We start from the raw sequence: 138230 nt of genomic DNA on the forward strand, positions 1-138230 counted from the left end.
CGCACAGCCACATTCCTGCCCAGGCTAGGATTAGAAACAGAAACATTTCGGGGGGTGGAGGGCAGAGGGGGAAGACACCCCTCCCTGCAGCTCTGGAGAGCCAGCCAGGAGGGATTTTCGTTGTTCTCGGCAGGGGTGGACAGAGCTCCGGGAGGAAACCATGGTCTCCAGCTGGCTCTGGACGCCTGCGCCCTGTGAGCCTGGAGGCCTGAGGCAGCGGGAGGCCAAGCCTTGGGGTGCATTCTGGGCACCTCAGGAGCTCCCTGGGGGACCCATCTGGGCAGCCCCCCACCCCCCCGCCGGTATCTGACCTGGACAGTTCAGGCACTTTCAAACTGGGAAGGAGGCCCCGGTGGCACTCTTTCCTCCAGAGTTGGGGGGTCTGGGGGCTCAGGGCTGGAGGGCTGGCGGGTCAGTGACCCACCAGCTGTGTGCCCTGAATGAGTCCCTCCTCCAGCCTTCAGCTCTTCCGGCTATGAGAACGGAGCAGGGAGGGCACCGGGTCGGGGACAGGCAGGGCCTCTCTTCGTTCGGTGTTAGTAGCTGGGTTCTAGGACTGCTGCTAAAGCACGCGCTCCCTCCCTCCACACCTCCCAGAAGGGACCAGAGACGCTGTGAAAACAGGGAACTTTAGTATAAATAAGAGGTCCTGGGGGACAGGGAGGGCCCCGAGGGGCTTCCATAATTTAACACTCTTCAAAAGCACAAACAACAGCAAGGGCAGGGTAGGGGCCAGGGGAGGGGTGGGCCGCCCCAGCCCTGCCCACAGGAGGAGGGGCACACTGCAGAGCTTGTGGGCGGGGAGTCTCTCCCCCAGGAGTGACCAGTCACATGCTGGGGACAGGGATGAGGTGAACACTGATGTTTCAGAGGAAGGGGTCATTGTACTTGGCAGTGGGTGGGGACAAGGCTGAGGCCACATGGGCCACTACATCCCCCCGAGTGTCTGGGCCGGTCTGGGGGACCCTCTGACCCCCAAATTTGTGCAGGGCAAGGGACTGGAGCAGTCCATCCGTCATGGTTAGTCTTGTTAATACGTTGATCCGTGAGGTCAGCGGGAGGGTTATGGCTAGGAGGCGGGGAACACTGGGGGGAACCCCGACATCCATGGCTTCACACCACTGTGCCGCTCGGGGAGTTGCCTGGTTGGGAGGAGATGCCCTGGGGAAGACGAGAGGGGAGACAGGAGGGTTAGAGACCGCCTGGGGCTCCCACCAGTCCCGTGGGGAGGGAGCCAGCCCGGAGTCCCTAAGGCGGCTGCCACCCTGGCCTTGCCCTTCAGTCCACCCCAGAGCCCCCCAGACAGAGGCCACTGCTCTAGGTCGGGAACTCCCAGCTCCGCTAGCTTCCCTGGCCCCGCAGGCAGCACTCTTGGACAATAATTAGAGCGCTTGGGTGGTCCTGAGCAGAGAGGATGGGGGTAGGGGTGGAGAGGATAGGGGGGAACTCGGGGCCCCGACTGGGGGGGTGAGGGGGAGAGAACTCAGGGACAAGCCTACCTCTACCACTGACTTGCTGGGTGACCTGGGCCAACTTCCTTCCCCTGTCTGGGCCTCGGCCTCCTCGTCTGTGAACTAGGGAGATAGAGGGGTCTCTTTCAGGACTCCCCAGGCTCCCCAAATCCCAACGACCCTGCATCTGAGACTGTGTCATAGAGTTCTAAGGATTCAAGACCCTACAATTCTAAAACCACTCTTTGAGGGAACCAAGCCACGGGCTTCAGGCCTAGCAACCCAGGCACACAAGCCCAAACCCTGTGGAGCTGAGCCCTCTGAGACAAGAGCTCCAAAGATGGAAGGCGCCAGGCCTGTGCTCCCCGCTACTGGGGTCTTCCTGAAACCCCAGCGCTCCCCCAGGAGGAGCGCTACCACCCACCTTCAAGGCTCCCTAAGAGGTGACGGAGGTCAGCAAGGAGCGGTGACTTGCCCAAGGTCGCACAAGGGGCAGCCCCGGAACCCAAGCTGGGATTCCATGAGCTGGGGCTTCAGAGTCTGAGATCCAGGCCGGAAGGCAGGCCCACAGGCTCAGTGTTGCCCGCAGAATTTGACCCACATTATTTCAAACGGTTTCACAATTCACAAATTGTATGTCCCGTACAAACACAGACTTGGCTTCGAGTGACAAGTGATAAGGCCCGGCTGTGCTGGGCCCACTGGCCGCCCTTCAGATAGCTGGCCACAGCCCTCACCACTCCTGGCTGTCTCTTCTACCCAACCCTCTCTCTGCTGCCATGGAGAGTTCTAGAAGCCTGGTACCCTAAGATCTGAGAAGTCTTGCTCTGGGATGCTAAGATTTTCCTGGCTTCCCCTCATCCCACAGGGCCAAAGGCTATGACTGCGACAAACACTCCTGCCCACGCCCGCCTCCTCCTGGGCCCTGGGTCGGCCGGCATGGGGCCACTCACCGCCTTGCCCGGCCGGGCCCAGGTACAGATGAGGCCCTCCTGGCAGGCGGTGATGATACAGTCCTCCAGGAAGAGGAGGACCGTGAGCCGCTCCTGGGCGATCTTCTTGCACACCAGGGGCTCGAGCAGGGGCACCTCGTGGATGCGCGGGCACAGCGCGGTGCCCAGCACCTTGGCTGGGTCCAGCCGGCTGCGGGGGGCGGGGCCGCTGGGCTTGTCCCCGCCGCCGCCGCCGCCCCCGCCGCCGCCCCGGCTGATGTTGCCGAGGCTGTGGTAGCGCTTGTGCTCTTTCTCTGACCCCCGGTCCCGCCGCTCCTGCAGCGTGAGCGTGGCAAAGCGGCCGATGCTGAACGGTGTGCCCGGCTCAGTCGTGGCGCCCGCGCCGCCCGCCTTGCCACTGCCTGCCGGGTGCGGAAGGCTGTTGGAGCGGGACAGTGAGCGGGGCAGGGGGCCGGGGCCGGGCTCGCCCCCGCGAGAGCTGCTGGCGGCGGGTGGCGTGGTGCCAGGCGTGCCGGGGAGGGTGCGGGTGCGGGCCAGGGGCGGGTGGGGGTAAAGCACGTCTTCGGTGAGGTCCCACAGGCAGAACTGCGTGTCCTGGCCGGCCGAGCCGAAGCGGTAGGTGATGGGGCCGGCTTTGGGCAGCGGGGAGAGGGGGGCTCCCCCGCCCGAGCCTGTGCCCCCTGCCTCAGGCTCCTCCTCCTCTTCCTCCTCCTCCTCCTCCTCGCCGCTCCGCTCCCCGTCACCGCTGGCCGCTGCCGCCTCCTCGGCCCTCGTGGTGTAGGGGTCAAAGGCCACAGCGTTGACCCAGGACTTGTGGCCGTGGCCTCGGGCCACCACACGGCCCTCGGTGAAGGACCACACGGTGACCAGGTCATCTTCGCCCCCCGTCACGACATAGCGCCCGTCAGGGCTCCAGCACACACACAGCAGGCCCCCAAAGTAGCTCTTCATGAGCCCCCGCAGGAGCATGGAGTCGAAGTGGAAGACGCGCAGGCAGCCGTCCTGGCTGACGCAGGCCAGGTGCCGGCCGTCGGGCGAGAAGGCAAACTCGTTGAGGGGCCCCTCGCCCACCGCCCACTTGGCCAGCGGGTTGCGGGGCGCCTTGCTCTTGGCCGCGTAGACGGCGAAGCCCTCGCCCTGCTTCAGCAGGCTGTACTGGGGCGGGGCCGAGGCGCACGGGTGGCTGACGTTGTACAGGTACAGGTGGCCGCTGGCGTGCGAGGCCAGGAACAGGCTCTCGGACTCAGGCAGCCACTTCAGATAGGTCACCTTGGTCTTGTCGATCAGCCGCTGCCGGGAGAGACGGCGGGGGTTGGGGAAGGCGGTCGGCTCCTGGCGACGTCCCCCCCCCCCCCCCCGCCCGGGTTCCCTGAAACGGCCCTCAGACCTCCTCGGAGAGCCCCCCCACCCCCGAGGGTAAGGGCTGGACCCCGGGCCACAGGAACGCAAAGGAAGAAGGGTGGCCTGTGAGGCAGCCACAGAGAGCTCCACAGAGCCTTGGTGTCCCCGTCTTTGGGAAGGGGGACAAGTCCTGCTTTTCAGAGAACTCTCATCTGTCTAACCCTGTCCTCTGTCTTTACCGTGTCGGGCTTCAGGCAAGAGGTCGAGTCACAGAACATCAGCTCCCCCAGGGAAGGGATCCTTATCTGTGTGGTTCACCGGTCTAGCCCCAGCGCACAGACCTGCGCACGCAGGAGGCGCCCGGACCCACGAAGGACCGCCCCGTCCCGCCAGCTGCGCATGCGCCTCTGCTCCTTTCCCCCCACAGCTCCCGTCCAACCCTTCGCTGATACCCCGAACCTGCACTCGTCTCCCCCATGAACCCCACGGCAGCCTTTCTCAAGCAGGGCTCCAGAGAGAACTGAGCCCTGAAGCCCCCGGGCACCTGAAGCCCCCGGGCACACAATGAATCAACTTCCCCAGGCATCTAAGTTGCTTCTATTTCTTGGGAGAAGTTAAAAAAGAATCCCATCATCTCTGTGTTCTCTGGCTGAGACGAACCCTGGTCGAGAAAGGCTCTGAAAGCCAAAGTCTTTACCATGACCCTCCAGACCCTCCAGGGGCCAGTGCCTCCCAGTTGTTTCTCAGGACCCATCTTCCACCCTCCCCTCAGGAACCGTTCTGGCCACAGAACCCTTCTGCTGTCCTGCTTCCAGGCTTTTGTCCTAGTTGTTCCCTTTCCTCAGAATGTCCTCCTCCCCTGGTAACTTTCTTGCCTCCTTCAGGTCTTTATTTCAATGTCACCCCCCTCAGTGAGGCCTTTCCTGACCCAGCCTACTTAATTTAAGCCTCACCACGCACTCCACATCCCCCATCCCCCTTCCCTGCTGGATTCTTCTCTGTGGCGCTCACCACCTTCTGCCATACAGCATCCTTAACTTATTTGATAACTGTCTGCTCCCCAAGCTAGATGAAGGCTCCACAAAGGCAGGGCCCTCTGTTTTGCTCACTAATATGTGAGATCCCTGGTGCTTAGAACAACGCCTGGCACAGACCAAATGCTCAATAAATATTTTGTGAATGGATGAGCCGGTGCATTTTTAATCCATTCACTGTTGTTACCCTCACTCCCTTCTGCCATTCATGCATTCTGTATATTTGGAACACCTCCTCTGAACAGAGAGAAAAAGCCAGAGGACAAGAGCAGCCCCCGCCCATGGATAAGGTCATTCCTTGGCATGTTCCTTTGGCACCAAGTCTAGCCAGGACTGAGCCATCTCCACATACGATTTTGTAATAATGGTCCCATGAGGCAGGGATGAGAATCCCATTTTGCAGAGAAGTAAAACTGAGGCTCAGGAGGGACAGTCACCTCCCCAAAACCATATAGTGAGTCAACGGTGCAGCAATGACTTGAATCCAATGCTCACGGGCCCAGAATTTGAAGATCAAGGGCTCTGGCTTCAAACAAGTCCCAACTAGAGACTAGCCTCGGTTGTCTTACGGGCACCACAATCCCTAACCCATGGAGGAAAACTCAAGGAGTAAAGTGTTCAGCACAGGGCTAACAGCCCAGAGGCCCCAAGCACGGCAGGTGCAGCTGTCCTTATTAGCTGATGTCCCACTAGCTGCTGTCCGTGACCCCATGCCATGTATCTGTCAGCCCATCCCCTCTCTCCTGTATCCTGCCCCTCTCAGGCCTCCACTGCTCCCCAGGCAGCTGCAGTCTCATGGCAACGCTGTGTGGGTGGTGAATGGGAGGGGGGAGCCGTTCTAGGCCCCGGGGGCCCATAATCACCTCTTCATTGAATAGCTTGCTGGTGTCCTTCTTGATGAGATCCAGGTACTGCACCTGGCCAGCTGAGAATCCCACCAGCAGGGAGATGGTCTCTGTGGCAGCAGTGAACTGGTTGAAGTCATGGCAGGTGGGCTGGGTGCCCTTATAGATCCGCTTGTCAATTGGCTTGTTGAGGTCAATGGACTTGAGCAGTGGGAGAAAAGGAGTTAAAAGCTTCTACCACTGAGAGGAAGGAAGAGGGTGTTGAGGTTGGGGGAAACCACTAAAGGAAGCAGGGTTAAATCCCTAAGGGAAGTGGGTATGTGGATGGGTGAGTGGGCAACCACAGACAGGAAGGGGGACCCAAATCACAGACCCAGTAAAGGAAAAAACAGACAGGAAGGTGCCCCCCCTCCACCCCACATGAGACCACAGTGCCTCCCCCCAAAGTTGAAACCTCTAACTTTAGGGACACCCTTGCCCACAGTATCAAGGCTTGGGGTCCCTACAGTCCCTGAGCTCCAATTCCTTTCCAGTCCTGGCCCACAGACTCAACAACTCCCCCTGGATCTTGGCACCTCAATATTCCAAGCTCCCCAAAACGCAGAGTCACCCAAATCCCCAGGACTCTAACACCCAACATCCCAGGATTCTCTTTACTTTGGAGTCCCTAAATCTCAGGACCCCCATCACAGTTCATGGACGCATTAAACCTCATGGTCCCCCACATTTTTGGTCCTTCACCGCCTCTGGGCTCTCAGGATCTCCATCACTTTTGGGAACCATCATAACCTCCAAGGGTCTCATCCCCTCTGGGACCTACATCCCTCTAGAAATAACCATCACACCTGAGGATGTCCCCTTTGGGCTCTTATCACCTCCAGCTCCCCATCAGCTCAGAGATTCTCATTCCCTCCAGGACCCTCATGAGATCCAGAACCCCAGTGTTCCTTAAGACTTCATATACCTGCAGGATCTCTATCACCTCTAAGTGCCTCATCAATTCCACAATCATCCTCACCTCTGGGCTTCCAAAGTCTCAAGATCCCCCCAGCCCCCCGCAACACCTCCGGACTTGCAACACCCCTGGGTTCTCCATCACTTTCAAGCCTGCATCACTTCAGGATTCTCCATCACAGGCAGATTCCCTATCACCCAGAACCACGGAGGGTCCCAAAGCCTCTCAGAATCTCTCCAAAATACCACTCCAGAACCCCCACGCCTAACTTGGGGATCCCGCATGACCTCAAGATTCTCCATCACCTCTACGATGGCCAGCACCCCGGAGGGCCTCCCCGGCTCCCCACCACCTTTTAGGATTCTGCATTACCTCTGGATACCCCTCCCCCTGGGATGGCCGTCACATCGAGGATGCCTATCTCAGAACCCCACATCCATTCGGGGACCCTTCTATCACTTCTGGATCACCTCAGGGGGCCCTATCCTCTCTGCCAGCACCGAGGCCACCACGATGCAGGCCGCTCACCCGTTGGCTTCCGCTGCGGCAGCAGCCCGGGTAGAAATAGAGCTCGCGGCCCAGGTTGAAGCAGACGCGGTCTCCTCCGGCACCCAACCCCGCGGGCGTGGCGGGCGGTTCCCCGGCCCCGGCGCCGTCGGGCTCCCCGAGGCGAACGAGGCTGAGGCGCACGGCGGGCAGTGCGGGCCCTGGACCCGGGCCTGCGGGCGGCGGGGACGGAGCGGAGCCCGCGGCGCCGGGGCCGGAGGAGGAGGCAGGGCCGGGCGGGGGCTGCGGCGGCTGGGGCGGCGCCGGGGTCTGGGCGGAAGCCGGCCCCGACCTGCGAGCGGCGCCATCGCCAGGGAGCAGCTTGTAGAAGCCCTCGCGGGTGCGGAACTGCGACTTGATTTCCGCGCAGTCCCCCATGGCGGCGCCGGGGCCCGAGCCGCCCTCCGCGCCGCCCGCCGCCATCTTGGGCGCCCCCCCGCCCAGCCCGGGCCCCGCCGCTGCCGGACCGCCGCCCGCCACCGGGCCCCCTGCCGGAAGCCTTGGGCCCGCGCCGGAAGGGGTGGGGTGGTCACCCGGGCGACGCCTCTTCGATTGGCAACAGGATCGGGAGGCGGGATGAGCTCCGGCCGTCGCTCGGGTAACGGTTCTGGGGCTGGGGGCGGGGCGAAAGGTGGGCGTGGCCTTGTGTGCCCGCGACCGACGTGTGGTTGGCTGCGGGGCGCGGCCCAGGGGGAGATGGGCGGGGTCATGGAAAAGCACAAATCCCTAGCAACGGCGCCCTGGGAACCGTTTGCCTAGCAACGGAGGGACCCTCAAAAGAAGGCCTGGTTCATAACCTGGCCTTCCCATCACGTCACAGATGACCCCAGTGATTCCAGTGCCGCCTTAGACTTCCAACATACACCTTCCTGACCTCCAGTGTTTCCCACTGACGTCTTAAAATCCCTGACTGGCGACAGCATCTCCAGACCCTCCTCCCCGACCCTTGATGATCCCGCAGATCCCGCTGATCTCCAGCGTCTCCATAGAATTCCAAGGATTTCATCCGACCCACTACCGATTAACGTTAACCCTAAACATTTCCACATTTCCCACCAACCTCCAATATGTATCTCCATGACTTCACTATCTTCAACAACCTCACTTCGTCCTTCAACACCCTCCTCTGATTCCAAAATTTCATTGATCCCCACAATGCCCCTCAGTGTCCCAGTGATCCACCAGTAATCCAAAAGCGCTTGCTGATCCCATGAGCCCCCGCTGATAGCCAGTGCCCTCACTTCCGCTGAAGCCACCCTGCCCCCATCACAGACCTTCTTAGACCCATTCTCAGTGGTCTCTCAGATTTCTCACCGGAATGTCCCGGAGGCATCTTGCACTCGACAAGTCCTACAATGAAACTGACATCTTCCTCCAAATCCTGCTCCTCTCCTGTGTCCCCATCTTAGAGCTCGGACTGCCATCCCCCCAGTCACTCAGGCTGCAGACCTCAGGGTCTCCCTAGATCTGCATGGTCTCCCTTCACGCCCTGCTTCCAGTTCCCACGTTTTTTGCATTCTGTCACGTGAAGTCCTCTTTTCCAGTCCCTCTCTCTGCATAGCGCTGGTCCAAAGTCCTCCTCTCTTGCTCAGGCCCTCTCAGCATCAGCTTTGTCTCTGCTCCCCTGGACCCTCTGCTCTCGTGGTAACGTAAAACCCTGAGTGCTCTGCTCCTGCCAGTCTCTCTTTCCAGCCTCATCTCTCACCACTCACTCCTCACACTCTGTCCCTAACATGGGGTTTCAGGAAACTACCTCAGTAACACAATGCTCTCTTGCCCTTGGGTCTTTGCACTCCTCTGCTTGGAATGCTCTTCCCCACTCTGTTCTTGACCCTTTAAGAGTCAGTTCAGGAGCTCTGTCCGTCCTCTGGGCTCCCCCATCTGGGTTGTCGCTGTCTGTCTCTCCTGTAGAGTGTGAGCCCCGGGAAAGCAGAGCTGGGCTGACAGAAGGCACTTCAATAGTTGTTTGCTGAAGGAATAAATGACACAGATAGGAGAGACTATGCCGGCCAATGTCTGTTCCCAGCAGAGCCCAACAGCCCTGACTTGGAGGCCGTGTCAACAATCGAATGAGGAGCTAGGCCATGATGCCGTGGGGAAATTTTATTTAGAGCAGTTACCTTCTTCTTCTACCCCTGCCCTCCAGGCAAACCAACTGTGAACAAAACAACCCATCACTCACTATGCATGAGGGAAACGGTGCTATCTACCTGCTTGGGGGAGGGGGCTAGGGGGCCCCCTTCAGTCCTCCAGGTCCTCATCCTCATCTTCCTCCTCATCTTCCTCCTCTTCCTCCGAGGCTGCCAGGGCCTGCTCCTGGGCTGCCTTGAGGGCCTGCTCCTCCTCCACCGTGGGGTCAGTCATTTCCATGACGTCCGGGCTGCTGGGGTACTCGTGCTGAATGGGGGCTGGCAGGGGTGGGTTGAAGTTCTCAGGACTGTACTTGTGGCCCCAGCCAATGTAGATGTTCTCAAACTTCCTGGAAGGGCGGAGAGATACTGGGAAATCCTCCCCGAAGGCCCCAGCCTGGGCTTTCATTGAAGGTGGGACCCAGCTTGGGCCCAGCACAACTGCAGAGTGGTGGGTGTTGGGGTGATATGTGCCCAGGGGGTTTCTCTGCGTGTTCTTCAGTTGTTATGGGGCATCTGTCTCCTAAGTGCCAGACGTGTCTAGAGCTGCAACAGCACGTGGAACCACTGAGCACTTGACACGTGGCCAGTGAGTGTGACCAAACAGCTGAGTTTCTAATTGTATTTGATTTTCTAATTTCACCTGCAATTTTTTCTTCAGCCCCCTGGTTATTTAGGAGTGTGGTAATTTCTACATATCTGTGAAATTCTCCCAAATTCCTTCTGGTTTTTTTTTTTTTATTATTATTTCTAATTTCTTTTTTTTTTTAAGGTTTTATTTATTTATTTATTTGTCAGAGAGAGAGAGAGCACAAGCAGGGGAAGCAGCAAGCAGAGGGAGAAGCAGGCTCCCCGCAGGGAGCCTGAAATAGGACTTGATCCCAGGACCCTGGGATCATGACCTGAGCCAAAGACAGATGCTTAACCAACTGAGCCACCCAGGCATCCCTGATCTCTAATTTCATTCCAGTATGGCCAGAGAACATATTTTATACCATCAATATCTGGGTACATTTATTGAGACTTGTTTCATGGCCTAGCATATGGTCTGGTCCTGGAGGCTGTTCCATGCACACTTGAGGAGAATGTGTGTTCTGCTGTTGTCTGAATGGATTTTATTTCATTGTAATGAATTTAAATTTAAGCAATAAAACTGATACTCAGTTCGGTTACCAGAAAATGTCTAAGCATGTCTGGGACAACTGGGGTCCATGAATCTACTTTCTCAACTGTAAATGTTGTGAAATCTGAGTACAGGTCAAGTACGTCTGATGACAAGGTAGCTTCCAAATGGAATGTGTGCTTAAGTGTCAACTTCACACCAGATTCTGAAGACATGGTATGAAAATAAAAGAATGTAAAATAGCTTGTTAATTTTTACATTATTGCTTTCACATTGTAATGATAACATTTAGGATATTTAGGGTGAAGTAAAATATATTATTAAAATGAATTTTGCCTGTTTTTACTCTTGGACATGGCCAGTACTAGAAAATTAAAAAAAACAAAACAAAAAGTTAAATAAAGTTTAAAAAAAGTTTTAAAAAAAGTTTAAAATGACACAGGTGGCTTGTATTTTATTTGTGTTGGACAGCGCTGGTCTAGATGTGGGGACCCAGCAGTGAACCCCTTAAGCAAGAATCCCTGTGGTGATGCCTACATTCTAGAAGGAGGACACTGATAATAAACAAGAATGTAACTGGTTGGAGCCAAGCCCTGTCAGTCCACCTGTTCCCAGAATTTTAACTAGAGGAGGAAATGGGAGCAAAGGAGGGGGACTGGGAGACAAGGAGAGAGGCAGAGAGGAGTGGGGGTGAGGGAGAGAGATGGATGGAGAATTTGCCATGGGGACTCTGTGGCTTTGCCCTTTATCACAGCCTTGCTGTTCCTAGGACAATTGTTTTCCACCAGGTCTTCCTTGGAGCCTTCAAATATATTGCCTCCTTGGAAGCCTCGCCCGGGAGGTTGAGCTTGCTGGGAAGACAGACTCTCAGGCCCCGACCCCACTCCCGTGCCACCAGAACCTGCACTTCAACCAGATCCCTGGGGTCGTGTGCACTCATGGTCTAGGAGGCTCTGGTCTAGAATGTCTACCTGCTTTTCCGCGTTACTTCTCTCTTTCCCCAAATATTTCATGTCAAGTTTGCTCTCCCCAGGCATCCTACTTTGATCCCCTTAAGACGAGACTTTGGAGCTGTAATTGGTCCCTGCACCGTCTGTCCCTAGCGGTACTTAGTTTGTAACAGGGTATTTATTTGGCTGGGGGGGCAGGGTGCTATACCATTAACCTCTGTGCTTCCTCTGCCTGCTCTCAGAGGCAGGAGCCACATCGCCTTTTCAATAAAGGGCCTGGGACCTAGCATACAGCTGGCAAAGAAAAAAATGGAAACAACATGGATGATTGGAGGGATGGATGATTGAGTGGTGGATAGATGGATGAGTGGAGCTCCAAATTTGGATCTTTTGCTTTCAGAAAGATGTTGGCAGGGCACCTGACTGGCTCAGTTGATGGAGCGTGTAACTTTCGGTTGTGAGTTCGAGCCCTGTGTTGGGTGTTGAGATCACTTAAAAATAAAATCTTGGGGCGCCTGGGTGGCTCAGTCGTTGGGCGTCTGCCTTTGGCTCAGGTCATGGTCGCAGGGTCCTGGGATCGAGCCGCACATCGGGCTCCCTGCTCAGCGCGAAGCCTGCTTCTCCCTCTCTCACTCCCCCTGCTTGTGTTCCCTCTCTCTGTTAAAAAAAACAAAACAAAACTTAAGGTCACCTGGGTGGCTCAGTCAGTTAAGCGTCTGCCTCCAGCTCAGGTCATGATCCCAGAGTCCTGGGATCGAGCCCTGCATCGGGCTCCCTGCTCCACGGGGAGTCTGTTTCTCCCTCTCCCCCTGCCCCTGTTCCTGCTCTCTCCCTTTCTCTCTCTGTCATGCTCAAGTTCTCTCTCTCTAATAAATAAATAAAATCTTTTAAAAAAGAGTCTTAAAAAAAAAAGAAAAGAAAGATGTTGGCAAATTAGGGTGTGACCAGAGGAAGGGGGTTGGCAAAAGCAAGCGAGACTCTTCTCTGTTTCTGGAGGGGAAAAAAATTGCCAAGAATGTAGTTAAGGGGGGCGCCTGGGTGGCTCAGTCGTTAAGCGTCTGCCTTCGGCTCAGGTCATGATCCCAGGGTCCTGGGATCCAGCCCCGCATCGGGCTCCCTGCTCCGTGGGAAGCCTGCTTCTCCCTCTCCCACTCCCCCTGCTTGTGTTCCCTCTCTTGCTGTGTCTCTCTCTGTCAAATAAATAAAAAATCTTAAAAAACAAAACAAAACAAAAGAATGTAGTTAAGGTATCAAGATTACATGAAATCTCATCACGGGATCCAACAGTATATAGGTTTATCATGGAGATGGAAAAGGAAAAATCTATGAAAATTTATCATGCCATCTGGTGGACAGAGTGGGTAAGTGTGCCCGCCCCATGGTGGCGGAGGGCACTCCGTAAGTGGCTAAGCAGAAAGGCTGGGGTGCGCCTGGTCAGAGAGACTAAGGGACTCTCAGTGTGCAGTGAGTGTGTAGTGAGCATCTCAGTGAATGTGTAGCTGTGGGTGGGAAGATGCAGGAGTGACTTCAGTCTGCAGATCTTTTGGAGCAACTGGTGGGGGATCCTGGTGGGGAAGACTTCTGCCCTGTAGCGAGAACTGTCCAGGGGGCCCGGGGAAGGAGTTACATCCCCCAGACACAAGGCTCTGTCCCTGTCAGGGTCACCTCAAGGTGGACTCCTCAGTCCTGTCTGACTCTGTGACCCATATAGACGAGAGGCCTGGGCCAGGAGGCCAGAGATCCAAGTTTGAATCCTGCATATGCTGTGTGACGCTGAGTCAGTTCCTTCCCCTCTCTGATCCTCCATTCTTTTATCTGAGGGGCTCACGCTCTTTGTCCGGGATTTCTCATTTTAGCCCTAGTGGAATTCCTGGAACTGAGTGTGGAGGTCAGCCCTGGCGGCTTCCAGAAGGGGGTCCTTCCGATCTCCATCCTGCCCCCTGCCCTCAGCATTGAAGAAGTTGTAGGGGCTTTCTCTGCTGGAAGGGACTAGAAGACCTACTTGCCACTGGCGTAGGCATAGGCCCCTGGCCAAAGATTGGAACGCACGACGGCCACGGAGTACTGCGGGCAGAGGCTGCAGGACAGGCGGGCTGTCCACGGTGACATGTGCATGATTTCTGCAGGGGAGTGGAGAGCACCAGGGAGGTCAGAGCTCCCCGCAGCCCTGCACAGCCCCCTGGAGGGGAGACAGAAAGAGGGGAGAGAGCAAAGGGGGAGGACAGGAAGGGGCATGAAGGGAACTGTGGCTGGCTCCAGATCACTTTCTCGCTGTGTGGCCCCAGGAAGCCACGGCATCTGTCTGAGCCTCAGTGACCACACCCAAGAAGTGGGTATCCTTATCACACCTGCCTTGCAGGAGCTGCTGTGGCCTCCCTTCCAGGTGGTCATTGGTTTGGACCAGGGTGCAGAGCGCACGGGTCAGGCCCTGGGCTCCTGGAAATCTGGGTTCAAATTTGGGCTCTGTCCACTCACCCACTCTCACCCTCTCTTTTCCCCTTCCTCCAGGTGCCTGAGGCTCTGACCTCAGGACATTCCTATCCAGGCTTCCAAAAATCCAGTTCAGGTCCTGCCTCCTTTGTGGAAAGGCTTAACTCTCTCTCTCTCCCCAAACCCACATGGGACTCGAAAGATCATACCCCCCCACAATTCGGGACATTGCCAGGTGCCTGATACAGCTCACAAGATGGACGTGTCCCCATAACCCCACGAGGGAGGCGCTGTCACCAGGCCCATGGTATAGAGGAGAGAACAACTGAGGCTCAGAGAGATGCCCCCCCCCCCGCAGTCTTGCTGTCCCTCCCACTTTCTCCCCAGGCCCCACCTGCTCCAGCGGGCTGGTGTGTGTGAGGTTAAGAGGGTGAAGAGGACGGTTACCTGCATCTTCTGAGAGCGGGGTCAGCAGTGGGGGCCCGACCTCCTGCTCCACCTCCTCTATCCCCTCATCTGCTTTCTCTTCCTCCTCCCCCAGCTCCTCTTCCTCTTCCATCTTCTGCAAAGGGTTCACCCAAGTGCAGCGGCCCTGGGGGTGGGGGGAAGGTCAGTCGGCACCCCTGGCGGACAGAGCCTGGCCTGCACTCTGGGAGGAGGTGAAGGGCCAGGAAGGACACTGGGCACTGGGCCTGTCCTCAGGGACCCAGGGATGGGCTGGAGGACAGGGTTAGTCACACAGGTCAAGGAAGGGAGGGTGGCTGAGAGAGCTGTAGTGGTGAGGTGGAGACTCCTGCCACCCCCTAGCTGTGTGGCTCCCATCTGTGCATTCATTCATTCATTCATCTTATACTTAATGAGCGCCTACTATATACAGGTAGGTGCTGGGGATAAATCCTTGAGAAAAGAGGCCCCCCCAAATCTCTGCCCTGTGGAGCTGACATTCAGCACCCCATATGATCCTCTGTTTGCTCATCTATGGAATGGGGGTGTCATAGGGGTCTCTCTCATTGGACTGCTGTTGGGTTCCACGAGGCACTGGAGGGCTGATACGTGTTTGTTGAATGAATGAACCGAAGCGCGCAGCATAGAGCCGACCTCAGTTGCCTCAACTATGAAACAGGAATGACAGTTGTAACGATCTCAAAAGGAGTTATTTGGATTCAATAACGTTGCCGGGGTCAATAAAAGTTTGTTGAATGAATGAATGAATGAATGAATGAGTAAAAAGTTCCTAGCATACAGCAGGTGTTAACTTGAATGAGTGAATGAATGAATATAAAGCCCAACACATCGGGCATTCAAGAAAGGCAGGTCCTCAGTCTCTTATCCACAATTCCCAAACCTGAAAAGCTGTGAAAACCAAAAGCTGCTTTTTTGTGCCCGACCTGAACTAATGAGAGGTTATTCAGTTTTGCAATAGAAATAAAGTCTTGGAGGATGGCTGCAGCCCCAGCCCCCGGCTTGAGGTGCTGCATGATATCTGGTATGTGCGCTCCGTCACCTTTTTAAAATCTGAAAAACGCAGGCCACCAGGATGCATCTGGCCCTGGAAGGTTTCTGACAGGGGCACCAGCAGCCGACATCGGCCCAGCGAATGAAACAACAGAGGAGTGCACATTATTGAGCACCCCATCTGGCAGAGAGCAGTGCTCCAAAGCCTCCTGGTTCTGTCACAGCGGGGGTGGGGGTGTGCGGGGGCGGGGAGGCTGGAGTCCCCGGACCTCACCTGAGGCAGGATGTGCTGCGTATGATGCACCCAGTTGGCCATGGAGTCCACCAGCTCGAGCACCGGGATGCCCTCAAAGTCGGGGTTCTCCTCGTAGGAGTCGCGCCCCGCGCCGCCCTCCTCCTCCTCATCGCCCTCCTCTTCGCCGAACTGGTAGAAGCCAAGCGGGCTGATGTGCGTGGCGGCCGAGATGCGGGCGATCTGGGCCCGCAGGTAATTGGCTTCGTTGCCCGGGAAGGGCGGGAAGCTTATGACCGGCGCGTCCAGGTAGCCCGTAAAGAACTTCTTGATCTTGCGGGCCTGCACGATCTGGATGGGCGTGACGTGCGGCAGCCGTGTCCACGGCCGGCCCGGCTCGTTGCACACGAAATACAGGTACTTGTTGGTGCCCGAGCGGCTCTCCTCCTTGGGGATGACGGGTGGTGGCTTCCACGTGGGCTTGGGGATAACGTCGGTGACCTTCTCCTCGTCCTCCTCGCCCTCCTCCTCAGCGTGCGTGTCCAGACCCTCGCCGCCCTCCATCATCTCCTCCACCTCCTCCTCCTCCCCTTCCTCCTCGCCCTCCCGGAACTCCACCTCAGCCACCAGGTAGCTGCGGCTCAGCCCCAGGATCTTGCCCCAGAAGCGGCAGGTGTGGATGGGCTGTTGCTCCACCAGCTGCTTCAGGGCCATGAAGATGCGGAAACTCTCGTCTGAGCTCAGGCCCACGCCAGCCTGTTCGAAGTAGAAGGCCGTCTCCATGATGTTGGGTACTGCTGTCTCAGCCTGCAGAGGGTGGGGTGGAGGGCAGAGGGAAGAAGGCTGAAGCCCTGCTCCCAAGCCTGACTCTTCTAAAATCCAGAGAAGTGAACTACTCTGTAACCCAGCTGCTCATGAGACCACTGCTGGTCAGTGAGATGTAGGGGCAAGTCCTTGGGGAGGATGTCCCTTATAGGAAAAGAAAAGGCAAAACAACAACAACAACAACAAACCACTAGGAGAAAATCCGTTGCTCCTTCATCCTTCCCTCTTCTTTCTGCCTGGAATCGGGTGTGAGATCTGGAGGCACAGCAGCTATTTTGGGACCATGAAGCAATGCACGGGAGACAAAGTCCCATACCCTAATGATGGTAGAGCTAAAAGATAGAAACTGCCTGTCCCCAGTGGCATCACTGAGCTGCCTTGCCTCCCCAGCCTTCTTGTTCTATGGGATAAAGAGGCCACTTTTAGTCACAGTTTCTGTTGCTTGCAGCCAAATGCACCCCTAACAGATACTCCAAATCATATAGCAAATTAAGGGAAGAGGCAGGTCTTTAAAAAAAATAAAGGTATTATTTATTTATTTTGAGAGAGAGAGAGAACAAGCGGCGGGAGGAGCAGAGGGAGAGGGAGAGAGAGAAATGCAAGCAGATTCCACGCTGAGCTCACCCCAAGTTAGTCTGGAATTATAAATGCCAGAATAATCGGCCTCTGTTATGAAACAGAGGCCCAGTGCCGGGGAGCCTTATGCTATCAAATAGCCAAACCTGCTATGCAGCGGCTGTACACAGCAGGCAGGAGAGTTCTAAAGCAGAAAGCCAGCCACAGAGCGAACGTGAAGAATAGAGAATCCACAAACAGGTCGAGTCCATATAGGTGTAAATAATTCATAGAGATGGCATTTCAAAGGAGGGCGTAAGGAAAGCATGCATTTTTCCACAAATGCTGCTGGGGACTAGAAAAAGGGAAATGAGAGCCCCATCTCCTGTCAGAAAAATAAATACAAAAAGCTGAATCACGGATTTCTTTAAGTCTCCTCCTAGAGACATGCACAGGCCACAAACGCCCACAATTTTGCCCGTTTGCTGACCTCCCATTAAGAATCCCAGCTCCAGGGGCGCCTGGGTGGCTCAGTCGTTAAGCATCTGCCTTCGGCTCAGGTCATGATCCCAGGGTCCTGGAATCGAGCCCCGCATCGGGCTCCCTGCTTGGCAGGAAGTTTGCTTCTCCCTCTCCCGCTCCCCCTGCTTGTGTTCCTCTCTCGCTGTGTCTCTCTCTGTCAAAAAAAAAAAAAAAAAAAAAAAAAAAGAATCCCAGCTCCAGGGGCGCCGGGTGGCTCAGTCCTTAAGCTCTGCCTTCCCATCGGGTCGTGGTCCCGGGGTCCTGGGATCGAGCCCCCACATCGGGCTCCCTGCTACGGGGAGCCTGCTTCTCCCTCTCCCACTCCCCCTGCTTGTGTTCCCTCTCTCGCTGTGTCTCTGTCAAAAACAAAAACAAAAACAAAAACAAAAATCCCAGCTCCAAGTACTTAAGGGGGTGGGGCCTTCAGGGACCAGGCGTTTGAAGGGTTGGAGCCTCCCCACAGACTGATTTCCAAGGGGGCGGAGCCTCAAGTGCAGCGGTGTTCTAAGGGGCGGGGCCTCTAGGAGCAAAGCGTTCTAAGGAGGCGGGGCCTTCGGGGACGTGAGTTAGATGTGGGTAAGACCTGGGGGTAGGGAAGGAAGGGTGCAGTTCTAAGTGGGTGGGGCCTCCTGAGGAGAAACTGGATCTGAAATTCAAAACCCTATTCCCGGGTAGAACTTCGTGCCCAAGACTTGGGATTTCCACCTGCGCTTTCCTCACCCAAGGGTTCATTCCTTTGTCAGATTGTCCTTCTCCCATTCTCTCACCATCCCACCCCACTATCGCCAGAATCCTGGAGTCTCAGAAGCATAGATAGAAGTGAGCACAGAGCAACAGCATCTGCAGATAGGTCAAAGGTTGTATATAGCACGGGCTTTGGAGATCATGGCCCTACTTTCTTAGTCCAGTCCCTGGTACTTCCCACCTTCCTGCCCTCTGAGCCTGCGTCTTTCCTCTATAAATAGGAATAAGTAGCACTCGACTTGCAGGGTTGTTTTAGGGATGAAACGAGAGCTCTCCAAGCTCTTAGCAGGGGCCTAGGAGGTGTCAGAATGATCATAAAGAGTCCTCAACAAATGTTTCTTGAACGAGTGAAAGAACACTTTACCTGAATTTTCCGCCGTCGTCCAATTCTGGAAATAATCGTGGAATTAAATATTCTAAGGATAGTGAAATGTTAAGGGGCCAAGAGTGGAAGAGTTCTTAGAGGGTCTCAACTTAATAAAAGGGGAGACTGAGTCCGGGAATTAGTGGGCACTTCAGCGTGGAGAGACTCCAGGAGGCAATGGGTTTCACAGAGAACGTCTGCAAAGCAGAATTATTTTCGGGAGGAAGGAGTCAAGGATGGTAAGAGAGACCAGTCTCCACCTCCACAGGAGTTCTGCTTTCTTAAAAGGCAGAGCCCACTAGCCCTTCTTCTGCTTCAAACACTTCAGGGCGTTCCAGACGCCTCAGGAGAAAGCCCAAGCCCCTTGGCCGGGCATTCAAAGCCCTCTGTGACCTGGTCCTGGCCCCCTCGACCCGGTGCGCACACGAAACTGAAATCGTTTGTGTTTCTGGGTCACACCGTGCGTTCCCTCACTTCGGGACAGAAGCACAGGCGGTGCCGAAGCCCCGGCCATTGCCGGCCCCGCCTCGCGCCCCTCCCACCGGCTCACTCACCACCTCCTCCTCCATCTCTTGCTCGCCCTCGCCTGCGGCGCCGCTCCGAAGGAATAGCCCCTTCTGCCTGTCCGCCGTCTCGTAGGTGGGCTCCATCTCAGGGTCGTCCCGCATAGTGTCCAGCCTGGGGTGGAACCACTCCCATTGTGTGGTGCGGTTCAGCGACTCCAGGATGGACAAAGGGTCCTCGGGCCGCTGGTTCAGGATCTTGGTCAGCAGGTTCACCAGGTGCTCATACCTGCCTCCCGCAGGAGGGAGTGGGAGGTGGGAGACATCACTCGCTCAGTTCAGTGAGCTCACTGTTGTGTGCCCGGCCCTGTACCTGGCGCTGGGGACCCCGTAGGGAAGAGAAAATGTCCCTGCCCTGGTGGAGCGGACATTCTGATGATGGAGACAGACATCAACCAAATAGGCAAAAATATATAGTGTGTCTTTCTATGAACACAAAGCAGGGAATGGGGACTGGGAATGCCAGGGATAGGAGATGGCTTCCGATTTTAAATAGGGAGGCCAGGGAAGGTCACACCAAGGGGCACATTTAAGCTGAGATCTGAATGACGTGAGGCAAACCATACAGATATTGGGGGTGTTTCAGTCAGAGGGAACAACTGGTGGGTAGGCTCTGAGACATTTCATGAGTCTAACAGAATGTTAACAAAGCTCAAGGAAACTAGGAGACAGGAACATTCCATGCCAATCTTAGAAATAGATTAGCAGGATTAGATTACAGGATGCCTGCTTAGAAATATAGATGCTGCAGGGGCGCCTGGGTGCCTCAGCCAGTTAAGCATCTGCCTTCAGCCTAGGTCATGATCTCAGGGTCTTGGGTTTGAGCCCCATGTCAGGCTCCCTGCTGAACAGGGAGCCTGCTTCTCCCTCTCCCTCTGCTGCTCCCCCTGCTTGTGCTCTCTCTCTGGCTCTCCCTCAAATAAATAAATAAAAATCTTAAAAAATATATATAGATGCTGAAATCCTAAGCTAAATATTAGCAAATGGCACCCAGCAAAAAGTTACTCTCAAAAAGATGACACACCATGATTAAACTGGGCTAATAACAGGATTGGGCTGGTATTAGAAAAATAGAAAAAATATAACTCATGTTAATATGTTTAAAAATATACATGTAAGTTGGGGCCCAGGGTGGCTCAGTCAGTTAAGTGTCTGACTCATGATTTCAGCCCAGGTCATGATCTCAAGGGTCATGAGATCGAGCCCCGCATCAGGATCCCCACTCAGCGAGGAGTCTGGGATTCTCTCCCTTAACCCCCCCACTTGTGCATGCTCTCTAAAATAAATAAATCTTAAATAAATAAATATATATGTATATATACATATATATATATGTAAGATAATCTCAACCAGTGCAGAGAAATTGTTTGATAACATTCAACAGCCATTTATGACTTAAACAAAAAAAACAACCCCAGCAAACTAGGAATAGAAGGTAAATTTTTATAATCATATAAAGGGGATCCACGGGGCGCCTGGGTGGCTCAGTCGTTAAGCGTCTGCCTTCGGCTCAGGTCATGATCCCAGGGTCCTGGGATCGAGCCCCGCATCGGGCTCCCTCCTTGGCGGGAGGCCTCCTCTCCCTCTCCCACTCCCCCTGCTTGTGTTCCTGCTCTTACTATCTCTGTCTCTGTCAAATAAATAAATAAAATCTTTAAAAAAAATAAATAAATAAAGGGGATCCACAAGTAACCTACAGCACACTCCAAACATGATGGTGAAAGACTGAAAATTTTTCCCTATGAGACTGGTAACGAGGATGCCTGCTTTCACAGCTTGTATTTAACACTGCACTGGAGGTCCCAGCCAATGCAATCTGACATGAAAAAGAAAGGAAAGGTAAAAAGGATTGGAAAGGAAGGAGGGAAACTGCCATGGTGTGCAGGTGATGTGATTGGGAATGATGTGCAGAGGCCTTGAGCTGAGGGTGCGCCTGGCATGTTGGAGGAACACTGAAGAAGTCAGAGTGGCTGGGGTGGAAGAGGGGAGAGGGGTTGTGGGGAGAGAGGAGGCAGGGTGATGACAGTATTCTAACGGCTTCTTTGCACCTAAGCCTGGGACTATGCTGGGCACTTGGGAGCAGTGCTGGATTCTCAACCACAATCACACATCTGAGGAACAATGATGATCCCTACTCTCCAGATGAGGAAACGGAGGCTTAGAAGAGTTGAGGGCATGAGGTCACACAGTGGTTGCACAGCCAGGATTTGAAACCAGATTGGTCTAATTTCAAAGCCGTTTGGTGGCAGTCTGGGGTGTGCTGGAGAGCCATCACTGAATTGGGAAGGGTAAGGAGAGTTCAGACTTTGGTCTCAGTTTTTCAATAGCCTTGAAGTTCCTGAGGGTGGGAAGAGCTAGAGGTGAATTTTGACTAGACTCTAGGATCCTGGATCAGGAGCTGACTAGAGATGAAGTTTGGAGAGCCAGTAGGGGCTGAACTGCTGTTGTGAGAAGCATGAACTGACTCCTGAGGTCACTGGGGAGCCATGGCAAGCTCTGCACATGAGAGGGATAGGGTTGGTTTTATACTTTAACAAGATCTGTTACTTCTCCAGCCTTGTCTCCTCCTGCTCCCCCTTTCTCCCTTGGTTCCAATCATATCAGCCTCCTTGCTGTTCCTCAGACACAGCAAGCCTTAAAGCCTTTAAACGTGCTGTGTCCTATACCTGAACCACTGTTCCTCCAGTTACCTCCAAGGTGCTCTCCCTCATCTCCTTCAGGTCCCTGATCAAATGTTACCTCCTCTGAGGCTTTCCTTGACCTCATGCTATTTAACATGTACTCCCTAACCCCACTTACCCTGCTTTACTTTCCACTTTAGCTCTTATCATCACCTATCACTTGTTATATTGTCTATTCTCCCAATTAGAATGTAAATTTCACGAAGATGTAATGGAGACTGAGAAGTGTATTGACTACAGCTAACCAGCCTTGGCAAGTGCCTTCCCCAGGCAGAAAAGCTTAGTGGAGAATGGGGCCTCAGGAGCCAAATCACACGCATCTGTCACATCCTAGCTGTTATCATCTTGGATATGGGACCTAATTTCTCTGTCTCAGTTTCATCCTCTGTAAAACAGGGACAGTAGGTGTGCTAATCTCAGCTGTGAGAACTAGATGTTAACGTGTGAATGGTGGCATGACGTTTGGAAACTAAATATTAGCTATTATTAGTTTCATCCCCTGACTCCTAGTCTGAGTCAGATGCCCCTGGAGCAGGCACTGATTACCCACGAGGGATGATCCCGTCTGACAGAAGAGACCCCAGAGCCTGAGGCAGAGTCTTGGCTGGATGGGGCCTTTCCCTGCCTGGGTCCCATCCCCTCCCCACTCATGAGCCCCATCTCACAGGCTGAGGCTGCAACTGACGCTGGTCTGCAGCAGGTAGGCCTTGGCATTCTGTACGGCCAGCTCCCGAGGCTCTGGCTCAGGCACCTCCATATTGAAGGGCATGAAGCCCAGCTCGGAGGGCGAGTACTGGAGGGCGGGGTCATCCCTCATGTAGGGCCCATGCGGGGCACCCTGGTTGAACTGTAGGTCTTCTCCCTGGTACATGTTGAACTGGCCCAAGAAGTTGGACTGGGTCTCCAGGTAGGCAGAGTCCAGTTGCTGGAAGAGGCTGCCTTGGCCCTGCTGTAGTTGCTGCAGCATTAGGCTGGCGTTTCGGGCGGCCTGGATCCCGCCTTCTTCCAGATAAGGTTGGGGCTGAAAGCCCATATTCAGGGACGGGTACTCTACACCACCCAACTGGGCTTCCTCAGCCTGGAACATCGTCAAGTTCTCCTGTTGGGTCAGGGGGGGCCCTGATGACCAGTCCTGGAGGATGGTCTGGCTCGCCAGGATCCCTTGACCGCTCTGCAGGACCCGGCCGTCAAAGGCTATCGGTTGCACCTCCTCGGAGATGGTGGGCGGGGGCTGACTGAGTTCCTGACTGCGCCGCTGGGAGACCTGGGAACTCCTCCGACTTGAGGGCTGCTGGGGACGGGGCTCAGGGTCGGGCGGTGGGTCCCCCATAGTTCAAAAGAGGTCGCAGACTTCCAGGAGGAAGGCTTGCAGACAGGCAGGCCAGACCTGTCGCCCGCCTGCCAGCACACGCCCTGTAGCCTCTACGCCAGCCGCGCCCGTTTCTAAGGAGGGAGGGGGCGGGCCGTTACCAGGGGAGGGCGCGCGCGGACGTCGGGGCCGAGGAGCTGGTCTCTGCGCAGGCGCGGCCCCACGACCGAGGGCCTGCCAGTCTTCCAGCCAGCACCTGGGGGCGTTCACTCCACACCGTGCAGTCCCACAGCTGACACGCAGGGAGAGACGAGAGACTGCATCCACGCCCCAGACCCGCGATCTTTTTAATTTTAAAGGCAAAGCCCCGCCGGCTAGGCCCCGCTCCGCCCTCCCCGAGCTCCCTGCCCCACTCCCCTTCCCCACCAAGCCCCGTCAGCTGTTCCCCTTGCTCTCGGGTTCCCCAGATTCCTCGGCGGCGGGGCTGGGGGTCTTCATGGTGTCTTCTCCCGCAGGGGTGAGGGTCTGGGGACTGCGCTCCTCCTTTGAGGTCAACCCGCCCGCTGCCTCCTGGTGACAGGAGAAGGGGGAGCGGGTCAAGGATAGCTTAGCGTGGCCCTAACTCCACACTTCCTTCGGGCTGTACCCTCCCCCCCTCCGCCCGACCCTGGGCACTTGGCATATACCCTTCACCCGGGGGCCCTAACTGTTTTCTTCCTTTGCTGCTTGGAGGTTGTCATCCCTACCTTAGGTAGGGGCCCCTCAAGACTAGAGTCCAGGAGTGCGGCCTCGGTCAGCCCCGAGTCGTCATCCATGCTGATGAAGATGGCCGGGGTCTCACACTCAGGCCCCTCCTCCCGGAAATCTATGGTTTCTTCGGGCTGGGGAGGGCCTGGCCGGGTGGAGGAAGAGGACGACGACGAGGGGGCTCCCACTCCTCCTGGCTTCAGCTTCTGTTCCTCCTCTAGCTGACGCTTTAAGGCTTTCTCCTGGGCCAGCCGCAGGCCGATGAGGTCCTGAGGGGGCCGGGGGGCTGGGGCTGGGGCCGGGGCCAGGGCCAAGGGCTCCAGGTCGTCCTGGGGGTGGGGAAAGGCACACAGAAACTGAGAGCGGGGGTATGGGGGCCAGGTCATAGGCTGCTGTCAGAGGATGATGACAAAGAGCCAGAAAGCACCCTGAGGGAGACAGCAGGGTGGGCATAGGGAGTACGTAAGGGGCAACTGTTCCCCCACCTCCCATCCCTTTCAGCAGGAGCCTCCACCAGACAGGTGGCTGAGGTGGGGAGGAGGACAGGGTGGGCCTTGCTGGCTTGGGGGATGGGGAGCTGTGGGCCCTCACCTCTTCCAGGGGCCCGGCAGGTACTTCCTTGGCCTCTGGCTCCTGCTTGCCACTGGCCTCCAGGATGGTCATGATGGAGTTGGGGATGTGTGCTTGCTAGGGGAAGAGCAGATTGGGGGCTCTATGGAGTGCCCAGACCCGAGACCCCTAGTGGACGCCTCTGAGCTTCTGCGGCAGTGCAGGGCTCCCCTCTGCCCACCCCCATCCAGTCCTCCAGGGCTGAACCCATGGGGCCACCCATCCCACACCCTGGGGTACCTGGTGGGGGGTGAAGGATCGGACGTGGGCCAGCAGGGGCTCCCGGAGCTCTGGGCACTTGTCAAAGACGGCACCCAGCTGCTGGGGTGGCAACTGCAGGATGACCTGGAAACTCTGGGGCTTGGTGCGTTGACAGCACTTGATGAAGCCCTCCCACACCTTGGGATACTTCCACACCTGGACGGGGCAGGGAGGGAGCGGTCCTGAGGGGGTGCACAGGAAGCCACCCCAGAAACTGAAAGAAATTCAAACCTTACCAAGATGGGGCCCAAATCCCTACCATCCAACAGAGTCCTCTGGGCTACCCACAGCCCTGACCTCCAGCCCTCCAGAGGACTTTCTAACTTTCTCTTCCTGATCCCAAGCAGCTGAGGCATGAGGGCAGCCCAGGGAAAGGGGAGAAGAAAACAGAACACCCTTTCACGTGAGCAGTCTCATCTCACTCTCGCAGCAGCCTCAAGGGGTGACTCAGCCCTGCTAAACAGACGAGGCCCGGGGAGGTGCGGGGGCTCATCCGCGGTCAGGCGGGTACCATGGGGCAGAACTGAGGTTTGAACCCAGGGCTGTCTGAATCTGCATCTCACCTCTAAGCCGGATGTTGCAAAGTGGCAACCTGTGGGCTGAATCTATAGTCTGCGAGCTTGAGAATTTTTTTTTAATTTCATCACGATATTTTTAGAAACCCAGATTTCTAGCTTCTCTTGAGAAATGGGCCCATCTTTCAGCTCTAGTATGCATCCTGGCTGGGTGCAGAGGTGGTGGCAAGGGGCACTAGGCCTCTCCTGGGACGCCCACCCGGTGAAGCCTACCACCACCTGTTCCTGCCCTCACGCATCACACTGCCATCTGGAGCCCTGGAGCCGTTAGTGACCCCTGTTGGGCTGTACTGTCTTGGCCCAGGGCAGGGCAAAGGGGCTGGCCGGTCTCCTAGAGTGTGCTCTCCTCATCCTGGCTCCCTCTGCAGGGTGGGAGGCAAGCAGGCTGGAAAAGCCCGGGGTCCTGCCTCCCATCTATCTTCAGTGTGTCCTGCCGCAGCCCACTGCCTGCAGGACTGGGGCGGCCGGGGGCGGGTTACCTGCTTCATGATGAGGCGGGACAGGATGTTCATGACGAAACCCCCCAAGCGGGGGTACATGGTCAGAGACTGGATGACGGTCCTCATGAGCAGCATGGGCAGGGGGCTCTGCTCCATCAGCTGCTGCATCACCACGGCCAGCACCTCCGATGTGTACACGTTCCGCTCCGCAAAGCACAGGTTGGTGGCTGCGAGGAGGCGGAGAGTGGGCCTGTCCTCTTTGCCCAGCTCCCCGGGGAAGGTGGGAGCCCCACCACCCTTAGAGAGCCTCAGCCCCATTAATGTGCCCACGTGAGTGGAGACCTAGCCCTCATTCCTGAAGCTCTGGACGAGAGAGACTTCCTCACCCAGCAGGTCCCTGAGGGGATACTGTGGCCTGGGGTGTTGGTCGAGGGGAAAAGACATGTCCAGTTGCTGGAAGCCCCACGCTGGGCAGAGTGGGCAGACCTTGGCCCTTTTTCTTTGGGGGCAACCCACAGAAAGGCCGAGGCAGGAGAGACAGGTTGCCAATGCCTGGGGGCCCATGCTGGCTTGCCCTTCCCACCCCTACCAGAGAGGGAAGGCAGTTCTGACTTCCGTAAGACCCCCTGTAGGAGACCAGAGATGCCCTCCACCAGCAGGCTGGTCAAGGGGCTGCCCACTCCCAATCCTGACCAGAGCATAAGGATTTGTGCTGGTGCTGGAGGGATACCAGACGTGGACGCACGTGGGAGGCACAGCACACAAAATAACAAGGGAGGAAGGAGCAAGAGGAGGAAGCCTGGGCAGATGAAGCACTCCCCAGCTCAACACCCAGTGCCAGGAAGGGCCCAGGGAGGGCCAGCACAATAGGGGCATCCACGAAGGCAGGCAGGCCAGGGCAGGCCTTGGGGTCTGTTCCCTCAGGAATGGGTAGTGGTACCCCAAAATCAGTGGGATCGGCGGTGCTCCAATCCATTGTGTAATGGGGAGACCCCAGGAACTGCCTCTGAACCCCTTCTTCCCCAAACACCACTTGCCATGTGAGTCTGTCAACCAGGAAGTCTTTATTGAGCCAAAAGAGAGGCCCCCAATCCTTGAGAGGCTAATGGAGAACAGGGGTGGGTGCCTATAAGGAATGAGGGGGGCTCCTATAAGGAACAGGGGAAGGATGGAGGCATTGCAGGAACATAGGCAGGAAGGAGACTAGAGCGAGGTAGGCAGGTATCTAGGCCAAAGGAGCAGAGGAGAGTGTAGAAGGTAAGGACAGTGTAGAAGCCAGAGTGAACCTACCAGAAACCAAGAAAGCTCCTCCTCCTCCTCCCTTCCAGTTAGTGGCTGGCTCCTGCCTGCTCTGCCTAAAAGGGTCCACAACCAACCCCCTTTCCCCGCCCCACCCAAGTCTCCCCCTGGGCCTTCCACCCAGCCCTCTAATCCACCCTCCATAGCAGGCTAAGGAGGGGTCCTTTTGGAAGCTCAGCCAGACCCCATACACCTCCCAGGGGCCCTCAAGGTATCAAGTCCAATCTACTGTGGCCTAGGAGACCCTGTGTGGGTGGGGCCCAGGCATGGTATTCTTAATGCTTTTAATCTGACCTCTCCTGACCAGGCCCCTTCCCCTAAACCTCAAGATCTAGTCAGCCTCACCTCTGCAGTTCCAGAACCAGGCCATGCCAGCACATCTCTTGGCCTCTGCAAATACTCTTCCTTTCTCTGGGATCAGTGTCTCCCCTGCTACCTCACCCCTACTCATCCCTCTGTGGTTTCAGCTCAGGTGTGCTCTCGGGGCTCCCCTGTCCCAGCTCTGCTCACTGTGGGCTCTTATCATCTAGGGATGGACCGTGAGCCCCAGAGGGCAGGACCAGGGCTGTCTCCATCGCTGCTGGGTCCCCAGCACTGCCTGGCACAGGGCTGAGCAGAGGCACTCACTGAGTTTTCTTTAATTGCTGCACCAGACCACTGGGGGCAGGTCCCATTATAGAAAAACTCACCAGAGAGAGGGTGGCTTTTAAAGGAGTGAATGCCATGAATGAATGCTTATACTATCAGGCATGGGGGATCCAACGGTGCACAAAACAGGACTGGATTTTGGATCCAGAGCTTATAGTTGAATGGGGTTCCTAGTGCAACCACGAAAACCACTGGGGCCCAAACAGAGAAACGTACTCTGGGAACTGGCTAGCTTGGGTGCTGGGGACAAACAGCAGGTAGGGAGAGCGGCTGGAAGGTTGCTAGGCGCTCAGCAGCATGGAGGCTGTGTGTAGACCTGGGCTTGTAGAAAGAAACAGGTGGGCTTCTAAAGGCCAGGCCTTGATGACGTCTCCAGGGACCTGGCCGCTGGCCACCTGAGTGACCTGTGGCAAGGCTCTTTTTCTTCCTGGGACTTAATCTGGGTCTGTGGATGGACTTAGTGGGGTGGTGGGGTCTGTGAATCCCCTCAAATTGTGCGCAAGACTGTGTGAGCCTGTCATCCTCGGGAATGGGCCCACAGCTTCCCTGACATCATCAAAGGGGCTACAGCCTGTAAAAGGGCCACTTCTGGGGGCGCCTGGCTGGCTCAGTTGGAGGAGCATGTGACTCTTGATCTCGGGGTCATGAGTTCGAGCCCTATGCTGGATGTAGAGATTACTTAAATAAATAAACAAACAAATGTAAAAAAATAAAAAATAAAAAGGCCACTTCTGGATGCTCAGCTTCGAGACGCTTTTCACTTTACTGTTCTTTCACTAGAGGCCTTAGTCCCTCCTCCGTTGTAGTGTGAGTTTTAGACTTCCACAAGCTCCTCTCTCGACCTAAAAGATTCTGAGAGAACTTGCTGAGGAAGGCCAGAAAGTTAGTCGTCACGGGAGGAGCTATTTTAGGCTAGACAAGAAGCTAAGTGGTGGTGGTTGGGGGGACCCCCTCCCCGCTCTTAAAGAAGAGGACGAATCAAAGGACAGGGGTCTTCTGAGTAGAGGGGGCAACAGTAAGGGCTTCCACCTTGGTGGGAAAGCACGACTTCTGGACCAGAAACCTCCCTCGGGGAGGAGTGGGGGGCAGTGCTGAGGAGAGTTGATGGAGAGAAGTCCTCCTATGGGAGGTGGTGGCCCTGGGACCCAGGGTACCATAGGCGGGCAGAACTGGCAGAGCTGGATTCCAACTGGGGTCTAGTGGGCTTCAGATTCTGTGTGGTTCCACTACACCACTCAGCTTGTGTGCGGCCCTGAGCAAGTTCCTCAACCTCTCTGGAACCTCCACTTCCCTGTCTATAAGATGGAAGTCCGCATACTCACCAGGTAACGGGTGGTGTGTGTCAGCAAGCAGGCCTGTAAGGCACTCAGGAGAGCCTGGCTCAGTGTAAGTGCTCGCTCGGTAAGTGGTGGCGGCAGCTATTAGGAAACTGCTGGTTGAGGGGAGCTGGCCAGTTTGTCCCCCACCCCCTACCCTGGAGGCACCTTCTCCTGCCTCAACTGGAGCCCGGACCAGACTTGGCATCTACTCCTGGTCCGACAACGGCCCTGGTGTGCTCCATATGCTCTGCTGCCCCTCTGCCCCCTGCTGGGCCGAGGGCTCTGCTTCCTTCATTCCTCGAGCCAGGGCTGGGGAGGGAGGGGCTCCCCACCTTTCTTGAGGACTACTCTGTGCCAGTGCATAGCAGATGCACCAGTCCCTTGGACGGACGGAGGGAGGAAAGAGAAGAGGGAGGGAAGGCAAAGGAATGAGGGCAGGTGTCCAGAGCTGAGATGGGGTTGCAGGTGGCACATCTCCAACTCGGCAGATTCCAGCAGGGACATGTGGGTGCCTGAGGTTCTTCCCCGGGTCCGCAGCAGCCAGGCCACTTGGGGGGGGGGGAGCGCCTCACCTTTGATGATGGACTTCATGTCACACTTCACCGAGTCGATGTTGTGCAGTGCGATCAGAAGCTCTCCAGGGTTCAGCGGGGACAAGGCTGAGTTCCCTTCGCCTGCAGGGAGGGAGTGGGAAGGGGAAGGAGACAGTACGGCGTCTAAGTGAAGAGATATGTCTGGGTCCCGCAGATTAGGGGCGTGGTGACTGAAGATGAGGTGCCCTCTGCTTCAATGGGACCAGGAGGACAGAGGGCTAGAGCAGGGGAAGAAAAAGAGGGCACTGAACGCTACCCCCTCTGGGAAGCCTTCACCTTGCTCTCCTCCTCCCCACACTGGGTTCCTACCCTTCTAGAAAGGGCAGCATCGGATGTGCTCCAGCAGTTCCTCGCCCTCCTCCCTGGGCTGTGCCCCCAGAAGGCCGGACCCCCCCCCACAGCACAGACATGGGCATTTGCTGGACAGGACAGGCTGGGCCGGGCAACGTGCTCGACGACAGTGCTTAGAGGCAATGCTAGGGGAGGCGGCTAGGGAAGATGGCGCTCTGCTGGTGCGGTTTGGAGGGTCCCAAACACTCTTGTGTGGGGGTTTTAAATCACGTGTTATAGGTGCAACAGACAGCCTCACTCCCCCCCTAGCACCAGCCCCTGGGGTGAGGGGGAGGAGTCCATCCTAGGTCACTGGGTCGTTTTTCTATGTTGAAAGTTCTACTTTGCTTCTTTCAACCATGGAAGATGCCACCTACCGTGCTGGGTGCCCAGCAGGCGGTTGAAGACCTCTTTCACCACAATGGGGTTGAGTTTGATGAGCTTTGGCAGGGCCTGGATCACTTCTTTCTGCAGGGGGAGGGCAGGGGAGGCTGGTCAGAGGGCACCCCTATCCCAAATGCTCGCCCTGAGGAGGCGAGGAGAAGCTGCGGCCTTGCCATACCCTTGGATACTTCCCTCCTCGAGCTCCCTCTGGTCCCTCGGGGTTGAGCCTTCTCCCTGAGTCACTGGGCCTGACTCAGCCCCAGCCTCATCACTCCCCATCTGAGCCTTCCTGGTGCCACACGCCCCCTGATGGCCCCTGCAGGGGGAGGGTGTCATCATCATTCCCACTTTACACGGGAGAAGACAGGCTCACCAAGGCCCCACAGCCTGTTAGGAATAAGACCCGGGCAGGGGAAACACATTTAGGCCTTGGAACAGGCCTGTGTGTGGGGGTCACTGTGATCCTCACTTGACAGAGAAGAAAACCGAGGCGCAGAGAATGGGGTGGCCTGCCTGAGGTCACAGAGGATGAAGCAGAGGTGAGACTGCTCCGTAGTCTGATGAGCCCTGGGATGGGCTCAAAAGCGTCTGACATGGGTACCTGGGCACCCATCCCTGCCCTGCCCGTCTTCATCAGTGGGGGCATCCGGACATCCAGCTCTGTACCTTCTCCAGTCCATTGAGCACAGGGATGAGAAAGCGGACATCTGGCAATCGCTTGTGGTAGAGATCCCGGACCCGCTTCACCAGCTCTGGGGAGGGCGGGACTGCAGGCAGAAGAGTAAGCAGGGGGCACAGGTAGGGTGAGGGGGAGCACCGAGAGGAAGGAGAAATGGTGGTGGCTGTGTGTGAGGGAAGGGGAGGGCCAACTCCATTCCAGAGCAGGAATCTCTGGCCCCTGGTTTCTCAAATGCATTTAGCAATATACCCAGCAGCTCCGAGGGCCAGGTCTTGGAAAGGGCCCGTGAGGAAGTTCTGGGACATGGAGGAAAAGGCTGAAAGGTGGGGTCCTGGGAGCACCTTTGTCCGTGAGGCTGTGCAGACATCGTGTGACCAGTGTCTCTGCCCCCTTGGGACAGTTTTCTACCAGCAGGAGCAGCTCTGGTGAGTTCATGCCCATTCCTCGGATCTAGAAGGAGAGAGAGGGATGGCAGACTGGGGAAGGAGCTGGGTGATGTGCTGAGGACTAGGGGGCCCTAGGCGAGAACTCAGGGAGGCCCAGGTGTCAGAGGCAGGGTGGCTGGGGGGATGATGGGACTCTGGGGCAAGAACTGGAGACAGAAAGAGTAGATCTTAAAAGTTCTCATCACTAGAGAAAAAACAAATGATGTGAGGTGATGGACGTTAACTAATCTTCTGCAATATATATATGTCCCCAAACATGTTTTACACCTCACGCGAACACAAGGCTGTGTGTCAATCATACCTCAGTGAACCTGGGGGAAAAAAGAACTGGTGGCGGAGTTCAGGGACCTGGGGGAAATGTGGGGAAGGTGGGAAGAGGCAGGGCGGCAGCATCTGGCCTTCCTCTACCCCACCTCACAGGGTATAGACTCGCTGTAGCTCCCAAGCCTTCACCAGCACTGGCTGCCTACTTAGCAGGAGAGGCCCTTTCTGTCACTTCTGACCTAACCCGACCTCTGATGCCCAACCTGCCCTCCAATTCCTCGGTGAAGGCTTTTCAGGCTTCTAAAGGCATCAGTGACAGCCAGAGCCCCGCGTGGCAGCCTGCTCAGATCAGGGCTCGACCTGCGTCTGCAGCCTTCCCCACTCCATGGGCAACAAGTGCAGGGAGCACCAGGCCAGGCTGTGAGGGCTCATGCCTTCCTCTGCCAACAAACGTTTATAATGGTCCGTGGAACTGGCAGTCTGTGCCCTCCAGGAGCTCACTGAAAACGGGGAAGACACCGCTGAATCCGGGTGGCGGGTATTTGGGGGTGAGCCTACCAGACTCTCTCCTTTTGTTTATGTTGGAAATTTTCCGTAATAAAAAAAGCAGGGACAGAGAAATATAAAAAAAGTGGTTTCCAATCCACCTGCAGATTGGAAGGGCAGACAGTCTGAATTTCAGGTGCCAGTTGCTTTTCATGTGGGTGACTTGGGGCTCCGGAGAGAGCGGCAGGTGGGACTTGTGTAATGACAACTAAAGACTCCCACTGGCCAGGCAAGGGAAGGCCAGCTCCTAGATGGTGAGAGCACAGACGTTTACATGTACGAGCTCATGGAGTTCCTGCAGCAAGCTTGGGGGACAGAATTAGCCTCCCCATTTTTACTGAAGAGGGGCCAGTTTGCACAGCGAGAAAGTGACAGGCAGAATGTGGACCCAGGTCTGCCCAACTCCAGCCTAGTAATTGCAGGGCGACCCTGCTGTCCTTTCATTGGCAGATGGGGCAGGTGGACCACCCACAAGCCCCAGTGCCACGGGACCCAGGGTGGCACCCGTTGGTGCTGAGCCCATGCCAAGGTGGAGATACTAGGGAAAGGGCTAGAGTTGGGGCCTTAGCCCTGCCCACGGATGGGCAGAGCCTGGTGGGCTCAGGGGCCTCACCGGCTGTTCGATGACCCTCAGCACCGTCCGCTTGATGTCGGCGATGGCCTCCGTGTACACGGCTGCCAGTTCGTGGATGAGCTTGTGGTTCTGAGGCAGGAGAGCCAGGTAGAGGTATAGACACTGCTTTACGGTCTCCTCGGTCCAGGGCGCCGCCACCTCTGATAGGGCAGGGAGCGGGGATCAGGGACCACTCTCCTCCCCACCGTCTCCCACCCTCAGTGTCTGTCCCTTCTTTGGGAGGCAGCACAGAAGGGAGGCAGGCCCAGGAAGCAAACTGTTCTAGGGCAGGAAGCCAAGCATCAGGGAAATGGGGTGGGACCAGGACTGCTCCCCTTTTAGAAGCCTCTGCACTGAAGTCCCACCTCGTCTCTGCCCATCAATCCACAGGGCAGCCAGATGGATCTTTCCGAAGGGAAGTTCTGACCCTGTCCTTCTCCTGCTCCGTGTTCCCACAATTACCCTATGCTCACGATAAATCCCCTCTAGGAGCGCACCCCCGCCCCCCAGGGACTCCCTGCTCTGGCCACATCCTCCTTCTGACAGCACCCCCTGAGCCCGCACAGGTCCCTTCGCACACGTCACTCCTTTGCCTGCAATGCTCTTGCCTAACTCCCCTCTCTGTATCTCCTCATCCTCTGGGTCTCACGCAACCAGTGTCTCGCCTGGGAGGTCTTCCGGGCACCCGGGCTGCGCCAGGGCTCCTGTTCTCCCAGAAGGCCATGTGCTTTCCGTCACAGCCTGAAACTTGCAGGTTTCTTTAATTTTTATTTTTTTTTAAAGGAAGCTCCATGCCCAACATGGGGCTTGAGCTCACGACCCCCAGATCAAGAGCTGCATGTTCCACTGACTGAGCCAGCCAGGCACCCCTGAACCTTCCAGTTTAATGGTCCGTTCCCTGGGGCTTGGGTCTCCCCACCTGTAATTCTGAGGGACCTGGGGCTTTGTTGAAGGAATGGGCCTATGCCTGGCCCCTCCTGGAACCCCATCGCTGGCTAGCTCTCCTTGTCCTCTGGCTCTCAGCCCTCCATCTCCAGGATGCTCTCCCTGACCCCTGGGGCTGAGGTGAGAGGCCCCTCTGGACTCTCGCAGTCCCTAGGCCTGCTCGGTCTGGTCATCATTGCCTGGCTGTCTTCCCTAGTAGGCTGAGCAGGGCTCAGCTTCAATCCAGCTCCATTCCCCCAGGGCCTGGCCCAGAGCCTGGGATCCAGCAGGTGCTCAATGTGCATCTGATGAAGCTGCACCAAACCTGTATCCTTGTCGGCTCCAAACAGCACGGATGGTGGGTTGGGGTGGACCAGGAGTTGCAGGTAGTTGAGGGCAAATTTCTCCACATACTCTCGCAGCTGCTCCTTCTCATACATGCGCTTGATGAACAGTAGGGCCTGGGAACGCACCTGAAGAGAGAGTGCGGGCAAGATGGTGGAGGGGGAGACCGCTGTTCTGAGCTTGGCAGGACCAGTGGGAAAACAAGCCCAAGACTGAGAAAGGCCTGGTCTACCTGAGTCATCTGTGCCCAACGCTGATCGCTGGCTTGGAGGAGTGGTTTCCTGGCCCAAGTCAGGGCCTGCATCACCTCTCCATCTACCTGCTCAGCCCCTTCCCTTACTGTCTCTTGCCTTGCTTGCTACGTTCCAACCAGAATGAACTTTCCTTAGTTCCTCAAAAGCGACAGCATTCTCCTTGGCTTTGAGACTTGGCACAAAAGGTTCCCACTGCCCAGAATGCCCGTCACTGGCTCTATCCCATTTTACTCAGACATCACCGGCTGGGAGCCCTGAGAACAGGGACTGTTCCTGGGCACTGCTTTGGCCCCAAGAGCACCAAAGGCCCAAGCCAGAGCCAGAGTCCGCAGTGAGGGTCTGCTGAATGAATGGACACATGACACCAGGAGAGGAGGTGGCAAAACAGTTGAGCAGGGGTGGGTCTAGGGCCCTCGCAATCACACATGCACACACCTTGCTCCCTCTGTTCAGTCACACCCATCTACTCCTATTTCAGGTCTTGGCTCACCTGCACTCTCCTCCAGAAGCCTTCCTTAAGCCCCGCCCATCCCCCCGGGGGGCCCAGGTAGGTCAGGCCCCTCCCCAGGGCCTCCACACTAAGTGCGCCGTTCTGGTGCTGCCCCACTCCATGGGCGGGCTGTGTCCCCACTGCTCGCTGACAGGCCACACGGCTCCTCTCCTGTTAGCTCCCCTGCCAGGCCCCAGCACAGCACCAGGCCATACGGGGCTCCCCAACATGGGTGGAGTAGGAGGGAGAATGGGACTGCCCTTCCTGGGAGGATGAGTGTATCCATGTGTATATTCTAGGCAGCTTCATGCCACCACAGATGAAAAGGCATCCATCACCAAAACACTACAGCAGGAAGGGCATTAGGCCCAGAGAGGACATTCAGGGGCATGTGGAAGAGGCTGGGCTAGGTGCTCGGCACAGAGGAAGGGCGGAGTCGGCCCAGTGCGGGGTGGCAAGGGGTCACCTTGTCCTTCTCGTGGGAGCTGAGGTCTAGCAGAACATGCAGGTACTGGAACTGGCGGGACGGGCGTTTGAAGATCAGGTCTCGAAGAGTGGACATGCCCAGGTAAGTGCGACTCTGTGGCAGAAGGGAGGGACACCAGAGCTCAGCCCACCTGCAGTGTGCCCCTGGGATATCTCCCTTGCCTCCCTCAGATCCGGTCCTGGACAAAAGGACTGGGTCCCTCACAGAGTCCCCTGCCACCAGGTCTGGGCTGTGTGCCCCTCAGACCCCCGACACAGGCCCCTGTCTCCCTGCAGGGCTCCTGCATGCATCACGGTGCTAGGGACTGAGAGAGATGGGCTGACTGTCCTTACCTCATCCTCGCAGTACTTGCGAATCACCTCCAGGGCACTCTCGGTGATCAGTGGCGCCTCCAGCACAACCTTAGTGAAGATCCTGCCAGAGACGAAGGGGGAGGGACTGGCTGTGGCGGAGAAGCTTCCCAATCCTGCTGGAGCTTGGAGCCGGCAGGGCTGCCCCTCACATATAGCCTGCTCAACTCCCAGGGAACAGAGCTTTGGAGGTAGATGGAGCCGGGTTCAAACGCTGACAGCTGGGTGACTTAGGCAGAGACTCTACCTCTCTGAAGCTCGGTTCTCCCCTTCGTCAAAGGGGATTCCTAACCTTACTCATTTACTACAGTAATGGAAGGGAATGATGGGGAGTGGGGAACGGTACTGCTTTTTAGATGTGGTGGCCAAAAATGGCTGCTCTGAGGTAACACTGAGTTGACACTGGGGGATGAGAAAGAGCCAGCCATGCGAAGAGTTGGGGGAAGAGCATTCCAGGTACAGAAATAGGAACTGCCAAGTTGGCATGTTCAAGGGTCAGAAGACAGAAGGCCAATGTGGCTAAAGTCTGGGGACAGAGGAGTAGGGGGGCAGAATAAGAAGGTAAAGAGGTTAGTAGGAATTGGGTTACGCAGGTCTCATAGGGCACAGAAGGAAGGCTGCATTTTATCCCAAGAGCGATGGAGAACCATGGAAGGTTTTTAGTGGGTAACAACAAGACCGTATTTACATTCTAAAATGTCACCCAGGCTGCTGTGTGGAAAATGGATCAGTAGGAGGTCGAGAACAAGGAGGAAGCTACAGGAGCAATTCAGGTGAGAGATGAGGCTGGAGAGAAGTCAACCTCCGAAACAAGCCTATGAGGCTAGGCACTGTTACCTACAAGAACGGAGGCTCAGAGGGCACGCAGCAGAGTGGAGAATAAGCCCAGGGAGTGGGCCCCAGAGCACACCCGGAACCTGCCTTGCACGTGCCTCCAGAGAGCAGGGAGAGCAGGGAGTCTCGGGGGATGGGAATGAGGCCTTCGGTGGTGAGGAGGGAGGTGATGAGAAACCACAAAAGAAAGGCAGGACACAGGAGAGCGCAGGGCGGTCCCCCTCACCCATCCTTCTGGTCTGGCTTCTCCTGCAGGCCGGAGAGCAGGCGGATGAGGCAGTCCTCGTACTTGTCCAGGGTGCCCGAGGCACCGGCCGCCAGGTAGGCGTTGTACTCCTGGTACAGCCAGGCGAAGGCCAAGTCCAGGCGGGCCCGCACATCCTCCAGGATGAAGGACAGGACCTCGGCCTTCAGGCCCGAGTCAAACTGCGTCACCAGGCTGGCCAGGATCTTTATGCGCACCTGACAGGAGAGTGGGTGTATGTATGGGTGTGGGAATGGGAGGCAATCCCAGGCACCTCGTGATCATGCCTTACAAGTCTTCCTGCCCAGGTTCAGGGACCCCCGCTAAAGACCTGGTGTTAAGTGAGGAAGGCAAGCTGAGGAAGTTTATACCCCACAGGAATCATTTGTGTGGGAGGAAAAAAAAAAGGGGGGGGGAGTCAATCATCATAGAACAAAACTGAGTTTGTAAAAGTAGTATCTACATACTTAGGTACACAGAGAAAGATCCTGAAGGCTTCCTCTAATTTGTACATTGGTCATCTTGGAGGAGGGGGATGGGATGCGGGTGGGGGCCAAGGAAGACTTATGGTACCTCTATGGCCTAGAAATATCTTTTTAACAGAAAGAGTACTTTTATATACTTCTTGGTTAATTAAAATTAAACTTCAAAAAAAATGGGGAAAAAGTCACTTGGCTGAGGTTACGATGCCAGTGCATGGCAGAATCGGGATTTAGATCTGGCCATCTAAATCTCAACAATAATAAGAAAAGCACTATTAAGCACCAGGAAGAAAGAACCCAGCAGCAGCCCTCACTCGCAGGGCTCTCCCGGGCAGCCAGCTCTGTGCTGAGCGAGAGCCGTGCATGTCCATGCATTTCCTCCTCATCACCATGTGGAGCTGCTGCTGCCACCTCCGTTTCAAGGAGGACAGAAGAGCGGCGTGGAGGGCTGGTGGGCAGCCCAGCTGGGACCCGGAGCCAGGGAGCTTTGAGCCCGGGGCCGTATCTTTCCTGGGCTGTGAGGCAGGCTCGTGGGGAGAGGGTCTGGAAGCATGGGCCAGGGAGACAGGGGCACACCTGGGCTGCCCCGCTGCAGGCCACAGCCTTCTCCGCCCGAAGGATCCGCTTCACGGCGCCCAGCTTCATAGCCTCCACCTGGGTGTCCGTCAGGGGCTTCAGCACATCGCTCAGGCGGAAGATTTTCTTGCGCCCACCAGCGCCTGCCAGCCTATGTGAAAGAGTAGGGACAGGGACACGGTGACTCAAAACGTCCTTTCTGGAGCCCAGGTCCATCCCAGGCCATACACCGCCACCGCCACCATACTGCCTTTCTAACTCTCCTGTGACTCAGGCATGGCAAGGTGCAGGGTAATGAGAAAGAGGGTGCCATTTTGTTTTTGTAAAGCGTGTCTCAGGGAATGCTTCTCTGAGGAGGCTGTGTGGGAGTGCAGATCTGAATGAAGCAAGAGGACGAGACACACAGATATCTGGGAGATGAGCTTTCCAGGTAGAGAGAACAGGAAGTGCAAAGGCCTTCCAGTGGGGACCTGCCTGGCTGTTCAAGGAGAACCAAGGGGCCAGTGTGACTGGAGTGAGGGGAATGGAGAGCTTGGAGGGCAGATCAGGCACAGCCCAGGTCTTGGAGGGGGGCAGGGACTGGCTAGATTTTTTGGTCTGTAAGGGGGATAATAATGAAGAGGAGGATGATCACAACCAGTAGCACTTACGACATGTTAGGAATCATGCTAAATACTTTATATCAAATTCACTTCCAACCTCAAAGTTATCTAATTTAATGATCTATCACTGTAAACTCATTTAACTCTCCCTTGATCCTTAGAGGAAGATACTATCATCCCAACTTTAGACGTAAGTAAGGAAGGGGGCATTTTTATGTAAAAGAAAACAACAATTAAGGCTTGGTGGTTATGGCACTGACTCTGGAATCAGACAGATCCTCATCCAGCCCTAGCTGTTTATCTGTCTTTGTCAGTCTGTCTTTAACACACGCACACACATGTGCATGCACACACCAAAAACCAGGCCTTCAGTCCTTCACCTGCACCTACCCGGGGACTCACCGGGGCTGCGTGACAGGGATGATGGGCTCTGGCCTCCTCTTGGCCTGGGGCGCCTCCTCCTCCAGAGTAGACATGGAGCTCAGGGAGCCCACCACTGAGATGGCCTGGCCCTGGGCTGACAGGCGTCGCTTGATCAGGACACTCTCTGGCTTCACCACCTTCTCCTCCTTGGGCTCCTCCTTGCACTGTTTGGTCTGCTCCACACCTGAGGGGGAGGTAGCAAATGGGCTCCAGGAACGTCACACCCCCTTGCTCCCATCCAGGGACCTCCTGTGTGCTGGGCTCTATTCTAAGCCTTGTACACACAAAGCTCATCTAAATCTGCAAAACTCCATTCTGAAACAGGCACACTTTTTATCGCCACTTTGCATATAACCAAGGCTCAAACTAGGTAAGCCATTTCCTGCGGGTGGGGGCACCAAATGGCACAGCCACGTTGGAACACTGATGAGCAGCTTCTAATAGCACTGAAAATACCCTAACCTATGACCCAACAACTCCACTCATCGGTATATACCCAAGATAAACAAGGACTTGTGTACACCGAAACACTTGTACACACCAACTACACTCAAAAAAACCAACCAAACAAAAACAAAACCAAAACCCAACAACCGTGCCCCCAAACCCAAACAAACCCCAAAAAACACTTGTACAGCTTCATTCACAACAGTCAAAAACTGGACATAAGCCACAGGTCAATCAACAGAAGAGTGTATAAGCAAACAATGGCCTAAGGAAATACTACTGAGCAATACAAAGTAAACCACTGGTTCACACAACGTGAATGCATCTCAAAAATTTATGCTGAGCAAAAGAAGCCAGACTCTCTATGATCCCGTTTATATGAAATTCAGGATTAGGAAAAATTAATCTATGGAGACAGAAATCAGAAAAGTGATTCTCTCAGGAGGTGGAGTGCTATCAGTGCTGACTGGATAGGAGCAAGAAGGAATGTTCTGGAGTGGTGGAAATGGTCTATATCTCCATCTGGGTGGTGGCTACATGGGTGTGTTCACTTTGTGAAAATTCACTAAGATATACAGTTAAGAGTTGTGTTTCTCTGTACATAATTTATATCTCACTAGTATTGTTAATGTAGGAAAACACCCAAGTCAGAGAGGTTCAGTAACTTGACCAAAGTCACACCGCTATTGCGTGGCTGAGGTAGTCTGGTTCAACTGAGACTTCAAATCCAGGTCCGCCAGATTCAAAGCCCAGGGCCTGAAAATATTAAGCACTCCGTGTATCTATGGGACCTATAACTGTTTATACCTAACATCTCATGTGAGTTTCATTTGTACCGCCCTGAGGAGGTGCTCTTCCAGGAAGGAGAACCCAGCAGCCACAGTGCCAATCCCCGGTCAGGGCCAGCGCCGAAGGACACTCACCTGGCCCCAGTCCTGCAGCCGTCATCTGTGTGGCCATGAGCCGAGCCAGGTGCTTGATCTGGGCTTCAGTGCCTGCTGACTCCACTGGGGTATAGATGGCTTGGAAGGAGGCGGGCATGGCCTCAGGCAGATACACCATGCTGATGAGGACCTGCAGGATGCCCGGGGAGAGGAGCCCTTCCTTACTCACTGACTCAACAAGCCTCTCTTCCATGCCAGGCCAAGGCTGGGGACATGGAAGTGACTAAGACAGTCCTGGGCCTGCTCCTATGGGGCTCAGACTCCTGGGGAAGTCAGAGAGAGAACGGGCAATGGTGCATTGTGGTACACGAGAGCGGGAAGTAAAGGGGGCCATGAGAAACGTCAGGAGCGGCTTTGGCTCCCGGGGGAAGTGGCAGCTAGGCTTAGAACTGAGAGGAAGGCCAGTTTCAGGCTGGCCCAGGGGGATGCTTCGCAGTGGGAGCAGGGTACAGATTCCAGGCAGAGCAGCAGCATGGGGGAAGGCTGAGCAGCAGCAGAACCCTGCCCAGAGACTGCAAGTTCAGTGAAGAGTGTCCTATGAACCAGAAATGGACTTTAAAAAAAAAAAAATCAGTATCCTAACAAGAGCTCATCCAGTTTTGTCAGGAATCGGTCACAAAAGGTCATTTCCAACGCCCTACACGCTTAGAGGTTTAAATATATACCTGAAATAAGAAAATAATTAGAAGAGAGAGAGAATGAAATCACTACAAATCAAAATGTGTGGGATGCAGCTAAATGGTTCTTTCATGGAAAATCAGATCCTTAAATGCTTACATTGGAAAAGATGGTTGAAAACTCTTGAGCCAAGCATTCAACTTAAAACGCTGGGATAAAATATTCAAAAGCAGCAGGGAAGAATAAGGACAACAGAAATAAAACAGAAAAGGTTACAAAAGAGTATCAGTGAAACTTCAGAGCCGGTTCTTTCAAATGATTGAAAACAAACAAACTGATGGTGAGATTGAACAACAAAAAAAGGAGTTAAGGACCCAATACTCGGGACAAAAAAGCTGCACATTACTACACAGACAGCAGGTATTATAAAAATAAAAAAGAATCCTGTGAAGAACTTTAGGCCAGTAATTCGAAAAGAGCGTGAAGAGGACAGACCAGGTACCACGAGTTAACGGAAGCATCACCAGACAGGGCTTAAGGCAGGCTGCATTCAAATTTGATCTGGAAGGAAACAGAGAGCCCTGGCAGGGCTGGAGCAGGGGAGCTTCACAATCTGTACTTCTGGCTGCTGCAGGGGGAGTGGAAGCCAGAGCCAGGGTGCAGGCAGGTGGAGCCTGGGCCAGGTAGGGGCCAGGGGAGATGGAGAAGAGGGGACGGTCTGGCGGGAGGCAAAGAGCTTAACTCCCAGGTTTGTGGGTCGGGAACTGGGAGGCTGGCGTGCCAAGAACACAGAGAGCGCCGAGGGCCTGCAGAAGAGCACAGGGAGAGATTCCACAGGTTTATTCTGACATAATGAGTCTGCGGTGCCTGTGGAACTTCCAAGGGGAGAACGATGCAAGAGGCAGACGCCTTTCCAGGCCTGGAGCTCACCAAAGAGATCTGAGCGGGACAGAAAACTCCTTTTTGCTACCCTGGTGACAAAAATTCCACTTCATTCACCCAACAACTAAGCCTTGTGGAGCCTCTAAGCAGAGGGAAGGGAAGGCCGAGGGAGACTGATGAAGAGGCATTGTCCATGAGCACCCAATGGAAAGGTCTGGGTGCTGCTACAGCCCGAGGACTGATGTGAGACACCCCCACACACACCACCAACTCAACCCAGCGGTTCTTTCACTGTAGAGCAGGATATCTTTGACAATCTAAGGAAAACACTGCCATTCCACCCCACCAATGCCAATCCCCCACCACCTAGCCAACAAGTCATGGGGTTTGCTCTCCAGTTAATCTACCCTCCCTTCAAAGGAGAGGTGTGGGGGGGTTCAGATGGGAACTCAAGACTATCCAAAGAAGGACTGTTGGGGGGTGGTGACAAGGGATCTCCTAAAGGAGTAAAGATCAGAGAAAAGGTCCATCCAAGATTGAGAGGGCCCACTGGACCACACTCTCCCAACAGAGGGACAGAGAGGTGTGCTGGGACTAATGCCATCTGGAAGAGGTGGGCAGTGTGCAGTGAAGGATAGGAAAAGGAGTAGAAACCCTTCCTCCTTGCCCTGTAGGAAATGGCCCACACCCATGCTCACCAGATTGGCCACATTGTCAGGTGTCAGCAAGGGCTGCAGGAACTCGGCTGTGATGTCTGTGTCTGACTGGCCTGAGATCTGGGCTGAGGCCTTGGAGGTTCCCGACGGGCCTGGCTCCAAGTCCTTGTCCTCATCATCTTCCCCCAGGTTGGGCTCTGGGAGAGGGAAGGAGACAAGATGCTGGTGTCCGAGAGAGCAACAGGCCCTCTCCCCTCCTAGGGAGCCCAGGGGGTCCCTGCCTCCAGGCAGCCTTAGCAAGCAGCAGAGTGCAGTGGGCGAAGACCTGGGCTGTAGCCGTGCTCTGTCATCAAAGCACCACGTGACTTTGGGGAAACAACCTGCTTCTGTCTGTGCCCTGTTCTCCTCATCTGAGAAATGGGAATAAGCCACACCAGCCTGGCTGATCACACTAAACTCCAAGAAGGTGAAAAGGTTAACTAGTAATTTCACTGAGCTTTATTGTTTAAAAACCTCTATCTTTGAAATACTGCTCAACCTCACCAGGAATCAGGAAAATGTAAAGACAACCTAGTAAGATAGCCTTTTTGCCTACATGATTGACAAAAAAATAAAAAGGCCAGTAGCGACAGCTGTTAGTACTGTGCAAATTAGGACTGTGCAAATGTACACTGGTATGGCCTTTTGGAAGGGCAATTTAACCGTAGTGCCAACTTTTAAATGTGCGTACCTTTTGACCCAGCAAATCTACTTCTAGATATTGACCCTTAACTCGTATAAATATATACTGAAGGTACAATGTATGGAGAAAAAGCTTTACGTATAAAGATGTTCCCTGAAGCTGGAATGTTTAATAGGATGATGATTTAAGTAGATTAGCAAAAATACAATGCAATGTTATACGGTACTTTTTTTTTTTTAAAGTAGGCTCCATGCCCAGCATGGGGCTTGAACTCACGACCCCACGATCAAGAGTCTCATGCTCTACTGACTGAGCCAGTCAGGTGCCCCTGTTATTCAGTCTCTTAAAAAAGTTTGCAATGCACGTAACAGAAAGCTGATACCCTGCATTAACCAAGAAGAGCAAGGGCACATATAATTCAGTTACAAAAGGCTGAACAGAATGGGCACTTCAAAGACATGCAAATGGCTAATAAATGTAAAACGACACACAGCCTGACTCCAACATGTGCAAGAAAGCGAATCTAAACCAGGGATACCGTTTATACCCAGAGGGTTTATGGAACATCCAGGGCTGGGAAGAGTGGGGTAACGGGCATTCACACACCACTGGGGTGTCGTGCAGTTTTTTTGGAAAACAGTTTGGCAACGGCAATCAAGAATGTCCATGCACCCAGTAGCAACGGGCACATCCAGTGCTCAGATCTCGGTTTCTGAAACTATTCCCTGCTTAAAAGAAACCAGGGCTCCTTACGGAAAAGGCTGATTCCCAGGCTGGGGTAAGGAAAGTACAAGAAGAGTCCAGAACATCTTGTTGTGCCAGAAAATAAGAAATGCTCAAAAAAACTAACAGGACACATCAAAGGGTCATCGGAGCCAGCTCAAAGGCTCCCCTTGGCTCAGTATGAGGCAATGTGAGCCACAAAATGAGTACCGAGAGTAATGGATTACAACCCAGAGAGTAAGAATCCACAACTGCAACTGATAATAAAGTAGGGAGAAGAAAGCTCTTCCTTACAGAATGCCAACTAATAAATGTAGAAGGAAAGCTCATTAGAGCAATAACAGATGTTAAAACCACCGGGTCAAAGTCAAGGGAAACAGGTAGTTTTACAGAGTACAAGTATCTCTCTCAACTTCGTATTTACAATGGGGAAAAGTGCACTTGATACTAGAGAAAACTGGGAGACACTATTTCAACCAAGTGATCAACACTCCCATCACCAATAAGGTGACAAATTGGTATCATGTGCCTCCTGACAGCACACAGAGGCGGTCAGGGCATCACCTCTGCAGCGTCCCTGTCCCAAGTGCGGAACCTGGATGCAGTCAACAAGCCAGAGCAGACGAGCCCAAACGGGGACATTCTGCCCAACAGTAGTCCTGGACTCTTCACAGTGGCAAGGTCATGAAGCAGAGGAACGCTGCAGAACGGATTAGGGAGGCCAAAGGGGTGCGACAACTGAATGAAACACGTGAGCCTCGCCTCATCAGGGGTATGCAGGAGCTTTCAGGACTATTCTTGTGACTTGTCTGCACGTCCAAAATTACTCCAAAATAAAATGTTTGAGGAAACAGAACAATAAAAAAGGTGGGCAAAAAAACAGCTTTAAATGCACCAACCCCACTACTAGGAATCCGTCCTGTAACTGGACATGCACTCAAGAGTCTCATACTATAGCAATCTTTACAGAAATTATTTAAAAAAAAAAAGACACAAATGTCCATCAACAGGAGGACTGGTTAAAGCAATCTACGTGCACTATAGACTATTATACCACCATTAAAAGGATGTAGTAGGTATCTATGTGCAGATATGGAAGGAGCTCTAAGATGACTACTAAACATATTAAGGTATAGAAACTCTGCTTTGCATGCTCAATTATGGAAGAAGGTAGTAGATCTCTACCTCACTCCTTGTATCAAAATAAATTCCTTGGGGCGCCTGGGTGGCTCAGATGGTTAAATGTCTGCCTTCGGCTCAGGTCATGATCCCAGGGTCCTGGGATCGAGCCCCACATCGGGCTCCTGACTCAGCGGGGAGCTTGCTTCTCCCTCTCCCTTTGCCTCTCCCCCTGCTCATGCTCTCTCTCTATCTCTGTGTCTCAGATGAATAAATAAAATCTTTAAAAAAATAAAAATAAAAAAATAAATAAATCCCTTATTTTTAAAAATAATAATTAAAAAATCCAATTCTCTCATAAACATTCTGGAAACAAACATCAGTGATTCAGAAAAAAAAGTTGTGGATTAAGGAGGGCTGCCGTGGTTGACACTATTGACAAAATAATACAACCATCAAGAAATTACTTCAGGGCGCCTGGGTGGCTCAGTCGGTGAAGTACCCAGCTCTTGGTTTTGATTCAGGTCATGATCTCAGGGTCGTGAGATCAGGCCTCGCAAGTGGCTCTGAGCTTAGTGGGCATCTGCTTGAGGATTCTTTCTTTCTCTCTCTCTCCTCCTGCCCCTCCTCCCACCCCACCCTGGGGCTCTCTCTCTAAAATAAATCAATCAATCTTAAAAAAAAAAAAAAAGAAATTACTTCAGAAAGAAAATCCAATTATAAAGGAAACAAAGGAAAGGAGAACTCAGGTATTTCTGAAAGAAAACATAAGTGTTACTATAGGGGAGTGGTTACTTTTGGGGAGAGGAGTAAGAGGGAGACTTTTCATTCCATTCCTTTCTGCAAGATTTAAGTAATTCATAATTACTTTTATGTATATTACACTTCATTAATTCTATTTTGATATCACCTTCTATGTCATATCTATATACTGTAATTTACAAATATAATATTAACTAATACAAATCAAGCTCATAATTTAATGTAAGTAACTGAATACTGTAAACATGGTCAGTCCCCGCCACCACCTCTGGCCAGGCCTGGCTCAGCTCCTCAGCTCACCTAGCTTCATCTTCTTGAGCGTGGAATCCGAGTCATCTCGGGGCCGCTTGCGGGCATCCTTGCCACTGGGCATATTGCGGGCGATCTCGGCCTGGGGCGTGCCCAGGTCCACCAGCAGGGTGGTGATCTGGGCCTGAAACTCCAAGGAGGCTGGGTGCTTCAGGACACTCAGCAGGTGCAGCTTGAGGTTCTTGCGCACACTGCTCACCTGAGATTTGGCCAGCGTCGGGGGCAGGTTGGCTGTGAGGAAAGAAGCGGGAGCTTTGTTCTGTGGACACAGCCCATGTGTCCCTGCTCGTCTCACAGCCCAAGCCCCAGCTTGGGCGGTGGTTGCAAGAACCTCCTAGAAAAGTTCCTTTGTTCTCGGATCTACTGTGTATGTAGCCTTCCTCCTGTACAAGCTGATGCTTAAAACCCTCAAAAGGTCTCCATCAGGATTAGTCAACCTTAAAACAAAGAGGAAGCTCACCCCTCCTTTGATTAAATGTAAAGGCTCATCTCCCCCCATCTCTGGTCTGGAAATTCCAGTGTGCCTCCCCTGGGGAAGGCTATCATCACTACCTTCACCTCCACAATGCCCCAACTGAACGGCCCCAACAGTGCGCCTCGCTGGTCCTGCCACCAGAATGATTGTCCAATGTCTAACAGTCACCTTGATGAACAAGCCTTCCCTGTCCCACAGAGAAAGAGGATGCCTGTAATTTTGCCTGCCCAGCATCCTTCCCTCCTTCCTCAGCCAACAATGCTCCCATTTTCCTTTGAGGGAACCACCCCGGCTCCATTCTCAGTCCAAGTGGGCAAGAGACTCAGGGCCACTCAGAACAATGCAATCCCTTGGCCACTGTGATTGGTTCAGAGATAAGCTACCAATGTCTTCTCAGCCAATCAGGAACAATGGGCATCAGCCTTTGGACTTTTGCTAGAATGATGGGGAAGGAAACACTCTGTCCCCTGGGGTTGCCAAGTGGATAGAATGGAAGCCTGGAGCTATCGGGGGCCATCTTTGCTACCTCAAGGAAAGAGACACAGAACAGAACAAAGCCAACAAGGAGAAAATAAGAGCCAAGAAATGGGAGACAGATCCACGATCTGTTCATATTCACACCTCGAGCCCGGACATTTCAGTTTTCACACATGCATGAAAGTAGAGAAAAGACTATAACAAATCACCAGGTACCCATCAACACTTTCCCTTCTGCTTTCTTTTTTGGTTGTTGGGGTGCGGGGGGATGCTGGAATATCTTAAAGTATTTCGCAGACATCATGTCATTTCACCCACACATACCTTAATATTAAAGACAGCTTTGAACCAGCTTTCTGTCACATGCAACCGAAAGATTCCTGTCTAATCTAGAGCATGCTTCCTATGTCCAGACCTACTAGACTGATGAATCCCTCAGGGATCTGCTACCTAGCTCACATTTTCTCTGGACAGAGCAGACTGGCCAGCGGAGAGCAGGAGGGGAGAGGACCAACCTACCATGCAGGGTTTCATAGGCCTGGATCACCTCTGACATGAACATGGGTCTCTGGCGGGCGATGTTGGCAAGGGAGCCCAGCGCCGTGGTCAGGTTGATGGAGGAGATGGCGGGGTGCACCATGAACTTGAGCAGCTGCTCCAAGGCTGCCTTGCCTTCTTCCCACAGCACATCTAATGAGGGAGAGAAGAGTACCAGTTAGCAGGGGCCTTTCTCCCTGGCCTCTGGAGAGAGCAGACTTTAGGGCCAAAAGGAGAAAGATTCTTACACATGATGGCTCGGAAGGGCTGAAAAAACAGAAAATCTAGTGGTTGAGGAGTCCTATGAGATAGACTATTAATGAATATAAAAATTTAGGGGTGCCTGGCTGGCTCAGTCGGTAGAGCATGCAACTCTTAAATCTCAGAGTCATGAGTTCAAGCCCCACATTAGGTATGGAGCTTAATTAAGAAAAAAAAAATTAAGAGATGATGCTCAAAGCATGGGGTTCCAACAGTGAAAGACTAGAAATGATTTTAAATATCCAACTATAGGAATCTGATGATATGAGTGATGTTGAGATAACACTTTAAATATGTAGATATGCACACGTACACATAGACAAAGCACTCAAAGTCGTTTGTACCACCACTTTCCTTGATCTGGTCCCCAAAAGTTAACCCTTAACAACTTTGGTGGATATCTTCCTTGACATTTTCTATGCAAAAACATACTGGAGGAGCACCTGGGTGGCTCAGTCGGATAAGCGTCTGCCTTTGGTCAGGTCATGATCCCAGGGTCCTGGGATCGAGCCCAGCATCGGGCTCCTTGCTCAGCAGGGAGCTTGCTTCTACCTCTGCCTGCCACTTCCCCTGCTTGTGCTCTCTCTCTCTCTGTGACAAATAAATAAATAAAATCTTCATAAAAGGGCGACTGGGTGGCTCAGTTGGTTAAGCGACTGCCTTCGGCTCAGGTCACGATCCTGGAGTCCCGGGATTGAGTCCCGCATCGGGCTCCCTGCTCAGCGGGGAGTCTGCTTCTCCCTCTGACCCTCCCCTCTCTCGTGCTCTCTCTCTATCTCATTCTCTCTCTCAAATAAATAAATAAAATCTTTAAAAAAAAAAAAAATCTTCATAAAAAAGAAAAGCCAACAATCGCAGGCTCTATGAACATACATATATACAAAATGTCCATTCCTGCCTAAGAAAGGTCTGGAAAGAAACATACTCTTAGTACTGTTTATCCCTGGAAAGTAGGACTGGGGAGTGGTATTTTCTCTTTACACCCCTCTGTATGTTTTGCTTGATACTTCAGTAGTGTACATGTACTATGCTTATAATTTGCAATTAAGAAAACCATTAACGGGTGCCTAGGTGACTCTTGATTTCGGTTTGAGTCATGATCTCGGGGTCGTGAGATTGAGCCCTGCCTTGGGCTCTGTGCTGGGTATGGAGCCTGCTTAAGATTCTCTTTCTCCCTCTCCCTCTGCCTATCCCCACTTGCACATGCACACACTCTGTCTCCCTAAAAATAAATAAATAAATGAAAATTTTAAAAAATGGGGCACCTGGGTGGTTCAGTTGGTTAAGTGTCCAACTCTTGGTTTTGGCTGGGGTCTTGATCTCATGGGTCATGAGAATGAGCCCTGCTTTGGGCTCTGCTCAGTGAGGAGTCGGCTTGAAGATTCTCTCCTCTGCCCCTCCCCCCACTCATGCTCATGCTCTCTCTCAAAGAAATAAATCTTAAAAATCAGTTAAAACTAGCTACCATTTACTAAGTGCTCACACCCTCATGGAACCTCATGACAAACTCATGAAAGGGGTAATACTATCACCTACTTTACAAAAAAGGAAATGAAGGTCAGAGAGAAGTAACTTGCCCAAGTTCACATAATAAGCGGTGAAGCTGGGATTAGAACCTAGCATCAGGGCTCTTAACCAATGTCGATTGATTGATTGATTGATTATTTATTTATTTCAGAGAGAGAGTGAGTGTGCGTGTGCGCACCTGGGGCAGGAGTAGGGGAGGAGGGGAAAGAATCTCAAGCAGACTCTGTGCTGAGCATGGAGCCCGACGGGCTCAATCCCATGACCCTGAGATCATGACCTGAGCCAAAACCAAGAGTCATGCTCAACTGACTGAGCCATCTAGGCACCCCTCTTAATCAATGTCTTATACTGTCTCCAGAAATGAAAAACCAAGAAAGAGAAGTGGGAGGGAAAGAGGGAGGAAGGGAATCAAGAGTAGTTAGTGACTGACAAATGGGATGAGCTGATGGGTGGCACTCACTGTATTGGATATAGGGGTGGTCACGAGGGATGCGGTCTAGGCTGATGTCATGCTCCTGGCGTCGGGGCACCTCCGAGTCAGCCATGCGGGGCGACAAGGTGACAATGAGGCCCTCCACAAACTTGATGGCGTGGGTGCGGATGCCGTCATTGTCAGAATCCAGCAGCAGAATGATGTCCGCAGCCATGGCAGACACCATGTCCCAGCAGGCCTCCTGGAGCTCACTGATGACTCGTGACTTTACCATCCACTGCGAGGGGGCCAGGGAAGAACGGAGACAGAGAGATGGGGACAAGACATCAACTGCCAACTCTATCACTACCCAGAGACCCATAATGATGATGAATAAATTCATTTGGGAAACATGTACTGAGCTACAACTCTGCCCCAGGCCCCGTGCTAGATGACACTGGGGACAAGACCCAGGGGTGACCAAGACCAAGTCTGATTCTGCCCTCATGAGGTTCACAGACAGTGACAACCCAGAGTGAAGACGCTCAAATCTTAAGACACAGGAATAACAATACTGCCCTCACAACGTGGTGGCCGAGAGTAAATGGATTCATTTATTTCATTAATGCTAATGAACACGATACCACAGTGGGTGCTTTTCCTTACAGCACTTCCCTCGGTACAAAATTAAAATTTCTGTGATTCTTTGATAAGCATCTATCTCCCTCACTGGGCCGTGAGCACCATGAAGGCAGGACCCAACCCATCTGAGTCACAGAGGAAGTACTCAGGGAATGTTTGTTAAGCGCATGAATGGATGGATGGATGGAAGGATGGATTAATGGCGATTCCCTGACCATTAGGACATTAGATCCCTTTGTTGTCTGTTCCCAGAGATCAACAGCACATCTTGCCCGTAAAGAATTTGATCTGTCCCTGGTTTAACAGACCTGCCCCTGTGTCCCAACAAAAGCTATAAATGAGACCTGTCAGATCGGGATGCTCCCAGGTGGGAGGGAGCACTTACCTGCAAGGCCACCTTGTAGAGTTGGGTCATAGTGAGGATGGCCTTCTTCACCACATTCACATTCTCATCCCTCAAGAGCATGTTGAGGTTTGCGATCAGTTTTAGCAGTAACTCAATGTCTCGCTTGCTGGGGGATAGAGAAAAAAGGTCCAGGTCAAAGTGGTCTTGGGGTATGTGATGGGAGCCGGTCAGGTGTTGTCAGGAGACTGGAGTTGGGTGGGGGGGAAGTCAGGGACTGCATCTGTCTCGTTTGTCAGCACGTCCAGAAACTGAGAACAATGCCTGGCATCTTCGGACATAGCCACCCATGAACCCTCTCTCTGGGTTAGTCCTGCAATGCCCACTCTTTTACTCTAGTAGGGCCCTGCTGTTCACATGAGGGGCAGCACAGCCAGACAAATGGACAAGCCAACTGTCTCATTTAGGATAGTACTTCCCTTGTAGTAGCTTGTTGTGAACACTGCAACAATACTTGTAAAGTACTTAGAACAGTATAGAAAGCATTCGGAAATATTAGCTGTCATTACCTTTAAGCACTTTGTTTTATGTAACCCCTAGTTTTGTTCACTAATTTGTTTACCTCAGTCCTGAGGGCTCTGAAAGTGGGGGACCCTTTCTAGTCATACAAGCAGAGTCTCATTTTTTGTTGAAGAATGAAATACATATTTGTTTGATGAATTAAAAAAATTCAAGAAGGCCACACCTAGAGCTCAGATCATGAATATAATTTTTACAACATTCTATAATCTGAAGTTAAATATTAAGCTAATCAGTCAAAAAATATGAAACTCGGGGCACCTGGGTGGTTCAGTCCGTTAAGCGGCCAACTCTTGATTTCGGCTCAGATCACGATCTCAGGGTCATGGGATTGAGCCCTGAGGCAGGGCTTGAGATTCTCTCTTTCCCTCTGCCCCTCCCCACCACCTCCCCCCCGCTCACATGCTCTAATAAATAAATCTTAAAAAAAAAAAAAAAAAGAAAAAAGAAAAAAGAAACTCAACTGCCAGCTACGTGAAGTCAGAAACAGTATCTGTATTTACTCACTGTTGTATTCCTACAGCCTGAGACACAAATGCCTGGCACATACCTGTTGAACATATATTGAAATTTACCACAAATTCTCCCAGTAAAAGGTGGAGATTACGAATTTGGGCAATAGCATTACAGATATGGGTTAAAATCCCAGCCCTGCCACATACTGGCTTTTTGGCCTTAAGAAACTCACTTCGCCTCTATGAGTCACAGTTTTGTCTTGTGATAAATGGGCCACATAACTTATCCATGGTGTTATTTTTGAGGATCTAAGTACATAACAAACTAGGTAAAGCATTTAGTACAATGCCCGACAAAGAGAAAACAGTCACTATTTAGGGGCTATTTTATTTCCTCTGAGTCACAAAGCATCCGATGAATGTTGAATGAACAAATAACTCAGCTTGAATGAATCACTTTATCATTCTGAGCCTCAGTTTCCCTTTCCTTAAAAGGAGGATATAACAAAGCCTCCCTTCCCAAGGCTGCTGTGAAAGTTTCAGGTGAAAACAGAGGGGACTTAACATAGCGCATGGCAGAGTAAGCTTCCCATGTGGTCACCACTACAGTGAAATCCTTGTTCAACAAATACGTATTCAGTGCCTCCCATGTGCCAACACCGTCCTAGGCATGGGCATACAGCGGTCCACAATACAGAGAAGGCTTGCCCTCAGGGGGCTGACATTTTTGTGGGGAAGACAAGCATCAGGGTCATTCCAGCTAGTGAGGACACCATAAAGAACAGTGCAGGTAGGATGGCAGAGGTGGGGGGCTGCACTGGCAGAGCCAGGAACGGCTGGCTGAGGAAGACCAGAGTGAAGTGAAGGAGTGAGCTGGGGGCTCCCTGGGGGTGAGCATCCCTTGCGGGTACAGTAAGCTGAGAGAACAGTGTGTTTTGAGGAATGGGGAGGCCAGAGGATGTGGGTGAAGATCAGGGAGGGCACCAGAAGATGAGGTGAGGGGGAGAAGTCTGGGTTTCGATCTAAGTGAGCCAGTGGGCCAGTGGAGCTCTGAGAGCAGGGGAGAGCCGAGAGGATCACTCTGGCTACTGTGAGAGAGGAAGCAGAGCACGGGTCTGGTATTTCCTTTGGGGAGAATAAAAATGCATTGGAACTAGATGGGTAAATGTGCTAAACGTCACTGAATTGTTCATTTAAAAATAGTTAATTTTATGGTATGTGAATTTACTTCAATTAAACAGAAGAGAGAGAGGGGAAACCGGGTAACCAGACAGAAGGCCACTGGAGCCACCTAGGCAGGAGGTAATGGTGGCTTGGAGCAGCCTAACACCAAGGAAGTGGTTGAAAGATGGTCAGATGCTGTTTAAATTTTGAAGGTAGAGCCGACAGTCCTTACTGATGACATAGATATGAAGTGTGGGAGAAGGAGAGCAATCATGAATGACTCTAAGACTTCGACCTTATTAAATATTTGCTGAGGAATCAGTGTGCATGGGACGGAAAATGGGTCCAAGAAGCAGAGGGCAGGGCCAGGCGGGGAGCTGAAGAGGCTATCTCCACCAGGGGTGCTCCCAGGGGTTCCCTGCGTCACCCCATACCATGCCTCCTCGATGAAGCCAATGACAAATTTGCGCACTTCGATCGACTTGTCCGCTTGGAAAGCGATGATCTCCTGCCAACATCAGGAAGGCGGGTCAGGGCTGTACCAGGATCCATCCCCTTACCCCTATACCCACACCCTTTCCCTCCCATTGGTCACTCACGTCCAGGAAGTTGTCTAGTAGTGTAGGATCTTTGTTGATGATCAATTCCTGGACCTGGAAGGACACTGGGGATGAGGAGGAGGGCCACACATATAAAACCAGGCTCCAATCAGTACAGACAGGAGCGTGTAGGAGAAAACAGCATGGAGGCAGGCGGCAGATAAACTCAGTTCAAATCCTGGCTCTGCCACTCCCAACCATGGCCTGGGCAAGTGGCTTCCTCCGACTTTGTCTGCTCTTCTACGAAATGGGGATCTTAAACACCAACTCATAGGGCTCTTGTGAAGCTTTAGTAAGAAGATCCTACAAGGCGTAAGGTCCTGGTCGGTAGTGAGCACATGACACACAAGGGGGGCTAAAGAAGAGGGGAGTGCTGCAGGAATTCCTTCCTGAGGCTCATCCATCAACTCTCTCCACTCTCCTCCTGTTTCTACTCCCCAGTCACACTGCCACAATTCAGCAGGCATTTCATGACAGTGAGAACCCATCTCCTGATGCCCTTAGACTTGCCAGGCTCTTTGGAATAAGCCCTTCCCACAGACTTTCTCATAAAAGCCCGGTGCCAGCAACAGGCCCGGCTCCCACTGCTAAGAGGTTGAGTCAGCTACCCAAGGCTACAGGCAGTACACGCTGAGCAAGCAGCAGAACTAGGGCTCTCACCCAGGCGACCTGACCCCCCTGACCCCTGAACTTCACCTGCCTCCCGGTCTGAACTGCACGTGGCCCCTTCCCTCCAATTCTTCCTGTTTTCTTTTGCCTTTGCATAACCTATTGTGCCCTCCACTCCACTCGAGACACTCTCCCTCTCTCACTTAGCCTGCTTCTCTCCTCGTCCTCCAGGTCTCAGCTCCGATGTCGCCTCGTCCGGAAAGCCCTCCGACTCCCCACCCCCAGGCTGGGGCAGCAGCCCCCTCGAGGCTCCCACAGCAAGCTGGGTTCCTCCATCCCAGGCCTGCCCACTCTGTTCCCACTGTCTGGTGACCTGCATGTCTTCCCCACTAGACGGAAACCTGGCAGAGAGGAAATACAAGGATGAAGAGCATAGGATTTGGAGTTGGAATCCAGCATTCAAGTCCTAGTTCAGCCAGCTCCTAGCAGACTGACCTGAGGCTCATTATTTTAAGTTCTGAGACTCTGCTTCTTTCTATAGAAACTGGGGACCAAATTACCCTGCTTCACAGAGCTTTTGTGAGAATTAAATGAGAGATGCCTGTACAGCATTGGGCACCACGGCAGGCATATCCTAAATGCTTAAAGGTGGACACTAGCGTTCTACCAGTGTCTTCTTTTTCACATGTTCCCAGCCCCTCCCCTTGGGCTGCTCAGCCCAGCATCACCCCAGACCCTCACCTGCTTGAGTACCGTGATCTTTGAATCATTGGTGATCAGTGCTGCCTGGTTCAGGAGATCCACCACCTGGAAGGAGGGGGAGAGGCAGGGGATGGCGCTAGCTTCGCCCACCCAGCCCCTCTGGCACCCCTGGGCTCCGCACCCGGGGGTGGACTGCCCTAAAGACACGGGCTGTGCCTCCCCATTCCACGCCCTTCTCTCCAGGCTCACTCTCTCTGAGGTGGTCATGCTATCGATGCCCGGGCCCTCCTCTTGTGTGAAGAACTGTGACGCCACGCTCCGCCGAGTGACACTATCCCCACTGCTGCCTGCCATGGCTGCTGTCCGGTACTTCCTGGAAGAAAAGAGGACCCATCAAGCCCTGGGGCCCCGTGGATAGGGTGGACCTTCACCCTACTTCGCGTCCACAAAGGGCGCGACCCTCCTTTCCGTTCTGTCCTGCCCCTGTTGGGTCTTCTGAAGCCCCTCTCCCATCCAGGCTCTGTCTCAGACTGTGCGTGTATATAGGGGTTATAATCTGGGAGAGACGGATGTCTCCCAGGCTGGAGGCAGTCCCTTGTGGAGTGCCAGGCCTCACCTCCAGGACTTTGCACATAGCAGGCTGGCCACAAACATCTGCCGAATGACTGAACAAATGAACACACAGCAGACACCTTGCTGGTTTCAGGGCCTCGTCTTGCCATCTGGGCTGTACCCGGGACCAGACATGACAGCAGGCTTTCTACAACACAGCTCTGAGGAACACCAGTCAGAGTCCTACATGCTAAGTATTCAACACATCAGAAAAGGCCTAGTTAAAATAAATGGAATACTATGGAGTTGTTTTTTTAAAAAGGGGAGAGGGGAAGGGAAGACTTTTGGGCATCTGTCCCAGAGTCACACTTGGCAAAACTATGTAATAAGGATCAACTACAGCATTATTCCTAACAGTAAAAGACTATTAGCAACCCAAGTGTTCTCAAACAGGGAGACTGGCTGAAAAAACATGATAAATCCACATAATAAAATACTATGCAACTGTAAAAAGGATGGGGGTGCCTGGGTGGCTCAGTGGGTTAAATGTCTGCCTTTGGCTCAGGTCATGATCCCAGGGTCCTGGGATCGAGTCCCACATTGGGTTCCTTGCTCAGCGGGAGCCTGCTTCTCCTGCTCCTCCCCGCTCATACTCTCTCTCACTCTCTCTGTTGCTATCTCTGTCTCTCTCTCTCAAATAAATAAATAAATAAAATCTTAAAAAAAAAATGAGGGATGAAAAAATGAAAATCTCTATACATTGATAAATAGTGGATTCCAACATATATTCACTGAAAACATGCAAAGTGGAAGACAATGTTTGCTGCATGCTCCCTTTTTACAAAACACACACACACATATATATACATATATATATATATATATATACCTACATACACATATATATTTAAAAAAATGAAAAGATAAACCAAAAACCAGAAGAGGAGGGAAAACAGTAAAATAAATCTGGTAGGTCTCAATGTATTATTATAAAAAGCTGTCTGCAACAGCCTATGGCATCACAGAAAATAGCAAGTCAATCCATTTTTGTCAAATTTGTGTATGAAGACACAGAATGACTGGGTCTGTTTCCTTTTCTATAAAAGAGGGATGGGGCACCTGAGTGGCTGAGTCTGCCTTTGGCTCAGGTCATGATCCCAGAGTCCCAGGACTGAGTCCCACATCGGGCTCCCTGCTCAGTGGAGAGCCTACTTCTCCCTCTGACCCTTCCCCCTCTCATGCTCTCTCTCTCAAATAAATAAATAAAATCTTAAAAAAAAAAAACGGAACAAAAAACAGGGATGGCAACAGTGTTTACCTCCCAGGACTATTCTGAGGAGTAGATGAATTAGTATACAAAATAAACACAAGATAAGTACAGCTACTATTTTTATGTTCCCCTGAAAAGATCTGAAGGATGTTGCATAAACCGTTAACAACAATTTGAGGAGGGCGAAAAAGATGCACCTTTTAAAAGGAATGTAATATACTGCAATACAGTAGTTATTCACCAGATGTCTGCTGACTGAATGAGTATCCAACAGCCTCCTTCCTGGTCTCCCTGCCACCTGTCACAGCCACATCTTGCTTAGTGTCCATGCCATCATCCTCACCAAGGCCTAGAAGACCTTGTATGAAAGGCCCCTTCTACCTCTGCCCTCACTTTCCTCTAGGGTCTCTGGGCTCCAGCTCTTCCCTCACTACCCTATTTCAAGTGTCAATTCCTTCTCCCTCTCCATCTGTGTTACTCTATTTTTCTACACAGCCTTTATTACCATCAACATACTACAAATTTACAAGCTCCATGAAGGCCAGGATTTGTGTGTGTCTGTTCACTTTTTAGATCTCCAGCGTGGAACAGTGCTTGGCACCTAGTAAGTGCTCAGTAAATATCTGAGTGAGTGCCAAAGGGCGTCCCCAATCCCTAGACTTAGTATCCCCACCCTCTGGCTCTAGAATGCTTGAAAAATAATAACTAATATTTAAGCATATGTGCCGGGCACAATTCTAATACACATGTTAACTTATTTAAAGCTCCCAACACCAACTCTTGGAGGCAGGTACTACTTTTAATCTCCATTTTACAGATGAGGAAATTTGAAGGTAAGGGAGGTAAAGTCACTTGACTGAAGGCTCACAGCTTCTAAGATGCAGACCCAGCAGTATGACTGCAGAATCTATCCTCCTCACCACCATGCAGTCCTGCCTCTCTGAAAGCCATTCCTTCTACACCCCAGGTCTGTTCAAGCAAGCCAAGGGGCATGGTCACCTGACAACCAGCATTCTCCCGTCCCTTATCAGAACATAATGAACCTTTTCCTGATGAACCTTTCCAACTTTTCCACTCTCTCCATGACAATAATAGATTGAGATCTAGCTTTTTTTCTTTTAACCCTGTGTTCTTCCTCTTCTACTTCTTGGTTTATCCTTAACGACTGAGCCACCCAGGCGCCCATACTTCTTGGTTTATCCTTAAAAAACAAAACAAAACAAAACAAAACAAAACAAAAAAACAAGGTCTATACACATTTCCCTTTCTTTTGTAAAAAGGGAGCATATAATTAGCATGGCCTTCTCTTTTGTTTGTTTTCACTTAATATAGTCTGGAGCCCACTCTCTATATCAATGTAGAGACATTTTCTTCATTCCCTTCCCCCAACCCCCCATTCCCTTTAATAGTTGCATAGTACTTTATAATGTGGATGTTATCAGCTTTTTCTCTGCCAGTCTCCCTACTGAAGAACACCTGGGGTGCTTGCAGTCTTTTTGCTATTACCAACAATCCCTGTTTCCCCTTCCCTCCCGGTGTACTCCTTATGGAGTACCACTGCCCCACTCCCACTTGGGGCTATGACGCCACCCCTCATGTACGGAGTAACCCCAGGAGTATCTTTCATTCATTCAACGAACATTAACCAGGCGTCTTCAGTGCGACCAGCGCTGTGCTAGGAACACAGCGATGACCAACACATACTCTTGTCCCCGTGGGGTTCACGGTCAAGGACCTAATCGAAAAACCCCACAAATAAAGGTCCAATGATAAATCAGACCACATGTGACATGAAGGAAACGGACAAGGACCTATGAGAGCGTTTAACAGGCGGATTTCGGGACGGAGGGCGGGAAAGGAGGCCTTCGCAGAGGAAGTGACGTTGGTGCCGAGACCCGAAAGATGAATGGGAGTTAGCCAGGCAGAATGGGTAAAAGGATGTTGCGGGCAGAGGGGACAGCATGTGCAAAAATCCTGAGGCGGAAAGGCGCATGGCGAGTTTGAGGAACCGGAAGGCTAGTGCAACTGTGCGAAGTGAGGAACGAGCAGAGAGGCCGAGCCGGGGCCGGCGGGGCGGACGCGCCTTGGGGGCCACGTTGGAACTTTGCCCTGAGGGCACTGGGAAGCCACGGAAGGGTCCTGAGCTGGGGAAGAAACTGGGGTCCCGAACGTCACTGCTCCCCTTTCCTCGCAGCGCCCCAACCCGCCGGCCAGCGCCCCTGCCGCTTCAGAGTCCCTCCTCCCTTCGTTCCCAGGCCCCCACGCCGCCCCCCGCTCACCGCGGCGCCGGCCTCCGTCCCCCTCGCGCCCCCTCAGCAGCGCCTCTTCACAGACGCCGCCGTCGCCATCTTCCGTTCGCCGCCGGGACACTGCGCACGCGCCGCGCACACAGGGCCGCCGGGAAATGGAGTCCACACTGCGGCCCGACCCCGCCCCTACCTCCTGCGGCGCGAGAGGCCTTCCGCCCTCCCCCCGACGACGCCGGGGTGCCCTTCATTTCCGGCCTTTGGACGCCATGCCTTAAGGGAAATGTAGTCCCTTAGCAGAGGCACTGGACGGAAAGGGAGGTAGAGGCTTCTGGGAAATGGAGTTCACGGTTGTTCTGAGTCCCTGGACGGCTGGTGTTAGAGAGGGTGGAGAGTCCGGGCGACTAAGCTCCTAGGTCCTGGAGGTGGTCTGTTGCCCCAGTGGAGTCTAAGCAGAGTCCCCGATCCCGTCCGCCTTAGGTCCTGACCATTTACGCAGTCTGGAGCATTTCCAGTTGTCGGAAGCTTCAGTCTTCCTGTCCGTCCAATGGGAATGTGGGTTCGAGGGTCTCTTACGGTCCTTATGGTAGCATATACTGACCTCTGGAGTCCACTGCGCTCTGAGGCCCCTCTCCTCCGCCGCGGTCATGCTGGGCTCTGGCTATTCGCCTTCTCCTGTCGAGGTGATGAAACCCGCTGGCGTAGAAGAGCCCCAGAACTCTGCCCTTGGGGCCTTTAGCATCGGCAGTGTCTCTCACCCGTAGCTCCCTCTCTTCAGCCACCTCCAGCTCTCACGGCCCCGGGCTGCGGCTCCCGGCGCCTGAGGTCTGTCTCCGCGCAATCCCGCAGGGGGCGCCCCAGTCCGAGCGCGCCGCCCTCGGGGAGGCGGGAGGGGAGCCCGGGGCGGGAGAGGGCGGGGGGCGGGGGTGTCCCAGCTATAAAGCGTGGCCGCCTCCCGCGGCGCCCAGGACGGCTGGGACCCCGGGCGGTCGGACGGGCGGGCACCGGTCGGAACTCGGGCCGTGCCGGCTGAGAGATCTGAAGCGCTCGGTTCCCCCCGGGCCGGAGCGGGGGCGGGAGGGGGCGCAGGCCCGGGGGATGCTGGGCTCGGTGAAGATGGAGGCCCATGACCTGGCCGAGTGGAGCTACTACCCGGAGGCGGGCGAGGTGTGTCCTCGGGGATGGCGGAGCGGGAAGTGGGGGGCAGGAATCAGGGTGCGAGCGTGAATGGGGGGCAAGGATGGGGTGTGGGATCAAAAGGGGGCCCCAACTACAGTTGAGGAACGGAGGAACTAGAGACACGCACACCAGGTATAGGAATCAGGGATGGGGGGCGAGGCGTGGGAGTGCGGTTTAGGCTGGTTGGAGCGAGGGCTCAAACGGAAAAATTTAGGCAAGGGTCAGGTCATAGTTTAAACGTGAAGACTGGGTGTTGGGGACCCAAAATCCAAGGGATTAAAATGAAAAAACAAAAAACAAAACCCAAAAAACAAAGATAGGAACCCGAGTTCCAGGATAGGGGACAGAGCTGGGGGATTAGGAAATGGGGTTCCAAAGAGGGGGAAAGACCGGAGCTAAGAGATGGGAGAAAAAGGTCACCATTAAGGAAAGTCTGAGGTGGGAGCTCAGGGATAGAATATAGTTAAAGATGGGGGTTCTGGGGTAGAAATCAGAATTGGGATTGGGGGATAAGCATCTTCGGGGTGGCGACCTAAGAGTCAGAAATAGGGATTGGTGCTCAAAGTTAAGAGATGGAGGTGCTCAAAGATGAAACATGGTTTGGGAACCTGTAATAACAGGTGGGTCAGAGTTGGGGCTCAGAGAGATGGGGGCCCAGATGGGGTCAGAGTTGGGAGCCTGAGAGCAGATGTGAGCAACGGCATTGTCAGGAGAGGGGTCAATATCCACCCCCATCTCTATTCATGACCCTTACCCCTCCCGACTGAACTTCAGTGGTTTAATTGTTTTTAGAGACCCTCAGCAGGGATACTGCTTGTTGGAGGCTGGAGGGTTTCAGATTTCACACACCCGCCCCCCTTCCAGTAATCTCCAGTAATTGCTAATGTCCTCACTTGTCCCATCTCTGACAAGGCCGCCCTTAGAGTAGGGGGCAGGGTGTATCGTAATTCCCTCACCTCTGCAGAAGGAAAGTCCTTCCCCAAGTCTAACTCCCTTTCCCATTGCTGCAAGGGCTCCTCCTTAGCTTGTTCTTTCTATAGTCAAGATTGTGAAATGGCAGGGGAGGGGTCCTAGTAGGAGGGTTATGGGGGTGCGGACATTTGGTTTCTTAACCTGGAAGGAGACTTTGGGCTTCAGGTCAGAGGGGGACTGGAATGTCTGAGATCCCCAAGGATTTAGAGATCTGGGGGTTTACAAGGGGCCTCACCGTGCCTGAGTCCTGGGTCTGGGGTTTGAAGCTCGGGGTGGGACTCCTGGTTTCCCAGGCCTGCGGGGATTGGCAAAGTGCCCAGGAGGGGCCAATCCTGGGACTATGGAGGTGTGAGGTGCACGTGGGGTGGGGCAGGCTGACCAGGGAAGGGATTGGGAGGGCTGAGAGCTGAAGGTGAAATTGTACGGTGGGGAAGGCAGAGAGAGACCAGGTTGGAAGTGGAGGCTCCCAGGTAGTGGTGGGGGGAGGAGGGTGGGTTGCTGAACCCCTAGAGAGTTCAGAGCCTGGGGACATGATTGAAGAAGACCCAACTACAGATCTATGTTTGGGTGGGGGGCACATCTTTAAGAAGTAAGTTGTGTGGGTCTAAGGATGAAGGAGTCGCTATTGGGGCACAGTCTGAAGTTTAAGAATTTGCATTTGCACATTGAAATTGTGTCAGAAATTGAGGGACAGTCTAGAAATGATTCGCATTTGAGAGCATATTTTGGAAGAGTTAACATATGGGGGGCCGGAAATGGAAATATGGTGTCCCCAGCCTTCCCATCCGCTGAGCCACCTCCTCCCCCTGGGTCAGAACAATAGGGAGAGAAACATCTGCACTCACTCAGCAACTAAGAACTAAGAGGGTCCCCAAACTGCTTCTTGCTCACAGCACCCTCCTGCTGGGGTGATTGACACCCCCGGTCAGGCTCCCTGTCAGGAAGGAAATTGGAAAGTTAGCACCCTGGGGTGTCCCGACTGGCCTCCAGTTCTCACAGATCAGCTGGTCCAAGTGCTCCCCCCTTTTAGAGATGGGAACTCTGAAGCCTCTCCAAGTGTTGGGGGCTGCTGGAGGATCTGGACTGGGACTGGGACTAGAAACCAGGCTTCTGGCTTCACGCGGCCTTCCTCTGCTCCTTGTCACACCCTCCCCCAGAGACAATAAGGAAATGAAAGGAGAGAAATTCCAGCCTCCTGGGATGGGGGTGCAGGTCCCCTGAGGGCTTCCCCCCAATCTCAGCCCCGCCCTGGCAGGGGAGATCCGGCTCACACCCGGACATTGGGGGTTCATCCCAGCCCTGGGGCGTGGGAAAGCCAAGGGTGGATTAGGGCAGCTGGAGTGCTTGAGGTCAGACCTCAAGGAGGACTTCCGGGTGGGTGGGGACCCAGAAAAGGAGGGCCCTGGGGTCCCAGTCATTCTTCCTCTGTGATACAGAGGACGCTCATGGAATTGGAGAATTGGAGTGAGGGTCGCAGAGGGATTTAGGAACTCTCTGTGGATGCCCCTGAGTCCATTGCCTCCCCTCAGCTCTGAAGGACCCGCTTCCCTTATCCTGAGGAGGGGGCAGAATCAGCCAAGGTGGTGGTGGGGACACCAGTGCGTGGAGGAGGGGTAGCTGTGATTCCAGTTTCAATGGGAGGCTTCTGGGGGGATGGTGATGCTGAGGTGAAGAGACAGAGAGGTCCAGAGATGTGCTGGAGGGAAAGAGACATGGCAGGAGAGGGGGGCAGAGAGAGACAGGGAGAGATAGGGTGGGGGGAGAGGGATAGGGTTGGGGAGAGTCATGAGGAGGGACAGGCAGGGGGGTTGGGGAGAGATGAGAGAGAGACAGGAGAAGGAGGTGAAGACAGAGGGGCGAGAAAGAGATGGGGAGAGACAGGACTGGAGGAGAGGAAGCTTGGATGGAGACTGGGGAGTAGAGGGGATGGGGAGAGGGCAGGAGCAGGGAGGTACTGAGACGGGGGAAAGAGATGGACAGATACACATGGAGCCAGCTGGGAGACTCAGAGACCAGAGACAAAAGAACTGCCTGGAAGTGTGTGAGAGAGAAGAGAGTTTCTCTGCCTGGGCTCAGACTAGAGTTGGTCGTCACCTGTCCCCGGCTCTCTGAGTGACCCCGGCCATTCCCTTCTCTCTCAGGACCTTGGGACCTGCAGACCCTTACAGTGACAGGGGACAAGACAGGACCCACTGACTCACAGCAAAGGCAGCTCCTGCTGGAAAGATAGCAGCACCCCCAGGGCCATGAGACCCCCGTGTGGGGAGGGAGCAGGGCGGACAGGGGGCCATTGGCGGACTGAGGGAGAAAGGATGGTGGACAGTGGATGGAAGGGGTAAATACACACAGCGAGGGAGAAATCACCACCCACCATGCTTTCTGTTTTCCATGTTTATCTGGTTCCTTTCCTGCTAGACTGTCAGGTCTGTGAAGGCGGGCGTTTCTGTCTTGTCTTGGTCAGTTGCTTTTGTAGCGTGATCCAGAGCACTGGTCTGGAGCCGGACTGCCTAAATTCAGAACCCCAGCTCTGCCCCTTCCTTACTGTCTGACCCTGGACAACCTCTCTGGGCCTCAGCTTGCTCAGCTATATAATGGGTATTATCATAGCGCGGTTGTAAAAGTTGAACGGAGACCTTTCCTGTGAAGTGCTTGGAGCAGTGCCTGGCACAAAGTAGGTGGCCAGATAGATATTTGTTTAATGGATGGAAGAATAGAGGGTTATTTAGAGAGACCTAGTGATGTCTACTGTTTTCCATTGAGCTAAGATGCATGTTTTTCATTTGAACATTTCTGAAAATGGGATGGGTTTTATAGTCAATGGTGCCTGGGGACTGACAGTGTTTTTTTCCCCCTTATTGGTATTATTCTTATTGGTACTTAAAATAACACGGCAGCTTACAAGTAGCGATGTCTTAGATTTAATGATATACGGTAAAGAGGCAATATAGATTAGGTTGAAACGTGATTTCTGATACTGAAACATTTAAACAATTTTTTTAAGTTTTATTTATTTAAGTAATCTTTACACCCAACGTGAGACTCGAACTCACAACCCCGAGATCAACACTCGCATGCTCTTACCACTGAGCCAGCCAGGTGCCCCTCCCCCACCCCTCCGCAATCCTGAAACATTTTTGGCCTCTAACAACTGTAATTCTATAACCCAAAAGAGTGATAGAGAGTACCCATATTTATAGATGGGATGGAGATAAGTCAGGAGTTCTCGATTTTTTCGGTTTCAGGACCTCTTTACATGCTTAAAAATTATTGAGGACCCCAAACAGGTTTCATTCATGTAAATTATGTCTGTCAATAGTTACTGCATTAAAAAAAGAAGAGTTACTGTATTAGAAATTAAAACTGAGAAATTTTTATAATATGGATTAATTAATTTTAAGATTTTATTTATTTGAGACAGAGACAGAGCGAGTGAGAGGATGAGCGGGGTGGGGGGGAGAGGGAGAGGGAGAAGCAGACTCCCCACTGAGAAGGGAGCCCGACGCAGGGGCTCAATCCCAGGACCCTGGGATCATGACCTGAGCCGAAGGCAGACGCTTAACTGACTGAACCACCCAGGCACCCCTGGATTAATTAATTTTAAACCAACAATTTTTTAGCATAAATACTGTGTTTTTATTAATAACTATATTTCGGGGCACCTGGCTGGCTCAGTCGGTAGAGCATGCAACTCTTGATCTCAGGGTCATGAGTTCAAGCCCCACGTTGGGCGTGGAGCCTACTTAAAAAAATAAAAATAGGGGCGCCTGGGTGGCTCAGTCATTAAGTGCCTGCCTTTGGCTCAGGTCATGATCTCAGGGTCCTGGGATCGAGCCCCACATCAGGCTCCCTGCTCAGCGGGAAGCCTGCTTCTCCCTCCCCCACTCCCCCTGCTTGTGTTCCCTCTCTCGCTTGTCCCTCTCTGTCAAATAAATAAATAAAATCTTTAAAAATAAAAATAAAATGAAATAACTATATTTCAAAACATTTAGTGAGAGGAGTGGCACTGTTATATTTTTGGCAAATCTCTTCAGTGTCTGGTTCAATAGGAGACAGCTGCTTGTGGCTGCTTCTACATTTGGTCTGTTGCAATGTCACATGTCCGGTGGCCTCTGGAAAACTCCACTGTAACTCCTGAGAGAGACAGAGAGTGAAAAAGGCTAGTAATTTCTTAGTATTATATGCAAATAGTTTTGACCTCCTGGACATCCTGAAAGGGTCTTGGAGACTCCCCAGGGTGTCCTGGACCACACTTTGAGAACCACTTAAAGCATGAGCTCCAGTATAGGGATCCCTTGGGGGATGGAGGATGGGGTCAGGGATGGGGCGCATGAGGATGGGGAAGAGAGAGAGACTTCCAGAGACAGCCATCTGCAGACAGAGGTAAGGATGGGAGGGACTTGTAGAAGAGGCAAGACAGACAGACAGATGGACACATAGTGGGGGCCAGTGACCCTTTGCCGACCAGGAGAGTGGCAACTCACTGACCTCCCCCCATCTCTCTTTCTCTCCTTGCAGGTCTACTCGCCGGTGACCCCAGTGCCCACCATGGCCCCCCTCAACTCCTACATGAGCCTGAACCCTCTGAGTGCTCCCTACCCCCCTGGGGGGCTCCCTGCCTCTCCGCTGCCCTCAGGACCCCTGGCGCCCCCAGCCCCCGCAGCACCCCTGGGGCCCACCTTCCCAGGCCTGGGTGCCAGTGGTGGTGGAGGCAGCGGCTCAGGGTATGGGGGCCCGGGCCCGGGGCTGGTGCACGGGAAGGAGATGCCGAAAGGCTACCGGCGGCCGCTGGCCCATGCCAAGCCGCCATATTCCTACATCTCGCTCATCACCATGGCCATCCAGCAGGCGCCGGGCAAGATGCTGACCCTGAGCGAGATCTACCAGTGGATCATGGACCTCTTCCCCTACTACCGGGAGAACCAGCAACGCTGGCAGAACTCCATCCGCCACTCACTGTCTTTCAACGACTGCTTTGTCAAGGTGGCGCGCTCCCCAGACAAGCCTGGCAAGGGCTCCTACTGGGCCCTGCACCCCAGCTCAGGGAACATGTTTGAGAACGGCTGCTACCTGCGCCGCCAGAAGCGCTTCAAGCTGGAGGAGAAGGTGAAGAAAGGGGCTGGCGGGACCTCCACCTCCAGGAACAGTGCAGGGGCGGCTGCCTCGGCCGCCGCCCCTGCCGCCACGGTCACCTCTCCCCCGCAGCCCCAGCCTCCGCCCCCTGAGCCGGAGGCCCAGGGCGGGGAAGACGTGGGGGCTCTGGACTGTGGCTCACCCCCTTCCTCCACACCCTATTTCACTGGCCTGGAGCTCCCCGGGGAGCTGAAGCTGGATGCCCCCTACAACTTCAACCACCCTTTCTCCATCAACAACCTGATGTCGGAACAGACACCAGCACCTCCTAAACTGGACGTGGGGTTTGGGGGCTATGGGGCAGAGGGGGGGGAGCCTGGGGTCTACTACCAGGGTGTCTATTCCCGCTCTCTGCTTAACGCGTCCTAGCAGGGGTGTGGGAGTGTGGTGGGCGGGGTATGACTGTGGCTCACACCATCAGGCGCTTGGGGCCTGATCCTCCTGGTGACACTTGGCTCGTCCCGTCAGTTACCATCTTGGTTGGTCTATTACTGTGGTGACTGCTGTCTCTGGAGGCATCGGGCCAATCCTTTGGGTACTGTGATAACTGCTGTTGACATCTTGGCGGGCCCACTGGGTACTACAAAGACTGCCATGTCCATTGATGTTATTCGTCCATCTCTTGGGTGCTCTGATGGCCACCACCCGGGATGACATCTTAGTTGGCCCTTTGGACATGGTGATGGACATCCTCTTGACTAATCCTTTGGATGTGATGGTGATACCATTCCAATGACATCTTCTTTGGCCCGTTGGGTGCTGTGCTCACTTCTTTTTGGGTGGGCTTCTTGGCATAGTAGATGCCGAGTTGGCCACCGTGATAGCTACCACAGCCCCTGGGTTGGCCATTGTCATCACCGTCTCTTTGGTGTGAGTTGAGTGAGGGATGGAAGTGTGAATACTCCTTGTTTTTTTCTGGAGCCCATTCCCCTCTCTGGTCCAGGAGAAACCAGAAAGGACTGGCTAGGGTATGGGGAATTTCTACTGAAGTCTGGTTCTTGCCTGGGAAGCGGGATACTGGCTGTTTTTGACCATTAAAGGCACTGTTTTTGCCTCTCCCTGAACGTCTCTTTTCCTTGGAGGGTGGGCCCTGCGGGGCTTGAACACCTGAATTGCAGTGTCCCTGTCCCCTCTCCCGCCTGCCCCCAAGAGCTAGCTGCCTCTGTGGGAGGGGTTGGGGGAGGCATCGACCTGACCTTTGGCTCTTCGCTGTCCCTGACCCCAAGGACAGTTTGCTCACAGATAGCAGCCCCTGCAGCAGTGGGGCCAGGGCGGCTGGGAGAGGAGGCTCTGCAGTGACCAAGGCCATCTCCCCACCCCCACTCCCCAGACACACACCTCTAACTCTGAGGCCCAAGGAGCCAGGGACTGCTCAACTTTTGGTTAAGCTGGGGAGGAGGGGAAGGCACAAACCAGGTGTTAATTGAAGGAGATGGTGTGTGTGTGTGTGTGTGTGTGTGTGTGTGTTGGGGGGGTAGGCCTCCATTGGTCATAGGATATCACTGTGCCCACTGGGGTCTCTGTGGCCTGCCCATTGTTCCCTCTGGTTTGTATCCCTCCATTGTGTGGGTTTGCATGTCTGTTCACACTCTGAGTGCTACCTGTGGGTCCTGGGATCTCTTATTGTTTTTTTTTTTTTAAAGCTCTTTTTTTTTTAAGATTTTTATTTATTTATTTGAGAGAGAGAGAATGAGAGACAGAGAACATGAGAGGGAGGAGGGTCAGAGGGAGAAGCAGACTCCCTGCCGAGCAGGGAGCCCGATGCGGGACTCGATCCAGGGACTCCAGGATCATGACCTGAGCCGAAGGCAGTCGCTTAACCAACTGAGCCACCCAGGCGCCCCTGGGATCTCTTATTGTTTAGTGTGTGTGGTTCTCTTTGTCCGCCTACCCGTGGGTCCTTGTGGGTCTCCCACTGTTAGGCGCAGGTCTCCGTGTCCATTTGTCTGCATACCCATCACCTCAAGGGGTCTGTGTGGGGCTCAGTCCGCATCGAAGGCCTGCCTGTCACTGTTCCGTGTGCACCCCGTGAGTCAGCATCCGCCCGTACGTTTCAAATGTTTCAAAGAGTCTGCCTGCGCTTGGGTATTATGCCTGTCACCGTTGCGTGGAGGGTTGGTTGTCACTTCTGCAGGCAGGTGTGTGGGGAAAGAGTTCAGTCCTCCTTGGGCGGCTGTGGGCCTCTGGGGTTGCTGTCTGAGTGTCTCTGTTCCTCCGGGGCTCTCCCTAGGCTCTGAGTCTGGGGTCAGGTGCTCAGATGTTCTGAGCGCATGGCTCTCGGGGTGGGGGGGGGCGGGAGACAGTGAGCAGAAGCTGAGGCTCAGGAGGGAAAGGGACTGGGCCAGGGTCATTCAGCCAGGTGAGGGCAGGTGGACGGGTTTGGTCTTACTTTGTCTTTTCCTTATTTGGGGTTTGCCTTTCTTGGTCCTTGGTTCTCCAGAGGCTCATTCATTTGTTCATCAGACCAAGGGCTGCCTGTTTATGTGTGTGTGTGTGTGTGTGTGTGTGTGTGTGTGTGTGTGTGTGTGAGATGTCTCCCCCAGTTTCTGTGTGTCCATCTTTCTGTCTCTTTAGTGTCATCTCTCTGTGGCACTCTGTCCTTAGCTCTCTCTCTGGGTCTTTGTCTCCTGGCTTTTTTGAAAACCTTTGCTCATCCTCTGTACTCTATCTCCTATACCATCTGCCTTGTGCTTTCTCTCTCATTCACTCCGTTGCTTTGATTCTGTCCCTCCTTCCCTCTCTCTGGGCTCTGGATGTCTCTGTCCTCCTCTTGGGGACTGTGACTCCTTTCCGGGGTCTTCCTCCCCGCCCCCCACCCCCACCCCCACGGCTTTGGATCTCTGGCCTCGCTCCTCCTTCTCTGGTCTTCAGCTCCCTGAGTTTCTGCCTCTACCTGCCACCTCGCCGGCCAGGCCCTCTATTTCTGTCGCGGTGCCCGCCCTGCCGGCTGCGTGTCACCCCCCGCCCCCTGCCGTGCTGGCTCCCCGTCAGCCGTCCCACCGGCCTCGCTGTCCTGGGCAGGCCGGGGAATTCCTCCTGGTTCCTGGAAAAAACAACTGGGGCCGAGAGAAAGGCCCTCAGTCTCCCCGGGCGCCTGCCCCCCTCCCTCGGGCCTGGGGGTCTCTCCCGGAGTCGGCCGGCCCGAGGCAGGAAGCCCTGCGGTTTCTGGCTTCTCCCAGGCGGCCTCCGGATCTGGCCCCCGCCCCCCGGCCAACAGCCCAAATATTATTCCGCAGGAGGAGTCGGTGGTGGCGGGAGGAGGCCCAGGCTGAAAGAGGCTTTCAGGGCGGCCAGGCCTGGGGCTTCCTGTCCCCAGGCTTGGGCCTCAGGCCGCCCCAGTAGGGACCTCAGGTGGCCGGAGGGGCGGGTGTTGTTGTAGGGTCCTGGGGGGAGGGTGGGGCTATCCGTCAGGGTGTCTGGTGGCCACCGGCTCGGCTGGCGTGGGCAGGTGTGACCCCCACCCCAGGGACAGCCGGCTGATGTCCAGCGTGGAAAAGTACCACGGTCAGACGTGGGACGCGTGGACAGACATGAGGATGCCAGGGATCGGGGGATGGAGGGATAGCCATGGGGACACAGGGAAGCCGGGGCTGGGACAGGTGAAGTTGGACAGAGCCTGCGGGCCTGAGGTGACATGGTCCAAGGGAGGGGCCCATGGGTGGGGAAACAGAGGGCCAGGGCAGGGTCCCAGCTGTGGGCAGAGATCCCATTACATCAGAAGGCATGTGATAATAATGCTGGAAAGAGTAATCATAATAATAGCTACTAGGGCTTATCATCTGTCCCGCAGTGTGCGAGCATCTTACAGAACGGATTGACCCAATCCTTCCCACCCCCCCCCCAAATTATTAGTGGTGAAACTGAGGCAGGATGAGGTGAGGCCACTTGCCCAAGGTCACACGGATAGTGTGCGGGCAGCGGGAGCTAGGACTTGAACCCAGGCAGTCTGGCCCAGAGTCAGTGCCCTTAACCACCATGTTGTTGTGGAGCCTGAGAGGGGTGACCGCACCGTGGGGCTCTGGGGTCCCAAGGCCTCCCTCAGAGTCAGCCCCATTCCCTGCCACGACCTGCCCCAGGAGGAGGAAAGCACCCCAGAAGCCAGCAGTCTGGCGGGGGTTACAAGTGTGTCTGTGTGTGTGTCCTCTCTGTCACTGTTGGTGTTTTGTCCTTGTATCTCCGTGCCTCGCCCCCTGTTGGCCTGTCCTCGCAGCCTGATGTCTATTATGGTGTGTCTGTCACTGGGTCTTTCCAGTGAGTCTCTGTCACCAGGTTCGGTGGGTCTGTTTATGTCTCTCTCACTCTGGGTCTGCCTATATCTGTCCCTGTTTGTCACCATGTCTGTTCCCCTATGTGTCACCATCCACCCAGGTGTCACCATGTGTGTTACTCACCGCCCAGGCCACAGGTGGGCGTGTCGGGCCCAGTGGTGCCAGGGCGAGGGCCCAGCCCGGCCCACCCTCGCCTGCCATGGGCCAGGCTGGGCGCCTGTTTGCAATGCCTGCCACAGGTAAACACCGAGATCCGGAACCCAAGGGCCGCCTCCCTCCCCTCTGCTCCCTGCCCCTCGGCCCAGCACCCCACAGGTGCTGCCCCCAAACGGGAGATGTGCCCTGACCCACCCCTCACCCACGGTCATGAGCCTCCCTGAGCCCCCAGCCGTGGCCCGGCCCTGTCTGTCTGTCTGTCCGTCTGCTTCTGTCTCTCTCTTTCTGGGTGGCTCCTGGCCTCTCTCTGTTCCTCTCTGCCCTTACTTCCTCTCACCTGAGTTACTCTGCGGCTTTGCCTTTCCCTGGAATGGCCCTTGTCTGCATTCTGTCGCTGTCCCTCTACCTCCCTCTTGTTCTGTTCTTGCTCAGTGAAGTGTGATTTCCCTGTCTTCCTGATCTGTCCCCGTTTGAGTCAGCCACTCAGGTCTCTGACTCTGGGTCTCTGTCGGCCAGGCTTTCTGTTGCTCTTTTGTGCTTTGTACGTTTCTCCCTCTCTCTCCTTCTGTCCCTGCGTCCCTCTCAGCCCGTGTCTGTCAGTCTTGGCCACTCTCTGGTGTGTCTCTGAGCTCCCCAGCCCCCACAGGAGCAGGCCTCTGCCATTCCCGGGCCCTTAGGGAAGCGTGTGGCCCCCGGCCTCCCGCCCCCAGCCCGCTGGTATATATATATATATAAAGGTATATGTACATATTATTTATATCTGTACCCGGGGGCAGGAGGGGCAGACACTGGGGCCTTTGTGTAGCCGTTGCCCGCTGCCTGCCCGCCCGCCACTCCTCTCCCTTCGTCCCTGCCACCCGCCCGCCTCCACCCCCCCCAAGAAAGGTTCCTGTGGGGCCTGCCAGCTTCCTCTGCCTGAGGTGTGAGTGGGCACGCCACGGGCGAGGCGGGCAGGGGGGCCTGGGGACTTTTCCAGCTCCAAGGAAGCTTTCCGGGTGGGGAAGAAACGGGACTTCTCAGCCGGCTGCTCTCTGTCTGTCTGCGTCTGTTGTCCCTGGGCGTCCCCGGGTCCTCACCTGGCTTCTCCCTGGGAGTCTGTCCATCCATCTAATGTCATTCTGACTTCTTCTCTGTTGGCTTGGGGCTTATTCACTTGTGCGCACACCACACACTGCTGTTGGGCATGTGTGCGGGGCCATCTGTGAAGCCCCAGACACAGAGCAGTGAGATGCTGTCCATCCCGGCTGATTTCGTGGCCGCTTCTGTCTCATTTCCTCCATCTCTTCACCCAGTGCTTGAAACCCTCCACCCGTTCCCATTAAAATAGAAGCCAAAGTCCTTATCATGGCCTATGGGGCCCCCGAGGTTGCCCTACTATCCCTCTGACCTCATTCTTTTTTTTTTTTTAATTTTCTTTTTAAGTCATCTCTACACCCAACGTGGGGCGTGAACCCACCACCCCGAGATCAAGAGTCTCATGCTCTACCGGCTGAGCCAGCCAGGTGCCCCCACTCTGACCTCATTCTTACACCCTTCCCCTTTGCCGCAGTGGCACTGGCCACCTGGCTGTTTCTGGAACAAACCAAGCAGGCTCCCGCCCCAGGGCCTTTGCATGTGCTACTCCCCCAAGTTTCCCCTGGCTTGCTCCCTCGTTTCTTTTAGTTTCCTGTCCGCTCCTCAGCGAGCCCTTCTCTGCCTCCTTTACAGCAGCAACCTCCATCAGTCTCTATTCCCTTCCTCTGATTTACTTTTTCTTCTTAGGACTTACCGCTCCATGGCTGTCACATTTTATGGATCTGTCTGTATCTCCTACCCGAATGTCAGCTCCACGAGAGGAGGGGCTGCATTCTGCATATTGTATCCATAGCACCTACCACAGTGCTTGCCGCACAGAGGATGCTGAATAAATATTTCTTAAAGGAAAGGAGCACATTAATCTATCTACCCTTTAAACTAACTCTGTGCTAGGTAATGCTGGGTTCATAGTAGTGACTGAGACAGCCCTGGCCCTGCCCTCATGGGGCTGACAGTCCATTCCCCAATGATGATCCAGAATGTGCAGGGCTGGGATAGGGGAGTGCAGGGGCTGTGAGAGCCTGGGAATGGCACTTGACGCAGCCTGGGGGTCAAGGAGGGCTTCCTGGAGGAGGTGTCAGCTGAGCTGAGACCTGGAGGACGAGTGGGAGTGAGCCAGGCCTTGTTGTGGGGACCAAGTGATCAAGACAGACCCAGCCTTGCCCTTCTTCACGGGCCTCCATTCTCTCCCTTTGTCTCATAGAACTTGAGTTTGAAGATGTCTTAACTCTCTAGTTCAAACCTGTACCTGTCCCTGATTTCATAGCCTCTCCTTCTTTCTCCCGCTCTCAATTCCTCTCTTTCTGAATCTCCATCTCTCCTCTCTCGCTCTCCTTCCAGGTCCCTATTCTTGGCCTCTCATCTGTGTATCTCAGTCTCTCTGAACCCATCTGGGTATTTCTCTACTTAGCTCTCTTTCCTGAACGTCTGTCTCTCTGTGTCTCCCCCATTTCCCCCATCTCAGAGGGTCTCCTGAGCTCTCTTGTCCCTCTCTGGGTCTCTGTCTTCTTCCAGTGAGCTGGTCTCTCTTTATAGCTCCCTCTCTACCTCTGTTGTCTCCCACCTTTCCCTGGGTCTCCCTGTCCGTTTCTCCTTTCTGGAAGCCTCTTCACCTACTCACTGATCCCCCAATAAATCCAGAACCCCTCCACTCTGGCCCCACCCTGGCACGGGGGGAAGGGGGACTGATCCAGCCCCTCACACCCACACAGGTCAGGCCGTCTATTCTGTTAATGGTTAACTCAACCTCTATCTAGAATACACACCAGCCAGGCTGGGGGTGACTCCCCTGCCCACCCCCCATACCAGCTGTTCTTAAAGGACCAGGTGTCCTCCGCAGCTCTTCAGCCCTCACCGGGGGATCCTGGTGTCTGGCGACCTCTCGCCCTGGGGATGGAGGAGGGGGAAGGGGGGACTACCCCATGCCTGGGGCTGCAGAGCTGGGACAGGGGAGGCCACAAGATTGCCAGGGATGGGTGGCCAGGCCTGGAGCTCCGTCCAGCGTCTCCCTTGCCCCAGGCTTATCGCCTGGTGTATTTAATCAGGGGTGGTTTTCCCAGCCCTGCCCAGGGCCCAGGCTGGCAGTACCAGGGGTAACAGAACACCTGAGACCTGATATCTGGGGGAGGGGATGGGACCCCTCCACCCCAGCCCAAGAACTGGGGGGTTTAAGAGTCGACGGTCCTCCAAATGTTGAGGACAAAGTCCCAGGGTCCCTAATATTTGGGATTTGGGACACCTGGGTCTGCAAGATACGCGTGGCACGCTAAGTGGATAACTAAGAGGATGGGTCAAGACTTTAGGGTCTTCCAGATTTAGGAGCTGGAACACCTGTGTTTCTGAGATCTGGGGCAATCTGGGGTCTCAGGACTGTGTGACAGTGCCGCAGTGACAGGACATACTAACATTCCCCATTTTTCCATCCATCCGTTGGCCTCGGCGCCCCGCATTCCCCCTTCCCCCCCGCATTCCCCCTTCCCGCAACCTCCACTTTAGGGCCGCAGAGGGAGGCTCCGGGGTGGGGGCTGGGCTATTAGGGCAGCCCCCTCCCCTTAACCCCTGCTTTGCCGCAGCCTGTTCAGGTCCCGCCCCTTGACGCCAGACAGCAGGAAGTCCTGGTTAATGATCAGCCCATCGGGACAGGTGCGGGACAAGGCCGCGCACATCAGAGGCAGCCCGCGGGGGCTGTGCCTTTTACCCTGCCAGTCCCGGTGTCCTAGGATGGCCACCGTTGAGACTGGTCTCCCAAGATGGGCGCGAGGAGCGCAGTTCAGGGCACCACCAGAGGTGGGAAGCACTTTGTTTCCAGGGATCCTGTTAGTGTACCCCATGGAGGTAAACTTCCTCTCTGGTAGGGCAGTCCCTCTAAGCAACGTAGCCTTAATGCTCTGCCTCCTGAGCAAGAACTCACTGCCCATCCCTTCTAGGAAGCCTCCTGATGCCTCCTTCCCCTCCCCTCGAGGGCGCGGAGTCCCCCACATCCTGGGTAGATACAGGGGCTGGACCAGAAGGGAAACCTCATTCCCAAGCTTGGCCCTGGTTCCCATGCAAGGAGCCTCACATGCTGAGCCTCAGTTCTATCATCTGGAAAACGGGCAGACGGCTAAACGCTTGAGGAATGGCCGGCATGTCTAAACCAGCCAACGGGGCCGCCTGAGTGAAGGGCGCCACCTGGAGGCTACAACGCAACGTCCTTCCCCTGCAGGGTCGGTTCGGTGCCAGAGGGGGCGCAGCTTCTCACACAACTGAGGGACCAAGAAGGAAAAAAAAAAAAAACCCATCTTTCGGTTTATTGAAGGAGAAAAGGGGGCGGGAGGGGGGGGGGCAATAAAATGCTTTTGCTTTGTTTATAAAGAGCGAGATTTCAGGAGGCCCCTTCTCAAGGAGGAGGGGGGCACCTCTCCCCCAACTACAAGCAGCAGCAAAGCCAAGCCAAAGAGGGGAGAGGGAAACCGGAGGGGCCAAGGGACCCCAGACACCCCCTCGAACAGAAGCCACAAGCTTTCTCCCCCCACCCTCGACGCATCTACCCCAGGGGACCCATCTGGGATGAGGAAGGGGGTATGTACACAGGTGGGGGTAGCACTGGGCTGGGTGGGGGAGAGAATAATTTATCCGCAGCAGCGGTGGGTAGCAAGGGGGTGGGAGGCAGTAGACCGGTGGCAGTGGCGGCCTAGGGGTCCCGTTCTTTCTTAACCTTGATGTCTCCAGCAAGGATAGTGGCGATCTCGCCCTGCATGAAGGCCCAGGGGACAGAGGAGCCCACCAGGGGGCACTTGTCTCCACTGGGGCAGTACACCTCCCCAGCAGGGCCCTGTGCCTTGATGAATTCCCGTGAGCAGGGAAAGCAGAACTTGTGTCCGGGCACTGAGGGGCACTGGACGAAGTGGGTGTCTTCCAGCCGCTCCCGGCACAGGGTACAGCACAGGGGTGCCCCAGGGGTCGCCCCGGTGCCGCTACCACCCCCGCTAGCAGCTTCTGCCCCTGCTGTGGGGCTGACTTCTGCCTCACCGTTGCGGGCCACTAGACGATGCTGGGCAGGAGGCTGGGCTGCGGAGGAGGCGGCGGGGCTGGCACCCCCAGCGCGCACGGGGCCCCCACCCCCGCCAGGGTCCTTGGGGGAGTGGCCCAGGGCCTCGGCCACATTCTTCAGGGCGGCGATGGGTGAGGGCACACCAGGGGTGTCCGCGGAGTACGGGCCACCGGGTGCTACCCAGTGCCGCTGCTGCTGTTCCTCGGTGGTCATCTTCCCGGCCGCCTCACCCTCGGGCTCAGGGGACGCCTTGCGACGGCGTGGCGTGGGCGCCAGGTTCCGGGATGGGGCTCGCGGGGGTGGGCCACAGAGAGCTGCAGGGGCTGGCTCTGGGTACTGCTGGGGCAGGGCCTCAGCCGGAGCTGGCTCTCGGAAGCTGCGGACACCGTCGGTTAGCAGCTCCCCCAGCTGGCGCCATTCCCCGGAGCCGTGCCTCCGCTCATACTCGAGGTACTTGAAGCCCGAGGAGGCCAGAGCCTTGCCCGGCTCCCGCAGAGCATCATGAAACATCTGGCGAGCCACGGCCAGAACTCCTGCGTACACGTTGCCAGAACCACAGGGGTATTCGGTAAAAAGCTTCAGCTCGAACTCGTAGCCCGGCGGGCGGGCAGTAGCATCAAAAGCGAACACCCGCCCCACCAGCCCGTGATCCTTCTTGAAGCGGACATTGAAGGGGGCGCAGGCAGACAGCGCCAGGAGCTGCTCCCGCACAGCTTTGGGGCGCCCGTGCCACTCCTCCGCCCGGCCACGCATGGCCTCGTTCAGTTCTGCCAGACAGTCCGCATTCCTCTGCTGCTTCTCTTTCTCGAAATCGGAGCCAAACGCCGGACGGGCAGGACTCAAGCCGGGTGCCAGCGTCAGGCCTCGGCTTCCCAGGCCAGACACCGCAGCTGCCAGCAGCCCGGGGGGCACCAAGCTGGGCATGGAGCCAAGCAGGGCCCTCCGCGCCCCCTCCGCCACGGCCTCCTCGCGGCCCAGCCCATTAGCCAGGCGGGACCCCAGGGTGTACTCCAGGGCGGGCGAGGGCAGGGGGAGGCGGCCCGACGATGTGGCCCTGTCATAGCGGTCCTGGCCAGAGATGCCACCGCCTGTTCCTGACGGCTGGGGCTGGGCCTGCGGAGGCGGTAACTGAGGCCCCTGTGCAGCGGCCGCAGCCAGGTCCTTAGTGGTCGGGTGCTTGAGGGCGGGGGGCCCGGGAGAGCGGCCCTCGGGGAGCACGTGGCTGCGCTTGAGTTGGCGGGCCGCGTCGATGAGCAGCTCGATGCGATCCGCACCCTCGAAGTTCACGCAGCCGCGGCACACCGCCTCGCTGAAGTCCCACACCATGGCCCACGGCATCTTGGGCAGGTCGCAGAGGTAACACCACTGGCGGCGGGACGCCTGCACCGACGCCATGACCCCCGCGCGCGCGCCGCTGCGCCCCGGCGTTCCACCCGCCGCCGCCGTCCGATCCGCGCCGCCGGCGTTCGATTCGTGTCCCCGGGACGGCGCGAGCCCACAGTCAGGCCTCCGGCGCGGCCTCCCCGCCGATCCAGGCCCGGCCCCCCTTCCCCGCCCCCTGGGCCCTAAGCCTTTTTCCTCACTCCCGCCTCCTTGAAAAGCCTGTTAGAGGCACGTCGGCGCCCCCGCCCGATCCGGGCTCCGGGCCGAGGCGCACAGCTCGGGCCCCGGGATGGGCCGCTCCCGCCGCCGCCGCCGCCTCGGGCTCCCGCCGCTCCCGCCGCCGCCGCCGTCGCCGCCACTGCAACGGCCGCCGCCGCCTCCACCTCCTTCTGCCCCAGAGGCCGCTTCGCAGGGAAAGTTACATAACGCGCCGGCAAAGCCTTCTGGGAAACGTAGTCCCGCCGGGGCCGATTCTTAAAGGGGACGGCTGGCGGCGGAGGGGCGGGCTTGCAGCCTCTCCGACGCGCAAACACTACTCATCTCGGCCGGGCAGAGAGTTCCACGCGCTCGGAGGAGCTCGGGCACAGGGCTTGGGGGCGGGGATGAGATAGGAATGGTCAGAGCTATCACGGATTCAGAAATCGTAGGAAGTGGACAGGCTTCGGGCGTCTAGTTTCTGTTCCGACCTGCTGTGCAGCTTTAGGCGAAAGTCTTGCCCTTTCTGAGGCTCAATTCCCCGCCCATCAAAGGTGGGCCAAAGCCTAGTTAGGGAGGCAGCAGCTCCTGGGGCAGGGCGGAGGGGCTCTGATTGGATGGTTTCGGGGTAGGGGGACGGGAAGCTGTCAACTGGGGGGAGAGGTTTCGGCTTGGCACCTCATTTGCCTCTAATCTTGTATATCATTCTCTGAATGGGGCCGGAAACAGCCGGAGAAAGGGCAAGAACGAAGGTCTCTGCCAGTTGCCTCATCTAGTAAAGAGAGTGCTCGAACGCCCTCGAACTCTGTTCCAGCTCTGCCGGCGCGCTCTGGTCTACAAAGGGTTACACTGTGTTTCTGCCCCCCCCCCACCCACCCCCCCCACGCTCCCCATTTCCACTTCACTACAATTCCCAAAATGCTCTGCCGGGAGGACAAATTGACGCACTTCCGCTGTCTGGGAGGTTGGGGGAGGCCTTCCCGATTCCCGCTGTCTTTCACCCCCCGCTCAATATCTGGGGGCTTTACTTTTTTGGGGAGCACTGCTTTGAGGGAATCCTCACCCTCTACTGCTCGCTAATTTGGGGGAAGAGGAGGAGGCCAGAGATGGCCAGCAAGAGTTGTGGGGGGGGGTAGTTTTTCTCCAACCTTGAGTGCTTACTACCTGATCGGACCAACCAGGCTTTGGGGACACCCCCACCCCACCCCGCCCCCGGAGAGGGATTTCTTCCCAGCATCGGAACAGTGCGAGTCAGGCTGGAAGAGTAGGGATGGGGAGGAGAGACAAGTCTCCAGGTTCTAAGCCCCATCACCCTCTTACTCTAAGCCTGGGTCCGTGATAAGCGCTCAAAAATATCTGAATGACTTGTCAGACTTGCATTCATTAGTGACTTTCAAACTAATCGGACTGTCTGCTTCCTCTCCCACATCCTGCTGCAATTCTAGCAGGTCTGATTTTGTTATCCAAACATCAGTGTCAGCTTCACAATTTCACTGAACACCTGTATTATTTTCTGGAAATTGACTCCCCTGGGGGGGGGCGGGGCGGGGCAGACTATCTACTTTTGCCTCATCCTAAGCAATACAGACATACCTCGGAAATATTGCAGGCTCCTTCCAGACTACCACAATACAGCAAACCTAGCAATAAAGCAAATATGGCAATACAGCGAGTCAAATGAACTTTTTGGTTTTTCCAATGCATCTAAAAGTTTACACTATGCTACAGTTTATTAAGTGTGCACTAGCAGCATGTCCAAAGAAACAATGTATATACCTTACTTTAAAAATATTTTATTGCTAAAAAAATGTTAACCATCATCTGAGCTCTCAGAGGTCAGTGATCACAGAGCACCATAACAAATGTAATAATAATGCAAAAGTTGGAAATATTGCACGAATTACCAAAATGTGACACAGATACATGAAGTGAGCAACTGTTGGAAAAATGACATCGACAGACTTGCTTGACCCAGGGTTGCCACAAACCTTCAACTTGTAAAAAAATAAAATAAAATGCAGTATCTGTGAAGCGCAACAAAGCAAAGCACAATAAAACGAGGTATGTCTGTATTATGTGCAGAAGTGCAGGTTTTTTATGTACTGGCTACATTTTTTTGGTACTAGCTACATTTTAATCAAGTTCAACACGAGGTAAGAACCATTAGAAAGGTCATCCATAGGGATGCCTGGGTGGCTCAGTCAGTTAAGCATCTGCCTTCGGCTCAGGTCATGATCTTGGGGTTCTGGGATGGAGCCCCACATCGGGCTCCCCGCCCAGCGGGGCGTCTGCTTCTCCATCTGCCCCTCACCCCGCTCGTGCTCTCTCAAATAAATACATAAAATCTTAAAAAAAAAAAAAAGCGGCCATCCATGTATCCCCTAAAATTGCCTTTAAGCCATTCTTCAGTAAACACTAGTGGGGGTCAAGAGTTCTGGCTGGAGTCCAGCTTCAGGTGGGCTGAGTTGGGATTGGCCCCTGACAAGTCTAGGGCAAGTTTCTAAACTCAGGAAAAAACAGAGACCCCCCATAGAGTCTGCTTTTCATAGGGCAGCCTCAGGTTAAAATGAAAACATGCATATAAATGTTTAGCATGGTGCCTGGCCCAGAAAAGGAGCACCATACATGGAAACTTTTTAAGCTGCTCATTAACTCAAAGATGCAACCCTTCTGTGTGTTGGGTGATGCTGAGGACACAGCATTGACTGAGCTAGGCTCAGGCCTTCCCCTGACATGGCTCATCCTGGTGATGGAAGCAGACATTCAATTTAAATTTACTCAAATGATTATTTAACTACATTTTTTCCCAACTGCTGGGGGAGAGGGAGTGCCAGGAAAGACTTTTCTGAGGAGGTGATATTTGAGCTGAGACCTGAAGGATGAAAACAGACATGGAGCTGTGGACTCCTACATTTTTTATGCCCATTTTACAGATGAGGAAAAGGAAGGCCCACACAGCTGGCCGGGGCAGCACCAGGCCTGACTGAATCCAGGGTGGTGGTTATTAGCTACTTTGCTACTATGCTTTGCAGCAGGTTTAGGAGTAAAAAAGAGAACCAGCTCTTGCCTTCATGAAACGGGGGTGGGGGGGGTGGGTAGGTGGGGGGGTGAACCAGCTTTAAACAGATAAAGGCATGTGTTCTTTGAGGGACCACAGGACACTAGAAAAAAATCTAATCCGGCCCATCCTAGCCTGGAGGAGGAAATCCAGAAAGTTCTCCTGGAGGAGATGACAGGCTGGTATCTGAAGGATGGGTAAGTAGGAAGAAGATTTGAACACAGGACTTGATGACTTTAAGGAAAGAAAGGAAAAAAGGGGGGGGGGCTGGAAAACGGCCAGCCTCCAACTTCAAGAGAACGCCACCTGTCCATGGAGGGGTGGGGGCAGGTGTAAGTGCTGAAACCCCAGGCCTGTCTCAGAGCCCAAAGTAATCGTATTAAAAATAAGTTTATTCGTATCTTGTCACCACTGGGGAGAAACGAGGGGGTTGAGCTCTGGAGGTCAGAGACAGCAACGGGAGGCAGAGGACCCGACCTGTACCTCCCCAGTGAGAACTCCACCCCCCTCTCCCTAGGGTACACACTGCTCTAGCCTTTGTCATCCATATTCTCATTTGTCTCGAGCCTCCCACCCCCTCCAAAGTCTGGATCGGGGAAGCCAGGAGGCCCCTGCGGGTCAATTCTCTTCAAGTCAAGACCAGGAGTTGTTAGGGAAGGGGGTATGTGCAGACCCGAGAGGTTCCCTCCGCAACCCACAAAAGGCGATAATAAATACCGTAAAATCGATGGCTTAGAAGTTAGGGTTCAGGGAAGCAGCCAGGCAGACAGCGCTGTACTGGAGAGACGACCGGGGCACCCACCAACGAGGTCCCCTGAGAATCAGGCACTAACTAGTGTAGGGAGTGGGGTGCTGGTGCCCCTGCAGCACGGGAGCCAGGGGGCAGCTGAGATGGGGAAGGTGCATCGCCCTCCTCCACTGGGCTAAGCTGGGGGAAGGAGGTGCAGGCAGAAGGAGCGGAGACAAGCTCAAACCCAAGAGTAGATTTCACGGAGATTTCCATCGCCCCCGCCTCTTCCGCGTAGGGAAGCCTTTCCTCCTCTTGTGTGGGGGTGAGTCGTGGGGAGGAAGCGGGGCTGGGGGTGGCCGGGGGGTCCCCTCCTCGCTCCTAGGGGCGATGATCACCCCCCTGGCTGCGACCACCGCTCTGTCCACCACAGCAGCTACCACGGACACCGGCTCTGGGGTGACCTCGGCTTTGGGGGTAGGTGGGGGCAGGAGGGGCCTGGGGGGCGGGGGTGGGGGCGGGGGCAGCCTGTCGACGGCCGTTCCAGGCAGAAGGGGCAGTAGGGCGCTGAGGGCCTCACTCAGTTTGGCCAGTCCCTGCTGCAGGGTGCCAGCCAGCTCCCGGATGGCGTTGGCAGTCTCCTGCTGAGCCCGCAGGAAGTCCAGGGAGGGGTCTGAGGCCGAGGGCGTGGGTGGTGGCAGCGGAGGAGGTGGTGGGCTGGGGGACGAGGGTGCCACATGCACCTGCTGAGGTGGCTGGGGTGGTGGCTGCGGCGGAGGGGCTGGGGGCGGTGGAGACAAGGCCAGGCGGGGCAGCTGGACCGTCTGCAGGGCTGGAGGGGGCGGGGACTCACGCTCCTTGGGTGGCGGGCAGCCCCCTTCCTGGGGACTGCAGGAGGGCCGGGCCCACTGCTCGGGGCTGCTGGAGCCCCCCTTGCTGTGGGCTGGTGTATCTGTGGAGAGAGAGATGTAGGTGAGGTGACAGCGACCCCCAGTGCTGTCTTGATTTCCCCTTTCCGCTTCCCACCGACCCTGGCCCCAGAGCCATCTTTTCAAAACCCGAATCAGATCATGCCCTGGAGGAGAACACAGCAGGGAGAGTCAATATATTTATTTAACAACCAACCACCTGAGGGCCGATGGGGGCCTTAGTGGAAACGGGGTCCTGGAGGTCCCCTGCTGAGCCAGGCAGGACCAACATTCTAGAAGGCTCTGAACTCTCTGGACACTCCGCCCCCACCACACACCTCTCAGGCTGCATTGCTGGGCTCTGTCCTATCAGGTGGTAGGAGTTCTGTCTCAGCTGTGGTCTGTACCCCGCTCAACCCCAAGCCTGCTGCGCTTCCCCGGCCCCTTTCACCTGAGATTTCATTCATGCTCGTGAACTTGAACAGAGTGTGCAAACAGACTCCCAGGTTTCCGGGCCCAGCCCGAAACCTCTCCTCCAGTTGTGTTGTTGGCATACCCCCTCCATCATCTAGCAATGGCTCACACTCTGGCCCAGAGCTGAGCTCCTGGTCCTCTCCCACCCCCTTCCGCCCCTCCCTCAGCCATCCCAGTCTTGGGTGATTCTCGCCATGCAGGCCAAAAACTTTCACTCCTTTTCTCCCCCAAGACACTGTCCGTGTGCAAACGTCACTGGCTCTGCCTTTCCAACTATTTTCAACATCCAACCTGTTTGTTCTGTCCACCTCCATAGCCCCTCCTAGTCCAACCACCGGCATCTCCCACTTGGACTGTGGCGGTCCCTCCAAAATAACATGTCAATTCTGCCCCCCGCAGAGGACCACCTAGCCTCTGATCCACTTATATGACTGTCCAAAATAGGCAAATCTAGAGGAGACAGAGAGTAGATGAGCGGTCGCCTGGGGCTGGGCAGAGCTGGGGGTGACGGCTAAGAGGTGCAGGGGGGTTTCTTTTCTGAGCGATGAGAATGTTCTAAAATTGATGGTAGGGATGGTTGTACAACTCCATGAATATACTAATAGCTCCTGCATTGTCCCTCTTTAACGGGTGGCTGTACGGTATGGGAATTGTAGCTCAATCAAGGTGTGTAAAAAACACAAGTCAGATGTGGTCTTTTTCTGCTCAAAAGCTGCCTGGGGCTCTCCGCTCTCAGAGTAAAAGCAAAGCCCTTGGGGCCCCCAAGGCTCTGCGTACTTTGTTCCACTGCCTCCCTGGCCTCATCTGCACCCCCTCCCCTTTGTATCTCTCTCATTCAGGAGGCTCCAGCCACATTGGCCTTCTTGTTGGTCCACAAACACAACAGGTCTGCCCCTGCCACAGGGCCTTTGCACTTGCTGTTCCTCGGCCTGGAAAGCTCTTTCCCCAGACACCTGCCTGGCTCTCTCCCTCAGCTCCTCTGCTCAAATGTGGCCTCCATGGGAAGACCTTCCGTGACCTGCTATCTACAGTAGCTCCCGTCTCTGTCCTTTTCTCTCTCCTAACCCTACCTGATTTCTTTTATATCACTTATCTCCACCTGGCATGGGGTCGCTCTGTGTTTGTTGTCTGTCTCCTCCTCCTGATGTCAGCTCCATCAGGCAGGGCTTTGTTTTGTTCACCGCTGTTTACCCAGCGCCTAGAACAATGTCCAGCACAAAATTTTTTCTTTAATGAAAAAAGAACTGTGGCTTCCAGGGGGTCAGCCCTGATCTGGGCCCCGGGCCCCAGGTCCTTGCCACAACCCTCCCATGGCTCCCCAGCACCCACAGGGGAACACAGGCCAGCCCCTCCCGAAGGCTGCAAGGCCTCAGCTCTTACCCCTTTCTGTCCCTCTTCCTTGGCTCAGGGCCAGCGTACATGCAGTTCCCTCCACCAGGAGTATTCCCCCTTGCACGGCCCCTTGGCCAGCTCAGAGACTCCTTCCTCGGGGAAGCCTGCCTCCTACTCTGAGGCCAAATCTGATCTCCCTGCTCTCCTGTCACAGCAACAGCCAGCTACCTCCAGCCGTAAATGCTGGGGGGCCAGCCTCCCTGGGCCAGCCAGGCAGGGGAAGGCGGGGGAGGCGGCAAGAGAGGTGATAACCAGAGCTAACACTTCTTCGACTCTTTCCTGGCCTGACCCTGGGGCGAAGCAGCTAAACTTTCCTGCTATGTTCTTTCAATGCGTCCTCTCAGCCATTCTCTGGGGGTAGGTGCTGTCATTATTCACCCATTTTACAGATGAGGAGATCTGAGGCCCAGAGAGATGTCACAGTGCTGGTGAATGGGAGAGGAGGGATTTGAACCCCAGGCAGTCTCCAGAACCCATGCTTTTAACCAGTCCTTGGACAGGGCTCTGGGCCCAAGGGTGGTGAGTCTCCCTTCCCTTGTAAGGGGTGTGGGGACTGCTCCCGCCACTCTGAAATACCGCTCTTCTAGCCTACTGAACAACAGAAAGTGGTCCAGCCGTCATGCCCACCGGGGTCATGGAAGGGCCACGACATGACTTAAAATCATTTATCTGCAACCTTTGGGCCTCAGTTTCCCCACCCGTAAATAGGTGTGTGTGTGAGCAAAGAACCAAGTGACCCAATAACAGAAGATCTCCCTGAGGGCCATCACAGGGATCATATGAATCACCCTAGGCACAGGGTTAAGGCCAATGCCTGGCACACAGTAAATCGTCAATGCCATTACTGTTGTGTGTGTGTATGTTTTTGTTTTTTTTCAAATATTAGGTCAGAGAGAAATTATCCTTAGGTCTCCCTCTAGTGTCAACAGAGACGCCTCAGGCTGCCCCAAACCCTGTTCCAGTCCTACAATCAGAACAGTTCCTCTTTTATGAGTTTACACAGTGGGGAATCTCCATGTGAGGTTCCAATCAAGGATGCTTTAAACACATTCCTGCCCCAGGGCCTTTGCATGTGTGGCTTCCTCTAGCTGTGAAGTGCTATTCTCCCAGATATCCACTTGGTTCACTTTGTCTATTCAGGTCTTTGCTCGGATTCCACCTTCTCAGAGATGACCTCCCTGACTACCCTACCTATAAGCGGCCCCCTTCCATCACTCACTATGCTCCTAACGTGCTCTATTTTTCTTCTTAGTTCTTACCACCTCCTGGTATATGATCTGTTTTAGGGCTCCTTGTTTGTGGTCTGTCTCCAATAACTGGAATGCCAGCTCCATTGTCTTTTTCTCCATAGTATTTCCAGCATCTACCACTGTGCCTGCCTTGGAAGAGGTGCTCAATAAATATTTGTTGAATGAATGAATGAATAAAATAGTTGTACAACTCTTGAAAAAATAAGTTTGCCATCTCCACTCTGGTTCAACGTGGCCATTTCACGGAGAGAAACAATGAGGTTTGAGATGCATATTGAGAACAAGGGTCCCAAGCGATTGTGTGTCTCTCTCTCCTGCCGAAGATGCTTTCAGGCCTCCCCAGTGCCCTGAAGATAAAGTCCAAAGTAATGACCTTCACTTAACACACTGTGTGTGATCTAATTCTGGCATACCCATTAACTCTCAGTCAATATTAACTGTTGCTGTTATTGCCAGGCAATCTAGCCCAGTGGTTAAGTGCATGCACTGTGAGTTGAACACAACCTGTAATTAAGTCCCAATTCTACTACTTACTTGCTGTGTGACCTTGGGTAAGTGAATAAACCTCTCTGAATCACATGGTCCTGAACTTGTTTGATCACTTCCACGTCCTTCCCTTCCTCAAAACCCTTCAGTGACTCCTTATAGCACTTCAGATAAAATTCCTCATCTCAGCCTAAAAGGCACTGCATGGTCTGGCCTTTGCTGACCTCCCTGACTTCATCTCAAAACATTTCCTTTCTTCAATCTTTTTACTTTCCCCTTCTCCTAACTTGAAAACTTCTCAGTTCCTAACCTGGCTAAACCTTCTTGTATCAAAGTCACTGTACATGCTGTTCCTTCTACCAGGAACACTTCCTCAGCTCCTCACTCTGTGTCTCTGATGTTTCCTCCTCCAGGAAGCCTTCCTTGACCTCCCAGCCTGGGTCAGGTGCCCCCTCCGCACTCCCACAGCTCAGCCCCAAGAGGGCAAGGCTGGGGATGTCTCAGTCACCACTGTGTCCCCAACACTGCCCAGCACAGGGCAGCTGCTCAGGAAATAGCTGTAGAAGAAAGAATAATCCAGAGTCAAGGCTAAGTCTTTGTACTCTGCTCTCCACACTTGCCCTACTCATGGCATGACCTTGGGAAAGTTACCAAACCTCTCCGAGTCTCTGACTTATGAAACGGTAGAACAGTTCATACCTCCCGGCGTTGGTAATCCTATCAAGAGCTAACAGCGTTCAGGAGATGCTGTACTAAGCAATTCACACATATTAATTCATTTAGTCTTCGCAGCAAGCTTTTGAGGTGGGGACTGTGTTTTTCATCCCCATTTTACAGAGGCGGAAACTGACCCGCAGTAACTTACCCAGAATGACACCGCTGAGTGGCAGACTTGTGACGGGAGCCCACACACTCTGCCACCATCATCACTACCTTACATTGCGTTTAATGAAATCCCGTGTGTGCTGATTATCCCAGGTGTGGACTCCGGAGCCAGGCCTCCTAGGTCTGGGTTCCGTTCATGACTCCGGCAGTCATGAGCTGTGGGACTTTGGGCAAGTCATTTCACCTTTCTGAGCCTCAGTTTCCCCCGATTTAAAATGGGCATAATTACAGCACCCACCTCACCGGGTTGTAAGTGAGGATGTGATGAGCCACGGAAAGGGCTCGGAACGGTGCCGAGCACACCGCTGACTTGGTGACGGTCTGCTCTGGCTAAGGTGATGCCGAAGGAACTCACCTGCCCGTCGGTCCTCCCTGCGGTCCTCGGACAACACGTAGCGTTGGGTGCCGGCACTCGGGGCCGGCGGCTGTGAGGAAGCCGCGCCGGAGGGAGGCTCGGCCCCTGCACCAGCTCCTGGCCCCGCCACGCCCGGCCCCAGGATGGCAAAGATGGTCTCCTCCTCCGCGGTGAAGGCGTCCTCGGCGGCAGGCCCGGCGCCCTGCGTGGAGTGCGGCACGCGGGCCAGCTTCTCCTTGGTGCGGCGCTTGAAGTCATTCCAGCGCTTCTGCACCTCTTGGCCGGTGCGCTTCCAGCTGGTGATGCCGTTGATCTTGGCGGCGATGCCGTCCCACACACGCCGCCGCTCTGCCACGCTCACCCGACGGCTCTGCGCGCCGTAGAGCTGCGGGTAGTGGGCGCGCACCTCACGGATCAAGATCTGGTTCTCCTCGAACGAGAAGCGCGGCTTGCGCAGCCGGGTGGTCTCTTCCGCTTCGCCCGCCGCCGCCGAGGCCATGGCGCCCCCCGACGCCGCCGTCCGGCCGCCTGGCGCATGGGGGGGCGCCGGCGCTGCGGGCACAGGGCGCACAGCGCTGGAGGGGGCTCGGCGTCCGCGCGCCGCCCGCCCCACCCCGGCCGCCCCGACACCGCCTCCTATGTCCCCGGGGCCACGGGCTGGAGCGGAGAGTGGCTGGGGGCGACGGGCCACGCGGGACATTCAGAGTGCCTAATAATAGCTGACACCGGCTGAGCGCTCCTCTTGTGCCTCGCGCAGCGCAAAGTGCCACGCCGAGGAGTTGATGGCAATTGGGGGAGGGTCCGGAGGGGTGGAGGGAAACGAGGAAAAGCGAAAGAAGAGGGGGTGTCTGCAGGAGTTAGAGGAGAACGGGGGCATAGGAGAATGCGAAATGGAGGGAGAATGGGGGTGTCTCGGGGGTCGAAGAAGCATGGGGGTGATGGGGGTAAGGAGATGCTGAAGGAGAGATGCAGCAAGAAGGGGGGATCTGGAGCAGAGGAGCGCCCTGGGGGTGCCGGGGCAATAAGACGTCTGTAAGAACGGTATGAGAAGGGGTCCTCAGAAGGGATGCCCGGGAATAACGGTGAGTTGGGGGCTTCGAGGACAGTGGAGGAGCTGGGACTATAAAATACGAGGGATTAGGGTCTGCGGGGATTGTGGGGGCTCTGGGGATTGCCAGCAATTAAGAGGAGCTCTGGGGGTAATGGGGTCCGGGAGTAAGAGGGGACAACGGAGGCGATGGGGGACTCCAGGAAGAGTGAGGGTCGTGGAGGGTGGGGACCGAGTCGGGCCGCGGGTCACTCACCGGCGCCGCCGCAGCCCCCGCCTGCCCGTCGGTCAAGGCTCGGGCTTCTGCGGCCTCTTCCCTCCCCCCTCCTCTCTCTTCCCCCTCTGGGCCCCGCCCCCGGCCGCCCCAAGAACCATGGCGCAGGCGCACCTAGCGCCAGTCAGCCCCCAACGCCCTTACCGCTAGAGTTTCACGCCCCTCCCACGGCGCAAGCGCAGAATTGCCTTCCACGGGCCTCCTTGAGCGGGGCTTAGCTGCGCAGGCGCAACATTAGCGCTGCGTTAGGTCCCCTAGCTTCTTGATGCCTCAGCAGCGTACGCGGAAAAAACTGTTCACGCATGCGCGCCCCTGGCTCGCTCTCGCTCTCTCTCTCGCTCTCTCTCTCTCTCTCGCTCTCTCTCTCCCCCCCCCCAGCTTTGGTACCCGGGGCTCCGTCCCTGCGCAGGCGTAGCAATCCTTGGAGGAGGTGGGAGAAATGATGGAGAGATCGCTGAGAACGAGCGGCGTCCTTGCCTTTCTGACAGTCTTCCCGCCTAACCCAGCGTTCTTACTCTGCTTGGGTCTCATTTTCTAGGAGAGAGGGGAGGGAGACGGCGCTGGAGGGAAGCGCTCCGTTTCCATGACAACTGTGTGGGTGAGGTGGGGGCGTACGAAAACACGATTGCCGCCCGCTCTGATCTGCCCCAGCGCGGGGCTGCTCTGGATCCGCCAACCAACTATTACCCATTGGGGCGGGGCACCCTGGGGATATTCCACCTCAGGCGGGTGCAGTAACCATGGCAACCCGTCAACCTTCCAACCATGCCTGGGGGGGCCCCCCCTGTCCACACGCTGACGTCATAGCGCGGGGAGGGAGAATTTAGAGGGAGAGTTTGGCGAGTGGGGAGGGTGATCCTGGTGCAGGTATGACTTTAAGCAAATGCGCGGAGGCAGGAATGAATCTAGAACACGGGTTGGGTGAGCTGGAAGAAAGGATGATGGAGTTAAGTCAGGCTGAGAAATTTGTTTTGCATCCTGCAGGAATCCTCAAGGTCATTCAACAAACGGTGCTTCATTCATTTAGTCAACAAATAGTTATTAAGCACCTACTTGGTTCCAAGTGCAGTGAATACAAAAGACAAAAATTTATACCTTCACGGAGCTCATATTTTAGTTGGGAGTAACAGACAATATGCAAAATAAGATACATAAGTGAGGAGGTGTTGAGTACTATGGAAAAAATGGAAGTAGGAAATGGGGTTGGGGAACATGGTGCTCGTCTGTATGTCTATAATTTTAAAATAAGGTGGCTAGGGGAGACCTCCCTGAGAAGGTGACATTTCAGTAGACCCGTGAAGGAGGTGAGAGAGCAAGTGCTTCCTGTGTTCCAGGACTGCGGAGGAGGCCAATGGGGAGGGGAGGGCAGGGAGATAGATGGCACAGATCTCCTGGATCCCTGTCAGGACGCCGGCCCTTATACTGAGTGGGAGTCACAGGAGGCCCCTGAGCAGAGGAAGGGCATGATCTGACGACTTCGGTTTTAGTAGGATTTCTCTGGGGAACTGCGTTTAGGAAGCGAGAGTGGAAGCTGGGTGCCCAGTGAGTTAAGGAGAGAGGTGGTTCAGGAGAGGGGTGGTGGTGGTTCCAGCCAGGGTGGTAGCTGTGGAGGTGAAGTGAAGCATAATGGGGTACAGGAACTGCAAGAAAGAAAGGAGACAAGGATGACTCCAATGTCTTTGTCCTTAAGCAGCAGGAAACTTGGAGCTACCAGAAGCAAGAAGGACAGGGCTGCAAGAGGATCAAGAGTTCAAGTTTGCCCAAACTTGAGATGCCCTTTACTCCACCAAGTGCCAATGTCAGATAGACAGTTGGATATTTGAGACTGGACTTCAGGGGAGAGGTTCAGGTTTGAGATATAACTTTAGGAGTTGTCAGTGATTAAATGACATATAAATCCTTAGGAATAGGAGAGGTTAGAGAGGGAGCAACTATAGATAAAAGTCCATGGCCTGAGGCTGGGGCACTCCAGAATAGACTGCTGGCATCAGCAAAGGAGGTTGAGCAGGTGCATTCAGTGAAATGAGAGGAGAACCAGGGCTGTCTGCTGTCCTGGAGGGCAAGTGAAGGGTGCAAATCAAGGACAAAGGAAGAATCAAGGAAGCCAAGTGCTACCTAGAGGCCAAGTCCAGCGAACCTGAGAACTGACCCCTGGGACCAGCAGTATGGAAGTCATTAGTAATCTTGAAGAGGGCAATTTGGGTGATGTGGTGGGGGCAGTAGTCTGATTGGATGGGTTCAAGAGAGGGTTCATTGGGGCACCTGGGTGGCTCAGTCGGTTAAGCATCTGCCTTCTGCTCAGGTCATGATCCTGGGCTCCTGGAATCAAGGAGCCCCACATCTCTCTGTCGGGCTCCCTGCTCATTGGGGTGTCTGCTTCTTCCTCTCCCTCTGCCCCTCTCCCTGCTCGTGCTCTCTCTCTCTCTCAAATAGATAAATAAAATCTTGAAAAAAAAGAGAGGGTTGATTGATTGATTGATGATTGAGAGGGTTTGGAGAGAGTCAGTGTATATGGTCAAAGGGGTATATCTGGAAGAGGGCTTGGGGTCTTGAGAGGTTTATTTAAGATAGGAGTTGTAATAGTATGTTGTGCGCCAATTCAGGATGATTCAGAAGAGGGGAGATTGATGGTGCAGATGAGGGATGGGAGAGTGTCTGGAGCAATGTCCTCGAATAGGCATGGTGAGTGGGACCCAGGGCAGGAGTGGAGGGTGGTCTAAGGGGCAAGAGCTGTTCAGACACAGAAAACAGTGGGGGGGGGGAGGACACGGAGGCAGGCAGGAGGCAAGATGTGATGTCAGGTACATGTGAATGAATGTTCTCTTCTGTTCCTTAGGTTGTCTCAGGCGAGTAGGAAGCAGGGTCTGAGGTGAGAGAGAGATCCTGAGGTTAGGGAAGACACAGGAGAAAGCACTGAGATAGTGAATGAGTGGCCAGGCCAGTAGACAAATAGACCCAATCATTCAAGGTCATTGGCTTTGAAATTGAAGTGAGTTGGGTTTTTCTCTGATCACATTACTCTCAGTGTATGTAGGTGCACAGTGGTAACAAGGTAACTTTCTTTTTTTTTTTTTTTTTTAAAGATTTTATTTATTTATTTGACAGAGAGCAGGAACACAAGCAGGGGGAGTGGGAGAGGGAGAAGCAGGCCCCCCACCGAGCAGGGAGTCCGATGCGGGGCTCGATCCCAGGTCCCTGGGATCATGACCTGAGCCGAAGGCAGACGCTTAACGACTGAGCCACCCAGGCGCCCCACAAGGTAACTTTCACCGGGGCTAGGTTTATATGAGGTCCCACCATGTGCCCCATGAGCGGTCAGGGTCCAGTGGTCACGGGCAGCCCATGCCAGGCCTTACTGAATGCAATCCTACAGGCAGTGAGTTCTGAGAAAGGAAGGACAGGGTCTGATTTGTGTTTTCGAAAGACACCCCCCCGCCCCCGCTGTTGAATAGAGAGTAGATGGGAAGAGGAAAGATTATTGGCTAGACTCAAAGGAAAAATCTGGGGTAGGGGCAGGAGGGGGAGAGGAAGAGGGATGGAGGAGACTAGGCAGGGATGGTGGGAAGGGTAGAAATGAATTGGAAGACATTTGAGAGGTAGTAGGTACAGGGCACGTGACTGTCAGTCTGAGGAGGGGAGGGGAGCCCTAACAGGGTGACAGCAAGTATTCTGGTCCAGGTTCCAGTTGGAGGTATGGAGTCAGGACATGGTGAGTATAAGGTGGTCAATGAGTATTATGGGTTGAATTTTTCCCCCAAAAGAGATATGTTGAAGTCCTAACCCCTAATACTTCAGAATGTGACTTTTTTTTTGGACATAGGGTCATTGGAGATGTAGATCATCTAAGATGAGGTCATACTGGAGTAGGGGGCGCTCTTAATCCAACATGACTGTTGTCCTTATAAGAGGAGGAAAGAGGTACATAGAAGGAAGACAGACAGAGATTGGAGTGATCCTGCCACAAGCCAAGGAAGGCCCAGGGCAGCCAGAGGCTGCAAGAGGCAAGGAAGGATACTGCCCTAGAGCCTTCAGAGGGAGTACAATACTGCCAACACCTTGATTTTGGATTTCTAGCCTCCAGAACTGGGAGAGTACCTTTGTGTTTTAAATCACTGGTTTGTAGTACTTGGTTATGACAACCCCGGGGAAAACTCATATGCTGGGCATCTAAAGGAGGCATCCAGGATGCTGGTGGCCCCAGAGAAGAGTGGGTTGGGGGGAGTTGGATCTAAATCAGGTCTGGAGCTCATGGGAAGGCTGGAGACAGGGAGCCATGGGCAGAGGTTAGGCGTGTGGAGCTCTGCAGTTGTGGGTATAGGAGGTCAGAGAGCAAGGGCCCTGGGATGGGGGTAGATCAGGGAAGCCTTTCCAAGGCTTGTTTTCCAAACTGTGGGTCCTGAAAAATACTTAATGGGTTGTAACAAGCACTAAAGAAACAAAATAAAGCAGAATCGGAAAAAAATCAGACTGTGCTGTATGGAGTAAGGTACATGTTGCTTTGAGGAACTTTAGTTTCTTACATGTTTTCAGAGGTTCTTGAGACACATCTCAGGATAGTGGAAATTGCTCAACTCCGGAGCCAGCCTATCAGGGTTCAAATTCTCCCACTTACTTGTTATGTAATATTGGACAGGTTAGTTAACCTCTCCGGGCCTTACTTTTCCTCTCCGGAAAGGGGGGATTAACCCCAGAATCTACCTTGTTAGACTGTGATGGGTCAATATGTATTACGTATCTGAGCAGCTCCCGGTATGTAATAATTGTCCCGCTAATATTACTAAGATTATTATTTTGTGAAACTTTTGTTCTGGGTGTGTGTGTGTTGAATCAAGATGTGAAATGAATTTCTCGTTGTGGTTTGCAGTAAAAAGTGAAAGGAACAGAATTTAGGAGAGGAAGTCTCAGCTCTGTTCTTTAAACCTGTCAACTAATTGGATCAGGCCCACCCCGATTATCCAGGATAATCTTCCTTACTTAAAGTGAACTAAATATAGACTTTAATCGCATCCACAAAATACCTTCGTGGCAATACCAGGATTAGTGTTTCAACAGCTGGGGACTGTAGCTTTGCCAAGCTGACACATCGAACTGACCACCATAACCACAGACCTAATCAATAAATAAGCAGTAAAGCATGCTAGATGGTGGGAGGTGTTAAGGAGGAAAGAGAAGGAGAACAGGGTAAGAAAGATCAAGAGTGTGAGGATGGGAAGGGCCTCACAGAGAAGGTGACATATAAGCAAAGGACCGTAGGAGGCAAGGAAGGAAGCCATGTGGCTATCTGGGGCAAGGGCAATCCAAGGAGGGGGAAGGGTAAGTGCAAAGGCCCTGAGGCAGGAATGTTCCTGGAGCATTCAAGGAACAGCTAGGAAAGAGCGGGTGGGAGAAGAGGTCAGAGAGAGAGGCCAAGACTTGGGCTTTTACTTAGTGAGACAGGGACCATGGGAGGGCTCTGAGCTGAGGAGGAGCACGAGCGGACTTGTGTTTTAACGGGATCACTTTTGTTGGGGTTTGAAGTACGCTCTAGGAGGTCAAGAGCAGAAGCAGGGACACCAGCGAGGAGGTGACTGCCTCAGTCCTGGTGAGAAGTTGTGGTGGGGATCAGGTAGGTAGTAGTGAGCTGGGGGAGATGGTTAGATTCTGGGTGTATTCTGAGGGTAGAGCGGACAGGATTTCTGTTTTGGATGTAATCAGACATTTGAGCAGGTATTTCATTGACAGTGGTTAAGTGATGAGAGTGGAATGTGGTGACTGACGGAGGAGAGGGAAGGAAGGGTGGGAGGGATAGGGGAGAAGGAAGAAAGGAAAGATAAGGAGAAGAAGGGAGGGAGGAGACCAAAAGGACAGACTGAAAGACACATAAAGGAACAGGAAGAGAAACCTAAAAAGTGATCTCTCAGCATGCTCAATACAGATTAAAGTTAAAAAAAAGTTAATGGAGTTACCTTTTCCTCTCCTTCATAGGAAATCCTCCAGAATGGGGACGTCTGGGTGGCTCAGTCGGTTAAGCGTCTGCCTTTTGGCTCAGGTCATGATCCCAGGGTCCTGGAATCGAGTCCTACATCAAGCTCCTTGCTCAGTGGGGAGTCTGCCTCTCCCTCTGCAGCTCCCCCTGCTTGTGCTCTCTCTCTCTCTGACAAATAAATAAATAAAACCTTAAAAAAAAAAAAAAAGAAAAGAAATCCTCCAGAATGGCCCCAATTCTGGTCAACAGTGGAAATTAGCTTTAACTTCTACGCACGCTTCACCAGGACACCTAGACCTCCACAGGTGCACAAATTCATTTTCCAAGCCCCACAAAATGGTAGGCACCCATGCGCACAGTGGGAACCTGAGGTTCAGGGATTGGACCTTAGGCTCGCATGCCTCAGGGCACAATGGGAACTCTGTGGGGTTCTAGGTCAATCTTTAGTGGATCTGATTTTCCTTCCCCAGCGCTAAGTGGGTGCAGAACTGCACCTCCTAAGCCCAAAGTGGATCTGGAGGTCACTTCCAAGTATTCGCTCCTCTGCATGGAGTGCAGCCTCAGTCTCCTCCTCTGTCCTGCTCGAGAAGGGGCAAAGTGACCACACAAAGCCCCTGAGCAGACGTTTCTGGTTGCCCTTCCAGCCTACCCTGCCCCTTGTCTGCCTGCTCTGAGCCCAGGAGGCTGCCTCGTGAGCTGTCCATCTGCCTAGCTGCCTTGTCTCTGTGTTCACGGGGGACGGGGGAGGTGCTGGAGGATGCCAGCCTGCTTGCATCCTGCCTCAACTTACCCACACCTGCAGAGCTCCAGACGCCTCACTTCTGCCCCCGGCTCGCTGTCTCCAGCCTTCTCATGAGCTGAGTTAGACCAGCTCCCCTCTCAACCCAGACTCCCCCTGGTGCGAAGAGCATTCTGGATGCCTCCCCTGGGTGCCCCGTGTATTAGTTTCTCAAAGCTGCCTCAGTTTCCAAGGGCAGCCGTAACAATACCACAAAGTGGCTTAAAACAACACAAATATACTCCCCCACTTCTGGAGTCTAGAAATCCTGAAACCAAGCTGTTGGCAGTATCGTACTCCCTCTGAAGGCTCTAGGGGAGGATCCCTCCTTGCCTCCTGCAGCCTCTGGCTGCCCTGGGCCTTTTTTTTTGAAGATTTTATTTATTTATTTATTTGAGAGAGAGAGAGCACATGAGTGGTGGGGGGGGGGCAGAGACAGAGGGAGAAGCAGACTGCCCGCTGAGCAGGGAGCCCCACGACTCCGGGCTCTACCCCAGGACCCCGGGATCATGACCTGAGCCAAAGGCAGACGCTTAACCGACTGAGCCACCCAGGCACCTGCTTTCCTCTTCTTATAAGGACACCAGTCACGTTGGATTAAGAGCACCCCCTACTCTAGTATGACCTCATCTTAACTGATTACAACTCCGATGACCCTATGTCCAAAGAAGGTCACATTCTGAAGTACTGGGGGTTAGGACTTCAACATACCTTCTTTTTTGGAGGGGGACAAAATTCAACTCATAGCACCCATTGAGCGCCTTATGCTCACCATGTCCTAACTGACCCCATTCCCCCAACCGGAACCTGCACCAGACACCCGCATGTCACCCAGACGTCTCCCTTCCCCTGGGCATCCAGGGGAGGCAGCCAGGACGCTGTGACTCGTGGAGAGTCTGGGCGGAGTGGGGAGTTGGGTCTCAGCCTGGTGTGGAGGTCATGGGAAGCCTGATGGCAGGGAGCCATTGGAACAGGTGCACGGAGCTCTGCAGGTGTGAGGTGTTGGAGGAGATGGAGCTCAGGGTCCATTGCTCCCTTGGCTTCTTTAGTGTCCTCACCTTCTGTCAGCTACCCTGCCACTTAATTACCAGTTGAATAAATGACTTAACTCGTTAAAAAAACAAACCCCGCCAACTTGACAACCACTAACTACTTGTCTCCAGCCCTCTCCTCTGAGCCCCATCGCAGGTGTCTAGAAGCTTCCAGGATGCATCACCCTGTGAAGTGCTTGTGGATGTCCCCAGGAGCCTCCCATCCTCCACACTCCAGACCCACCTCAGCATCTTCCCCTCCCTCACTTCTCCAGGTCTAAAGTGCACCCCGTTGTAATGCCCCCAAGTACGGCGCACAAGACCCCTTGTCCCTTTCCATACCTGCTGCCCACGCTTTGTCAGAAACGGTCCCTTTATTAAACTATGAAGCTCTCCTCCATTGCCCCATTTGAAAGGTCAGCACCTTCCTGCCCAATGCAGCTCCCTCTTCCTCTGGGGCTCACCCTGCTGCCCGGGGCCCACCACAGCTCTGGGGTTGGGGGGTCCTCTTTTTATCTATCGTTTGACTTAACTTGGGGGTCTCTGTTGTGCACAGAGCTGTGTTTTTGGAAAAGCTGTGTTTTGTGAGGTCCTGAACTGGGCTCTTTGGTTCCGTGTGACTAGCGTATACATGTAGGGGCCCACGGTGCAAGTCGCAGTCTGGAGATGCACCGTAAAGGTCAAGTTCTCACCAGGGTCTGCAAGATTCTCGACTGCCCTCCCCACGTGACTCTCTGATCTTCACTCTTAATTACTCAGCCGGCCTCCCACCACCGCAGGGCCTTTGAATCTGCCGTCCCCTCTGCCCGGAATGCTGTTCCTCCAGATGGTCTCTGCTTGCCTCATTTCGTTTGGATTTTGCTCACATGTCACCTCCACAGAAAGGCCTGCCCTGACTGCCCCGTAGAAAACAGTCTCTCCTTTCTTTCTGCACCCCTTTACCATATCTGCTTTTCCTGCAGAGCACTTCCCACCCACCTGTCATGTTACTATGTATTTGCTGATTGATGGTCAATGCGCCCCCTGCCCCATGAGAAAGTCAGCTCCGAGAGGGCAGGAGCCGTACCCACCAGTGCCTTGAAAGGCCTGGCACAAAGTAAGTGATCAATAAATATTTGTGGCCTGGTGGAATAAAAGAAACCCTGATATGATTTGTGCACGTGTGCATTTCCAAGGGGCCAGGGACCATATTTTCCGTCGCCTCTCCAAAGGGGGTCTGGGAGCCCAAAGTTTAAGAACTACCATCAAGTTGGTCCTGGAAGATCTGTGGTCTAGCGGGCCAGGAGGGGGACCCCTGGACAGAGCCCCAAGAGGACATGGAAAAGGAATCTGGGGTTAAGGTGGAGGCTGGGACATGGGGACCAGTCCCTAGGTGACCTGTGTTGGGGGACGTGGTGGGGGGCACGTCGTGAGAGGAACCCAGACCCATTCCTGTTCTGTCTCCTGTTTCCCCCGCATTGGGACAAATGTGGTTCCCTCCCCCAGCCTCCAGGGGGAGAAGACAGAACCAGAGTGATTTCAAAGACAACCAGAAATGCTCTTTATTCACCAGAGCTGAACACCAGGACCCCAGCCCTGAGCCCCAAACTGAGCAACTTAAAATCTGAAGGGAGCTCTTTCTTTTCGTTGCCCCTAAAAGAAAATCTAGGCAGTTGCCTTTCCCATCCGGGCACTAAAACCCCTTTCTTGTTGGAGCTTCGTTGATTAAGTGCTGGAGGATGGAAAAAAAAAAAAATGGGAGGGGAAAAAAAAACAAAGACCTTTAGCAAACCAGGAGGATTTGAAAGGTGGGTGGGAGTCCGTGGAGAGCTGCCCTCCTGCAGGGGGAAACGCCCATCGGTGATTTGCAGGTTGGGGGCAGGAGTGCAGTGGAACAGAATCAACAAGAAGGTCGACCGAGGGGAGCTGAAGGGTGTCGCAAGCACCCCAAGGCTCTCCACTCCCAGATAAGCCTTGGAAGACCAGGTGCCCCCGTCCCCCTGCAGCGTGTCTCCTCCCATCCCCAGCTCCTGATGGAATGCGCTGCTGGGGCAGGGAAGGAACAGTCCAGGGAGGTTTGTGATGAAACCGTGGGTCTACAGGTGACTGAAGAAGGTGGACAAGGCTGGTCTCAAGTCAGAATCCCATCTTGGAAGTTCTTGGGCTAGAGTGTCCAAGCCAGTCTTGTTCACTCTCTCCAGATTCTAAGGGCGGGCCTGGGAGAGCACGCCGGGTCCTGTAGGTCCAACGGTCCAAGAATTCCAAAAGGAATGGAACCATGGGGCTGAGAAGTCAAGGGGGCAGGGCTCATGTCACCAGCAGCCCCAGAAAGACGAAAGATCCATGAACTGGGGGCCCAGAAGGAGCCACAAGGCCGTGCGGTCCAGGGGCAGCGGTCCTGCCGCATCCAGAATCCACAGACACCCTCAGTTCAGAACCCCAAGGCCTGAGAGGTCCCGGGGGCGGGGGCAGAGCTGGCCTGGCTCCCCAGTAGCCTGCATTGTTTCAGGATCCAGCAGGGAGTAGCTCTGGGAACCGGAGGCTCCCAAAGGCTGGTGAGTCAGAGGGAGGGTCCGGGGACTTGGCAGGGAGCGAACCAGGAGGGTTGGGGGGGCGCGGGGCGGGCATCTCGCGCTCCTCAGCGCTTGACCTTGCGGCCGGCCGAGTTGCGCCCGCCGCGCCGGTAAAGAGACTGCTGGCCGCCGTTGAGCGGGCAGTACTTGAGCGTGTGGGCTTGGCCCCCGGTGGCCCCGCACAGGGGACACACATAGTGCCGCAGGATGGGGCACACCACCACGCCCTCTGAGGTCTTCAGCTGGTGTGAGGAGTAGACATGGCGCGATTCCCCGTTGTGCTTGCAGAAATTGCACAGGGTGGCCAGGCCTGTGCTGGCCCCCAGCTCTGCCAGACCCTGCTCCTGCCCCAGCTGGGGCCCAGGCTTCCCCTCCCCATTCCCCTCGGCCTCTGGCCTTTGCCCCCCACTCTGGATCAGGGCCAACACCACCTGGTTCAGGTTGAAGTAGTCCTTCCACATGTCAAAGGGCGGCAGCTGCATGGCTCCCAGGCAGAGGCGGGGGGCGGGGACGGGGGCGGGGGCGGGGGGGGGCGACTAGAGGCAGGCCAGGGCTTCGGGGGCGGGTGGTCAGGAGCAACAGGTGCTTTTCTGGAGCAGAGAGGAACTGCACCCCCCCTTTTATACTCCCCCAAACACCCCTCTAAGCAAAGGTGGAGCTTAGGATTTAAAGGGCCCACTCCCTGCCCACGATCCCCATCTGACCGTCATCCCCCACGGAGATGGGGAAGGAGGCCCTTCCCCTTGTCTCTGGTCCTTGCTCAGCCTCCAGGGCGCCCCACGACTTCTGCAAAGGCCCTTCCTTTCCCTGGACCTCAGTTTCCCTACCCATTCCATTAAGATCCATGTGTTCAAATGCCCCGTCGCCCCCATCCTCCCTTACTCCAAGGCTAGGGGCCTCCAGATACTCCAGAACCATTCCTGATAATAATAACAGGTCCTTACCACGAGCCAGACGCTGTGCTGCACAGTAGTTATCTGTGCGATCTGATCTCATTCTCACAAAGTCTATGTGGGAAACACAGTTATGAGCCGCACATGATAGACGAGTTACCTGAAGCTCTGAGAGGGATCCCTGGCCTGGAGTCACAGAGCATGCAAGTGCCAGAGCTGGGACTCTAACCCAGGTCCTGAACTGGGAGCCATATATTCAACAAATATTTTTTGAGTGCACACTATGGTGTTCAATGTTGTATAAATGAGATCTATGTTCTAGAAATGAGATCTGTGAGATCTATGAGATCCACATGATTTGAGCCTCATAACTACTCAGGGAAGTGGGCATTATCACTTGCATTTTATAAAGAAGGATATGAGGCTCAGAGAGGTTAAGGAATGTACTTTAGGTTGCTCAGCAGGGAAATGACACAGTTGGAATTCACTCCCAGTCTGACTCTAGAAATACTGGGAATTGATCTTAGAGGCAGCAGAGGACTGTGGCTTGGCAAAGTCTCACTTAGAATGCCCCACCATGGCCCTGTGCATTGTCCCACATCCTACCTGATCTTGGGGGCCGAGAAAAGCCTTGCCTCCTGCCCACACCCCCTCCAGGAATTCTTCCTCCACTAACCTCCATCTGTCCCCTTGACCGCTCCATGGGATACTGGAAACTCGGCAGTGACCATGCCGAATCGGGTGCCTGTTTCACGAGCTACCAGCCCACTGGGGGAACAGCCAGCAAATGAGAAAACAATAGACCAAAAACACCCGATTGTATACAGACAGGGTGCTCCGAGGGAGACTGGGCTGCGGGGAAGTGGCCTAGAAGCTGAGACCACAAAGAAGAATCTTCCAGAAAGAGGGAAACAAGATATGGAGGTCTGAAGTTTGGGGACAGCAAAGCGGTTGGGGTGGACGGAACAGAGTGAGGATCCCAAGATCCCAGACCGTGGATTGCTTTTAGGGGCTGTTTTGGCAATGGTTGGGGCCCATTGGGTTTGTCACGGTGATCGGCAGCGTGACTGGATTTAGTGGGCAGGGAACCAGGGATGCCAGATATCTCAACAATCCACATGACCAAGATCTGTCTTGGGCCCTATTTAACCATCCAGTGTCCCCACTGGACACCCATATATGTAAAAAAACGCATTTGTGATGATCTAGATGATCTAGTCTAGAACCTCGCTGTTGCACATGAACACTGGTGCTCTCATGGTATTTTCGGATACACGGACTCTTCCTGGGATGCAACCACTGTGTACATTGTTATTCAGAGCTGTTCATTATTTCTAGAAGCCCCACCACCCCAGGAGATGCTGATTGTGGCAACTGTCCAGACAACACACAGTTTGTCCCTGTCTCACTCGTGGGAGTCTACACAGAGATGCTAGTATCTGCCGAAGGAGATGTATTTTAGATTGGCCTTTTCTGAGCATCCGTACATGAAAACAGATTATTATTTTGTTATAAATGGCTGTCTTTTATTTCCCCTTTGTAGCTCAGTTAGGACAGGATATTAATTTTTGAAAATACAACCTGTGCATTGGTGGGCTATATTACCTATGAGTTTAATTTCAGAATATTATTATTTTATTTTTTAAAATATTTTATTTATTTATTTATTTGGCAGAGAGAGACACAGTGAGAGAGGGAACACAAGCAGGGAGAGTGGGAGAGGAGGAAGCAGGCTTCCCTCTGAGCAGAGAGCCTGATGTGGGCCTCGATTCCAGAGCCCTGGGATCATGACCTGAGCCGAAGGCAGACGCTTAACAACTGAGCCACCCAGGTGCCCTTATTTTTATTTTTTTAAAGATTTTATTTATTTATTTGTCAGAGAGACAGAGAGAGAGAGTGATCACAGAGGGAGAGGGAGAAGCAGACTCCCCGCTGAGCAGGGAGCCCGTCTCAGGGCTCAATCCCAGGACCCCGAGATCATGACCTGAGCCCAAGGCAGACGCTTACCCGACTGAGCCACCCAGGTGCCCCTAATTTCAGAATATTAAAGAAGCATTTCAAAATGTTAGATAAAGCAAGTGTTGGGTCTTACAGAGTAAGAACCAGTGATATAAGCCAAAGTCAGCCCATTGGTCTTTGCCTTCCGAGGAATAGGGAGCCACTGAAGGCTATAAGCAGGGGAAGGACATAAGAGAAATACATTTTAGGACACTCCTCTGGTTGCTGTTGACTGGATAGGGGCAGTGGAGCTGTCCCCATCAGCTCACATTGTCTCAGTTTGGTCAGGAAGCAAAGTCTGAACAAAGTCTGTTAAAAATCCCCAATGGTAAACACCACATTATGCTTTCAGAAAGAGCTTAATAAATGCTTATTGAGTTAATGTATTTTTTCTGTGGAGGGGCTCATGGTTGGGAGGCAACAAAAGGAGGAATTCATGAATGTCACAGGAAAGGTTTTCTTGCCATATGATTTCCCAGCTTTCTGTAATTTTCTTTTGAAGTAATGATTTGGATAATGACTTGTTCGATATCCGAGGACATATCTGTCCTCGGATATCGAACCCATGAGCCCTGGGAGGTCGGGCCAGGGCTGTCTCAGGCGCTGATGTGTTCCCAGCGTTGCCCAGCTCAGGGCTGGGCACTGAACAGAGCAGGAGATATTAACAAGATGAAAGAATGGGGGCACCTGGCTGGCTTAGTCGGTGGGGCGTGTGACTCTTGATCTTGGGGTTGTGAGTTCAAGCCCCATGTTGGGTGCAGAGATTACTTAAAAAAAAAAAAAATCTTAAAAAAAAAAAAGATGAATGAATGGATGGAGGTGATCTGACTCTCCAGACCACGTTCTATTTCCTTGCTCTAAATATCCACAGACCAATTATAAGTTTGCACATTGGTGACTCCTGTATCTTGAGTGCTTATGATGGCTGTCACTGTTCAGTTCTAATGTCTCCTCCTCCAGGAAGCCCTCTTGACCTTCAGGCTGAACCCCTGGGTCAACTTCTCTAGGTGACCACATCCCAGTCCTGCCCACTCTGAGTTACCACTGACTGGGGATGGGTCTGTCTCTCCCTCCGGACTGTGGGCCCCTGAGGCCAGGGCTGAGGCTGTCCCCACAAGGCCCTGTACACATCTCAAGTCACTTAACCCTCATCCCTTTCTTCAGTCAAGTGCTATTATTAGTCATAATTTGCAAAGGTGGCAACAGATGCTCAGGTTAGGTGACTTGTCTACGGTCACACAGCTGACAAGCAGCAGAGCTAGGATTCCAACCAGGATGTGCCAGAGTCTAAAGTCTTTGCCTTTAACCACTGACCTCGATAAATACTTGTCAGCACAATGAATGAATAAATGAATGCATCCGAGCTTTCCATAGAGTCTTCCAGACCACCTGGTCTAGCTTGCCCCACTTTCTTATTTTGCAGATGTTGAAACAGGCCTCTGGATAGGAAGGATTCAAGAACTCAGTTCAAGCTACGGTTCCTGGCCAAGGTCCCTGGATTCATGTGCACACTAAGCACTTTCTGGAAACCTATAAATAAAAGTACACCCCTGGTTATATAGTGAGCTGTGAAGTTTTCTGCTGGTTCACCTCCCCGAAGAAGTGAGTCAGACCTCTCTGTTCTAGAGTGTTGGGGTCCTTGGGTCAGGCAGTGGGGTGACTTGAGCACAAAACACCCCAGGTTAGTTGGTGGACAGCATCATGGATAAATGCTCAGTAATCAGCCCCGGGTTCTAGCCCGGCTCTACCACCTGCTTGCTGAGTGGGCTTATTACTTAACTTCTCCTAGCCTCAGTTTCCCATCTGTCAAGAGGGAATGACGTCAGCACCTGCCCCAGAGCACAGAGCCTGGTTCATTGGATGTGTTTATTAAATATTAGCTAGGATAATTAAGACACAGTTAAGGCGATAATTTTAAGGGCCCTTATTTACTAAGCATCTCCTTTGGGTCAGCATCATGCTCTACCCAGACCCTGTAAAGTAAGGTGTATTAAGAGCCCCATTTTACAGATGAGCAATGGGAGGCTCAGAGGGGTGGAGGGGCTTGTCCAAGGTTATACGGACAGTGCGGGTAGGCTGGAGCTGAACTCAGGACATCCTCCCATTCCTGTGAAAGTCTCCAAAAGTGGTTAGCAGAGAGCAGGGCTGGGGCGCCCGGGTGGCTCAGTCAGTTAAGTGTCTGACTGTTGATTCTGGCTCAGATCACGATCTCAGGGTCATGGGATCAAACCCCGTGTAGGGCTCTGTGCTGGGCGTGGAGCCTGCTTAAGATTCTCTCTCTCTCTCTACTCTCCTCCCCCCAAAAAGCAGGGGAGCAGGGTGGGATTTGCCCATGTAGGGACTGTAGGATGAGGTGGGAAACTGGGAAGGATGGGGGTAGCTGAGCCACATAGATTTTCACCGGTAGAACACATGAGACCTACTCGCCAAGGATGGACCTTCTTGAAGGCAGAAGAGACCGGAATCTACCGTGTGGAAGAACAAAGCTCCTGGAGGGAGGGATCAGGACGAGTATGGGGGTCTCCGGGCTAAGTGCGCTCCACAAAGTCACGGTGAGGACCTTTCGCTCAGCAGGTGTGAGTCCTTGCGTGTGGACAGGGACGCGGGGACCGAGTGCTGGTCGCTGCAGCTGTCGCATCGGCTGCAAGCGTGAGGGTGACTACGGACAAATGGGGGTTTAGAGGTTCCATGATTCCCCTTAACAATGGCACCTACTGTCTGGAGGCTCAGATTCTGTTGCTTGCAAGTCTGTTTTTCTTTTTTCCTTTATTACTTATCCCGCGCCCCACCCCCACCCCTACCCCCCACCCGCACTCGCTTTTTTCTAGGACTCTGTTATTAGGGCCATGGCTACCCTTCCTCCCCCTCCTTGTGGTATTTTGCTAGATCAGTAACTTCAGGACATCCCTCCTCAGACAAACTTTCTTCCCTGGAGCGGCTGGGGCTGTGTACTGGGGGAAAGGCAGAGATGATACTGATGAGAAATTCATCAGCCACGGTGTTTACTCCCTCACATCCCCCACCCCCACCATGGCCATCTTGTCTCCAGACTCCAAGGCTGCCTGTTTACTTGTGAGTTTCCCTCTCAGCCTGGTGCCTGGAAGTCCCGAGAGGGGCGGGCGGGGCAAGGGTGAGTCAGGAGCAGGGGTCCCAGAGAAAGTGGGGGAGACACAGATAGAGAGGCGGTCAGGATTCCCAGAGGGACCGAGGGGCATGCTTGTGTAGAGACCAAGATGGGGAGGGGAGGGGGCACCTGGGTGGCTCAGTGGGTTAAGAGGTTAAGCGTTTAGCCCTCATGATCTTGGGGTCCTGGCATTGAGCCTGGAGTCGAGCCCCCACAGGGAGCTCTGCACTGGCTCCCCACTCAGCAGGGGAGTCTGCTTGCCCCTTTCCCCTGCCCCTCTTCCCCTCTTCCCCTGTCCCTCCCCCTGCGCATGCTCTCTCTGTCTCAAATAAATAAATAAAATCTTAAAAAAAAAAAAAAGAGACGGGGAGGTGAGAGACTCCCCCAGGACCAAGGAAGTCATGGCCATTGTCCTCACGATCTCTATTGAGTACTGGCCAGTTGGAGCTCATGGAAGCCACCCAACAGCTCTGACAAGTAGTCTTCTAATATCCCCATTTTACAGAGCAGGAAACTGAGGCTCAGAGGGGCAACATCTCTCATCGATGTCCAGTGAACCTGGATTTCAAAGGCAGGTCTGCAGAGAGAGAAGAAGGACACCCTCACATTCAGGGCGATTGCAGGAGAGAGGCTCCAGCAGAGAAAGTTGGAAACAAGAGACAGAAAATAAGAATAAGATACATAGTCTGGTGGTTGGCATAGAAAGATGGGGAGAGTATTTGCTCATTCATTCAACAAATATTTATTGATTACGCAATGTGTGTCTGGCACTGTTCTCGGTGCTAAAGATACAGAAATAAGCAAAACCTACAGAAATGCCTGCCTTCATGGAGCTGGAACTTTATAAAGATAACAAATAAGACAAATGATAGATAATATATTGGGTAAGGCTATGTACTATAGAGAAAAAAATAAGGGGGGTAGGGAGATAGAGAGTGGTCAGGGAAGGTCTCTTGGAGGAGGTAAGCGAGGGAGTCTTATAGACACGTGGGGAAAGAGCGTCTCAGGCAGAGGGAACAGCCCGTGCAAAGGCCCTGAGGTCAGAGCATGACTTAAGTATTCAAGGAACATCATGGTTGGGTAGATTGAGAAGGGGAGCAGGGGGAGGTGAGAGACGGTGCAGGACCCTGTGGGCTACTGTAAGAAATTTGGCTTGTGCTCTGAGTGAGGTGGGAGCCGTGGAGGGTGGGTTTTCTGAGCAGAGAAGGGACATGATTAGATTCAAGATCTAAGGGGTCCGTCTGGCTGCTGGGTGGGGGAAAAGACTATGGGAGTTGAGGGTAGAAGCCAGGATCCCAGTTCAGTCTGCAGGAGGGGTGATGGTGGCTTGGGCAGGTGTGGGCAGAGAAGGGGAGGGAAGCCGTTGGATGTTGAATATCACGTAGCAGCAGAATCACGTAGCAGCAGAATAAGGTTTCTAAAATGCAAATCAAATCGTGTCGCTCCTGCTTCAAACCTCTCATTCTCTGTGAACCTCAGAATACAGTCCCAAAACTTAGCCATGGCCTACAGGTCCCTAAATGCCATGTCCACACTCCCCTCTGGCGCCCATGGCCTCCACTGTGATCTCTCTGACCTCGTCTCCTATCTCTCTCCTGCCATCCAAGCCTCCTTTCTGACCCTCAGATGTGCCACGGAGCTTTTGTACTTGCTGTTTTCCCCTTCCCTGAACCATTCTTCCTCCCCCCGCCTTTTTTTTTTTTTTGTAAAGCCAGCTCCTTAGCTCTGTCCAAATCTTGGCCCGAGCCCAAATCAGCCTTCCCTGGCCATGCTCTGGGCAGCTCACCCTCTCACCCCCAGGTCCTCTGTCTTGCCCTCGTTTATTTCCTTTTCTCTCATTACCCTGTTGATCATCTAGTTTAACATTAGCTAGTTTCCTAGAGCATGAGCCTCACAGGGCAGTGTCTGGGTAATATTCTCTACAGTATTCCCAGGCTTGGTATATCCTGGACAGTAGGGATGCGTGAATGAATGTAATGGGTCTCCATAATTCCCCACAGTCCACGCCTTTGTTGAGTCAAAGCAGAGATAGCATGAGGTCTGGAGTCACAGGTTTGAATCCCAGCTCTCTTACTTCCTGTGATCGCTGTCACAAGTTCTTCAATCTGGCTGTGCCTTGAACAGGAGAAACATCTTAAGGATCTCTGTGAGGACTTAACACATGCTAATCAGTCAATAGGTGCTTCAAACAGTGTCTGACACCCCGCAGCTGTTTCAACAAATATTAGCAATTACTTTGATCTTTACAACCATCAGAGAGCACTGAGTAGGTAAATGTTTGTTGAAGGAATGTATGAATGCCAAGCTAAGGAATTTGAACTATGTGTTAACAAGGGCCCTGGGGAGCCTAGGAAGCTTTGTGAGCGGGAGAAGGTCATGGTCATGTCTGAACTTTAGAAGACATTCAAGGCTTTCTCTCCGTTCTGGGCCATGGCATATGCTAGTCCCTCTGCTTGAAACATTCCTATCCACTAACTTCTATTGCTGGGTCAGGTGCCTCCTCTGGGCTCCTGCAGCCCCCTGTGTTCACTTAATCCCAGCCCTGCTTACTCGAGGTTGTTACTGTCTGGGGGATGGGTCTGTCTCCCCTGCAGGACTGGAAGCCACATGATTTCAAGGCCAGGAATGTTTTGATAACAGCTGTGTCCCTAGCACCTGGGTGGCTCAGTCGGTTAAGTGTCTGCCATCAGCTCAGGTCATGATCTCAGGGTCCTGGGATCGAGCCCGGCATTGGGCTCCTGGCTCAGCGGGAAGCCTGCTTCTCCCTCTCCCTCTCCCTCTGCCTCGTCCTCTGCTTGTGCTTGCTCTCTCTCTTTCTCTCAAACAAATAAAATCTTCAAAAAAAATAGAATAAATAAGTGTTAAAAAAAAGAGGTGAGTAAGTTAAAATAAGGCAGTTAGGATGGGCCTGATCCAATCTGACTGGTGTCCTTATTAGAAGAGATTAGGACACACAGAGAGGCACCATGTTCCCACCATGGTGACGTGAGGACACCATGTTCTCACATGTGGCCATCTGCAAGCCACAGAGACCTCAGAAGAAACCAGACCTCCTGACACCATAATCTTGGACATGTGGCCTCCAAAATAAGTTTCTGTTGAGCCACTCAGGCAGTATTTTGTTGTGATGGCCTTACTAAACAAATAAAACCTACACTCTTTTTTAATAAAAGTTTTTATTTATTCATTTAAGCAATCTCTCTACCCCACGTGGGGCTCAAACTCACCACTCCGAGATCAAGAGTTGCATGCCCTTCTGATGGAGCCAGCCAGGTGCCCTAAACCTACATTCTTCTTCTTCTCCTTCTCCTCTTCTTTTTTTTTTTTTAAGATTTTATTTTATTTATTTGGCAGAGATAGAGTGAGAGAGAGAGAGAGAGCACAAGCAGAAGGAGCAGCAGAGGCAGAAGCAGACTCCCCGATGAGCAAGGAGCCCATCATGGGACTTGATCCCAGGACGCTGGATCTTTTTTTTTTTTTAAAGATTATTTATTTATTTATTTGAGAGAGAGAGAGAGAGAGTGAGAGAGAGAGCGCGCAAGAGGGGGTAGGGTTAGAGGGAGAAGCAGACTTCCTGTCGAGCAGGGAGCCCGATGTGGGACTCGAACCCGGGACTCCGGGATCATGACCTGAGCCAAAGGCAGTCGCTTAACCAACTGAGCCACCCAGGCGCCCAGGACCCTGGATCTTGACCTGAGCGGAAGGCAGATGTTTTACCAACTGAGCCACCCAGGTGACCCCCAAACCTACATTCTTAAAAGTTATTTTTGCGGGGTATACAATTTTACGTTTGAAGTTATATTCTTTCATCACACTGGAGATTTCATTTCATGTTCTCTTGACTTCCACTGGTGCTATTGGGAACTCACCTCCATTTTTTTTTTTAAGTTTTATTTAAGTACTCTCTACACCCAACAAGGGGCTTGAACTCACCATGCTAAGATCAAGAGTTGCACGCTCTTCTGACTGAGCCAGCCAGGTGCCCCAAAGTCACCTCCAGTTTAACATCCTTCTGCCGAAAGTAATCTGTTTCCTTCCTGGCTGCTTTTAACTGTTTTACTATGAGTTCTCAATGTGTGCATTCCTTTTTGTCTTGTGTTGGATTTGCTGGCTTCTTCAAGTTGTAGTCTGATGTCTTTTATCGGTTCTGGAAAATTTTCAGCCATTCTGTAGATATTACCTCTGCCCCATTCTCTCTCTCCTTTCCTTCTAGGATTGGAATTAAGTATATGTGTTAGACCTTTTCCCTAGATTATCTATTAGCTTCTCTATCTGTGTTTTCAATTTTCCCTTTCTTGGTCCTGTCTCCTGGATAATTTCTTCCGCCTTCTCTTCTGTGGGGTCCACCCAGCAGTTAAACACACCTGTGGAGTTTTAAATTTTGGTGCTTGTCTTTTTCATTTCCAGTTGTTTGGTTATCTTTTGAAAGACAGTGTCACTTTTTATGGTTTCCTAATTCCCAGCAGATGTTCTCAAGTGTGCATGTCCTTAGTTCAACGCGGTAAGCAGAATTTTTAAAACCAGTGTCCAGAAGTCTGAGCACAACCTGTTCTGTGCTCTCGGCTCTGGTTGGTGTTGCAGTATTTCCTTGTGACCCGATTATTTCTGAGTGATGATCACTGATGTTTACATTCGATTGTGGGATTTCCTCTAGTCCTGATAGGGATGCCCCACTGCCACCACCACCACCACTGGAGGCTGTGTTTGCTTTGGCCCGAGCTCTGGGGCAACGCTTGCAATTAGAGCCACCTCAGACCCAGTTCTGCCTTAATGTCCCTTGACTCACCCAGTTATCTGTCCCAGGGGTGGCAATCTGCTCCTGAGTCATTCTGAGGCCACAACTTCTCAGGGACTTTTGAAAATTTCCTTCTCCTGTTCTGCTTAGTGTCAAGGCTGTTGCTCCTGGCTTTGGGAGAGGGGCAGCTTTAGATCTGACTTGCCCTAACTCGGAAAGACGCATTGGGGTCCCAGTTTAATGTGGGAGGGTCTTCCGTCCTACTTCCTGTCTTGGCCAGACCCTGGGCCTTTGACCCTGGGGGCCAGAGTATGAAACCCATTTGTGTACGCCCAGAAAACACTCTTAGGAGACAGCAGCTTCTGTGTATTCTTGCATCTCTGTTTATACCGTAAACTCTGCAGGTTTTTATCCCGTCTGTGTTTACAGCTCATCAATGCTTTTTTGAAAATTAAACTTTTTTTTTAAAGATTTTATTTATTTGAGAGAGAGAGAGACCCTGGGTGGAGGGAGGGGCAGAAGGAGAGGGGGAAGCAGGCTCCCCGCTGAGCAGGGAGCCTGACGTGGGGCTCGATCCCAGGACCCTGGAATTATGACCTGAGTCAAAGGCAGGTGCTTAACTGAATGAACCACCCAGGTGCCCCTGAAAATTACCCTTTTCATTTTAAGATAAACTGTAGAGTCCACATCCGGTCATAAGAAATAATAGAGATCCTGTGTACTCTTAACTCAGTTTGCCTAAATGATAATATTTTACAAAACAATAATATAATACCACATCCAGGATGTAGACATTGATACAATCCACAGATCATGTCCAGATTTTGCATTTAATTGAACCCATCAGTGTGTGTGTATGTTTAGTTCTATGCAGTTTCACAACGTGTAGATTTGCATATCTACCCATTATCAAGATACGGAACATTTCCATCACCCCAAGGATCACTGGCTGCCCTTTTATAAGCACGCTCACTTCTCTCCTGGCTCCTACTCTCTTCTTAATCCCTGGCAACATAGTCTAGTCTCCATTTCTATGATTTTTGTCGTTTCAAGAATGTTACAGAAATAGAATAATACAGTATGCAACCTTTTGGGATTGGCTTTTTTTTTTTTCACACAGCATAATTCTCTGGAAATTCATCCAAGCTGTTTTACGTGCCAAGAGTTCATTCCATTTTATTGCTGAGTCTCGGTCCATGGCATGGGCGTCCCACCGTGTGTTTAACCGTTCACTTGTTGAAAGAGATCCAGATTGTTTTCGATTTTTGGCTATTTGAATAAAGCTGCCATGACTATTCATGAGCCAGTTGTATGTGTGAACATGTATTTTCATTTCTCTGGGAAAGTGCCCACGGTGTAATTGCTGGGTTCTGTGGTAAGTGCCTGATTCGTGTTAGAACAAACGGTCAAACTATTTTCCCCTCAGTGCTTCTGAGATGAAAAAATACAGGTAGCCAGCATTTCCCTTGTATTAAGTGGGAGGGTTGATGCCAAAAATTCAGCCTGCCATTGCCTGAAGCAGAAAAAACTAAACTTGCCAACCTATTATCTTTAAGAAGATGGCCAGACCACAACTTCTCCATATTACAACCTTTCCTAAAGGTCATTACTGGTTTCATTCCCATGTTTAAGCTCACTAAGGTGAATGTCTTTTTTTTTTTTTTTTTAAGATTTATTTATTTATTTGAGAGAGGGCATGAACGGGGAGAGAGGCAGAGGGAGAGGGAGAGAGAATCCCAAGCCGACTCCACGCTGAGTGCGGAGCCCGATGTGAGGCTCAATCTCAGGACCCTGAGATGACCTGAGCTAAAACCAAGAGTGGTATGCTTAACTGACTGATCCACCCGGGCACCCCTGAGCGTCTTTTCTTATGTTGATTACTTGTTTTGTTTTAAAGATTGTATTTATTTGACAGAGAGAGAGCGCACACAAGCAAACAGAGCAAGAGGGAGAAACAGACTTCCCACTTGGCAGGGAGCCCCAAATGAGGCTGGATCCCAGGACCTTGGGATCATGACCTGAGCTGAAGCCAGATGCTTAACCGACTGAGCCACCCAGGTGCCCCTGAGCATCTTTTCTTATGTCGATTACTCATTTGTATTCTGTGGTCCAGTGTGGCTGCTTTGTTATTTCCAGGAACCACCCTCTTCACCAGAGAAACATTTCAGAAGGTGGAGCAGGGGATGGTGAGGAGAGAGAAACACTTGGGGAGGAGCAAGGAAGAGATTAGGGGGTCTGCCAGGGAAGCAGGGGAGAGGTTTCTCCGGAGCCAAGAGCCTGGCTATTATCATCCTCCCTTTTGATTAAGAATGGAATCTGACATACCGGTCTGTCCCTTTGCTCCCCGCCGCGGGTAGCTTCCATTAGCTCCTGTCAGATCCACGTCTGCCCTTCTCTTTCCAGCTCTGTCTCAGATGCATCAATGGGATCCGGCTTCCCACTGGATTCAGCCAATGTTCCCCTCCCCCCATTTCCTCTCCTCACAGTTCCCAGCCCGGAGTGGCAACTGTGCCCCAAGTTACCTGCCCCAGGGTCCTGCACCATCCTTTGGGGTTTAGTTACACCCTTGTCAGTGACAACTCTTCAGATGACCCAAATGGAATGTGCCTTCTGCTTCCTTTTAAAGCAACAGTCTGGCCTTCCCTGGGGGGTCCTGAGCTTCCTTGGGGGTGGGGTGGGCTCATGTGCTGGGCTCTTCACAAATCCTAATGGCCCTGCCTCCCCCAACTGCCTCATCTCAGAGAACCCTTCCCCTTCCAGAGTCCAGCACCCCACTTCTTTGAACAAAATATACACAAGCACACAACCCTGTGGGCTCAAGGACCCCCACTCTTCAGAGAGGCTCTATGGACACTCCACAGTGAGGACCCCTGGTGTGTTTGATGTCAATTATTTTAATTTAATTTTTATTCTTAACCCAACCACTTTGAACTCTTGTAACCCCTTCTTTTGGTGTTTTGCTCCCAGGATGTTAGATAACGTGTTTAAATTGCTACTTCTTATTTTTCTATTTCACATTATCCACTGACTTCCACGGTGGAAGGTGATGGAGTTTCTTACTCACACGCCCCTTCCCCTGAAGACACTCACCCTCTCCTTCCTCACTGTAGAATTGCTTCCCAATTTATTATTAAATCAGTATTCATGCCTATATTATTATGACTAAGTAAAATCCTGTCCCCACCTGAGCCTTATAGTATGCTGTGATTGCATGTCTTTTCTCGGACAACTTTTTGTTTTCGTGAGATTGAACAGTTGCCATCCGTAGTTGTTGGCCTAATCTCCCACCACGAAAAATTCTTCACCATAAGACTAAAAGCTCCTTGGGGCGCCCCGTTGCTCACTAGGAGAAGCACGTGACTCTTGATTTCAGGGTCACGAGTTCAAGCCCCACACTGGATGGAGAGATTACTAAAGAAAAAAAAAAGAAACTTAAAAAAACTCCTCTCAAAGTTCCAAACGTGCTGGGGGGACATGGCAGCTATATCAAGTGCTATTAGGAATTTTTCTACAAAAATGTTTAGGTGTGATCATTGTAGTTTAGTGATGTTTTAAAAAGCCCCCCCCCCTTTTTTTTTAAGATTTATTTATTTATTTGAGAGAGAGACAAAGAGAGCACAAGCAGGGGGAGGGGCAGAGGGAGAGGGAGAAGCAGACTCCCTGCTGAGTGGGGAGCCCGGTGCGGTGCGGGGCTCGATCCCAGGACTCTGAGATCATGACCTGAGCCCAAGTCAGACACATAATCCACTGAGCCCCCCCGGGCACCCCAGTAGCTGCATTTTAAACCAGCACTGGGTGATTCAAATGCACACTGGCATTTGAGAATTCTCCCGAAGAACTTTTTATTATGGAAAATTTCAAACATACACTGTTATGGGCTGAATTGTGGTTCCCTTCCTGCCCCATTCATACGGTATTTGGTGATGGGGTCTTTGGGGAGGTAATTAGGGTTAAATGAGAACATAAGAGTAGGTCCCTAATCTGATGAAATTGGTGTCCTTAGAGAGGAAGAGACACCAGAGCACACTCTCTCGCTCTGTTTCTCTCTGTATCTCTCTCCATCCCCACCAGCAGGAAAGGACATATAAGGACACCATGAGAAGGAGGGAAGGTGGCTGTCTGCAAGGCAGGAAGAGAGCTCTCCCCAGAAACCAAACTGGATGGAACCCTGGTCTTGGACTTCCAGAACTATGAGAAAATATATTTCCATTATTTAAGCCACCCAGTCTATGGTATTTTGTTATAGCAGCCTGAGCAGTTAATACACACACAAAAGTGGAGAACATGGTTTAGTGAAGCCTCACATACCCATCACTCCACCTCCACTGTTATTGACACATGGCCAATCTCGTTTCATCCTTATTCCCACCACGTCTCTGGCATCTGCTAGATTATTTAAAGATTCATTTATTCATTTTAGAGTGGGGAAGAGAGAGTATGTGCATGTGCAATCAGGGGAGGGACAGAAGGAGAGGGAGAGAATCTCAAGCAGACTCCCCACTGAGTAGGGCCCCACATGGGGCTCGATCTCATGACCCTGAGATTGTGACCTAAGCCAAAATCAAGAGTCAGATGCTTAATCACCTGAGTCACCCAGGCACCCCTGCTAGATTATTTAAAACAAACCCCAGCCCTAACGTCATTTCAACCACATATACTAGAGTATGTAACTCTAAGATTTAAAGTATAGCAATACAGTGTATCTAAATATTAATCATAATTTCTTAATACTATCAAATATTCCTTAAAAAAAGATTTTATTCTTAAGGAATCTCTACACCCAACGTGGGGCTTGAACTCACAACCCCAAATTCAAGAGTCACTCGAGCTCCACCGAGCCAACCAAGCACCCCAATACTATCAAAAATTCAAGTGTTTAAAATTCAAATGTCCAAATATATATATATATGTATACATACATATATATATATTTTTTTTTTTTTTGAGAGTTAGCTCCAGACATCATTCATGACTCACTCTGGTACATATTTCAGCATGCATGCACCTCCTAACAGCGGGTACATTCTCCTAAACAACCGTAGTACAGTGATCCAATTCAGGGAACTTAAAATATAAACAGAGTACTATTATCAAATACAGATATTCAAATTTTCCTAATCACTTCAATAATGTCTTTTATGCCTGTTGGCTTCATTTTTCTCAGTCCAGGATCCATGCTGCACTTAGTGATAACGTCCGTTCCATCTCCTTTAATCTAGAACAGTCCCCTACCTTTTTTCTTTCCCATGAGCTTGAGATTTAAAAAAAAAAATAGACCAGGTATTTGGTAGAGTGTCCCTCAATTTGGGTTTGTCTGATATTTCCTCATGATTAGATGTATGCATTTCAGGCAATCATAGGGCCAAGGTGCTCTCCTGTTTTTCTGTGTGGGGAGGGGTGGCACGTGGGGGCACGTGCCATCTGTTTGTGTCATCATCGGTGATGCTGAGTTGCTTGGTTAAGGTGGTGTTCAGATCTCACCGCGTATAGGTGCCTTCTTCTCTTTGGAATTACCAAGTAATGTCTGGAATGACACTTTGAGACTATGTGCAGATCCTGTTTAGGATACATTTTAAGATTTTAAAAAGTGTTAGAGAGAAGAAGACAGGAATGCTCCTTGCTCTCAGGGAGCAAACATTTTATTTGGGGGTGGGGTGGGGGAGGAAAACAACAGAGCAGCAAATAAGCAAATAGTTAAGAGGTTCAGAGTGTGAGCCCCCATGAAGGCAACGACTTTGTCTTGTTTACTGCTGTGTCTGTTGCCTAGATCAGCACCTGGCACATATACTTTAGAAAGACACGTTGAAATCAATGAATGAATGTTGTTCTTGCTATAAAGACTCTAAAATAGGATACTCGTTAGAGACGCTGAGGTGGGGGGAGGTGAGTTGTGTGGCTATTTTAGGTAGGATGTGGAATTGGAAAGATGAAAAGCAAATGTAAAAGGTCCCTGAGGCAAGACAGAATTTGGTGTGTTGATGAGCAGAGAGAGGACGAGGAATGGGGTGGGGTGGGGGAGGAGAGCCGGCCAGGCTGAATCCAGGTCCCCTCAAGATCAGGCTGATGGCCAGTGGAGTGGGACTTTGCAGACCATGGTGGGTGGTGTGGATTTTACATGGGAAGCCTAGGGTCCGGGCAGGGGTTATAAACAGAGAGTGATGTGATTAGCGGTCCCTTGTTATGGAGAAAGACACCTCTTTGTGCCTTTCTGTGGATTCTCTTACCACTTGGGGGACCCACTGGGGAATCTAATAAAAGCTGTATGTGAACACATGCAATTTTGTGTGCAGTTTCAGGGGGTTCAGACTGGTTTGGTCCATGCCACGCCCCCCAGACCGATAAACTGAGGCTCACATCTACTAATAACCAGCACGTACAGAGCCCTTAGTCTGTATCAGGCTTTTTAAGTGCTTTGTAAACAGATAACTCAGTCTTTGCCACATCCCAAAAAGGAAGGTCCTTGATGTTTCATTATATAGATGGCAAAAAGAGAACCAGAGACAGCCTTTCCCATGATCCTCTAAGTAGTAAATGACAAAGGAAGGGTGACGAACCTGGAGTGTCTCTTCTTAGCTATTAGGTGAGGACTCCCTCCAAGTTAACCCAATCTCAGGGGTCAAGGACACTCTGAAATCCCTGCTGGGTCTTTCCAAGGGTCTCAGGCTCAGTGGCTGGAAATTTTGGTTATTTGTGCATTGTTGGGTCAGGGGAGGACCCCAGGCTTGGAAGGCGGGGAGGCTGGGATGTGGAGTCCCACCGCTGGCAAGGTGGGCAGGGGGAGAGGATCACCCAGTCAGGGTGTGCGTTGTGTGCATTTGCTGCTTGTTACCTTGTGTTTGCTCCTGGGGTCCGTGGGAGTATTTGAGTCGTAGTAAATCAGAGCCTAGGCTCGGGAAGGAGTTTGCATGGCTTCAGCTCCCCCTCACGGCTCACTAGCTGGACGATTTCGGGCAAGTTACTTAGCGTTTCTGTGCTTCCTTTTCCTTGTCTGTAAAATGGAGATAATCACATTTCTACCTCATAAGGCCTTGTGAGGGAGGATTCAAGGGGATGGTGCATGTCAGGTGCCACCCAGCTTGTGGCGGGGGGGCCCTCAAGGGCAGCCTATTCGATCTAGTGTGTCATTCGGCAGTGTGTGCTGGGTGACCTTCCATCAGCTTCACTGTGCGTCCTCTGGGTATTCGGTTTGCCACCCCGCGTATTCCTGAGCGCTTGGAGGAGCTACATCGATACTTTCCGGATCTTCTGTTCCCAGGGCTAGTTACAAGGTTACCCCCGGCATCCACTCTCAGACCCCGGCGCGAACCCGGGTTCCGGAACCACTCCCTCTCCCCAGCCCTGCGAGCCCTAACCTTTCCTCTCCCGGAGGCTTGCGTTCCTTAGCCACGCCCAACACCCTGTGGTCACGCCTCAGCCCTCCAATCCCAGGCGTGAGACCGTGAAGCCACGCCCACCTGCCAATTCCAGGTCTGGGTGTGTCCCCCCACACTTTACCACGCCTCCCTCCCTTCCTCCTCTAGCCTAGCCTTCTCCTCCACCGGGTCCAGCACCGACGCCTGTCCACCCCAGTCTAGCACCTGGTCCCGCCCCGCCCCCTCGATGCCTTAGGCTTTGAGCAGTCACTAGATTGTGGAGGGGTGTGGGTCCTGGAGACTTTATTTGCCCGCAAAAAGGTCTTGCCATGGTAGGTTGGCAAAGTACATCTTGCCCTAGGGACACATGAACCTCTGGGCCTTGGGGGGTAGGCAGAAGCCGACCCAGAGACCTCTGCCCACCCCCTCTTTGTCCGTAAGTGATCTGTATTTCAAAAACATCTCCAGGGATCAGTCTTCCGGTGGGGAGAAGAGAGCCAAAGGCACCTGGGGTGATGTGGGGATACCCCTCACCAAAGGCCACTTGTTTTCTACCTTCATCCTCAAAGTTCCACCCAATCTCTGGAATCTACAGCAAGAGAGGAAAGCGTTATGATTGTTTTGTTTTGTTTTTAAAGAGGGGTGTCAGAATTGGGTAGGCTCCGTCTTGCCTCTAAGATACAAAACTTAAAAAAAAAAAAAGGAAAAGAAAAGGAAAATGAGCTACATATAGCTGTCACTTTGGAATGACCCAGAGTGGGTCTTCACGGAGTGAAGGGGGAGGAGGGGAAGGGTGGCTCCAGGGAAGGTGAGGAGGGGGCCTCTGGGTTCTGCCCCCAGCCACCCTGCCTGGATTTCTCTATCTTCAGTTCTCTTTTTCTCTTTCTCTGTGTCTCTACTCACCCCCTCTTGATCTCTGTCTCCCTCTCTCTGGGTCTCTATCCCCCATCTCTCTAGCTCCTCTCTCTTGTGTGTCTCTGTCCCCTATCTAAGTCTCTTGTCCCTCTCTCTCACTTCTCCCCTCCTCTCTGCGGTCTCTGTCCATTTCTCTGTGCCTCTGAGTTTCTCTGCCTTCTCAATCTCTGCCGTCTCTCTGGACTTTTGGCCATACCCCTTCTCAGCCCTCCAATGCCAGGGTTGAAGACTGTCCGTGGATATTTCTCCCCATCAATTCCAGGGCTGTTAATCCACTCTTCTTCTCCCAGAGTCCCTTTTGTATCACTGGTAAGGGCCAAGTGACTAGTGTTCGTGAATGGAAGATTAGCAGAAGCGACAGAAAGAAGTTAAGAAGGCTTCTCCATCTTCTCCTTCCCCTTCCCCGGGCAGCATTCATTGGTGATGGTGAAGCCCATAAATGGACACCTGCTGTAGGCCCACATTGTACTGTTGTGTGAGCAGGAGCTCACCTACTGTTGTCCTAAGCCACTGAGATATCAGGGTTTACTTGGTACAGCAGCTAAAGTTACCTTAGCTAATACCATGCCCACCCTACCTCCCCATACAGAAAGCTGACAAGACCCCCACGCTAAAATTCCTGAATTTTCAACTCACATCCATCTCCAATGGTGGGACAATGTCCTCTCATATTAGGACCCAACCCACATCCTGCCAAAAGCTAAGTCAACATTTAAAGGTAATCTTACCCCAATCTTAGTCTCAGCTCCACCTTTGACCTAACCTGACTCTGACCTCAGTCCCTAGCTCTGTTGCTGTTAGAAACCTAACTTTGACTTTGTCCTTAATGCCACTACTGTCTTGGCCTAATTCTCTTTCTAATGACCTGGACCCTGATGCAACCCCAACCCATTTACATCACAAGTCTAAACCTTAACCCTGGTCCCAAGCAGAGATTCACCCTGACCTTGATCCCAGCGTCAGCCCCAATCCAATCCTAGATCTGAACCAAGCCCTGATTTTAGGTATAATCCTGGCCTTGATTTTGAGTCTAGCTGTCTTAACTCTATACCCAGTCTTTACCCAGGTCTTGGGTACCTAGCCCTAACCCCAGCCATGGCCATAACCCAAATACCAGCGCTAGTTGTCATCTTTACCTGAATCTTAACCTTCTCTTCAAACCCCAAAGCAAACTCCACCAATACTGATTGCTACTGATCCTTAATCTTAGCCTTAGCTTGATTCTTAATTTCTAATCCCAATTGGAACCAAACTCCAGTTCTAAGAGTTTCATGTGATTTGGAGTCATCCCTGACTCTTCTTTCTCTTTCACTCCCCACATCCAGTCTGCCAGTCAATTCTGGGAGTGCTACCTTCACATTCTATCAGTGTCCAGCCATTCCTCTCCACCTCCACAGTCCCCAGGTCCGGCCACCGTCATCTTCTTCCTGGATTGCTGCAGTCGCCCTCCCCCTGGGCTCTCTGTTCATTCTACTCTCCTAGCCCCCAACCCAAAGGGGTCTTGTTAAAACCCAAGTCAGTTCACATCTCTCTGCTCAGAACCCTCCCATGGCTTCCATCTCACTAGGAGTAAAAGTCAAAGTCCTACATTGGCCCCCAAGATCCTAAATAAAATGGCCCCCTTTGTCTCCTTTCTGACCTCATTTCCTCCCACCCTTTTCTTGCTCACTCTGTTCCAGCCACCCCGGCCTCCTTGCTAGCCCATACATACTCCAGGCACATCCCACCCCAGGCCCTTTGCACTTGCTGTTTTCTTTGCCTGGAATGCTCCTTCCCCAGATATTCACATGCCCACCCCCAGCTCTCCTTCAGGTCTTTACTCACATGTCACATTTCCAGTAAAGTCTTTCCATTCAGCTTATTGAAAATTGCAGTGCCTCTCTCTTCCAGAATTCTCTGTTTTCCTTCTCTGCCTCATTTTTCTTCATCACATGTATTATCATCTAGTGTAGTGTGTGGTTTACTTATCTTGTTTACTGTCCATTTTCTCCCATAGAGTACAAGCTCCCCAGGATAGGGAAAATTGTTGTCTCTTTTGTTCCTCAATGTCTAGAACAGTGCCTGGCACATACAGACGCTTAATGAATATTTTTTGAATGACCATGTGCTCCCTGAGAAGGCTGCAGCTCCATTTCCATGTAGTTCTAAGATGACTGGGTAAGAGGAAGAATAGTGAGGAGGGGGTGGGGTGGCAGTGGCCACAGCTTCCAGGAGAGCAAGTTGAGTGTTCAGTTACATCTGGTCAACAGAGGGCGTGGCTCTGTCCCCAAGCCGCTGTGGCCACTTCTCAGCCCTGGCCAAGAGCTCACTAAGCTTTTGGTTCACGTTCACCTGTAGCGAGAGCAGCTGAGAAACGCGAAAGCCTGGGTTCTCTTCCTAGTTTGTCCGTGGAACCAGGGGCACCCATAAGTCCCCCTCTCTTAAGGTCTGAGCCTCCATCCAGTTCAGCTGAGAATGGGGTGAGGGCCAAGAGGGAGACTCCCCTCAACGCTGGGGCTGGAACTGGGGATAGGGGTGAGGATGAGGCAGGAACACCGCGGGGCTCGGCACAGCCAGAGCCGACGAAGGAGGAGAGAGAAGGCCATAGAGATGGAAGGACTGAAACAGAGCTGGGCAGTGAAAAAGAGGCAAAAAAGAGAAAAATAGAGACAAACAGAAAGGCCGAAGGTGAGAAGCAGAGGCACATAGAAACAGAGCTGGACAGAGAAAGAGTGTGTGCAATAATGGGGAGAAAACGGGTCCCCCCAACATCTATTCCGCCTAGCGTCTATTTCACTCTTCCCCAGCACTTGCCTGTGACTGCAGAGACTGGCAAGCCAAAACTACACTTCCCAGGATGCCTTGAGGTGGGGTTCCGGAAGGAGGTTTAGGTTCCACCAATCAGATGCCTCCGCGGGAAGCTTGAATTTCTAACTCAAGTCAGCGGGGAGGGAGGTAGCCGCGAAGCCGCCGCCCTGCCTCGCTTTCTCAAAGCTGGTGCGATTGCGGAGCCAGCAGCCGGCTCCCTGATCGCGCAGGAGGAGCGGCAGTTCCTGGGCGGATATTTCTGGAGGGTGGATTTGGGGGTGCCTTGAAGGCTCAGCCTAGAATATTTGTTCAGACAGGCTTTGTGTCCCTTCATAAGTCCTTTTCTATTTACACTGGCCAGAGTGGATTCTCTTCGCTGCCACCGAGCAATACTGGGTACACAGACAGGGAGAAAGAGATGCAGAGGCCGGCAGAAACAGAAAGTGAGTCAGAGAGATCCCAGTCCCAGCCGGGAAGAGGAGAAAGAGTCCTGCAGGGATACAATAAGATGAAATTTTTTTTTTTTTTTAAGGAGTGGGGGGGGGGGAGGAGCGATGGAAGGAGGAAGATGGGGTGACAGAGACACCCAGAGACATACTGGAGGTAAACTGAGGCAGAGAGGAGCAGAGGCAAGGGCGAGGGGGCCAGAAACAGTGTCCCAGAGCTCTCCCCAGAATGCTGGCTTGGGAGTGTTGGTGGAGAGGACCCTTTAGAGACTAAACTCTTCCAGAAGGCAGAGCTGGAAGCTGGAGACTGGAGGGGACCCTGGGGAAGTCCCTGACTTGCCAGACTCACCAAGGCCTGGCCTGCTGACAGAGCATTTTTTTCAGTAGAACGTCTCTTTTTTTTCCCCCATGCTTATTCCCAGCCCCAAGCTTCAACAGCCCTGACTGAGGAAAGTGTGGTGTCCCTGAATGGACTCTCCACCTGCCTGCCACTCGCCGCTCAGGCCTTGCCTCAAAAGACCAGTCCACTTGACCTGGGCAGGAGCGACAGTGGTGGCCCAACCACCTTTGAGGACTGAGGCTGATTCCTGAGGGTAGAGGAAGACTGAGCGACTAAGAGGAGTGGAGGGAACGGAGAGAGGGTCTGCAAGAGAGGGAGACTGAGTGGAAAAGAGGGGGCCTGAGGGGCAGAGAGCTGGGGAGACTGAGGCAGAGAGAGGCGGACCCAGGGGCAGAGAGAGGGGGACCCAGGGGAGGGACAGGGGCAGTGAGCCAGGGAGGCCAGATTTAGGATTCCAGATAGTGGACTCGGATGACCTGGCTTCTCTGACTAGTTGTCCTGGCTTCACTGTTGTCCCTCAGATCTCTTTCTTCTCTTTCTTCTCCGGTTGCCAGATAAAATACAGAATGCCCCGTTACAGTTGGATTTTAGAGAAGCAACAGCTAATGTTTAGTGTAAGTATGGCTCCAATATTACATGGGATGTATTTACACTTAAGAAAATTATTATTTTTTTAAAATCTGAAATTCAGATCTCACTGAACATACTGTATTTTTATTTACTACACCTGGCCACTCTATCCCCATGTCTGTCTTGTTTCTGCCTCTTTTTCATCTCCTCTTTGTGCTTGTCTTTCCCTCCGCCCCAGTCCACCTCTACCTTCTCTGTCCTGTCCAAGTGACCTTGTTCTGATGTTCAATGGCCTCTCAGAACCATTCCTGAGACAACCCCCCCTCGCCTAGACCCCCTCTTCCCTCCGTCCTCCCATCCCAGCCCTGTCTCTAGGGCCATCTCCCTCTTTCAGGCAACTCCTCCTTCTTCTTTCTTCATCTCTCTTCTCATCGAGGCTCCCCACCCCCAAACCACCCCCCCCAGCCACCAGAGAAGTTTTGGAGGCTTTGAGGGAGTTAGGAATCCCCCATTACTCACCTGCATCCCGGCCTCACCTCCTTTCCTTTCCACCTCCTGGGTCAGAGAGTTTCCCAACGTCACACAGCAGAATAGAGACCAAACTCCACCCTTTCCCCCAAATTCCTTTTAAGTTCCCAGCTTCCTGGTGGAAAATTCCTCTACTTTGCCAGAAAATGGCCTGGCTTGGCAATATTTCTGAACCCCAGGCAAAACTTGAGCGCCCACAGGCCAGGACCAGAAGTGCCTGTGGTGCAAGGAATGGTAGACTTTTGAGCATCTCCTATGTGCTAAGAGTTGGGGATATGGCTTTCGGGTTTTGGCAACATGAGAATGATGACTTGTCGTGGCTGTTGCCATGTCCCTAGGCCTGAGAACATAGGAGGTGCTCAATAAATGTCTGTTGAACAAATGAATGAATGAATGAATGAGTGAATGAACGAAAAAACACACCCCAAGCAGTTGAAGACCCTTCTCCATGTCTGCTACTCTCATCATTCCCATCACTGACTCTTTCTCACTTTGTCCCTGGTCTGTTTCCTTCCTCCCCTCCCCCCTCGCTTGGTTTCTGTCCTTCCCTAGAGTAATTTTCTTGTTAGTTTTCAGTCAGAGGGGTCTCTACAGTGACCATCACGTGCTGAGCATCTCTTCTGTGTCAGCTGATGGGGTGAGGCGCTTGTGGAATCCTTCTGGAATATTCCAGAAGGTAAGCACAGTTTTGTAGGGTCTTTTTCATATGTGGAGACTGAGACCCAGAGAGAGGAAACAAGGTGCCCTGGTCACACCAGAACCAGCACGTGTGGCCTCACTCACCTGTCTCCTCCATCTCACATGCCATTCTCCCTCCTCCTTGGCACATTGTCAACCTGCCCTCTCATCCCTGACACCTCCAAAATGTAAGGATATTAGTATTAAGCACTGACCACAGGGGTTGCAAACTTAAATGTGTCCGGGGGCTAGGCAGGTAACACAAGAGTCTTGCAGAGCCAGGAGGGGCTGAGGCTGCCTGCCTCGGCTGATGGGCAGTGCCTGGCCCACTCCAGCCGGTTACGGCCACCCAGAGATGCCACATCTGATTTCTCAAGAGGGTCTTGCAACCCATATTTTCAGAAGTCTCCCAAGGTTTTAAATGCTGGCACCAAATTCACACAAAACGCTGTTCAGGTCAAACGAGATTATGTGTGCCCCAGATAGGCCTGCTGGCTGATGCTTTGCAACCCCTGAATTGTTTTTAGTCCCATGTGCCAAAGAAGAATTTCCAGATTCCAGTAGAATATATGATCCGTGAAGGCAGAAATTTTTGGGTCTTTTTTGTTAAGGGCTTTATCTCTAGCACCCAGAAAGGTGCCTTACACACTGTACGTGCTCACTAATTTTTTTAAGTGGATGGTGTATTGAATCCTAGCATCAACCATAGAAATAACATTTAAAAAAAAAAATCTCCTTTTTACACATAGCGAGATGGAGGCTCTGAGGGGCAAAATCCCAGGGTTCCGCAGCAGCACTGGGATCTGAATCCGGATCTTACCTGACTCCAAAACCGTAACCCTAGTCTATCCTGACTCTACTTGGGGTTGTGCGTTTGCAATGCGGTGTGTGTGGACCTGAGTCCAGGGACGCGTTTTCGGGTGTCGCGTTTTGGGACGCGTTTATGAGGTGGTGATGGTGGCATCGACCCTCCTGATTGGACACTGACGCTCCCGAAGCTAAACCTGGACGCTTGCTCCCCTCGGGCACGCTTGCTCTGGGTCCTCACCCAGTCCAGAGAGAATAATCCACCCCTCCCCTCCTTCCCCCTCCTGGGCCCATCCTCAGGGGTCCCCCCACCCCCTCCCCTAGATACCCAAGAGCCCCGAGGGAAAGGGGGAAAGAATTTAGGATGAGGGTGGAGGTGCGGGGAGGAGGGAGAGGGAAGGGGATGGGTTAAGAAGGAGTGTGTGATGTCAAGCAAAAAAGACAACATTAGACACAGATGCTGAGATGGCGTTTATCGCGGCAAAAAAAGGTGAAGTCGCCGAGGGAGGGGGGGAGGGGTGTGGTGGGGGCCGGGGTGGGGGCCATGGAAGCTAATACATGGTGCACTAGGTCACACGACGGACACTGGGGGTGGGTGGGTGGGGGTGGGCGTGGCCCAGGCATGGCAATGTGGGGAGGGGGAGGGGAGAGGGCAGCGGGCCCCAGCCAGGAGCTTCTGGAGGTGGTGGGGTGGGGGGTGCGGGTGGGGGTGGGCGGCGTCTCTGGTCGCAGAGGATGGAAGGAATCAGTTAGAGGGGGTTGAATGGAGGCACTGGAGGCATGGCCACATGGCGGATGGTCTGGGCCCAAGAAATGGAATGTAGGGGTGGGCCGGCAGGCAGCGGGCCAGCTCTGGGCTTGGGCCGCTAATCTAAGGATTGGGGATACCCAAGGGACCTTACAGGTCCTCCAAGCCTCCCATTTTCCAAGAGAGAGAACAAGCCTGGGGAGAGGCGAGCTTAAGGTCCCAATAAGGATTTAGTGGTCAGTTGTCCAAAGATGGTCACACCCTCACCCCCACTCTCCTACCCTGTCTGTCCCGAACAGAGAAAGGGGGAAGAGAGATTCTAACTCCACCATTATCTCACTGAGGCTCCTCAGGGAACCCGGAGGGCGAACCCATTTCGTAGATGGGGACAACTGAAACATTCCTGTCAGACTACACCTTTCCACGCCTCTCCCACCTCCCTGCCAGGGGATCTGTGCACCGCATCCGTCTAGGAGTAATACTGATATCTTGAAATCCTTAGCACTGGGGACGGGTGAGGACACACCTTGGGATTCTCCCAAATGTAACCGGGATGTGGGCCATGCCTCCAGTGCCCTGAGATGCCAACACAAAGAAAAAAAAATGACTCCCCACATCCCCTGGCTCAAACCCAGTACAAAAGTGACTATTTACAATGAAGGGGTGGGGAGTGGGGGGGCAAAGAAAGGAGTGGGGCCAGAGTGAGCGCTCCACTGGCAGGAGGCCACGCCCCTGGCCCCGCCTTTGAAAGGGACAAAGCCAAACAGCTGAGATATTTATAAAGGTCACTCTCCCCAGGGCGGGGAGGACCCTAGGGGTGAGGGATGGGGGTAGGGCATGGGATGGGGTGCGAGTGGGGAGGCATGGGCGGTGGGAGGAGATGGAGGAAAGGTAGCTACTGCCCCTCGCCTCCCCCCTCCCCCTCGCCGGACACACAGTTTTCCGTGGGATGAACACAGAAAGGGTTAATCAAAAAGAGTTCGATGAGCGAGTCTGACGGTCGAGTGGGGCGGGCTGGAGCAATGAGGCCGCAGGTCCCGGTGGCCGGTGGTGATGGAGTCACTTAGAAGATGAGAGGTTGGTGGTTTTGGGGGGAGGGGTAGCGGGTAGGGAGGAGGAAAGGTGTGGGGGAGGGGGATTAGGCGGTCCCCCCCAATTATCTCTGGGAGACAAGAGTGTCCTGGACTGGCTGAGAAGGGGTTAAATACCAGCAGCCCCCGTCCCCGTAACCCCCCCCCCCAAAGACGTTCCCCATCTCCCTCCCTGCCACCCGGCAATCCCCAACGCGACAGGCAGAGGGCACTGAGACGGACCTTACACACACCAGCAGCGGCGCCACGGAGACAAGCCCCTCCACCACGGCGTCCAGACAGCTGACTGCAGTGGCGAGGGATCGGATAGCAGGGCTGGGTGTCGCGACTCCACGAGAGCCGTAAACTTGTGTCCCCGGCCCTCAGGGCCCCAACTTGGGCATCGCGATCCCGTTCTCCCCGTCGTGACATCCGGTTCAGGCTTTCGCGACAGCCGGCCTCGGAGTTCAAAGTCGGCGGGGGCAGGTGCGTGGCAAACAGCGCGAAGGCCTGCCTGGCTGTCGCGAGAGGTGTGCACCCAATCAGCAGCCTGGACGCCCAAATTGCCACCCTCGTCGCCACTCTTAGTGAATACTTTTTCCACCGCTCAGCGCCATCACGACCTCAAGTCCTGGTCTTGCAACAGCAATAATCCATGCAGGGGGATCCCCTCACTTTCCAAACAGTAGGCCACCAATCAGAAACAAAATAAGGAGGGCGTGCGATGGAAGAATAGGCAAGAGAAACAGAAAGAGGGGATATTGAGGGACTTGGGAGTTAAGAAGGGGGAGAAGAAATACCACTCAGAGAAAAGTGGTACCATATTCTTCCAAGTATAGGTTCCCCAACCATCTATAAGCCGACTCTTAACCAAACTCCACTTGGGGTACCCATAATAATTCCCACCTACAAGTCCAGGGCAGGCGTTAGGGCAGATAAAAATGGCACGATCTTCACCTTCTGATCCCCTAATAATTATTGCAATGAAGCCTCCTTGCCCATGGAGAGATGGTTGGGACAGGGCAGAAGAAGGTGGCTGGGGCAGGTTGGCTCAGAGCCCCCTGAGACGGGGGATGAAGGAAGTGAATTTGGCACATTGAACCCCTTCTTCTCATAAGTGCTTTGAGGTCCTTCTCTGGAATCCAGCTGGCACCAATCCCTGGGGCCAGCAGAAGAGGGGCTGAGTTTGTCTCTCCCCCCACGCAATTTCTACAGATTTGCCCGAAGGAGGCAAGTGGGGTTCTCCCCGGCTGGTGGAATTTGGGGAATCCAAAAGGTTAGGGATTAGCTGAAGGGGAGTTTTTTTCTGTCTTTTTTTTTTTTTTCTTACAAAGATTCTAAGAAAAACTCAGGGTGGGAGGGGTGAGGAAGGGGGACCCAATTTAGCTAAGTGTCCACAGACTTTTTCAATGCCTCTTAGGGGCCTCCTCAGAGAGAGATGGTCCCATTTCCTCCCCTCTATCTGAGGTTCCCTCCCCCCCAGAGCGGCTCAGTTCCAAGGAAGTTTGGCACTTTTTTTTTAATCAATGGGAAGGTGGGGGAGGAAAGAGAGTTAAGAGGAGTGAGAAGAGGGAAAAAGACAGACAAAGATAGAGACAGGACAGGTAACAATGGGAGCCACAAGGAGAGAAAGTAGAAAGCCATAGGGAGCCCGAGAAAGAAGAAGAGAGAAAGAGAGGGAGGGAGACTCTGGAAGAAGATGTTGGGAGCTGGAGGGCAAATGGGAAAGAACAGGGAGACAATTCAATGCAGCAAACACTTATTAAGCACCTACTGGGTGCCGAAGAGCAGGGTGCAAGGAGGCCACTCAGAGTCTCTGAGATCTGATTGGCTAACAGGGAAGGGGGGGGAAGAGGCGGTGGGTTTTTCAATGATCCCCATCCCTGACCCCACATCTGTGTCCCCTCTGGACATACTGCAGCACGAAAGATTGAGGTCAGAATGCAGAAGAGACTTTCAAGGGATGGGGAAGATGGTAGAGTGAATTTCCTAGGGTAAAAACGGGGAAAGGTGTGTGGCTCTCCACTCACCAACCTGGTGAGTGAACTAGCTCACTGAGCTAGCAAACTACCTTTCAGATAGCCCTGGCTGGTGGGGTAGGGGGTCCCCGAGAAATGTGAATAGGGAGGGGGTAGTCACACAGATACCCCAAGGGAACACTTTTCGGGAGGCCCAGCCTCCAGAGACGTGTCTGTGTGAGAGGAGTACTGGGTCCCACTGATGGGGACCCAGACTCCCATGAAAGGGGCTATAGAAAGCATCTGACAGACCAGGGCAGCTGAGGATGCAAATGATATGCAAATGAGTGCTTTCAAATCCCACCTCCCCACTTCCAGACCGTTTTACCTCTCCCTGGCTCCTTCCCCTCTTCATGAAGGCCTGGGGTGGGGGGGGCTGTAGGGGGCATATCCCAGCTAGACACTGCAATACCCACTGTGGGTGGAGATACTGTGAAATACCATAGGGCCTTCTGAGAGGCAGAGGGGCGCAGTGGCCCACAGGGCCACTTCCACCTCCAACCCCAAGAGCCCGGCCCCCCCACCCCCGCAGAAGATATGTACAAAGTTACATCAAGAATTGTTTTGGCACTCGAATCTCCATCTGGGTTCAGTCTGGAGATTAAGGGTGGGGGCAGCAGCGATGGGAGATGGGGGATGGGGAAATGGGGCCTGCCCCCCACCCTGGAGATGAAGAGGGCATGGAAAAAGTCACCCTAGTGCCCAAGCTACAGCCTCCCATCAGGCGGAAGGGCCGGGGTGGGAAATTCAGTGCAAGGTACCTTGAAGGCTATTGCTTTCTAGGGATTTTCACATTTTGATTTGGGGGTGGCTCTCTAGCAAGGGGCAGGGGTCTCCCAGGCTTTAGGGGTGGGAATTGTCTCTGGCTTTTCTTCTCTCCCTTTGTGGGAGAGAGACGAGGAGGCCTGATTCCCCCAAAGCCATGGAGTAGAGAAGGGTCTGGAAGACCTAGGAGGGGGACAAATGGGGGAGAGGGTGGGCATGGGGTGCCCCTCCCCCAGAGATGCTGATGATGGAACCAGGGCACTGGGGGCCCTGCTTTGGGTTGGAGGAAGTGGAGGTGGTCTCCAAGGGGGAGGGGGAGATGGATGAGGGGAGAGGTGGGTCTCAGCTATCCTAAGTCCATAGGGTTGTCAGGCCCTGAAATCTCAGCCTGCCAACAAGGCCTTAGAGCTGACCACAGTCGCAGTGCTCAGGGAGCCACTCCCAAACCAACTCTCAGGGCTGTCTGGCTTGGCAGACTCCATCAGAATATTCTAGCTCCTCAGGGCCCATGGCAAGAGCACCAAAACATTCTGATCCCTCCAATACTACCAAAGTACTCCAGCTTGCTGGAAACCACAAGCCAATCTAATCTACTAGACCACACGAAGCATTCAGGCTCAAGGGACCCTACCGTGGCTCACTGAACTCTACACTGGGTCATGATGGCCTGACAGAGCCACCACACATTTGGCTCACCAGACTCAATGGAACAAAGCCACGCAGACACAAGCATGCACACAAAAGGCGGGGGTGGGAATGGGGGTCTTTAACAGTTTTCACTAGCTCCATCTCCCACCCCTCCCTGCCAGGTTCACAGACTTGGTGTATTTGGATAGAGATGACCCTGACAATATTGGGTCTTTTTCCTTAGAGTCCTCCAGATATGCTCCAAGTCCCACCCCTTATTCTCCTCCTAGGCAGACCCCCAGGCCAAGACCCACCAAAGAGGGGTGCGGGCGGAGAAGGAGTGTCAGTGACTGGCCATGGCCCAATTCAGGAAGTGCATGCTCCATCCCAATGACGTCACAGGAAATACCCTGGAGATACCACAGGAAGTACATGCCCCCATGATGCTGCTGAAGTAACCTTCAAGGAAGGCCCACTGAGACATCATAGGAAGTACCTGTCTGTCCTATCATCACAGGAAGTGACCTCTGGGGAACTACTTCCTGTGACATCAGAAGGAGTCCCAGCAGCACCTCAGAGAGTACTTGACTCAGGGACGTCCCAACAGGGAGCTTCATTCCCATTACTCTAGGTAAAACCACGGAAGATGCCACAGGAAGCTGTTCCAGCTTCTCACAAGAGTCTTGCCCACAGGACTGGACCAATCCTAGAGCTGGCCTCATTCCCAGCAGCACTGCACCCCCTCCCCCTATACGACCTGACAACAAAACAGTGAACAGTCCCACCTAGGAGGGGCAGCTCCAATAGGGGTAGAGTCGCTGAGAAAATCTGGGAACTCTGGGGTCCCTGCTCCAAATACCCCATTTCAGCTCAGACTCCTCGGCTACCTCTACTCCCATCCCTTCTCTCAGATCTGGAACTGAAAGCAGGAGAGGTGGGGTGTTGTTTGGGGGAGGCCCCTCATTCTAGGTGGCCCAGAGGCTCCCTCCCCTCCTCCCATATGGAAACAAAAACTTACAAAGGGGGAAAAAAATCCTTACCAAAAAAAAAAAAAAGAAAGAAAAGAAAAGAAAAAAAAAAAAAAAAGGAAAAAAGAAAAGAAAAAAAAAGAAAAAAGAAAAAAAAAAAGGAGGGAAAGAAAGAGAAAATAACGCTTTGTTTTCTATTAAAATCAACAAAATGCAATATATACAGATATCACACAGACCCGGGCCCTGGGAGTGGAGGGTCAGGCCCAGTCAAGCATAGGGAGGAAGGAAGAAGGGTCAGTTCAGAGCTGGGGAGGGAGCTTCTGGGCCCCATCCCCAGCCATCACTCAATCCTGCCTATGACTACCAGAAGGAGCGGGGGGTGCAGTCAGGCTTACCCCAGCCCCATCCCAGGAGGAGCAGGACTACACCCGAGCTGAGGTCAGGAGTTGGGGGTGGGGGTGGGGGAGGGGAGGAGAAGGAGGAGGAGGAGAAGGGGCCGGGAGGAGGGGTGGGAGCACACACCACAGGCCTCATCCCACTTTCTGGGGGTTTGAGGCCCTCACTCCCTGCTCGTAGGTGACCCGCTGGCTGATGAGGTATTGAGCGGCTTGCGTGGCCGCAGGGCTGCCCGTGATGGTGACCCGCCGGTTCCGCGTGCCAGGCAGGAACTCTCCCTTCTTGGAGATCTGGATGCGCGCGCCTGTCAGCTCCTGGTACTCCACCAACGTCTTGCCCCCTTTGCCCAGGATGGCCCCCACCAGGTTCTCAGGCACCGCAATCTCCACCAGCTCCTTGGCACTCTCAGCTGCCAGCTTCTCTGCCGTCAGGAAGCCCCCGGCGGCCCCGGCCGCGGCTGCGGCGGCCACCAGCGGGCCACCCCCGCCGCCCGCCCCGCCGCCCGCCCCGGCCCCGAGGTAGCCGTTGGCGGCTGCGGCCAAGGCGAAGGACCCCAGGGCTCCGGGGGGCGGGGGCGGAGGCGGGGCGGCCCCTCCGGCGGGCCCGGCCCCGGCCTCGCCCGCGTAGGACGCCAGGAGGTTGGCGGCGGCGGCGGCGGCGGGGTTCGCACCAGCGGCCACGGCGGCCAGGACCCCGGAGGCGGCGGCCGAGTTGAGGCCCAGGCCGAGGGAGTTGGTGTTGTAGCCGTAACTGGCCAACGTGTTAAGCGCCGTGCTGATGGCCAGCAGGTCGGTGCCCGAGAAGGCGGGCAGCGCGGCCGGGAAGGCGCCCACGCCCGCCAGCCCCGCGGGGCCCAGCAGGCCGGAGGCGGCAGCGGCCGAGGCGGCGGCAGCGGCGGGCAGCACGTCGGCGGGGCTGGCGTACGGTGAGCCGGTGGGGTTGGAGTTGGCCACGGGGCCGGCCACGTTGGCGTAGCTGATGTTGAGGCAGCTGCTGCTCTGGGGGTCTTCCTGTACCTTCTGCACGATGGCGCTCACGGCCTTGTGCACCTGCTCCGGCTCGCCGCTGACTGTCACCACCCGCTCCTGAAGGTTGATGCCCTCTGGCTTCTGGGACAGCTGCACCCAGGCTCCCGACTGTTCCATCACGGCTTTCACTGTGGCGCCCCCCTTGCCGATGATCAGGCCCGCGGTGCTGTTGGGGACGATCAGCTTGGCCTGCGTGTGGGGCGAGAGGGAGGGGCTTTAGGATGGTGGGTGGAGACTGAACGGTAACATTAGTCTTCAGGCGGCCCTGCTCTCCCGTGTCCCCAGATCGGGCCCGCTGTGCCCCTTGATATACACCGGTATGGTCCTACTGCTTGTTCAAAATGGGGAAATACTTCCATATTGGTTGGTTAAAAAAAAAAAAGAGCCAGTACTCCATGTCCTCTCAGTAGGCTCTCAGCCACCCTGTCCCCTGCCCCTGGGACCCCTGGGATTTCCCTTCCGTTCAGCACCTTAAAGGCTTAATGGCTGACCCAGTGGGTGCCCTCCAGGACAGCGGGTGCTCCCAGCTTGCTTTGGTGCTCATGCCTTCTAGATCATTAAACACTCTGACTCCCAGCCCCAGTCTCACTTTACAGAGGAGCCACTTGAGGCCTACAAGGGACTGGCCCCAAGGCTACCCAGATTGTGGAGGAGTTGTAATCCAGCCTCTTGGATTCCTGCCCCGTCGTGTTTCCCACCCTATGGCAAGGTCATGGCGCTTAACCTCTTTTTGCTATGGGCCAAATTGTTGCCCCCGCCATTCAGATGTTGAAGTCCTAACCCGCAGGACATCAGGATATGACTGTATTTGGAGAGAGGGTCTTTAGAGGCAATGAAGGTTAAGTGAGGTCATTGGGGTGGGCCCTAATCCAGTAGGACTGGTGTCCTTATAAGAAGAGATTAGGACACAGGCACACACAGGAAAGACGGCGTGTGACTGCGGAGGGGACGACCATCTCCAAGCCCAGGAGAGAGGCCTCGGAAGAAACCAACCCTGCCCCAGATCTCAGACTTCTAGCCTCCGGAACTGTGAGAAAATGAATTTCTGTTGCTTAAGCTACCCGGTCTGCCCTAGCAATCTAATGAAGTTGTCCTATCTGTAAAATGAAGATAAAAAAACCTTACATCGGAGACAATCGGGCACTTAAATACAGTCGTCCCCTTCTCCAGTGCAGAAAGGCCCATCCTTTGCCGCTGCAAATCCGATCCATCTTAATTCTGGGGGTGGGGGAGGGGGAGATTTCAAAACCAAAAGTCTCCTTTCACATATCCAAGAGCACTTCTACACATAGGTTCCTGTTGCTCAGTCCTTCCCACGTCCTCTCAGACCTGTGGGTTCCACCCCTTGAAGCCCCTGCCTCTCCTCTCGCCCCTGAGCCAGACACCAGGGGTGTTTGGGAAATTTGTGAGAGCACTTTTAGTTGTCATGACGACTGGGGGGGCAGATGCAGGCATGCAGTGGGGCAGGGCCTTGGATGTTGGCACCCCACAACCTGAGACTCAGCTATTCACAACGTCAAACCGAGGAGAACTGTCCGGGTCCCGTATGACTTTTAAGTGACTCCCTGGACATTCATGTTGGCGAAAAGTCTGTTTATAAATCTCAGAGCCCAGACCTGAACCCGACGGTCCATATAAGTACCTAGTATTTTCTTTTTCCCACGTGTTTAAGATCTACTGAAATTTCCAGGAATGCAACTAATCGGTCAACGAAGGGACGATTTTACTTTGTTTTGTTCTGAGCTTTACCAAGACTGGTTCATCATTATATAAAAAAAAAAACAACAAAACAACCATGACAACAGTAGTAATGCCACGTGTCTTATTTACATCTCCGATATGACACCCTGGATCACTGTGTTTGTCACTGTCTCTCTCAGGCTATGTGAGGTGTGAGCAGCTGACTATTTCATTACTTCTACTGTAGTAATATGTAACATTTACATATTAAAATTCATCTCATAACACATCACCTTCCTTTTATTTTTCCTTTACGTAAAAAAGTCTTACGGGATAAAGAAAATGTACATAAGTACAATGAAATATTCCTTGGCAATCAATTTAAATGAACAAAGTACTGATCCAGGCTACAACATGGATGAAGCTAGAAAACACGCTGTGTGAATGAAGCCAGACACCAAAGACCACATATTGTAGGATTCCATTTATATGGATGTTCAGAACAGGGAAATCTATAGAGACAGAAAGTAGATTAGTGGTGGCTTAGGGCTGGGGGGTGGTGCTGAGCTGTGGGGATTGAGGAGTGATAGCTAAGGGGATCAAGATTTCTTTCTGAGGAAATGAAATGTTCTAAAATTGATTGTGGGCATGGATGCACAATTCTGAATATAATAAAAACTTTGAACTGCATGCTTTCGATGGGTGAATTGTATGTATGTGGAATTAATATCTCAATAAAACTGTTAAAAATCTTACAGATTTAGATAGGTAATACATCTACATTATATGCACTTTCCATGTACTGAAATGAGTGTGTGTGTGTGTGTGTGTGTGTGTGTAATTTCAGGGGTAAGCGGGCTGGGAAAATATTTGTAGGAGAAAGAGGACATGGGATTTGACAAGCCTGAGAACCACTGCTCTACTTGCTCTGTTCTTTGTTGATCTGACTTCAACTTTTCCCTCCCTCCCTCTTGCTGACTTCATGGCAGGCGTACTAACTCCCTGCTGTTCCTTCAAGTCACAAGCTTGGTGCAGATTCAGGGCCTTTGCACCCGCTATGCCCTCACTTAGAATGCTCCTTCCCAGAAAAGGAGGCTCACCTCTCTCATCATTCAGGTCTTTGCACAAATGCACCCCCTTAGAGAGGCCTTATCACCCCAATTATCAAAGCTTGTTTATTTGCTTATTTTATGTCCTTAGCACAGACACCTCCAGACTTGTATCCAGCTGCTAACCTCAAATCTCTAGAATGATGTCGAATGGACACTGCAAACTTAAAATCCAAAGTGGAACTCCTCATCTGCTCAAATGTGTTTCTACCACGGTCTTCCTCATTTCAGTATGTGGAAAATGCACCCTTTCACTTCTCAGGCTCAAGACTTAGGAGTCCTCTCTTTTCCTCCCACTCAACATCCAATCAGCAATTCTGTTGTCTCTACCTTCAAAATACATAGTAAACGGGGCGCCTGGCTGGCTCAGTCAGTGGAGTGTGTAACTCCTGATCTCGGGGTTGTAAGTTCGAGCCCCATATTGGGTGTAGAGATTACTTAAAAAAATAAAATCTTAAAAAATATATATATGGTAGACTATTCTAGATTAAAAGAGACGAACGAGCTATAACAACTCAATGCAATGCATGAATATTGACTGAATCTTGGATAGAAAAATGCTTTATAGACATAAAAGATATTTGGGGACAATGTGAATATGAACTCTTTATTAACTAATAGCATGGAATTGGTGTTAATTTTTGTAGGTGTGATAACAGTAACATAACAATATAGGACATGTCCTCAGTCTTGGGAGATGCATGCCGAAGAACTTGGGTGTGAAGAGTCATGAGGTTTATACTTATTTTCAAATGGATCAGCAAAAACAAACAAACCACCCAACAAACAAGCAAATAAAGCCAACCAGTGCTTGTGTGTGTTCGTGTGCGTGTGTGTGTGTGTAAAGAGATAAAGCAAATGTTAACGATTGGTGAATCTAAGTGCAGTGTATAGGGAATTCATTGTATTATTCTTCAACATTTTCAAAATAAAAAGTTAGGAGAAAAAAATGCCCCAGGACTCTTTCCCCCTCTTTTTCTGCTTTATTTTTCGTCATAGCACTTTTCACTCTCTGACATTTACTTATTCACTTGCTTGTTTTCGGTTTCCCCATGAAAGAATGTAAGATCTACAAGGGTAGAGATTTTTGTCTGTATTGTTTACTACTTGGTTCTCGGTGCCTAGGGGAATGCCTCGTAAGCATTGAGCAAAGAGTGTGTGAATGGACGGATGGATGGATGGATGAAAGGAACGGTGATGTGCCCACAGGACCAAGCAGGAATGAGACTGGATGGAGGTGACGAGGTGTATCTCACCTATGGTGGTGGTGGTGGTGTGTGTGTGTGGAGGTGTGTGTGTGTGTGTGTGTGTGTGTGTGGAGGTGGGGAGGTAGGGTGCTGTGCATTTCGGTACACAAACTCAGCCTGATCAGAGTTTTTAGATTAATTGGACATTCTGATTTGTAAAATGGGAAGCACCTTAGTTTTTATCTATTGGCTACCGCTTCAAAAGGTCTATGAACTACTGTGTAGTAGCAGACCACTAGTTTGCAGTTTGTGCATACGAATCCCTGAAAAGCTGCTTTGGACTCTGGAGACACTTGCTCAGGTTCGAAATCCTGGCTCCACCACTAATGCTGAGCAAGGGACCTAACCTCTTTGAGACTGAGTTTTCTCATCTATAACATCCATCCCTCCTCCACAGAATTATTGTGAAGGCTAACTGAGATCATTCATGAAATGATGAGCTTGATTGAGGGGCTAGTGCCCCTTAGTTATGTTTCTGCTTGGCCCTTATGGGCATGTCATCATCCATTTATTCAAACAAGCAACATTTGCTGAGAACCTACTATGTGCAAAGCATAGGGTGCCATGTGAGTGTGCAGGTAATATGTGCTCATAGTAGATACTCAGGAAATGGTTGTTGTCATTGTTACCTCCATGGGCAGACCTGGATTTAAATCTCATATCTGTGGTACAGTTGCTTTGCAAAATAGTCTGACAATTCTTCCAAAGGTTAGACATATCATCTGACCCAATTCCGTCCATAGATATATACTCCAAAGAACTGAAAACCATACCCACACATATGTTCATAGCAGCATTCTTCATAATAGCTAAAAAGTAGAAACAACCCGAATGACTATCAACTGAGAGACAAAGTGTGGTATATCCGTACAGTGGAATATTATTTGGCCATAAAAAGGAATTAAGTTTTGATATATGTTACAATACAGATTAATCTTGAAAACGGTATGCTAAGGGAAAGAAGCCAGACACAAAAGGCCATGTATTATGTCATTCAATTTATATAAAACATCCAGAATAGGCAAATCCATAAACACCAAAAGTAGGTTAGTGGTTGGGACAGGGAGGGGGAGCTGGGAGAATGGACAGTGACTGCCAAAGAGGATGGGGCTTCTTTTCGGAGTGGTGAAAACGTTTTGGAATTACATTAGGTGATCAATGCACAACTTTGTGAATATACTAAACACCACTAAATGGTATACTTTAAAATGGTGAACTGTACAGTATGTGAATTATACCTCAACTTATATATTTAAAAAAATCATCAGAAAAAAGTCTGACAAGTCAAGAGGATAGAACAGAATGCATGAAACCAGACCTAAGAGTCAAGAGGTATTCAGTATGATACAGCATTTCAGAGGGAAAAAGGAAGGATGAAGTAACTGTTCACCAAGAAATGGTAAGAGCAAATGCCTTCACCTTTCTGCACCTCGTTTCCTCTCCTCCAACATGGACGTAACCACAGCTACTCCATACAACCATTGGGAATAGTCAATGACTGGAGTGGCAAATGGTTAACTGTCTTCATGATAGGCCCAGGTGGTAGACCCACAGCATCTTAGAGAGATCACAGATGCAGTTTCATAGAATCCTGGAGTGCCAGGATGTCAGTCAGAACAGTAGAATCTTAGAATAATGTACATCGAGAATCTTGAAATTACAGAGCCATAGAATTGTAGGAGTTTTAGGGCCAGAAAGACCTCAGAGAACATCTGTCCCCATGATTTGCAAGTCTGTGGAGATTTGCAAATAGTAATAGTATAATAATAATTATATAGCTAACAGTCTTTCCATTTGCCAGACACTTTGGTAAATGCTTTTATATAGTCACTTAATCTCTACAACAACCCTACAAGAATAGGCAGGCACTTTTATTATCGAATTTTATGGCTTGGAAAGCAGAGGCAAGAGAGGTTAAGAAACTTGCTCAAGGTCACACAGATAGTAAGTAATAGAGCCAGGATCTGATCCCAGTCCAGAATCTGTGTTCAGATTCCCAAGCCTTCACTCCAGAAATTCTGATTCAGTGGCTCTGGGCTGGGACCCAGGAATCTGCATTCTAAGCTACCTAGATGATTCAGATACCAGCCAGGACTGAGAACCACCAGTCTAGCCCAGAGGTGGCAAATTGGTGGTCCTCAGGCCACAGGCAGCCCACAGCCACATAGTGGTTTTAAGATTGAGCCAACCTTTAAAAATCAGTTGATGTCAAATATTTCTGGCTTCTTCTGAAAAATTTGTAAGATGTGGCAACACTTTGTCTACATTCCCAAAGGGCAAGAATTGAGTCGAGTTGAGTAGCAGCTGCCCCCTTTAGGGATGGCATTATATCTCTCTGAGGAGGCCAGAGTCCCCAATTCTTTATGCTCCCTTGCTGAATCTTGGAGGCATTTCAATTTATAATCCCTGATTTGGCCCAGCTTCCACACTGTAAAGAAAGGAAACTGAGGCTTACAGAAGGGAAAGGAACCTAGGGTAACACAGCAAGTCCAATGTAGAAAGAGAGTAGACCCGTCTCCTGACTTAAAAATCCCATAATAATATCAGCAGCTAACATTTTTTGAGAACTTTCTATGAATTAGGCATACATGCTAAGTCCTTTTCAAACATCAGTGAACACTGATCACTGCCCTTAAGTAGGTGCCATAATGAATCTCATTTTGCTGATGAGAAAAATGAGGCATGGAGAAATCAAGTCACTTGTTCAAGGTCGCACAGGTCTAAAGAAGTATGTTATCGGAGTAAGATTCAACTCAACATCTGACTCCAGAGCCTGAGCCTTCAGCCATTATCTTTCATTCTTTAGAGCCCCCTAAGTAATAAATAAGGAGAGGAAAAATCCTGGTTCTATAACCTTTCAATTCCACTATCTCAGAGTTCCTGTGGATTAGGGGGTGGGGTGGAAGGATCAGGCACAGATGGTGCTGACCCCATTTTCCCTGAAACATGTGCAAACCCTTCATGAACTCTGAGCCCTTTGTGGCAGCGACCAAAGTAGAGGGAAGAGGCAATATCCTTGCCACCGTGTAAACGGTGTGGCCTGCTGGTGGGAAGGGATTCGG

General features: G+C 52.9%; 8 protein-coding genes and 1 non-coding gene across 12 annotated transcripts in view; 1 reads left to right on the forward strand and 8 right to left on the reverse strand.

Moving 5' to 3' along the window:
- Positions 1 to 615: 615 nt before the first annotated feature.
- Positions 616 to 7606, reverse strand: DMWD (DM1 locus, WD repeat containing). Of its 2 annotated transcripts, XM_036091519.2 has the most exons (5): positions 7108 to 7606; positions 5643 to 5825; positions 2405 to 3694; positions 1500 to 1574; positions 616 to 1161 (listed from the first exon to the last, which is right to left on the reverse strand). In XM_036091519.2, the coding sequence occupies exons 1-5, from the start codon at positions 7546 to 7548 to the stop codon at positions 1114 to 1116; spliced, it is 2037 nt and encodes a 678-aa protein (XP_035947412.2). In that variant the 5' UTR covers positions 7549 to 7606; the 3' UTR covers positions 616 to 1113. The 2 variants fall into 2 exon arrangements, with proteins under 2 accessions (XP_035947412.2, XP_035947413.2); XM_036091520.2 differs by lacking the exon at positions 1500 to 1574 and having other exon boundaries at positions 7108 to 7605.
- A 1491-nt stretch (positions 7607 to 9097) lies between these two features.
- RSPH6A (radial spoke head 6 homolog A) lies at positions 9098 to 23401 on the reverse strand. The gene is made up of 6 exons (XM_036091581.2): positions 22364 to 23401; positions 19009 to 19246; positions 15487 to 16251; positions 14205 to 14349; positions 13330 to 13447; positions 9098 to 9604 (listed from the first exon to the last, which is right to left on the reverse strand). The coding sequence occupies exons 1-6, from the start codon at positions 23026 to 23028 to the stop codon at positions 9367 to 9369; spliced, it is 2169 nt and encodes a 722-aa protein (XP_035947474.1). The 5' UTR covers positions 23029 to 23401; the 3' UTR covers positions 9098 to 9366.
- A 2-nt stretch (positions 23402 to 23403) lies between these two features.
- Positions 23404 to 58902, reverse strand: SYMPK (symplekin scaffold protein). Of its 2 annotated transcripts, XM_036091579.2 has the most exons (27): positions 58797 to 58902; positions 54945 to 55068; positions 54735 to 54800; positions 53385 to 53438; positions 53220 to 53293; positions 50630 to 50756; positions 49651 to 49900; positions 47385 to 47555; positions 45905 to 46144; positions 42361 to 42515; positions 40142 to 40292; positions 38751 to 38955; positions 37747 to 37897; positions 36671 to 36906; positions 35593 to 35674; positions 35240 to 35353; positions 34010 to 34157; positions 32761 to 32921; positions 31233 to 31341; positions 30879 to 30979; positions 30206 to 30296; positions 29478 to 29579; positions 25679 to 25866; positions 24604 to 24780; positions 24346 to 24441; positions 23754 to 24083; positions 23404 to 23577 (listed from the first exon to the last, which is right to left on the reverse strand). In XM_036091579.2, exons 2-27 carry the CDS (start codon positions 55047 to 55049, stop codon positions 23443 to 23445), a joined length of 3819 nt encoding a protein of 1272 aa, XP_035947472.1. In that variant the 5' UTR covers positions 55050 to 55068; positions 58797 to 58902; the 3' UTR covers positions 23404 to 23442. The 2 variants fall into 2 exon arrangements, with proteins under 2 accessions (XP_035947472.1, XP_035947473.1); XM_036091580.2 differs by lacking the exons at positions 54735 to 54800; positions 54945 to 55068; positions 58797 to 58902 and adding an exon at positions 51674 to 51716 and having other exon boundaries at positions 53385 to 53441.
- Positions 58903 to 59831: 929 nt separating this feature from the next.
- On the forward strand, positions 59832 to 66413 carry FOXA3 (forkhead box A3). The gene is made up of 2 exons (XM_036091586.2): positions 59832 to 59930; positions 65430 to 66413. The coding sequence occupies exons 1-2, from the start codon at positions 59862 to 59864 to the stop codon at positions 66411 to 66413; spliced, it is 1053 nt and encodes a 350-aa protein (XP_035947479.1). The 5' UTR covers positions 59832 to 59861.
- On the reverse strand, positions 63940 to 64012 carry TRNAN-GUU (transfer RNA asparagine (anticodon GUU)). Its single transcript has one exon. It is a non-coding gene; the product is annotated as a tRNA-Asn (tRNA).
- An 8391-nt stretch (positions 66414 to 74804) lies between the features above and the next one.
- On the reverse strand, positions 74805 to 77351 carry IRF2BP1 (interferon regulatory factor 2 binding protein 1). Its single transcript, XM_036091584.2, has one exon. It carries the CDS (start codon positions 76968 to 76970, stop codon positions 75216 to 75218), a length of 1755 nt encoding a protein of 584 aa, XP_035947477.1. The 5' UTR covers positions 76971 to 77351; the 3' UTR covers positions 74805 to 75215.
- A 3234-nt stretch (positions 77352 to 80585) lies between these two features.
- On the reverse strand, positions 80586 to 88069 carry MYPOP (Myb related transcription factor, partner of profilin). 2 transcript variants are annotated; one of them, XM_078063449.1, is made up of 3 exons: positions 87993 to 88068; positions 86689 to 87240; positions 80586 to 81890 (listed from the first exon to the last, which is right to left on the reverse strand). In XM_078063449.1, exons 2-3 carry the CDS (start codon positions 87185 to 87187, stop codon positions 81199 to 81201), a joined length of 1191 nt encoding a protein of 396 aa, XP_077919575.1. In that variant the 5' UTR covers positions 87188 to 87240; positions 87993 to 88068; the 3' UTR covers positions 80586 to 81198. The 2 variants fall into 2 exon arrangements, with proteins under 2 accessions (XP_077919575.1, XP_035947478.1); XM_036091585.2 differs by having other exon boundaries at positions 86689 to 88069.
- A 10332-nt stretch (positions 88070 to 98401) lies between these two features.
- On the reverse strand, positions 98402 to 98818 carry NANOS2 (nanos C2HC-type zinc finger 2). The gene has a single exon (XM_036091591.2). It carries the CDS (start codon positions 98816 to 98818, stop codon positions 98402 to 98404), a length of 417 nt encoding a protein of 138 aa, XP_035947484.1.
- Positions 98819 to 126621: 27803 nt separating this feature from the next.
- NOVA2 (NOVA alternative splicing regulator 2) overlaps positions 126622 to 138230 on the reverse strand; it is a 26979-nt gene continuing 15370 nt past the window's right edge. Inside the window, exon 4 of the mRNA XM_036090365.2 lies at positions 126622 to 131321. Within this exon, the coding sequence (XP_035946258.1) occupies positions 130239 to 131321 (1083 nt within the window). The 3' untranslated portion in view covers positions 126622 to 130238. The remainder of the gene's footprint in view (positions 131322 to 138230) is intronic.

This window comes from Halichoerus grypus, chromosome 15, assembly GCF_964656455.1.
Source record: "Halichoerus grypus chromosome 15, mHalGry1.hap1.1, whole genome shotgun sequence".
Lineage (NCBI taxonomy): Eukaryota > Metazoa > Chordata > Mammalia > Carnivora > Phocidae > Halichoerus > Halichoerus grypus.

Bases quoted from the DNA above. Each gene is read 5' to 3' on its own strand.
- SYMPK (XM_036091579.2), bottom strand. From the start codon at position 55,049: ATGGCAGGCAGCAGTGGGGATAGTGTCACTCGGCGGAGCGTGGCGTCA. The intron at 40,293-42,360 runs GTGAGCATGGGT...GGCATCCTGCAG, and splicing joins CTGACAATGTGGCCAATCTG to GTCCTCATCAGCATGGTGTA. The intron at 23,578-23,753 runs GTAGGGATGACA...TCCTGTCACCAG, and splicing joins TTGAGGGGCCCCTACCTAAG to GAGGCAGCGGGCGGGTTGAC.
- DMWD (XM_036091519.2), bottom strand. From the start codon at position 7,548: ATGGCGGCGGGCGGCGCGGAGGGCGGCTCGGGCCCCGGCGCCGCCATG. The intron at 5,826-7,107 runs GTGAGCGGCCTG...CCACTGCTCAAG, and splicing joins GCCGCAGCGGAAGCCAACGG to TCCATTGACCTCAACAAGCC. The intron at 1,162-1,499 runs GTAGGCTTGTCC...CGTCTTCCCCAG, and splicing joins CCAGCAAGTCAGTGGTAGAG to GGCATCTCCTCCCAACCAGG.
- NANOS2 (XM_036091591.2), bottom strand. From the start codon at position 98,818: ATGCAGCTGCCGCCCTTTGACATGTGGAAGGACTACTTCAACCTGAAC.
- IRF2BP1 (XM_036091584.2), bottom strand. From the start codon at position 76,970: ATGGCGTCGGTGCAGGCGTCCCGCCGCCAGTGGTGTTACCTCTGCGAC.
- FOXA3 (XM_036091586.2), top strand. From the start codon at position 59,862: ATGCTGGGCTCGGTGAAGATGGAGGCCCATGACCTGGCCGAGTGGAGC. The intron at 59,931-65,429 runs GTGTGTCCTCGG...CTCTCCTTGCAG, and splicing joins ACTACCCGGAGGCGGGCGAG to GTCTACTCGCCGGTGACCCC.
- MYPOP (XM_036091585.2), bottom strand. From the start codon at position 87,388: ATGTCCCGCGTGGCCCGTCGCCCCCAGCCACTCTCCGCTCCAGCCCGT. The intron at 81,891-86,688 runs GTGAGTTCCTTC...CTCTCTCCACAG, and splicing joins CAGGGAGGACCGACGGGCAG to ATACACCAGCCCACAGCAAG.
- RSPH6A (XM_036091581.2), bottom strand. From the start codon at position 23,028: ATGGGGGACCCACCGCCCGACCCTGAGCCCCGTCCCCAGCAGCCCTCA. The intron at 19,247-22,363 runs GTGAGATGGGGC...TGCGGGAGGCAG, and splicing joins GTCAGTTGCAGCCTCAGCCT to GTATGAGCACCTGGTGAACC. The intron at 13,448-14,204 runs GTAACCGTCCTC...ACTCCCCTGCAG, and splicing joins CCCGCTCTCAGAAGATGCAG to AAATCATGCACATGTCACCG.